The 144179-nt window shown below is 45.4% G+C and overlaps 2 protein-coding genes across 2 annotated transcripts; both read right to left on the minus strand.

The window, feature by feature from the left end:
* Nucleotides 1–4555: 4555 nt before the first annotated feature.
* EFNB1 (ephrin B1) lies at nt 4556–90508 on the minus strand. The gene is made up of 5 exons (XM_014065890.2): nt 90158–90508; nt 48238–48515; nt 26887–26979; nt 18008–18139; nt 4556–9342 (listed from the first exon to the last, which is right to left on the minus strand). Exons 1-5 carry the CDS (start codon nt 90289–90291, stop codon nt 8954–8956), a joined length of 1026 nt encoding a protein of 341 aa, XP_013921365.1. The 5' UTR covers nt 90292–90508; the 3' UTR covers nt 4556–8953.
* A 27202-nt stretch (nt 90509–117710) lies between these two features.
* On the minus strand, nt 117711–133605 carry LOC148043145 (uncharacterized). Its single transcript, XM_087727096.1, has 8 exons — nt 133576–133605; nt 133013–133167; nt 132076–132202; nt 129431–129585; nt 128216–128330; nt 125189–125364; nt 122078–122181; nt 117711–118555 (listed from the first exon to the last, which is right to left on the minus strand). Exons 1-6 carry the CDS (start codon nt 133603–133605, stop codon nt 125299–125301), a joined length of 648 nt encoding a protein of 215 aa, XP_087583222.1. The 3' UTR covers nt 117711–118555; nt 122078–122181; nt 125189–125298.
* Nucleotides 133606–144179: the final 10574 nt, after the last annotated feature.

Consider the following 144179-nt stretch of genomic DNA (forward strand, 5'->3'; position numbering starts at 1 on the left):
CACCCAGAGATTGCATTTGCAAGGAGAGGAAGAGGCTTGGTGGTGACAGGGAACCAGATCAGGGGTGGGTTTCTGCCGGCGTTACTGCCAGTTTGGTGTGCGTGCGATTTGCACGGATACACTCACTTCGCTCAGTTTGCGGTTACCTTTAAATAGGCCGGCGCATGCACAGACATTAAAAATGTCAACAACAAAAATGCCGCAGCAACCGGAGAACCAGTTTGGGGGCGTGGTGAGCCTGCCATCCCTACCAGTTCGGTGACCCAGTTGCCATTTCCACTATTGGTTTGCCCAAATGGTGCGAACCGGTAGCAACCCACCTCTGAACCAGACCAAGGAGAGCAGTCTTGAGTGCTTGGCTCCTGATTGGCCACAGCCAAAGGGAGAGGAAGCAGCCCGATCTGGGTTCGAGAGACCTTCAAGGAGACTCTAGGACAGAGGTCTTCAAACTTGGCAATTTTAAGACTTGTGGACTTCAACTCCCAGAATTCTCCAGCCAGCATAATTTACTCTTTTGTAATCCCTTCCTCTGCAATCTCTCCACTTAGTTCAGAAGTCTTCAAACTTGGCAACTTTAAGACTTGTGGACTTCAACTCCCAGAATGGCTGTTCTAGGAGCTCTGGAATGGCCACATGTTCAGAGGGCTTCCACAAAGACAGGGTTTCTGGAAACATCATTCCTGAACCCTCGGGGTGGCTTTTTCCCCTAGGAACCCCTGCAATGGGTCGACCTCCAGAAGACAGGAGGCAAGGGGGGAGGACACAAGTCAATTTCTGAGGGGAGGGTACACTGCGCCTTTGCAGTCCTGCCTGGGGATGTAACAACCATCTCACTTAGCAAACAGAAACTTTGGGATCAACTGTGGTCGTAAGTTGAGGACTACCTGTATTCTTGCCAAGGCATGAATCAAAATGTCATTTTAAAGCTTTCCCTTTGTAAAGAAGGAAAGACCAGACTCCTGCTCCAAACAATCCCGTTGAATTTTTCTGTAAAGTTTTGCCAGGACTGAAGGGAATTCAATGGTCCCAGTGCAGGGATAGTTCATCACATATCCCAAATCCCAACAGCAGTCAGTGTTTCTTGTTTTCCTTTCTTAGGAGTAGGAGTAATATTGTGGAAAGATCAGACATCACCAGTACGTTAAATAAAGAGAGAACTACTTTAGTACATGGTGTTGCATAATGCAATATTTGATCAAAATAAATAGGGACAAATGCAAAGCACTGCATCCGTGTGATCTAGACCCAAAAAAACCCCTATTTGCCATGCTCAGGTGCGTTTGTTCGTCTGATGATGTGCTCAGACAAAACATTTTGACCCTTATTTAACTATTTATTTGACAGCCTTTTTATATTACCCCAATCTTAAACATTACTTCCAACCTTTGCATTTTTTTGGAACTATGACCCTTAATATTTTCCCATGAAATCCAGGTTGCATCAAGTGAAGGAGACCAATCAAATGTCTTTACTGAAGTCTAAGTATACTACGTCTACAGCATTGAATCACTTTATCAAAGGAGGACATAACGCCAGGCACAATCCATTTTAAACAAACCCATGCTGATAGTAATTGACCTGGGTACTTGAGAGACCGCCTGCTGCCAATTACCTCCAATAGACCGATTAGATCCCACAGATTAGGCCTCCTCCGAATTCCATCCGCCGGCCAATGCCGACTGGCAACTACCCGGAGGAGAGCCTTCTCTGTGGCTGCTCCGACCCTCTGGAACGAGCTCCCCGTGGAGATTCGAACCCTCACCACCCTCCAGGCCTTCCGCAAAGCCCTTAAAACCTGGCTGTTCCGACAGGCCTGGGGCTAAAGAGCTTTTGCCCCCCTCCTCGAATGGTATGGCTGTTGTGTGCTTTTAAATTGTGTATTGTTATGTTCGTCTTTTTTATCACCTGTCTGTACCCCCTTCCCTGACTTGAATTGTGAGCCGCCCTGAGTCCCCTTCGGGGAAAAGGGCGGCATATAAATGTAATAAATCCAATCCAATCCAACCTTGTTCATTTCCCGGTGCTCAAAAACCCATTGCTCTTGATTATTTTTTCCAGGATTTTCCCTGGTTCTTATGTCAAGGTGATTGGGCTAGAATTTCCTGGATCCAATTCCCCCCCCCCTTTTTTTGAAGACTGGAAATGCATCAGATCTTCTCCAGTCTTCTGGGAGTCCCCTTGTGTTCCAGCAGCTTTTTTAAAAATGTCATTCAGTGGTTCTGTAATCACATCTGCCAGCTCCTCCGGAATCCTGGCCCAGGTTATTTGTACTCAGGCAGGGCAGATAAGTGTTCCCTTACAACTTCCTTGCCTTTTAATGAACAAGTTAAGATTTTTTTAAAGTGACAATTCAGTTAAAAGGTGGAATCCAACAAGATGGTACCTCTTTGCCGTCTCTTATCGACAACACACAACAGAATCCTGTTGCAGGCAAGAAGCCGCACTGGGTTTTCCAAAGCTGTTCTTGAGGCTTCACCTGCCATTCTGGGCCTAACGTTTTGGAAGCCAGGCTCTGCCAGTCACAAGCCAGGACAAAGGATGAGTGATGGAGGAGTAACACCTCCTTACAAAACCTTGGTCCTGCTGACCCGGCTGGGAGCACCTCGTAAGGGCCCCTTTCCAGGGTTACAGGAGAAGACGGTTAATGGTTTTGAAGGCCGAAGAGGGCTCTAGGCCCCAACGGCAGACAAAGCAGCAGAACCATCTTCTAGGAGAAGGGAAACTCTCCACTGCCTTGTGGCTCTATCCACTCCTGGAAAAGGCTTCAGGAGTCAATCTCGAGGCAAAATCTGGAGCTGGAGTCCCGGAAGCAGTTTGTGACTGTGTACAACCATTTTCTGGCAAATCGTATTGGCTCTGCTGTTCCATTGGACTGTTTCAGCGACGTGGAGAGGGGGGATCTGCTGCTTGGGTAACAGTCTATCCTCCATACTAATCTATCCAGGCCTCGTGCTCTGGAGAGGACACTCCAGCTTCACCTCTTTCCAGAGCACGATTCCATAGTCTTTAGAGGCTGATGGAAGCCAATGCAATGCATACAATGCATCTTGAGTCTCAGGGCTGCTTCTACCCTTTGAGCAGCAACTGGGAACTTCTGGTGAGCAGAACCAAGGAAGATCCTCCCCACCTACTACAACTCACCACAGTCCAACACATCCCCACGGCCCATTCTGGGGGGGGGGACACCTCGCCATGGCAGCCCTTGAAGAGCATTCGGAGACTTCAGCTTGTCCAGAATGCAGCCGCGCGAGTGATTGTGGATGCACCTCGGTACACCCACGTTACACCTATCCTCCGCGAGCTGCACTGGCTGCCTATTGGTCTTCGAATACGCTTCAAGGTGCTAGTCGTCACTTATAAAGCTCTTCATGGTATTGGACCTGGGTACTTGAGAGACCGCCTGCTGCCAATTACCTCCAACAGACCGATTAGATCCCACAGATTAGGCCTCCTCCGAATTCCATCCCCTGGCCAATGCCAACTGGTGATCACCCGGAGGAGGGCCTTCTCTGTGGCTGCTCCAGCCCTCTGGAACGAGCTCCCCGTGGAGATTCGGACCCTCATCACCCTCCAGGCTTTCCGCAAAGCCCTTAAAACCTGGCTGTTCCAACAGGCCTGGGGCTGATAAGTTCCTGTCCCCGCTGGAATGGTGTGGCTGTTGAATTGTTTTTAAATTGTGGTATTGTTTGTCCATGTCAATTTTTCCCCCTATTTGTATCCCCTATCCCCCCTCTGACTTGGGTTGTGAGCCGCCCTGAGTCCCTTCTGGGAAAAGGGCGGCATAGAAATATAATAAATTCAATTCAATTCAACTCACCCCAGGAAAAGAGTTACACTATTATCGAATAAATGGTGGAATAGAATCAATAAAGGATGCCAAAGGAGGGACAAAATGAAATGTAAATGACAAAAATTAAAATATTTTTTTTTCCAAATTAATCTAAAGCAATTTGCCTTGACACAAGTTTTCCGGGGTATATTAATTGTGGTGAGTTGATTGTGGCAAGATGGCTGCAGCAAGATGTCCCATTCAACCTGATGCTGCTCCATGGGGGGAGTAAACCCACAGCAGCTTCTGAAGGGGGGGCAAGCAGCCCCCTCCCTTCCACCATTTCAAGTGTCCAGATCAGGGATCTCCAACCTTGGCAACTTTAAGACTTGTGGACTTTAACTCCCAGAATTCTCCAGCCAGCATAATTTACTCTCTTGTAATCCCTTCCTCTGCAATCTTGTCACTTAGATCAGAGGTCTTCCAACTTGGCAACTTTAAGACTTGTGGACTTTAACTCCCAGAATTCTCCAGCCAGCATAATTTATTCTCTTGTAATCCCTTCCTCTGCAATCTTGGCATTTAGATCAGAGGTCTTCCAACTTGGCAACTTTAAGACTTGTGGACTTTAATTCCCAGAATTCTCCAGCCAGCTGGCTGGGGAATTCTGGGAGTTGAAGTCCACAAATCTTAAAGTTGCCCAGTTTGGGAACCCCTGTACTAAGAAAAACATTCGCGGCCAGGTACCTTGTCCACAAAAGAACCCCAAAATGCAAGACAACTAAATTCCATAGGAAAAAAATACTTTATTTAACAATATACCACGTTCCATCATGGCTCCAGGGAATTCATTTTCCCGTTATTACTGAAGACAATGATGTGGCAACTGGGTGAAAGCAGGGCAAAGGGATGTCTAAAATGTGACAGAATCAATAGTAATAAAAAAATAAAAATATGCTCCACACCGTTGTTCTGGTAAATTCGGAGTTGTCCACTGGCAACCTCAACCACTGGAGCACCAGGCAGGACTGGGAACATCCTCGCCAGGAAAGGCCCACCATTGCCCACCTGCTGCCAGATGGCCCCTTTTCTGAGCTGGACCCTTCTGGGGAAAGGGGGTGCAGAATCTAAATCCTCGGAGGCCACACCCCATCCCCACCAGAGTAAGAAAGACTGGCAAACTGCAGACCAGATGTGAAAATACCTCCGGACTGATAGGGGGCACAGGGCACTCTTGGGGAAATGAAACATGCCTTCTCATGGGTGCCCCCCCCCCACATACAATGGCCCCCACAGACTCCTTGCTCTCAGCCCCTCCTTCCCGGAATAAACCAGAGCTCCTCAAACTTACCAGGCACCTGGGAAACATGAGCCCAATTGGCCCACCTGCAGGATGGATGGCTTAGTACCAAGAACCATTCCGAGGCAACTCCAAGGCCTACAGAAAGATGACTTCCAGGGACCTCAGCTGGGGACGGGAGTGTATTTGGCCCCTCAAGCACCAGCAGAGTCCTCTAGGGCAGGGTTGTCCAAACTTGGCAACTTTAAGACTTGTGGACTTCAACTCCCAGAATTCTCCAGCTGGCATAATTTGACTCTCTTGTAATCACTTCCTCTGCAATCTTTCTACTTAGATCAGAGGTCTTCAAACTTGGGAACTTTAAGACTTTAACTCCCAGAATTCCCCAGCCGGCATAATTTACTCTCTTGCAATCCCTTCCTCTGCAATCTCTCCACTTAGATCAGAGGTCTTCAAACTTGGGAACTTTAAGACTTGTGGACTTCAACTCCCAGAATTCCCCAGCCACCTGGCTGGGGAATTCTGGGAGTTGAAGTCCACAAGTCTTAAAATTCCCAAGTTTGGACACCCTTGCTCTAGGGTATGAAAGAGCAGGGATCCTAGCCCATTTCAGGACTGAGGGCATTTCCGCCTCAGTTCTTTGCTTGGGTGGGGTATCAAGTGAGCCCCTCTGGTGGCCCCCAGAGGTTTTAGGAGAAAGGGGGCACGGAGAGGCCTTTCAGGAGGTGAGCATGCTGGTTACACACCCCAGGTGTGTCCTTCTGCGATAGATGAACTGCACATAGAGACTTATGGTACGACAAATGTTTTAACACCCGTTCTTGTGGTTGGGTTTTCCCCCCATATTTTTAATTTGTTTTGTTTTCTTTTTCTAAGAAAAGCAACCAGAAAATAATCCAAATTTATACAAAACTTCTTTACATTATACCCTCCAAAAAGACTGGTTATTTACACAAAATAAAACCTCATTTAAAAAAAAGACCCTTCTGATGAGAGAAAGATGAAGCGAAAGGACATTTCAGGATTCAGCAGAGAGAGGTGCTAAAAAAAAACCCAAGACCCCAAAGGCAGATGGACACCCCACACACCCATTTTACACGTTTATTTGGCTGCCCACACCTCAACTACTGGTTTATTTTATGGGGGGGGGGTTGCAGGTCGACCCCCTCTCGACCCCAACTTGAGCTTCTGAAGGTTCTTGCCATCCCACTTGCTTCAGCCTCACCCCTCGCCCCCACAAATTGTTTGTGTGTGTGTGTGTGTGTGTGTGTGTGTGTGTGTGCGCGCGCGCGCGCGCGTGTGTGAAAAGAGAAGTCTCACTGGAGAAGATTTCATGCCAGGCAAAATTCCCGACACAAAATGAATTGCCTGCATCGAACTCCTCGTGTGTTTCTTATTTTGTTGTTCTGCGTGGAGCAGGAAGGGGGACATCACCCAGGTTTCCATTTCTGCACACCAAGGAAAATAATCCGTGCCGAATTCCTATGATGTCCAGACTGTAAATTGGTTTTCTTGAGTGCCTGCATTAAGGACTGCAGTTGGCATCTTATCTCTCTCCCTATTTTTGCTCGCACCCTGTGTAAAATTTACATGTTTATGCTTGGAATCATACAAACCCTCTTCTCCTCCTCCCCCACCCCCCTCTCTTTCTTTTCAACTGGGGTGTGTGTGTCCCTGTTCCCTTCCCCAGAGGGCTCCAGAGCCCATGAGGGTCAGCACTTCCAACCTTGACCTCTGACACGCCACTTCCACAATTTGGCAGATGGCTAAAAGCCCCTCCTTTCGGGATGCCTCTCCCATCTAAGGGCCCCTACCACTGGGTGTAAGGTAATAAGGGGCCATGGGAAGAGTCTTTACATTTGGAAAAAAAAAAAGCTGCTACTACTACTACTTACTACCGCTACTAAAAATTACCTGTCGATTATCTGTGGAGCCCTGAGAAACTTGGAATTCTTGGCTGATCTCTACTGAACACGCCTCAAAGTGCACAATTAACCTAAGCCCTTACACAGATGGACAGACGGATGGACAGACACACCCACTTCATATCCTGCGTAGAAATGCTGATGGGGAGGGACCGAAGGGCCTGTCTCTGAGGATGGACAACTGGTCAGACAGGCGGAAGAGCCCCTCTATCCCCACCCCCACCCCACCCTGACTGACTGGACCAGTTTATTGCAAAAGTCGGTCTCCAGAAGGTAGACAGGCCAATGAGGGCCGCACAGGGCTAGCCATGCAATCTTCTCTGGGGTGGCCGAGGCAGACTCTAGCAGTCGGCTGCCAGGCAGAAGGCCGGCTGTGGGGCCTTGCTGTGGGGCCGGTCAGCCTGGGGTGGGGGGTAGGGGCAGACAGTGAGCTGCAACCGGGTTCGATGAAGGAGGCGTGCATGGAAAGGAGGCGTGGAGGGTGAGACACGCAAGCGCAGAGCAAGAGGCGCAGAGTCCTCTCCGTGCAAAGTAAGGCTTCTGGCATGACAGGTGCAAGGTGGACGTGGAAGGGTGTGGAGCCCGGGATGCTGCAGCCAAGCAGGTGTGAGGGGGAATGCCCCCCCCCTGCTTCATCCCGACCCCCAAGGGAGGGGGAGACTCCCTCTTCAGGGCAGATGGGGGGGACTCTTCCCTTCCCTGGAGGCTTTGGCTGGCACTTGCCCCCTGACATCCGCAACCCACTGGGAGAGCTGAGCCCAGAGGGGCTTTCTTTCCCATGAAGGGCCCTTGCAGACCACAGGAATCACTATTAGAATTAATATGACTGGCAGGAAGCGAACCAATGAAGAGCTCTGGGATGGGTGGCTGGATAAAAGAAATTGGGGTGGGGGAAGGGGTTTTTGATTACCACATTCTGCAATTGGGCACAAAAGAGACCAGATCCAAGCAAGGGGGAGGGGGGGTCTGTTGCTCCTCCTCCTCCTGAACCCCCCAATAGCCAAAAGCTGAGCTTCCTTTCATGGGCTTTCTGGAAGGGACTATGGATGCTTTCCCTTCATTCCCCTCTTCTGGGTCACGGAATCGGGAATTCAGGGAGACCCCTGCCCTGGGCATCACAGTCCCCTCGCGCATCTGTGCCACGGCCTGGGAGGGCAGCTGCTCTGGTGGGCACAAACAGCAGCCCACCCCTTGACACCCACTTCTGGTTGGTTTCCAGAACTAGGTTCTCTGACCATTGCAAACTTTGCAGGTTTGTGTTTTTTGTTTCATAAATTAGCAAAAAGAACCAAAATGAAGAAAGGTCCACATTTCTCGCAGCAGACACAGAGCACAAGACTGTCCAGTGGGATGAGTGGATGAAGCCCGAGACGCGGGAAGGGGGATGGGGGGAAGGACTGCAGATGAGCTTGTGCTGGGAAACTGCAGGAGGCAGATCACAAGTCCAATCTTTCGCAATTTTTTAAAAAGTTACAAAAAATACTTTAGAATTATAATATATATATATATATAAAAGATGGGGTTAGGCAGACTCCTTTCTCAGCACGCCCAAAGCTCTGCCCCGCAGGGACTGGCATGACCCCGCTCCTTTGGAGTGCCAGGCTTGGTGTGGCTTCCCTCCCAACAATGACCCCTCCCCCCAAATGAAATGATGACGAGGAGCTGGAAAATCTACCCCCAAAGCGTAGCGGCGACCATTGTGGGGCTTCCCGGGTAGGTTCAAGAGCGAGAAAGGCACAGAGCCCAAGTGAGGGCCACAAAGCGCGCTGGGAGTGGAGGGGGCAGCAAGAGGACACCCCACACCCTCAAATCCTGGGTCTGAAAAGCTCCAAACTTACAAGGCTAAATGCTAATCAAGGGAGGGGAGTGCTTGAGGGGGCAAGCAGACCCTCCTCCTCCTCCTCCTCCTCTCGCCTGGCACCTGAAGGGCTTTTGCGGTGGGGGTGGCAAGGTTTGTCCTCAGACCTTGTAATAAATGTTAGCTGGGCTTTGGGGGGGCATCTCCTGGACTATGTAGACTGGATGCCCGTAGTCTCCGCTGACTTTCTCATAATGAGGGCAGTAGTTGTTCTCTGTAGTCCGCAAAGGGATGATGATGTCGCTGGGCTCGGAGCCAGCGTTGCCGCTGCTCTTGGGGCTGGCCAGGGTGCTGAGCGACAGGGCCGCCGCCCGCTGCTGCGTGTGCTTCCGATGCCGTTTTCGGATCTTGATGAGCAGGACAATGAGGAAGATGAGGATGAGGATGAAAATGACGCAGCCAGCCCCAATCGCAGCAAACACGGCCACCTTGGAGCTGAAGAATCCATCGGTTGGTCTTTGGGTATCCTGGCCATCTTGGTTAACAGGGTCTGCAGGTGTGGAAGGAAAAGAGAAATTAAGAAAGGTCGAAGGTGGGACCAGGCAGACGGTCCCCCCTCTGTACATCTTAAGGGGCCCTTCATGTAGATGGGAATCTTGGTGCCCAACTCCAAATACCTGCACTTTATGAAATAAAGTAAGTTAGAACAAGTAGACCACCATCTTTTCAAGATCAAAAGAAGCATCTCTGTGGAAAAGGGGTCCCACCCAGTGGGGAAATTCAAATTTTTTTTTACTACTGGTTCTGTGTGCGTGGCTTGATGGGCATGGCTGGGGAAGGATACTGCAAAATCTCAATTCCCTCCCCACTCCAGGGGAAGGATGCTGTAAAATCTCCCTTCCCTTCCCACTCCAGGGAAAGGATACTGTAAAATTGCCCTTCCCTCCACATTCCAGGGGAAGGATACTGCAAAATCTCAATTTCTTCCACTCCAGGGGAAGGATACTGCAAAATCTCCATTCCCTTCCCCCTCCAGGGAGAAGGATACGGCAAAATCTCCATTCCTGCCCCACTATGGGCCAGCCAGAGGTGCCATCTGCCTGTTCTCCAACCACTCAAAATTTTCGCTATTGGTTCTCCAGAACCTGCCAAATTTCACCCCTGGTCCCTCTGCAAAATGATCTCTTGCCGCAAGGATGACCCAATGCTCCTCCCTCAAGGAGGCTTGGCAAAAAGGGCTTCCTTGGGATTTTAAGGCCCAACTGTCTCAGTTGAGGATCTGAAAGAAAACGCCACAATATGAACTGGGCTGGGAGGTAAATCGGCAGCCAGTGAAAGGCTGTCCTGGAATCACACCTGGCTGAAATAGGAAGGAAACTGGATTTCTCAAAAGCTTTGGAGTCATTTCTGGAGAGTGCAGGTACTGCCTATTACAGTAATCCATGCAGGACATAACCTGTCCATGGGTCCCCCACCCCCAGCAAGGCACTCCCATCCAGAAAGGAACAAATAAGGGAAGGATCCACTAGCTTTGAAGGAGACAGTTGGATTATGGACATCAAAGACAAGAGGCTACATTTACTGGGTCGCATGTAAATTGAGTTACAACCACTGCCACCACCCTGTTTGTTATAAAATGGCCACCATTAATCCCAGAAAAGAAAAGCAACCCTTGGTCTTGCTAAGATTCCGTTCAATTTACTGGACTCCACACATGCCAGGAGCATAAGCCAGAGATCTTCAAAGCTGGCAACTTTAAGACTGTGGACTTCAACTCCAGAATTCTCCAGCCAGCATAATTTATTCTCTTGTAATAAGAGATCTTTTAGACCCCTGATCTAAGTGGAAAGATTGCAGAGGAAGGGATTACAAGAGAGTAAATTATGCTGGCTGGAGAATTCTGGGAGTTGAAGTCCACAAGTCTTAATGTTGCCAAGTTTGGGGACCCCTGCCATAAACCAAGCAGAAGTTCGAACCTGCACAACCTCATCTCACTCAAAAGACAAAGAGGGTGAGAGAGAGAGAGAGCAGATGCCCTCTGGATCTCCCACGGCAGCTTCAAATGTATGTTAAACAACACAGATGATCAGATGAAATGTCCCACCACACCTGCTTCATGGACTGGAGCAGAATACCATTCCCACTGCATGGAACACATTGTTCTAATAGGAGCGACACTGCTATGCAGGGCCACCTCAACCCAATCAAGCTGCAGAGAGGAGAGCTTGAGAAGAATCAGGAATGTACCCAACTTCTCTCTTCTGCGACCACAGAGCTGCCAGAATGCAGATCAAAATACAGCCTTACGATTATTTTTCTCCTAACTCCAAGACTCTTGGCCAGAGATGGTGGAGTTCTAGATGAGCATCAGCATCACTTCCAATATCCCCCAGACAAGTCGGTCAACCTCCAGGTTGCTAGGAAATTATTCTGTAGCCCATCTAGGAGGTACCATTTTGGATAACAAAATGATATGAAAGGAAATCACCAAGGAGCCCTGGCAGCACAGTGGTGAGAAAGCAGTACTGCAGGCTAATTCTGCCCACAGCCAAGAGTTCGATCCTCACTGGCTCAAGGTTGACTCAGCCTTCTGTCCTTCTAAGATCGGTAAAATGGGGACCTGGATTGTTGGGGGCAATAGGCTGATTTTGTAAACCACTTAGACAGGGCTATAAAGCGGTATATACAGTAGTGACCAAAATTGTGGAAACCTTTTGGGGAAAGTGTATTTTTGAAGTTTGATTGCTAATACGACTTTTTTTTTTTTGGAGTAACATAAAATTATATATCAATGGAAAGATAATTTAATCAAGAATGTAGTGTAATAACCTTTATGAAGGATTTGCTATTAGAATAGCAGTTATAAAGAAGAAAAGTGAAACATAGAAAAAATGAGATATACAAAAATTATCACCATAGGAAAAATGATTAAATTATCTTTCCATTGATATATAATTTTATGGTACTACTCCAAAAAAAGTGGTGTTATTAGCCTTCAAACTTCAAAAATACACATTTTTTTGCAAAAGGTTTCCACATTTTTGGCTACTACTGTAAGTCTAAGTGCTATTCTTATTCCTATTCTTCCAGAAGAATGCCGCTTACTTTTCATCAATGAATTAGGATTAGTTAACAGAACAATTAATCAGTGGAACCTCACTGGAGGTTTTCAAGAAGAGACTAGACAGCCGTTGGTCCAGAATAGGGTAGGGTCTCCTGCTTAAGCAGGGGGTTGGACTAGAAGACCTCCAAGGTCCCTTCCTACTCTGTTGTTCTATGACTTCTATACATGGCTTCCCAGGGCTGCACCTATCTACTTTTGCTCATCTTTCGTCTGTTTTTTTCTGCTAGAAGCCTGAGGAAACTGCCTGTGGAGAACTGCATCCACCAGAGGTTTGTCCAAGCCTTCCCAACAAGAGGGGAAGGCAGGAGATTCATGGAGGGCAAAGGAGCCGCCAGAGCCAGCAGGAGAACAAGCACAGCTGGTAAAGATCTGGAAAAGCAGTATGTCGATTCAAGAAAAAGCTTTATGAACATCGGCGTGCACAAAACCGAGGTTTAATATGTATCTGGTTGGCACTGGTGCACCTTAAATAGATTTGCATTAAACTTTAATGGGTAAAAGAAATCTAACCATAACAGGTCAACTTCTAGTAGGTTTTTAAAAAATCCTTTGTTCTTTCAGATTTATCTGGAACTGTAAGGGGCATTTGGGCTACTTCCCATCCCCATCCCACCCAGGAACCCACCTGGAAGCATCGGCCAATGTCCTATTGGAATCAGCCCTTCTGTCAAGTGAAACCTTCCCTTTTGGAAGAGGGCTAAGCGTCCACCCCAAAGGCATTAGAAACGTCCAGCTTCACAGTCTTTGATCATCCTCTTTCTTCTTCCTATCTATCAGGAAGGGGCAAACAGCCAGGGATCTCCTCAGAGGAGGGGGCGACTGAACTGCCTCCCGCAGAGACACTGGGGGCTTCCTCCTTCCTCCCCTTTAAAAGGGAATGCACTCAAAAGCCCCATTGGGCTTATTATCCGGGAGGTCTTATTTTCAGGGAAAGAGGGTAGCTGTACTTCTCAGTCTCCTGGATGCTTGTCTTATAAATTTGACAGGATTTCAGAGAAGTTGAAAGCTTTTATCATTCAGCATGAGATGATATGCAAAACCATTTTAAACACTACTGAACACATAACAAAAGCCGTGAACTTGACGTCCTTTCTGAGTTTTCATTGAGGGCGTTAATAGTTTCCCAGCTGTTTATATATTCTTTTGTGCAGGGTGTGTTTGTCTCTGTGTCTGTGTGTGTCTGTGTGTGTGTGTGTGTGTGTGTGTGTGTGTGTGTGTGTGTGTGTGTTTCAACTCACTGCCTGGAGAAATCCCTGCAGTTTTTTCCGCTGCATTTTTGAAAGTGGTTTTGCTCTCTCAAACTTGCTCCGTAGGTAGTCCTTGACTTACAAAGGTTCATTTAGTTCAAAGTTGCAACGGCGCTGAAAAAAGCGACTAATGACCATTTTTTACAGTTATGACCACTGCAGCTCCCTCATGGTCACGTGATCGAAATTCAGATGCTTGGCAACTGAGTCATTTTTATGACGATTGCAGTCATGAGATTCCCTTTTGCGACCTTCAGATAAGCAAAGTCAATTAGAAAGCCAGATTTACTGAACAACAAGATTACTCACTTAACAGTTGCAACAATTCACTTAACAACTCTGGCAAAAAAGTCGTAAAATGGGGCAAAATTCATTGAAATGTCTCGCTTAGCAACATACATTTTCTGTTTGATTGTGGTTGTAAGTCGAGGACTACCTGTCCTTAAACCTACCAGACTTTCATCAGACCAGGTGAATGTAACCCACTACAATGTCAGCAGTCCTGTTGTGGCCCACCAGCGGCCAGTAGAGCTGGTGGCAGACTCAAGACAGTGAGGAGGTTGGGGAGGAACCTGGGCCAGTCCCGGGGAAGGCTCCAATGAGGGCTCTGTGTCGGAGGCAGAGAGGGAGCCAGTTATCAGCTGCCTTTGGAGTCAAACATCAGTGAGGCAGACAAACAGCTGGAGCCTGTTCCCAATGTACACATGCGCAGAGCTGCCAGGAAAAGGGAACAGTTAGGAGTAAAGGCACAGGTGGACGGTGAATGGCCCCTCCCATAGGGAATAAAGAGGAGCTAAAGGGGAGTGGAGTTTGCCGGAGACAATTTGTTCGTTTCATTAGTGAAAAGATTTGTTTGTGACTGTTGCCAATGATTTTCTTCTACGATGTTGCAAAGGTATTGGCCTGGCAGCTCCCCAAGCCTGATAAGGTCTGTGGTTAGAAACTCACCCTTGAAAGACTGTTTGCTGGGATTTTGCTGGGTGTGAATGAGAAGAATTCACATTAGCTTAATAAAAAGGGTTTTTGTCAAGACAAGGAGTCTGCTTCGTGGTTTTGTGAAGCCTAGGTCAGAACAAGTCCATGGTCCAAATAATTCAGGCTAGAGTTGCAGAACCCTCCCCCTCCTATCGGCCCAGGGTTCATAGTCACGCATTGTTCTTCAATTCTGGTTTCTTCCATATATTCTGTAAGAAACATTCCATTTCCCAATTTCTTTCCAGGTTCTTCCACCTCCGTAATAAGACAGTTGTGGGTTTTTTATTGCAGGATAATTTGCCCCCACATGTATGAGCAGGTAGGGATAATTGTTGTTGGACAGGGAAAGGGCTGGAAGCTGCACGTCCCCATCCGTCATCTTTGCTCCTAGTGCACCAGGGTGTGGTAAGTGCCTACTTATTTTGTTTCCTCGCAGCTGTGAGTCAGCAGCCATCACAAGGCTTCTCTTGTCTCCTTGCAGGGTTCGGTTGCACCCCGCCTTCCCTTTAGGGATCCGCCATCTTGCTGGCTGCAACACAGCATCTCCTGGTCTTCTTCTAAAAGCTCAGGGTGGGTTTATTCTTGTGCTCCTGGAACACCTGATAATCCTTCATCTTCCCTCATTACCTGCCTTTCGCAATGACCCATTTCCCTGGGTATCTTTTAAAAAGGTAACCAAGATGGAGCTCTTCGAGGCAACAGGGGGGAACGAACTTTGTCCATATTGTTATTTCGCTATTATTTTTCTGTTGGCTTGTGTTAATATTCAGTCATTTCCTGTAACAATCTTTGGACATTTGGGTTGGTTATCTAGAACAATTTACTGTTGTCAAGCCTAAAAGCAAGAATGGCACGTGGCGATTCTTCCGAACTGAATTCTTTATTGCTTCACACCTAGAGACAAAATATTGTCTATAGTGTTTAGTTTAGCAGAGTGATGGTAAACAAATAATTCCCTCACCACTGTCAAACCATTCACTAAGGCTGAATTACTATTACTATTAGTCTTCTCATCGTTCCTATCACCCATCTCCTCCCACTTGTGACTGCAGGACTGTAACTTTGTTGCTTGTATCCTTACGATTTATATGGACATTGATTGTTTCCTGATTATTTGTACCCTATGACTATCATTAAGTGTTGTGCCTTATGATTCTTGACAAATGTATCTTGTCTTTTTATGTACACTGAGAGCTTATGCACCAAAGACAAATTCCTTGTGTGTCCAATCACACTTGGCCAATATAGAATTCTATTCTATTCCCTTCCCTTCCATTCTTCCATATTTTCTATTCTATTCTGCCATCTAGCTGTTTGACCATCTGTGATTCAATCACATATCAAACTTCAAGACAGTTGTGTTTGAAAGAGAAATCTAATGAACAATTCACCCCCTGCAGCCCTTGTTAGAGAACTTCTGTTCCCTGTGACCATCTGGAGCCATTCAGGCCAGGAAAGATGGACGAACGTAGAGCATGCAGTAAAGTTGGGGAAAGGGGTGGAACAACTCCTATCTCCCAGCTACATGTGTCTGCGGTCAGCGTAACAATTCATTAGACACAGATTCATACATACCTTCAATATGCAATATGGCTGGCTGGGGAATTCTGGGAGTTGAAGTTCACAAGTCCTAAAGTCCCCAGGTTTGGACACCCCTGCAATACGCCAACCGCAGGACTCTGTGGCACGAACAGTTGTTTCCCTCTTCCAAGATGACACCCCCAGCCCCTCCCAGGGACGAACCTGCACATTCTGCTGGCTGACATCATTTGACAAGGAACTTCCCAAATGGGTCACCATCTCCTTTCCTGTCGTGGCTTTCAGTCTGGTCCATCAGTTTTGCCAACTTATTTTCTACACTTAAAAACACCAAGCCCCTGAATAGTCGCTCTTGCTAACTTTGCCTAGGGCAGGGATGGCTAACCTTTTCCGTGTCGGGTGCCAAAAATGCGAGGGCACGCGCACAATAGTGCGCGCATGCTGGCAATCATAATACAAAGCACACCCCCACATGCGCATGCATGCACAACTCCCACCCACTTACCTCCACCCCCCTGCACTACCCGCCTCCAAGCTGAGGTTGGTATTTCCTCGTGGGGGGGAGGCCATTTTTGCCTTCCCCAGGCTCCAGAAGGCCAAAAGTCAGCTGGCCGATGCTGGCGGATGGCTTGCCAGCAGATATGGCTCTGCATACCATAGGTTGGCCATCAAGGGTGTAAGGGGGAACATTTTTCCAAAGGTGGGGTGGGGGGGCAGAGGCCACCCTAACAAGATTAAACAATTCAAACAGCTGCCCCATAAACGTTTTTGACCCACTTTATTCACAGCCTTGTCCCTTTCCATGCTTACATGAAATGTATTACTTTTTTTTCCCCTTAGGCACCTTTCCAGAATTTATTTCATATTCCCTATTTGATGAATCCTCTAATTCCTCTGCAATTCTCTGAAATCCTCCATGCAACAGTTCCTCACTTGTGTTTCTTTCCAAATCATTTCATCCCTTTCATTTATTCTGTGAAAGGATTTTTCCCCCGTCACCCTCTTCGCTCACTCCCCACAAATTTTTAAATCCTCATACAAAAAACACCACTCCTTTACACACCTACACACTTTCTCACACTGATGTCTTTCCATCAGAATGCCGTTGCATCATCCAGTTCACATGGGAGCTGTCTGGAATTTGGGAAACTATCAGTTGCTGTGCCTTCCTTAAAGTTGTTATTATGGATCCCCTTCCAGATGCTACCAAAGCTGAAATCAGCCCTAGGAAAACTCATTCTCACAAACCTTGGAAACCAACCTACTATTGCCCAGGCTCATCAACTAGAAGCTGCTTTTGTAGGGTGTTTAGACACTTGAGTGCATGTACAAAAGCATAAAAAGTATTATTAAAACATTTTTTCCTTTGAATATTCCTTTTTTTAAAAAAAAAAACACGTACACATTCCTAATTAAAAATCACAAAAATTACAGAACAGAGAGTAGGAAGTGGCAATTGAAGTTATCTACTACAACCTTGGTTAGATAACATTCCTCAGAACCCCATTCCCTACCAATACTGATGATGTTACCAAGTTTGGGTAATGAGACGTCTGTAAGAAAACAACCAGGCACCAAGGACCCTTGCTCCAAACATCTGACAGAGGACCATTCAGCCTCCTTTTGTAGATTTCCACAATTGGAGAACTGACCACTTCCACTGGCAACCTGTTTCACTGGTTGATGGCTCACACAGTACCGGGAAGCTCCACCTGAGATACCGCCTGAACCTCCCATGGGGCAGTGTTCACCCTTTGATTTTGGTCCTAGTCCCTAGGAAAACTGAGAATGCCCTTTGGGTATTTGAAGACTGCTGTCGTATCTCCTTTCAGTCATCTCTTCTACAGGCTAAGCAAACCCAGATGTTCTACTCTTCCTCAGAGTGTTTGGTTCTTGGCAGCCACAGCAATCACAAAATACCAACAGTAAGTTATTAAAGTTAACATAAAATTAAAACCACATCTCCCACCCTGATGACATCACCCTAAAGCCCTGGGATTGCTCAGCCTGAGCTCCTCTTGAGCCCATCTCAGACTAAGGAGCTTGCAGAGAATGAGCCCAAAAGGAGCTCAGGCTGAGCAACCCCAGCTCAGTTTTAGGGTGAGTTGTGATGCCATCAGGGTGGGAGGTGTGGTTTTAATTTTATGTTAACTTTAATAAGCGAACGCAAGCGAACTGATCCAAACTCCCAGCAGCCGGAGGCCAAGCGGAACCCCCAATGTTCCCATTCACTAGAAACAACCCCAATAGGTTAAAAAATGCATAGCCACGTCATAAGTCATCCTTGCATGCAGATGCTTCTCCAGTGCCAGGCGGTGGGGTGGTCTTACCTGGCTTCCCTGGGACCTCCACCACGGAGGGGAATCTGTGATGGGGGCTTTGTGTGGCGATGTTCCCCGCACTGCCTGAATCCTTGCTAGGCCGGCTTGTGGTCAGCTGCTCTGGCATCACCGCATTGGGATCTAAGAACAGGGAGGGAAAAGTTGGGGTGAAAAACTGAGGCCCGTCTCAGGGGAAGGGGGCCCGGCGGCTCAGGTGGGGCACCGGATTGTAATTAGACCATGATAAATTCGGTGGCAGCCAAGAAAAGTGTCGGCTTTTGGCCAGGAGCAGGGAGCTGATGCAAGAGAACATTTGTAGGAAATATGTCAGACGGTCAAACAATGGAAATGCCATTAATAACCCCTTCAGTTCAGAGTCCTCCCCCCTCAACTGCTACAAAGTGCCATACAAGCTGTCCACTTAAGATTCCTCCCTCTTTCCCTCCCTTCCTCATCCATCTCCTTTCCCTTCTTCCCTTCCTTCTTTTTCCCTTCCTTTTCCTTTCCTTCTTCTTCCCTTCCTTCCTTTTCCTTTCCTTTCTTCCTTTCCATCTTCCCTTTCTTTTTTCCTCTTCTCTTCTTCTTCTCTTCCTTTCTGTCCTTCCTTTCCTTCTTCCCTTTCTTCTTATTTCCTTCCTTCCTTTTCCCTTCTCTCCTTCTTCCCTTCCTTCCTTTTCCTTTCCTTCCTTCCTTTCTTTTTTCCCTCCCTCCCAGATCACCTTTCCCTACTCAACACGGCCTCTGTCTCATAGGGCCAATCACAGCACTCTGTTCAGTGGCTCAACCCTGCATTTAGACAAAAGAAATAGCTTCAGTCTAAAATGAGGACCAGGAAAAAGTTGAAAGTCTGCTTTTTGTTCCGCTATGAAGCTGCTCACATATATTTCCAATTCTGCTATCAAATTGGGGAGGGGGGGGGGGTAATTCAACGCTGTAGGTCACACGCTGTTCCATTTCAGTGGTTCTTCTGAAGTCAGAAAAAAGGGAAGGGTGGAGATATTGGCAGATTGTGCTGAGGTGGCGCAGTGGTTAAACGCAGCACTGCAGGCTACTTCAGCTGACTGCAGTACTGCAGTTCTGCAGTTCTGCTGTTCAAATCTCACCAGCTCAGGGTTGACTCAGTCTTCCATCCTATCGAGGTGGGCAAAATGTGGACCCGGATTCTTGTTGGGGGCAATATGCTGACTCTGTAAACCGCTTAGAGAGGTCTGAAAGCCCTATGAAGCGGTATATAAGTCTAACTGCTATTGCTAGATTATGGGGAGCTCCTGAGATCATGGAGAACATGGCCACCAGTCAGCTGTTTTGCCCCCTTTCCTATCAGGAACTGCCAGACTGCTGCACCCCAAGCTAGAATTAAGCTTTCGTGATGGCTGTTTACTCCCATTCATTCAGGGGAGACTCAGCTCACGATTATGACTGGTCCCTTCAGTGCAATGGGAAGACATAGATTTTTAAGAAAAACCCTCTTTCTATTGGCCTGCACTGTCCAAAGAATTCGCTTTAATGTGTTGTTTCTGCGCCAACTCGGGAAGCTCAAACTGCCCAAGGAACTGCTGATTCAGTTCTACAGAGGAATTATTGAGTCTGTCATTTGCACCTCCATAACTGTCTGGTTTGACTCTGCAACCCACCAAGACAGACACAGACTTCAGAGGAGAATCAGAACTGCAAAAAAAAAACAGTTCCTGCCAACTTGCCTTCCATTGAGGACCGGTACACTGCAAGAGTCAAAAAGGGGGCCGTGAAAATATTTTCAGACCCCTCACATCCTGGACATAAATTGTTTCAACTCCTACCCTCCAAACGATGCTATAGAGCACTGCACACCAAGACAACTAGACACAAGGACAGGTTTTTGGCTGCATTTCTATTACTATTAGTCTTCTCATCGTTCCTATCATCCATCAACTCCCACTTATGACTGCAGGACTGTAACTGCTGCTTGTATCCTTACGATTTATATGGATATTGATATTGTTTCCTGATTGCTTATTTGTACCCCATGACTATCATTAAGTGTTGTACCTTTGATACTTGACGAATGTATCTTGTCTTTTTATGTCCACTGAGAGCATCTGCACCAAAGACAAATTCCTTGTGTGTCCTATCCCACTTGGCCAATAAAGAATTCTATTCTATTCTATTCTATTAGAATGAAGGTATTTTGTCCTCTTCCTGCAAGTCATTAGGGACTGGTCAGGAAGAGAGAATTCCTAGAAGGCATCTCTCTTTTCCTGGAGTCACACAGTTACGTTCTCAAGTATTCTCTGGAAATCGAGTCACGATTCCGTAGCTCCACAATGGGAGTCGTCGCTTTACAGACTGTTGGCAAAGATTAAAGTTTTCCAAATTGCCAAGTTTTGGTACTGAAACTTATAGTTTATTATCCACCTATATTTTCTAATGCATATAAATTGATTCAGTTTTCACTGACTGCATGTACAGCTGATGGGATGCATGTTTCCTAGAGAGCCAAGCTTGCATAGAAATTGACTGCAATATAGCTGGGCTGTGCCTGCACTCATTCCCAAAGCGTGTCACACCCAACTCATGCGCCCCTACTTAACAAGGAATGGGGCATGCAGCTAAAGGCAACCCTGTTCCCCTATTAAATTGGAATTGGAATTAGTTTATTTGTATGAAGAGCATCAAGTGACCTCCTTGACTGACCAGAGTTTTGTATGCACAGGCCCACCTACTCATCATAACTCCCGCAAGTAGAAGGTTGCAACTTGGAATACAAGAGGAGTATACAAATTAACAAGCTTCTGCTAAGGCCCCTCTTTCCTTGAACTCGCCTCTTTACATCTGGTATCATTTCCGTCTTGTATTCAATAATGTGAATACCAACATGCTGGAAGGCCCAACATCTTATCTTACGGCTAACTGGAAGGCAGAACGACCGGAATGGTTCAGCCAGTCTTTCAAAGGGTAGATCCATGTCCTATGTAATAGATTCCTCATGACCTCACTACAAAAATTTCTGCATTGTTTGCTCTTTGTTTTAAACCAGGGGTCCCCATACTTGGCAACTTTAAGACTTGTGGACTTCAACTCCCAGAATTCTCCAGTTGGCTGGAGAATTCTGGGAGTTGAAGTTCAGAAGTCTTAAAGTTGCCAAGTTTGAGGATCCCTGATATAAACAGACCAAGTGTGCTTCTAGGAGGATTCCTTCGAATTGACTTGCTCCAAATTCCAAACCAAACCAAACCAACCAAACACAGGGAATGGAAGGGAGAGTCTGGAGGGAAGAGTATTTCCTCTTTCCCATCCACGTCCAGCTCTTCCGGCCTTCGGTCTGTCTTCATGTTGTAGGGCTGGGAGAGTTCCTCCGGAATGTCTACTCTGCCCGTCAAACTAGCTAATCTTGCCATTCCTCAAATAAACCTCCTTTAAATAGGTCAATTAAAGCCAATTAATTCCAGCCTGCCTCTCTAGAACTAAAATTTAAATTTAGCTAACTACACCCGCACTCTGTTTTTAATCTTAGCACAATCAACAATTGTAAGGATGAGCATTTTCCCCTGCTGGCAGGGCCATTAAAAAACAGATTGTGGCTTAAGCACAAGCACTGGCCTAATAATCCAGAAGGAGGTCACTATTATCTATAATTGAAATTGTGCATTTGGCATTTCGACCTGAAAAATTTGTCCCGCTGTATAAATTCCATTGAAGAATAACCTCTTGGGAAACTTACTTGGTCTCGTATATCGTCTCACACTGAATGATAAAAGCTTTAAACGTCTCTGAAATCCTGTCAAATTTATAAGACAAGCAACCAGGAGACTGAGAAGTACAGCTACCCTGTTTGCCTGAAAATAAGACACCCCCCCCCCCCCCGGGATAACAAGCCCAATGGGGCTTTTGAGAGCATGCGCTAAAATAAGCCCTCCCCAAAAATATTGAAACCCAGCAGCAGACATGAGGTGACCACGCTCGCCACCTCCTGCACCTCAAAAATAATAAGACCTCCCTGAAAATAAGGCCAAGTGCTTATTTCAGGGGTCAAAAGCAAATAAGACCCCGTCTTATTTTCAGGAAATCATGGTATAAATAATGGGAGAAACGGAAGCAAGGAAGGCAAGTGGGAGGATGGCTGGCCTGGCTTTTCTGTCATCTGCCTGAGTTAAAGGTTAATTTGGAAATCTGCCTGTTCTGGGGGGAGCCCCCCCCCCCGACTCTTATGCAGGAGCAAACAGGTGGCAAAAGTTCCTAGCCAGCTACCAGATCACAGAATCACGGGGCTAGGCTAGAAGGGACCTTGAAGGTCTTCTAGCCTCCAATGTATACCTGGAGATTGTTTTAAAAAATGGTTAGAAGCAGTCCTCGCTTAATGACCATGTGAAGTTATAAGAGGGCTGAATGGATGGCACCTATGCCTGATCCTTGGACTTTCAAGTGTTGCAGAGTCCCAGTGGCCATGGGACCAGAATAGCACTAGCACTTAGACTAATATACTGTTTCACAGTTCTTTCCATTCCTCCTTCAGGCTGTGCCATTTCTCCAGTTTCTCCTACTCCTTTTCTCCCTGATGCCGCTGTCACTTGGCACTGCTCTGTCCATCACATCCACCGTCTTCTGGGCCTTGTCTACTACATGTCTGGTTGATTGGCTAGTGCCCTCCTGCCTTTGTGGATCTGGAGGGCTCACTTGATCTTAGCTTTCTTATTCTGCGTGATCTTCTGTGGGTTCTCCCATATAGACTCCCCTGTAGCCCAGTGATGAAATTCAAATTTTTATACTACCGGTTCTGTGGGCATGTCTTCGGTGGGGGTGGCAGGGGACGGATACTGCAAAATCTCCATTCCCATACCACTCCAGGGGAAGAATACAGCAAAATCCCTGAGTTAAATGCCTGAGTTAAAGGTTAATCTGGAAATCCGCCTGGTTCTGGGGCGAGCCCCCCTGACTCTTACGCGGGAGCAAACAGGTGGCAAGTTCTGCAGAACCGGTAGCAGAAATTTTGAGTAGTTCAGAGAACCAGCAAATACCACTTCTGGCTGGCTCCAAAGTGGGATAGGAATGGGGATTTTGCAGTATCCTTCCCCTGCCACGGCCACCAAGCCATGCCCACCAAGCCACACCCACAGAACCAGTAGTAAAAAAAAAAATGAATTTCACCACTGTCCCAAACTGATTTCAAGCAATGATAGAGGGCGAATTAAGCAAGTTTAATATCAAAACACATAGACACCACACGCTCAAAACAAAGACTTCAAGATCCAACCATTTCGAAAATCCCACATAAATTATTTTTCTGCTTAAAAGCAGGCAAATGAAACAGAGCCCATACAAAATCAGAATTTGCCTCTCGCCTCTATTCCCCAGTTGAGAAAGGCAGGAGTTTTTCATAGCAGTGGTCCAACTGCTCCCTATTCTCAGAGCCTCTGGCTTTTACAAATCTCTCCCACCCGCCTTCAACTTAGACCTATTAAAGATTCTGCGTTTTGATCGGATTTTACCACCAGAATTACAGCTGCACAGACTTGACTCTTCCTTTCCAGTATCAAGAACATGAACCAATTAAAATTGCACAGAGGTTGGTATTTCTTCAACATCCCCAGGCACAGGCGTTCCTCTTTGCATCTTTGGGTCTCTCGGATGGAAATCCAAAGAGCAGAGATAGCAACAGCAACAGCACTTAATATACTGCTTCATAGTTCTTTTTACAGCCCTCTCTAAGCGGTTTACAGAATCAGCCTATTCCTCTTAACAACCTGGGTCCTCATTTTATCCACGTCAGAAGGATGGAAGGCTGAGTCAACCTTGAGCTGGTCAGGATCAAACTGCTGGCAGTGAGCAGTGAGTTAGCCTGCCATCCTGCATTCTACCCTGCGCCATCACGTCACGGCTCCTATGCGCATGTCCTCAATCAACATGTATTGTGGTTTATTTGCCAAGTGACAAATACTGGCCTTCGGATTCATGGAATACTTGGCCTCTCAACAGCCAACAGCATTCTGTCAAAAAGATACAAGGATCCCCCGTGATCAAAAAGGCTGGCACTGCATGTGACGAGCAAACATGCCCCAAGACCCCAGCCGTCCAAAGACTGAGGGGCTTTGCTTTGGACCAGGAAAAAAACTTTCTATCCTTTCATCTGGCTTAGGGCCAGGAGAGATTAAGCTGAAAACAAAGAAACCTGTCAATCAGCTAGCAAGCCCACCGAGCCCCTCATCCCAGGTATGTCTGCCAGATACACCTGGACAGAGAGATTGGTCATATATCAGTTCAAGGTTGGTCTCAACTGTGGGTTAAGGAGAGCATGTATATAATTATATTATGTTATTCAACCCTGGAAGAAATCAAGTGTGAGCCTCACCTGCTACCCTCTTATTTTCAAAAGGACTGTTGAGATAATGCTGGGCAGATCCCCTGCTTGTCTACTTGGCTCATTTTCCAGCATGTCCTAACCTCTTCTTCCCCTCCATTTCACTTCCACAGCATTTTGCCTTTCCCAGAAATCCTGTGGACTCCCTTGTGTGAGCAGTTAAAGGCTCCTATGCTCCCATTTACCCTCTAAACTTCCCAACCCAGGAAATAGCATTTGGCGTCATGGCATCCGTACCATTAAGCATTTCCTAGGTCGCCATCATGGGAAGGCGGTGCTAGATGAATCAAAAGTTGGGATTAAAATTGCCAGGAGAACAATCAACCACCTCAGATATGCAGACGATCCCACTCTAAGGGCAGAAAGTGAAGAGGAACTAAAGAGCCTCTTGATGTGGTTGAAGTAGGAGAGTGCAAAAGTTGGCTTGAAACTCAACATTAAGAAAACTAAGATCATGGCATCCATCCTTCTCAATTCCTGCAAATAGATGAGGAAGAAATGGAGGTAGTGACAGATCTTATCTTCCTGGGCTCCAAGATCACTGCAGATGGGGACGGGAGTCAAGAAATTAAAAGACGTTTGTTCCTGAGGAGGAAAGCTATGGCAAATCTAGACTAAAAAGCACAGACATCACCCTGCCAACAAAAGTGCGTATAGTCAAGGCGATGGTTTTCCCAGTTGCAATGCATGGCTGTGAAAGTTGGACTATAAGGAAGGCTGAGCACCAAAATATGGAGGCCTTTGAACGATGGTGCTGGAGAAGACTCCTGTGAGTTCCTTGGACTGCAAGGTCAGTCCTAGAGGAGATCAACTCTGACTGCTCTTTAGAAGGCCAGATCCTGAAGATGAAACTCAAATACTTTGGCCACCTAATGAGAAAGAAGGTTTCATTGGAGAAGAGCCTAATGCTGGGAAAGATTGAGGGTAAAAGAAGAAGGGGACGACAGAGAAGGAGGTGGCTGGATGGAGTCACCGAAGCAGTCAGCGTGACCTTAAATGGACTCCAGAGGATGGTAGAGGATAGGAAGGCCTGGAGGAACATTGCCCATGGGGTTGCGATGGGTTGGACACAACTTCGCAACTAACAACAAGGTCTCCTTCGTAGCCCAGAAGTGGCTGCATTAACCTTTATGAATAAAACCGTCCAATCTATCCCAGGGGACCAAAATAACCTCAACTTTTTAACCAACATTTAAAAGTCCACAAAGAAATGACTTTTTCAAAAACCTCAACAAAACATGTGGGTTTTCATGGAATGGGGCAACTTGCCGCAGCCAACCCACCATAGCCATTTTGCCAGGGTCAACTCACTGCAGTCAAATCACCACGACCAGCTCACTGACCATGGTAAGTTGGCTGTGGCGAATTGACCGTGGCAAATTGTCCTAGAGTCCATTTTTCAGTACTTTTACTTAGCTGGATCTACCACAATAGCTATATATTGAAATATGTTATCATTGCAGATCTCCAATGAGAAGATAAGATGGTTGTATTTCATATTATTTGTCCAAAATGTCTACGGCCAGGGCAACTGGAGTCATTCTTGGCAAATCTCATTAAGCAAATTTACATTCTTATGCTGCTTTGACTGTACTGAGTTTCTTGTTGAAATCTCATCCTGGAATTCTGCCTTCTGGTTCCTCTTTTTGCAAGGCTGCCATTTTCTGCCCACATCATTTCTGTAGGAGAAGGAAAAGGGCTTCCTGGACATTAGCACCAGCACGGAAAAGGCCTCTTTCGGAGGCATCAACTTTCAAGCGGAATGAAGCAGGTGCAAGGAAGATCTTTATTCTGAGGCTTTAAATGGGTTTAATGCCTTTCCCCCTCCTTCCTTCTCTCCTAATCATCCAATGATGCAGGGTATTTTGTTAAGTTTCCTCTACTGCACAGTTAATTTTTTTTATTTTTTATTTTTTTGCCATTAGCTGACTATATAAATCTTGAAAGTGGAAATCAAAGCTACTTTGGAGGCTCCAATGTTGGAACCAGTTTCCGAACACCAGCTTTCTCCTAGAGGGGCTCTATGCCGCAACTTTCTTCTGCTCGTGCAAAAGCTTCCTAGCTGGAGCCCGATCTCCCTTGCTTGAAATGATAGCACTGAAGGCATTTTCAAAATCCCCCCCTCCTACCCCTTTATGTCTTTTCCATCCTTTGTATTTTACAATTGCTGCTTTCTGAGTTTTTATTTAGCTTCCTGAATCAAGGCAATTTAAACCCCTGAGAGGGAGCGGGGAATACTTAATTTTACCCCATGCAGAGAGAGGGGCAGACAATCCCTCTTATCAATCAGGTGCTCCTTTATTTTGGGACAAGGGCTGCAACCACTCGGCAGAAACAAACTCATTTGGAAGGACAGCTACGGATGGGTCTCTAGGCCAAAAATGTCTGGAATGCAAAGGAGTTTCACAGAGGGCTTCAGCTGAGCTTCTCCACGTCCCTGGTCATTCTGGGAAAGACCCAGGTCACTCAAGGCCCCCAAAGGTCATCTCCTACCATGGCACCAAGCTCAAATCCAGATCAGAGAACCCACACTGGCCCTGGAAGGAGAACTCACCTTGTCCCACTTTCATGATGATCTTCATGGAGTGTGTTTGGCACACCCCGCCTTCTCGGTTCTCCAAGCCCTCAAGGGACCCATTGGACGTGGCTGCAAGGAGAGAGGAAAAAAGGCATCAGGGCTATGGAAAGCAAGGAAGGGCGACAGTGCAACACTGACGGACCCTCCTCCACCCACGGCGCACGAGAGGTAAGGTGGACGGTGGGCCCGAGAGCCTCCCCCGCTGCCCAGAGCTGCCATGACTGCGTCTGGGGAAGGTTGCCCCACGTGGGTAGGGTTGCTCTCATCCACAATGGGCCATTCCCTCTTTAAAAGGCTAAAGTGGTCAAAGAGGGAGGAAGTGGGAGGGAAGCTCCATCTATAGTTAATCCTGCCCCTCCCCACTCCCACTCAGCCAAGGAGCTGCCAGTTCTGCAGGGGGAGGTTGGGCTAGTCCTGTCCAAAGCGGCTGCTGATCCCGGCTGCTGATCCCGAGAGCCTCAGCATCCCTCCAGCTCAAGAGGCCTGAAGATTTATTTTTTCATTTTATGACATGTATGTGAGGCCCACCTTGTCCAGAGACAACTCCGAGCAGCCTACAAACAATAAAACTACTACACATTAAAATAATAAAGCAAAAAAAAAAAAAAAAAAAACTACAGTAATAAGTGCTGTTCAAAAGGTGTTGAGGGGGAGGGGAGCACAAAGTACACGGGGAAGAAGAGTGGGGGACTTTCCTAATCCAGGAGTCACCTCCAGAAGGGGGCACCCTTTTGGATCCCCAGGCTGAGCTGAGTTTTCAGCTCTTTTGGAAGGTCAAAAAGGGTGGGGTGGGTGTCAGATCTACCAAGATTGGGAGAAAGGGGACCCTTCCCATTATGGAGACCCTCCATTTTTTTGAAAAAGTTTTTTATTTTTTCCCATTCAAATACATTCACAAATATACATTCTTGTAAGTGCTACTAACATTTATCTATTAATCATTAATGTTTATCATTATCTTATATAAAATACATTTTGGGTCATTTTCTTGCCACCCCATGTCTCCATCTTATTCTGCAACAACCTTGCTCCTTCCGTTTTCTCAACCTCCCTTCTCTGCCTTCTTCTTTCCTCGTCTCCTTCCTTTTTTCTTCTTCCCCTCTCTTTCCCCCACTCCTCCTCTCTTCTCCTCCCCTCCCCGTCTCTCTTACTCTTACTTCCTCTGCTTTACCCTTCCTTCCTTTCCTTCCTCATCCTCCCTCCTTCCCATTGTTGCCCTTATTTACTTTCTCTGATGGGTTCCCAGGGTGGCATTTCAGCGATCCCAAATTTATATTTACATAATATAACATTATGGAGACCCTGTTTGTCCTGCTGCTGTCAGGGCACTCATGATGCGGGAAGAAAAGCCCCCCCCACACACACACAGAGCCTTCAGCCCCCGCTGCCCCCCCCCCCACAAGGGATTAGGACAGTCCCTGGGAGGGCATGCCAAAAAGAGAAGGCCCTTTTGTGTCTCTCTCCCTCCTGTTAACCAGCTCTCTCTTAAAATAGGCAAGAAGGAAGGGGAGGGAGGCTGGGGCTGCCTTCCTGCCCCCCTTCTGCCCATTGTGCAAATTTGGGGAGGAGGGCGCTGGCCTCCTCTGCTCCGCTCAGAACCCAACCTAATTAGCAGCAAGTACAGGCAGACACACCCCCCCCTCAAGACGTGTGGGAGAATAAAGGAGCCCGGGTGGGGTGAAGGCAAAGCAGAGAGGGAGGACCTTCTCCCACCTCATCCAAATAAAACCTAGCAAGTACCACCTGAAAAGAAAAGCCCCTCCCCCATAAGAAGCCCCCAAAGGCTTCCTGTTTCTTTTTTTCCCCCCATCAATTTTTTATTCTTTATATTCTTTATACATATTAATGCGTGAATGGTGTGGTAACTGGGTAACGTACATGTCAGTACACATAAACATAGTCTTATTATTCCTAAATATTACATTTCATTTCCATTGTTTCATATTATTTATACATGCCTTTTATTATCACCTTTCCTTTCTCAACCATCTTTCTGTCCTTTTGTATATCTTAACATACTAATATATAATTATTATTTTTTCCAACTATTTTCTGTCCCTATTTTAACTCCCCCCACCCTTCATATTGCTATAATATTCAAAGACGTGTTTTCCACCTATTTTGATGTTCATATTTCCATAATTAAATCAAAGTTTCATCCTTCCCAAAGGCTTCTTGTCTTTGTGTGTGGAGCTGTGTGACCTAGAAGTTGTACTTAACAGAATAACAAAGCTGGAGTGGGTCTTGGAGGTCATCCAGTCCAGCCCCCTGCTTAAGCAGGAGACCCTAAACTTTTGCTTCGTCGCCCTTAATTAAAGGTAAGATGCAACGAATTAAATTCAAAACAGGAGGGAGATGGGATGCCAAAAATTTCAATACAAGGCTTGCAAACAGGGCTACGAAGCCATTGGCTATGAAAGGGGAAGTTTTATGGATGTATACAGCCTGATTAGGTGGCTCAGTGGTTAAGACACTGAGTTTGTCGATAAGAAAGGTCGGCAGTTTGGCGGTTCGAATCCCTAGAACAGGTCTTCTGTGTGAGCAGGGGGTTGGACTAGATGACTCCAAGGTTCCTTCCAACCCTGTTACTGTTTACACGTGAGGACCACTCCTTGCTCGCCCCAGACCAGGAATCTGCCTTCAGCAGCTCCCGCCAGGTGCAATGTGGGCGCTTCCAACGACTGTTTTCCATCTGAATCCAGATCGCCACATAGGATCTCCATTACACAACAGGATCTCCATGGTTTACCTACATACCGTCTCTCTGGAAGAGATCCACTGAAACACACACAGGCACCTTTTTAAAAGAGAACCAGATTTTAACCTCTCTCTGCTACGGAGCTTCATCCAAGAAGCATGCAAGTTTTGCAGTATCTGGATCTTGAAAGCAATGGCTGCAGCCCACCACAGGAGATCACACCTGGCCATGAAAAGATTGCTGACCCCTCTTCCATGGACGGTTTCAGGAGACACCCCAGGAGGCCTGGCCTGCTGTTTCAGCAACCGTGGAGCACAAATATTTGGCGCATGAGGAAGGCATAAGGACGGGGCTTTTGAAGGCACCAGAAAGGGGGAGGCTTTTTCCTTGCTCCAGGCAAGTACGGACCTTGCATGACGGCCTAATTTTAACTAGCACAAAGCCACATGTGCCAGGCACACAAAGGCCGCTTCGTGCATCTCTCTCTTGCCCGCCTTCTGGGCAGCTGTGGGGCAGAAAACGGCTGCAGAGCAATGAGCACCCAGTAATCCAGCAGGAGGAGGGTCTGGGCACAGATCTCCTGATTTCAAAGCCATGTTTTGGATGGAGGAAAGGGACATCAAAACGGAGGGAGGATGAAGGAAGAGAACAGCTAGCAGTCCCCCCCCCCCTATAATGATAAGTGGAACTAATGAATTCTTGGGTGGTCACGGGTGGCAAAGGGTTAAAAACACACCCTCCCCCCAATATCTCACTATCGGCTGATTTTTCTCAGCCCTACCGGTCAGCTGGTCACTTCTCTCTTCTCTTTTTGCTTCTCCCCAACAAAAGCTTCTCCGTTTTCAAAGGGTCCCGATTTCATATGTTATCCTCATTAACATTTACAAGTCTGTAGACACCCCGAAAGGGACACTCAGGTGGCTCCGGGGCTAAGATGCTGAGCTTGTCGATCAGAAAGGTCGGCAGTTCGGTGGTTTGAATCCCTAGCGCCATGTAACAGAGTGAGCTCCTGTTACTTGTCCCAGCTTCTGCCAACCTAGCAGTTCGAAAGCATGTAAAAAATGCAAGTAGGAAAATAGGGACCACCTTTGGTGGGAAGGGAACAGCATTCTGTGCACCTTCGGCGTTTACATGACCACGGAGACGTCTTCGGACAGTGCTGGCTCTTTGGCTTTGAAACGGAGATGAGCACTGCCCCCTAGAGTCGGGAACGGCTAGCACATATGTGCGAGGGGAACCTTTACCTTTAGACACCCCAAAGATGCAGACCTATTACCCCATATCATCACAGTTCACCCCAACTGATGTCCTTTTTGCTGTGCCAGGTGAGGGAATGGCCAGAACAAACAAACCAGAATTCAGTCATTTCTCAGCCTCCTTCCAGACCTCCCCTGCTCTGCCTCTGGAGCCTTCTTGGCTTGCCCAGGCGAAAGAGGAAGGGGAGGGGTTTCCAAAAGTCCTCTGCTCCCCACTTTGCCAGCAGCAGGACCTCAATGGGGCTTAAAAACACCAAGCCATGCCACCTCTTCATGTATGGAGGACGCATACAAATTCATGCAATTTCCAGGATTTTTTTTATTGATTGCTATAAAAAATTACTATGCTGCCCCATCTTGATATCTAAAATGACTCTGGGCGGTTTACGATGTAATAAAATAGAAATATAGCAAAACAAAATTGCACAGGATTAAGTACCGATTTACAAAAACCACAGGCTCAAGCGGAGCAGAGGTGGTGCCTTCCCTGTCCTTGCACTAACCCCCAGCCCAACCAAGAGTGCCTCCATGGGGGGGGGGGGCAGACCAGCCCCAGAGCCCCAGGTTTAAAGGCCCTTCTGGAAGGCCAAAGAGATTGGGGGGGGGGTACCTCAGACCCATAAAGGGCTTTAAACACATCTGAGCTGTATCTGGAAGCAGATCAGCAACCAGTGCAGCTAACTTAACAGTGAGTGGTGTTACACAGGCCACAGGTGGAGCCTCCACAACGGCCCACACCATTATGTGTCCTGAACCAACAAGTTTCTGAATACTCTTCCAGGGTTGCCCCAAGCAGAGCACATAGCAAAAATCCAGACATGAGATGATCAAGGAATGAGTGATGAGCACAAGATCCAGAAAAGGACATAGTAGGAAGTTGCGCAAAGGCTTCCTAGCCGCAACCGTCACCTGGTCTTTGACCAGGAATGACAAGTCTAGGATAACCCCCAAGTTGTGCGTCGAGTCTGTCTTGGCCAATGCAACCCTATCCAGGACTGAAGATGATAAAGGATCCCAAGACTCCCCACACCCACAGCTCCCCCAACTTATCAAGATTCAGCCAAAACCTGTTGCCCCGTCCAGACCACCACAGGTACCACAAAAGGTACCACCACAGGTACCACAGGTACCAGACTACAGCATTACTCGGGTCATCCAGGATGGAGACTGGCATACTGATTAGGACTGTCCAGGGATGAAATTCAGCAGGTTCTGACAGGTTCTGGAGAACCAGTAGTGGAAATTTGGAGTAGTTCAGAGAACTGGCAAATGACACCTCTGGCTGGCCCCAAAGTGGGGAGGGAATGGGGATTTTGCACTATCCTTCCCCTGCCACGTCCACCAAGCCACACCCACCAAGCCACGCCCACAGAATGGTAGTAAAAAAAATTGAATTTCACCACTGGAACTGTCCCATTGGCATACTGATGATACCCCACCCTGTTAAACAGGAGCAGAGAGAGACTCCCAAGCCACAGAGGGACGCGGGCTTATGGTGGACCTCCTGGCCCCTATCAACACTGATTAGAACCAGCCTTGGGGGAAGAAACCAAACCAGCACAGTAGAGTCCCAAATCCCGCAGTTGGTCCAAAAGGATACATGGTCAATGTTACGGAAAGAAGCTGAGAGGTCAAGGAGAGCAAGGACGGACGCACAATCCCATTCCTCTTTCGCCAGAGAGTGTCAACATGCAACCAAGGGTGTTTCTGTCCCATAACCTGGCCTGGAATCAGACTGTCTCTCAGAACTTGCACCATTTTTGCTGCTTGTCTCTGGACTCGCTCAATTTTAGCAATTTCTCTTTTAAGTGAGGTCTCTAGAACTGAACACAGGATTCCAAGTAGGGTTTGACTAAATGCTGTTCCTGTCCCCTAACAGGGCCTGAATTCTAACCAGGAGGGGTCCAGATAATCAGTTTCATCCAGGACCCTCTGAAGCTGCCAAGTAACCACCTTTTTGAATCATCTTCCCTAGTACTTTACTTTATTGTCATTGTACGTATCTACACAGTATACACATACAACGAAATTCACTTTTTCCTAAAGAGGAAAGATAGGAAACAAGACTAAAGTTGTCCAGGCAGGTGGGATCAAGTGATGATTTCTTAAGGGAGGGGACAAACCTGGGCCTCCTTAAAAGCTCCTAAAAATGCCCCCACCTGCAGAGATTAATCAATACTGCCTGAACCCATCTGCTTTCACCATCAGGGAGGGACAGGGATTGAACTGACAGGTGGTAGAACTGACAGCATCAAAGACTCTATCCACTTCCTCAGATCAAACACTGTCAAACTGTTCCCAGATAACTGGGAAGGCCTCCCCTCAGGCATATCACATGGACTTGCTCCACACACGGGATCTATGTGGGAATGAATCCAAGTTACTTTCTCCCTCAGGAGTTGAACAAATTTCTCTGCTTGCCTTTATAGATCAGGGGTCTCCAACCTTGGCAACTTTGAGACTTGTGGACTTCAACTCCCAGAATTCCTCAGCTCGCTGAGGAATTCTGGGAGTTGAAGTCCACAAATTTCAAAGTTGCCAAGGTTGGAGACCCCTACTGTACATGATCACCAAGTTTTTCTGTCCCAGGAGAGACCGAGTGATCTGGAACACAGCCACTGGCCGGCACCCTGTGGGCACAATAAGGACAAAGAAATAATGCTCTTTAGCTGCTTTTATTACCATGGACTAGGCCTTAATTGCAGCTCTAGGTCGGAGCCATCCTTCATTTTCCTCAGTGGAGGAAATTTATCATCTATCCTCCCTCTTTAAGGTTGCCTCATAATTGCCTTCTTCCCATACTTTTGAATTATAAAGTCACCAATTCAGTTTTTCTGTTTTCAGCAAAAAGTCCACAAAGGGTTTCCAATCATGAATAAGTGTACTTGTTTTGTCCCTGATCAAGCAAGTTAACTTGGCCATTTCCTGCCAATTTTGTCATCTTCCCGAGCATTCCTCCAGAGTGGGTATTTTGGAATCCTTCCATCTTTGTGCAGATTGCATCTTGTTGTAGTTAGCATGTACAAAAACATTTTCCATGGTTCTTTTCTAGTTAACTATCCATAAATTCCAACCAACCAACCCATACATGCATACCAGTGGTGAAATTCATTTTTTTTACTACCAGTTCTGTGGGTGTGGCTTAGTGGGTGTGGCAGGGCAAGGATACTGCAAAATACACATTCCTTCCCCACTCCTGGGGGAAGGATATTGCAAAATCTCCATTCCCACTCCACTCTGGGGCCAGCCAGAGGTAATATTTGCCAGTTCTCTGAACTACTCCAAATTTCCGCTACTGGTTCTCCAGAACCTGTCAGAACCTGCTGAGTTTCACCCCTGATGTATACATACATATATGTACTACACCTTTAAGTGCATATTTTTCCTCAAAGGTTTGAAATTAAAATGGCCTTGGAGAAATGACTTACAACTCATCCCCAACATTATGATTAACCACCAACCTCTTGCTCACATAATCCCAATTTGGGTGACTGGAAACTGGCTTGCATTTATAGCAATTGCAACATCTTGCAACCATGTAAGCAGCAGTACAACAAGGAGGAATTTGGAGTGGAGGAAAAGAAAAAAGAGGAAGAATATAGATAAAATAAGTTGCAATTGGGGGTGGGGGAGAATTTAGACATCAGTTTTGAAGAACTGCCAAAGAAAAAGAAAAAGGGGGAAAGGGAGGAGGAAGAGGGAGGAGGAACGGCATCAGAAAGACAGTGGGACGTGCAGGATAACAGCTGAGAATGGAGGCGGCCTGGAAGAAGCAAAGGAATTTCAACACTAGCCACAAGAAGAGCTGAAACAAGTATTATTTCACCATTAACCTTGCCACAGCCAACTCGCCACAACCAACTCACCATGGTTGGTTAAGGAAATAAATAGGTGGCATGTATGTATTCATGCTCACAGAAGACCCAAGTTATATCTGTACTAAATGTAAACTAATTCAAACATTTGGGGGGGGGGGAATAAATCTAGAGACAAGTCTAACCACACAAAATGTTGTTTGTGTCTCAGACTAAACTGAACTGAACTGAACTGAATACACTAAGGAAAAATTAACTAATAGGAAGTGAACTTTGAATGAAGACAAAGAGACCTGTCACTCATAGAAGGGGAAAAATATCCAACACAGTCCAGTCCAGCTAAACAATCGATTTCATAAGAAAACGTGCAGGCACGTGTTGACGATAGCAGACTCACTGCTCAGGGGAACTGAATCAGCAATTTGTAGACAGGACAATCAATCTAGGGAAGTATATTATCTCCCAGGAAGAAAGATCAAAGTTGTAACTGAGAGATTTACTAAAATAATTATGTCCACAGATTATTATTCCTTTTTCCTCTTTCATGGGGGGGGCGGGGCGGGATGATTGATATGACAAAGAGCTGGAAAAATGTATCCAGAGATTATGAGCAGCTAGGCATCAAAACGAAAGAGATAGAGACACAGGTGGTGGGTTCCTGTGTACTCCCAATGAAAGGTAGGCACCCAATGAAGGAACACAGAACTTTTGAAGTAAACCACTGGCTTGGGGCAGGGGTCAGGAAACTGCAGCTCTGGAGCCGCATGTGGCTATTTCATCCCTCTACTGCGGCTCCCTATCGCCAGTCAGCTCCGCAATTGATAGGGCTTTCGATTAGGATATATAGAGGAAAAAGAACGCCACACTAGGAGGAGACTCTATGGTGGGGGAACCAGACTTCCAGTCGGCTCCAGAATTGAACGGGGGTTGGGACCTTTGTGGCTCTTTGACTGTTTAAGATTGCTGACCCCTGGCTTATGGGAATGGTGTTGATGACACAACTTTGGATACCTACACCCTGGTTTAAAATACCTGCATGGGGTGGGGTCTTCTGGCAGGGGATGGATTAGTTCCCAATAACTGGGAATAATGTTTTTGGAAGTCAGCTGGATCAAAGCTCCGGGAAACTGAATCAGGAATCTGTAGACCAGACAATCAAAAGAAACACGCCTAATAAAAGAGGAGGTGGAGTTGCACTATATACAAGAAATAACTACGTCTCTATAGAAATGCAAAGCTAAAAAGAAAAAGAAAAACCAAGGATGAAAACAATTTCTCTACCTGAAAATTATATAGGTGTATACAACATTTATATAGGTATTTATATAGGTTTTTATATAGCATTTATATAGGTGTATACAATATTACAGAACACTCACACAAACAGTGGAAATAGATGAACTTTTTGCTAATCAGTTAGCTAAAGTATGCAGGATGCACACCACAATAATAATGGAGGACTTTTAACTCACTGAAGCAGTCGGCGTGAGCTTAAATGGGCTCCAGGAGATGGCAAGGGACAGGAAGGCCTGGAAGAACTCTGTCCATGGGGTCGTGATGGGTCGGACACGACTTTGTGACCAACAACAAAAAAACTACACTGACATCAAATGGGAGCAAACTCTGCATCTAGTGGAAGATCCAACAGATTCTTAACAAACATAGCAAACAACTTTGGCTCCAAAAGGTAGAGAAGGGAACTGGGGGAGGTCAGCAATACTGGAGTAACCAAGCTCTCTAACAGCTGTGATCATCGGGAAATTTCACCTAATGTTTGCTAGAACAGCTTCCTTTCTCCTCGCTCAGGCATCTACATATTCCCTTTACAGCAGTGTTGGGTTCCTAACCGATTTACTACCGGTTCGCTGAGAGGGCTTTTTGTGCGATGGCAGAAGAGACTGGGGAACCGGTTCAGGGATGTGGCAGGCCTGGGTCGCTGCTTGTTCCAGCGACCCAGGACACCATGCTACTACTGGTTCAGACGAACCGGTCCAAACCAGTACTGGCACTCAATACCACATCGGATCTGAACAACGCAAATCAAAGGAACAATTACCAGTCTCTGAATGCCAGTTTTTGTTGTTGTTGTTGGTCACCCTGAGATTGCACTGGCCTTTTTAGCCGTTATTCTACCCTGCCTGTTCTGGTTCCCTTTGGGATCTACTAGGACCTCATCATAGTACTGCACCACATTGCCACCAATTCAGCCCCCCCACTCTGGAAGAAATGCAGCTGAAGGACTCATTGAGAATTTCTTTCTCTTTCCTTTATGCAGACTGCATCCATTTACCCTTCGAGAGACACATCCCTGAGAACAATGGAATTTACTCTCAGTGCACACAAGCCTCCCAAGGCACTCAGAGAGGCAGCTGTCTGCTGAGCAGCATTTTGCACCCATTCGCTGTTGCTTCCAATAAGTGTTGAGAGACTTCCAGGCACTCCTGGAAAAAAGAGGAGGTACAGTTCAGTCTCTTAATCTCTAATTCCCAGAGGAAACAAAACTCCCCTCTCTGCAAGCAGAGAGACACAGGATGAGAAATGACCAATGTCCAAGGCTGGGCTAGCGAGAACATTAAACAAAGGCTGGGAATCTGGAGGTTTGTCTGAACTAGGATCCTGGAGTTTTGAATGGCTTTTTTTAAGGGGCAAAGCCACCCATGGTGATTGGGGGGGGGGAGGGATCCCTACTATGCATTCTTCCCTTTATACCAGGGGTCCCCAACCTTTCCGGCTTTGCGTGGTGGGGAGAGAGGAAATGGTTTCGCGTAAGTGGCAGGCAAGTGTGTGGGCATCTCCATTTGCGTAAGCGGCAGGGACTCTTGCGAGCATGTGAAATTCCGTTTGTGCAAGTGGCAGGCACAAATCCACACCACTTGTGCCATTGGAGCTGTGCGCATGCACTTGCCTGCTGTTTGCACAGCTCAGTTCCAAAAAGGCCACAGCCCAGGGGTTGCCGGGGGGAGGGGGGAACCCCCTGCTTTAGATAAACATGAGAGGGAAATGAGAGAAGAGGAAGAAATCTAACACAAACGTAGACAGGGGAAAGCCTATAGAAATCAACCAAGGTTATTTTTGCACTACACATGTTTATTCTGTGTCTTTCCATTACTCTTCCTTTTGCAATTAGGATAAGTCAAGTTTCATGACTTGCATTTGGGTAGCAAAGGGAGATATTTGGGGGGGGGGCTTCTATAATAAATCTTTGCTTATGCATCCTAATGGCGCGAATTGCAGGAAGCAATTGTTACTGCAAAAATGGGATGATCCAAAAGGCACCTTGAAGGAACCTTTCTGCTCACCGCTAAACTGCATTTAGCCTTTGCCTGCATTCACACGTATTCAAACTTCTCGATCATTCTCAGTGAAAGCACAACCTTCTGGAAGCCAGTAAGATGGCGTCAATGCAGTTCTATTCATCAGAAATAAAATCCAAGGTATTTTTCAACCCAATGTAGCTGCCACCTGATGACTTTTCAAACCACTCTGATTCTGGAAAATCACATCTGATCTACATCAAGCTTAGCTAGTTATTGCTTACTTCGACTGTTTCAAGATTGGAATGGATAGTCTACAAGCAATTAAAAAATAATTCCAGAACATTAAGATGATCTCTCTCATCTTAATGAAGCCTCGGGACCTCTTAATGCCAAGAGGGTGACTCATGGCTCTAGTTGCAGCCCACAGAAACCATCCAGATGGGCTCCCGCTGCTGAATCAGCTCTCCGTTCATTTGGTGGGTTGATGCAGGAGAAAAGACAGACGGGACTTCGGTTCCCTAACCAACTTTCCTTGAAGCTGACATCTCAGAGGAACACCCAAAAAATGCGGAGGAAACCAGACACTGATATTTCTCAGCTTGGCCACATTATTTGTACTGTGTGATCAGATGTGCTTCACAGACAGAAGCTGCCAAACCAAATGCCTTTCCGAGCCATGGTGGAGCTCCTGAACTTGCAATTTCACTGATTTGTGTAGAAAGATGTTCTGCTCCCTCGTGAAAGATGGAGATTTTGAGCTTATTCTGCTAAGGCTCCTCTTTTTTTTTGAACTCGCCTCTTTACATCTGGTATCCTTTCCATGTTGTAATCAATAAGCACAATGTGAATACCAACATGCTGGAAGCAGTGATGGGATTCCAAATTTTTTACTACCAGTTTTGTGGGTGTGGCTTGGTGGGCGTGGCATGGGTTGGTGGATGTGGCTTGATGGGTGTGGCATAGCTTGGTGGGTGTGGCAGGGGAAGGTTACTGCAAAATTCCCATTCCCTCCCAATCAGCTGGGACTCGGGAGACAGAGAATAGGTGGGGGTGGGGCCAGCCAGAGGTGGTATTTACTGGTTCTCCGATCTACTCAAAATTTCAGCTACCGGTTCTCCGGAACTGGTCAGAACCTGCTGAATCCCACCTCTGGCTGGAAGGCCCCACAAGTCTTATCTTATGGCTAAGTGGAAGGCAGAACGACTGGAATGGTTCAGCCAGTCTTTCAAAGGGTGGATCCAGAGGGGTGACTGAGTCTGTTTCTATACAGAATTACCTCACCCACGTCCTATGTAATGGATTCCTCATGACTTCACTACAAAACTTCTGCATTGTTTGCTCTTTGTTCTAAACAAATATTACCAGGAGGGAGTCCAGGAAGTCTTGAAATGCAAGATTTGCCTGCTTAAATCGGAGAGTCTCATTTTTTCTCCTCCGAGTTCCATTTCATTAGCAACTGAGACCTTTTTATGACCAGCTTTGTCCTTTCTCTTCTCAATTGCTGAAGAATTCGGCTTTCTGAGCTGCCTTAAGTTTCAATACCGGGAATTTGGCCATGTTCATTCCAGCTCTGTGTTTTGAGGCAGGATCAAAGGACTATTTGCTTCCTAGCAAAACAACAAGACCCAATTATCCCCAAGGCAAGGAAACTTCCAAAACCCATCCAAGACCAATTTGGGCAAAAGCAGACTTTTTAAAGAGCAGCACACAACCGATTAAATTCCGAAGCACAGAAACAACCCTCCAAGAGAGCTTTAAATTAATATCTTGTACCATCATGTTGCTGGAGATCGGCTACACATAAGCAGGACACAAGTAGGAGGACAGCTTACATTTCTGTTCACGTCTATGGTTATGGAATGGGGGATGCTAACAAGGATGATTTGGAGCTCAGACCCCCAAGAGGCCACATTGCAGAACCTAATGGACAAGGAAAACTTTGGCAATGCCCACAGTAGTCCTCTTCAGTTGCATTTTGTCTCTTATAAACACCACAATCAATCCATGCGTTCTTAGAGAATAGAATTTATTTGTCAGTACACAAGAGACTGGTTGAGCTCCTCAGTGCACACACCCCAACACAATACAACTCACAATGAAGACAGAAAATCCCTAACCCAATAAATCTTATTAACAAACACCCAGTCCTATTGCACCAGTGTGAACATGTTACACATTGCGCCAGCACGTTGCGTCCTTCGTACTACATAGTTATGTTATTGCACATTCAGAAGTCCGACAGCCCACAGATCTTCTTTCTGCCTCCAACCCACACTAAGCCAGGTGACACCAAAACACAAAATCACCCCACACAGAGGCCTCCTCCCACTTACACATACAAAAGAGCAGCCTGCACGTAAAATAATAAACTGCTTACTGAATCTATTGAACCAGTGGCTTCCGGTGAGCACCGAGGATGTTACCTAGTTTGGGTGATGAAACGTCTGCAAGAAAACAAGCGAGCTCAGAGACCACCAAGGACTCCTCATTTCAACGCTGAGCTACAAATATTCTCCTTTATAGGGAACCCCCCTCCCGATTGTGTATCAGGTTTGTCTGTATAATGCAGGGGTCAGCAACCTGTGGCTCTGGAGCCGCATGTGGCTCTTTCGTCCCTCTGCAGTGGCTCCCTGTTGCTCAAATATGCGTCACAACCGTCAATGTGTGATACGCCCTGGTCACATAATTTACTGAACTTTTCAATCCCCAGTAGGCCAACTAGAGATAAATCCAAGAAAAATTTCAGAAGAAAACAGAACGTTTAATTCAACTACATATGCTAGTATTGTGGCCACTCAGGAAATAGTCAGACACGGGAAGGGTTTTGTGGCTCCCGGTGTTTTCTTTTCTGTGGGAAACGGGTCCAAATGGCTCTTTGAGTGTTTAAGGTTGCCGACCCCTGGTATAATGGAATATATGGATGACTTTAGGGGATGAGGGGAAGAGATGCTGCCTAAGAAACAATCAGATAAGAGAAGCAGGAGCCCTCAGTCACTTAATGATCAGGGAAAGAACCTTAGGAAGGATCCCCTCCCCCAATGGATCAGGTGATTAAAATTAGCTGTGAGAAGTTCGAACCTTCATATTTAATGTATGTTAATGTAGCCTTATGATAAAAGTAGAATTCGTTCATCTAATTACATTTCCTGACTGGTTTGCCAGTCTGAGGGACTTGTATCATATCCAATACCAAAGTATTTGGTATCAAATCAAGTTTATTACACTCCGAGACCAGAACAAATAAAATCACTCAAGGACTATCCAGTTAAAAATTCTAGAATAAAATAATAAACAACAAGTACGATCTATATTAAAATCACATTTTGGCATTCAATCGTGTCAGTTACACAAGGCCCAAATACTTGGCATTTGCTACCAAAGAAAGCAAAGATCCAGAAGGCCCGAAAACCAAGAATTATTCCATTTTCAATTGAAGCCTCTTTCCTATGCATAACTGGGAGGTGAGGTGGGGGGAGAATCAAGATGGTGGTTGCAATTGGGCAATGGGAGCCCCCATAGCTTGATGTATCTGTGTGTCATTAACACATTACAAAAGGCTTAGATCAGGGCTTAGCTTTTCTAACACTCATCACCTCAGATGTTACTACTTTGAACTACCAAGCAAGGAACTGGGGGTTATCCTGAAGGCTTTACTACACGGCCCTGCTGAAGGTTGGGCAACGTCCTAGAGTCAACAGGGGGCCCAGACTCTGGACAGGATCGGACTGTGTCGTTTGCTCCACCCATGCCAGCAGAAGGGGCATGCTATGGATCAGCGAAGGAATTCTGGTTGGTGGGTCCAGGAGAAGAGCCTTCTGTGCTGTGACTCCAACACTCTGGAGCACGAGTCTCCAACCTTGGCAACTTTAAGCCTGGCGGACTTCAACTTCCAGAATTCAGGAAGTTGAAGTCCGCCAGGCTTAAAGTTGCCACGGTTGGAGACCCCTGCTCTGGAATGTCTTACCCCCTCAAGGTGGGATCTGCCCCCTCCCTTCTGACAGGGTCTTGGAGACCTTGATCTGCCAGCTGGCCTGGTGTCCCAATGGGGGTGCATCTTTCTGGAGGTGCTCGACAAACTAAGACACCCCCCCACCTTTACCCCTGCACATCCTTCCTTCTTCCCCATCTTTTTAATTGTGCTTTATTGCTGTTATTAGGCATATTTATTGTTCATGGTTTCAGCATTCGCCCGAGTCACCTTGACGCGAGATGGGCAGCAAACAAATCAAAGGAACAATTAGGTCTCCAACCAGCAACTCCAAACCACACGTTGCTCTAACCTTTAAAAAAATGTTACTAGGATGCAGAAAATGGAAATCTACCATCATTATCCAGTTGTGCTGGTTTTGTTTTACCCTAACTGGTGAAATGTCATAGAAAACCCCAGTGAGGTGGGAAGCCTATGATTCTCCAGCTTGCTCTATCGAAAAACTTGAAGTTGGTTAAAGTTCCTGGGATTTTCCCCTCCGGATCACAAGACTAATTCTGTGGAGCAAATGCAGCCCTTCCCAGGAAAGCAATCGGAGGGCCTCGGAGGATCGCAAGCGAAGATGGACCAGCAGTGCGGAATGGGGACAACTTGCCACGGCCAACATGCCGCAGAACAATTCAACAAATAGAAAAGTTCAATGAATTTCAACAGAACGGTAACCAATTATAACAACAACATAAAGAAAGTCAATGGTGTGGCGTGGTGGGCGTGGCAGGGAAAGGATACTGCAAAATCCCCATTCCCTCCCCATTCCAGGGAAAGGATACTTCAAAATCCCCATTCCCTCCCTACTCTGGGGCCAGCCAGAGGTGGCATTTGCTGGTTCTCTGAACTCCTCAAAATTTCTGCTACCGGTTCTCCAGAACATGTCAGAACCTGCCGGATTTCACCCCAGCTAGACACACCAATAGTGTGATGATGATGCAGTTGCAAAAAAAAAAAGAAACACATCAACTAAAATGTAGTACTGGCAGTCCTTGACCTACAACCATTATGTTCAGCAAGCGGTGACAGCCTTTAAGCGAGACAGCCTCACTTAATGACCCTCCACCCTCTGTTCCTTCTTATGTGGCCGTTAAATGAACATGGGATTAAGCGGAAGATGGAGTGCCTCCTGGGTGGGGGAGTCCCCACCTAGCTGGGTCCATGAAGGAGGCAGACAAGCAGCAAAAGTCCAGCCAGATCCAGGCCTGGTGCCAGCCACGTTCAAAGCAGCTTCCAAAGAACACACACACACACACAAACACACACACACACGTGCTTGGAAATGCCAAGGAGGAAGTCAGCCATCCATCCATCCATCCACGGGGTGGGGAACCTTTCACAGAAGAAGGAAGCCATGCTGGTGGGCTGGGCCTCTGCCGCAACTCGCTCCAGGCTTTGGGGAACTGGGGGCAGTGCAGAAGCCTCAATGGAGGAGATGATCGTGCTGCGGGAGGGATCCAATGCACACACACCCCTTTGGAGTCTCTTCGTGCCCACAAGGGATCTAAGTCCAGCCTGCTTTCAATTCCACGGATTCTTACCTACCCCTACTTTGCTTTCAGCGTTAATAGTTTAGATTCTTGTGACAGTCTGGAATAATTTTGTGTTCATTTGAGCAACAGTGGTTCCTGGTTTCTTGTGCTTGACATGTAACTTTGAAACATGGTCATATATAGGGGGGATTTGGGTGGGTGGGGGAGTCTGTCATAACTTTGAATGGCCATTAACTGAACAGTCATATCTCGAAGACTACCTGTATTGAAATTAAGAAAAATCCTTGGTTCTCCCTAGTCCATTTTGGACAGAGCGCACCTCATATATTGTATTCCATTAGGGATATCTGACAGGTATAACAGATATAACAGAGTTGGAAGGGACCTTGAAGGTCATCTAGTCCAACCCCTCACCCAAGCAGGAGACCCCTACACTATTTCTGAGAGGGTCTCGTTTTAAGGACATGGACATCTGGATCGTGTCCAGAAAAAAGGAACCCAGACAATTAAGGAAGGAAAAACATATAAGGAGTAAGTTGTTATAGGTGTTCTATCTGGAGGAGATTGTGGGGAAACACATGACAATTGTCTTCAAGCATCTGATGAGCTGACATGTAGAAGTACAGACAGAATTGTTTAAAGTTGTATCAGAAGACAAAAAAAACCCCAGAATTTATATTTCAAAAGCATGTTTTCACCTGGACACCAGGAAAAGAGACCCTAATGGTAAGAACAGCCTCAGAAAATCTGATCTGCCTTTGCTGGGGATGCTGAAACCGAGGCTGGGTGGACATTTTTGATCAGGTTCTACCATGGGTGAAATCCAACAGGTTCTGGAGAACCGGCAGTGGAAATTTTGAGTTGTTCGGAGAACTGGTAGCAGAAATGTTAAGAAGTTCGGAGAACCAGTAGCAGAAATTTTGAGTAGTTCGGAGAACCGGTAGCAGAAATTTTGAGTAGCTCAGAGAACTGGTAGCTGAAATTTTGAGTAGTTCAGAGAACCGGAAAATGCCACCTCTGGTTGGCCCCAGAGTAGGGAGGGAATGGGGATTTTGCAGTATCCTTCCCCTACCACGCCCACCAAGCCATGCCCACAGAACCGGTAGTAAAAAAAATTGAATTTCACTACTGACCTGGAGGTCATCCAGCCCAACCCTGCTCCAGCAGGACATTGTTAAAGTGAGTTTCTGTCTTTTGACCTCCCCAGTCACATGAGTACATAGCCATGCCCACCCAATCACATGACCCACCACCACCAAGCCATGCCCACAGAACCGGTAGGAAAAAAAATTAGATTTCACCACTGGGTTCTACTAAGGCAGGGGTGTCCAAACTTGGGAACTTTAAGACTTGTGGACTTCAAATCCCAGAATTCCCCAGCCAGCCATGCCAACTTTAAGCCAAGTCTTAAAAGTTCCCAAGTTTGGACATCCCTGTACTAAGGGATCCTTCAGCTGAGCTGGAAGTCAGGCTGGATTACCTGCAAGGACTCTTTCAACCTTTATGCTTCATAACCTTACAATGATCTGAAATAGGTACCCTAAGTGTTGCTTCCCCCCACCCACCCAATCAAAACACTTCCATCTTACTTGACCTGAGCTTCAGGCCATGAAAGCCCAGTTCAGGAAAGATTTGGAAACTGCTTCCTATCGAAGGAGAAATACAACACGAAACAACCACCTGAGCATTAATATGAATTATGTTGGAAAACCTATCCCCTTCGCTAGAAGTGGGTGGTCAGCTCCAGGGGTGGGTTACTCTTACCGTCGCTACCGGTACGCTGCTCACAGGACCGCGCTTTCTGTTCCTGCACACGAGCTGCGCACACATGCGCAATCCACTGCCCCTGTGACACCCAGGTGCCACATGCTATGCATACAGGCGCAATTGGCCGGTTGCTTTAAAAACTAGTATAGAATGCAGGCGGGCGGGCCAAACGAGCCACCATACTGGTACGCTGTCAGCTGCTCCCGGCTACTACCGGTATGGCCATACCGTATCATGAGGAACCCACCACTGGTGAGCTCTATCCAGACTACAGCAGTTCTCGTCTTTACCTCTTTTCCCCCTTTCTGGTTCTGCCAACCTCTTGCCCTGCTTTCCGCTTATGGGCCTCAGTGACTTCTCTGATATTCCGAAAGCTCTTTTAACAGGACCAAGATGGCAGCAAAGGAACTGCTCCTTTTAGAGACCGAGAATTGAAGTCTTCATAGAGCCGAAAATCCTAGTTCTCTGGATTAGAAGAGCTGGCGGAAGGGCCCAACAGGCATCTGCTTTCAATTTCCTTCCACCCTTTAAGTTCACAGGGGGACCAAGGGACAGCCTGGAAGGAAATTCTGCTCCAAGTCTGTCATTATCTAAAAACTGTATGTGGCCTGTTCTTCGCCGTCTTGCCATTTTCAACCCTTCAAACAGAACTTAAAGCCAAACAAGCACATCCAACATATGTCCATTTAGTGAAGTGGAGGGTAGAAACGAAGGAAAGAAGCCCAAAGCCACACTGGCATTCTGGAACCATCTAGACACGGCCCGACCAGAAGACAATAGGAAAGAAAGAAACCCTGTTGGCACCCAAAGCCCCAGCTAGAAGCATTCCATGTGTCCTCCGTGGCTCAATAGAACGCAGATGCCGCAGAAACCAAACGATTCCTTCTCCCAAATCAGTGAAACGAGAGACGTCCATTGGGAGGAAGGATAAGCAGGACCGGATGTTCCCTGTCCTGCCAACAGGCCCTCGGTGCCAAGGGCTGAACAAAGGCCGGGCCTAAAAGGATCCATCTTGCCACATCATTAGAGGCCCTCCTAACGCCAGCCACAGGAGAGAGTCCCTTCAATCAAGGCCTCCTTTTCAGGCTGCATCCCCCACAGACAAGGCCTTTCGGCACTTGACAAATAACACAAACATGACGTTAGAAAGAGAAGGTGGGAGGCAAAAGTGGATTCCATGCTCCGAGGATCAATTTCCATACCTAGATTGAACTAGTACCTGTGACTGTTTTACCTGTTACATTATTCTAAAAATGATAATATTGTACCTAACCAAAAGGGGTCCCACAAAAAGTTATGTCAGACCTTTGAGGTCATCCAGACATGAAGTATGAATAGAATAGAATAGAATAACAGAGCTGGACGTCTTCTTGTCCAACCCTCTGCTCAGGCAGGAAACTCTACACCTTTTCAGACAAATGTTATCCAACATCTTCTTAAAAACTTCCAGTGTTGGAGCATTCACAACTTCTGGAGGCAAGTTGTTCCACGGATGAATTGTTCTCACTATCAGGAAATTTCTCCTCAGTTCTAAGTTGCTTCTCTCCCTCTTCTTTGGGGCAGCCCCTGAGATATTGGAACACGGCTATCATGTCTCCCCTAGTCTCTCTTTTCTTTAAACTAGACATCCCCAGTTCCTGCAACGGTTCTTCATATGTTTTAGTCTCCAGTCCCCTAATCACCTTTGTTGCTCTTCTCTGCACTCTTTCTAGAGTCTCCACATCTTTTCTACATCGTGGCAACCAAAAATTGAATGCAGTATTCCAAGTGTGGCCTTACCAAGGCATTATAAAGTGGCATTAAGACTTCACGTGTTATGTGTACTAAGATGAGTACTAACTCTTATCTTTATTTGCTGAAGACTGGAAGAGTTTCTCTCCTTACTCTCTTGGAAAACCAGGGAGGGTCCTTCTGAACGACTCCCCTTGTCCCTCTCCCTCTATGGATGGACATACAGGCAGTCCTTGACTTACAACAGTTCATTTAGTGACCGTTCAAAGTTACAATGCACTGAAAAAAAGACACATATGACCATTTTTTCACACTTGTGAACACAGCAGCATCCCTATGGATCAGAATGCAGACGCTTAACAACGGACAAGGCATGTTCAAATCCACAAGCCAAGGGAACCGCTGGATTCTCCTGAATAAGCCCAAATGCTCCGTAGCTACAGTTAAAGTGGGACAGAGCTTGGGAGAAACACTATGGGGGCCATTGAAGCAACCACCAAGGGTGTGTGGAGAGGACTTCTAACCGGAAGCTCGCTTTGGTTTCAATCTCTGGACCAAAATCACAAGAAACGCCCCCAGCACTCCGCCAATGGACTCTTGACTTTGTTTCCCGAGTCTCCCTTCAGACTCTTTCCCGAGGCTTTAACATAGCAAATCCAGAATCCTTTTCCAGACTTCCACTGGTTCCTGCCCAGGCAAATGTTACCCTTGTGCTGGGCCAGCAGCACGCTTGTCTCATCTGCAGGGAGTGTGCGGAGAATCCCCTTCCCCTTGCGCATCCCGCAAAGCGGCTACTTTCAATTGAGAATTTTTCAAAAGAGTCACAGGTAACAACAGTGGTAGTCAACCTGGTCCCTACCGCCCACTAGTGGGCGTTCCAGCTTTCATGGTGGGCGGTAGGAGTTTGCTGTAACTCTGCTTTATAAATTTTATAAAGTAAAATTACTTCCCTACTTTATAAATCACCATTACTGTGGAACTGGTGGGCGGTTAGAAAAATTTACTACTAACAGAGATACAAACGTAGGCGGTAGGTATAAAAAGGTTGACTACCCCTGGGTAACAAGATGGCTCCCCAGAGCATTTAACAAATTGCAACTGAACAACACAGGGTCTTCCCTAATGGGAAGAGGTTCCCTGGGTAGAAATGGGGAAGGGGGGAGGGAGAAAGAGGAGGGGAAGAGAAAGACTGCGAGAAGAGAGTGAAGGTTCGTTCTCCGTGCTTGTGGATTGGTTTCCAAACGTTTCGTTACCAGCGTGAACGTAAGACTCTCCACGGAAGTCTGGGGGAGAAACACCGAGGGGGAGGAAGATGGGGGGGGGTTGTCACTCACATGTGATAAAGTAATCCTGGTGTCTTTTGAATTCCAAGCCCATATAGTTGGGGCTGAACTCCTGAAATTTGATGGTAAAACGGATTTCCAGCTCAGGCCTGTTGCAGGTCACCAACACATTTGGGTCCATGATGGTGCTGCAGAACTCGGCTTGGTCCCGTTTCACAAGGTACAGTTTGTAATATTCATACGGTTTGGATGGCTCTGCCTTCGGACAGATGATGTCCAGCTTGTCCCCAATTTCTGGGTAAATCACCAGCCCTGTGCCGGACATGAATCTGCAAAAAAAAGAAAATGGAAAGAAAAAGGAAATCAGAACGGAATGAGCTGTGCTTCACATGGCATCCACTGCACTTGTTCCATTCAGCCCATCCCTGCACAAGGAGAGCATCCGAGCACAGGCCATTTCAAAGCACTACATTTCTACTCCCAAGTGCTACATTTTTATTTATTTATTTGTATCCCGCCTCTCTTAATTTTATAAATAATTCAAGGTAGTGAACACATCCAACAGCCTTTCTCCTCCTCTTTCCCCTCAACAGCAACCCTGGGAGGTAGGCTGGGCTGCGAGAGAGCGACTGGCTCTCCCCATCTCCCCCTTTCTAGTCTGGTTCCTTAACCACTAGGCCAAAATGGCTGACATCGCCTTCATTTCAGTCTGTTTGGAAAAAGGAAGAGCTCAGCTGAGAGTCCAGTCCCATTAAAGACTGGTTGAAGATGGATGCTTGTCCCTGAGTGCTGTCTGTCAACAAATCTTTCATGGAGACTCCATATTTGCATCATCACCTGGTTCTTTTTCACCCAGGAATGACAGCTTCAGATGAAAATGGAAGACGCCATTCCTCTCTGGCAGCCTGACCTTTCCTTCTCTGACCATCTTCACTAGCTTGGGGCCTGCTCTGGGTCTCCCTTTCTTAGCACAGGGGTCTCCATCCATGGCAACTTTAAGGCTTGTGGACTCCCAGAGTTCCTCAGCCAGCTTTGCTTGTGGACTTCAACTCCCAGTTTGCTGAGGAATTCTGGAAGTTGAAGTCTACAAGCCTTAAATTTGCCAGTGTTGGAGACCCCTGTCTTAGCAGGCTGGTCAGGTCCGGCTTAGAGCCTTCTTAAGGCCAAGGTTCAGTCCAATCTTCTGGCATAGCACTGATCTGAGCCAGACCCTTTGGGCCTGGGTGAAAGATGAAGAAAATGGCTGTGCAAGTGAAATAGATTTCACTCCCCTCCACAGTGAACTGAGGAAATGTGTGTCTCTCCTGCCTCTGCTGGGAACTGGCAGGAGCGATCCTTGGCTCTTCATTCTCCACATGGAGTGGCAGGGAGAGGAGGAAAACTACAAAGCTCCAGATGCTTGAGAGGGAATGAAAACACCCGCCCTGATGCCGAACGTCCTTGCTAAGGGAGATGTGGTTGAGTGAAAAGGGGCATTTTTGACTCCTTTAATCTTCAAGGACTCTAGCTCTGATATGTTATCGTTAAACTTTTATTTTGGAGAGTTCAGGAAGGTACATTATTTGAAGATGCCAACCTTGTCCAGCTAAGGGCCGGAGAAGAGTCAAATAGGTTGAGAGGGGAAAGCATTTTAAGAAGAGAGCGGAGAAGGCTGTCGGCCTCATGGTAGGACTTAAATGGGGGGTGGGGGTGGAAAACACAGCTCCTGCTTACGTTGCAGACTGTTTAAAAGGGTGATGGAACCATCCTTGAAAGAGACTGGCAACCTGACAAAAGGCAGCACAGAAGTCAGGGGGAGTCATTCACACAAGGCTACCAGAGGATTCAGGTCTGAGCAGCGTATGCAACTGGAGTGGGCAAGGAAGAGGGAGGGCGCATGTGTGGAGGTGAAGGGCGCATAATCGGCCACTGACCAGGTGAAGGCTGCACAGTCGCTGCTGTCAGGTTTCCAAAAGATGCCCTAATTAATTCATGAGCCCAAGCCAAGTTTCAAGAGAAATCCAGTCATTTATTAGGAACACCATTTCGGCAATGCCCTATTGCAGTCAGATCTGACTTCATTTAAATTATTTCCCTTGTGATGGTGCCTGGGCATCTTGGTGCCTGCTCTGGACAAGCCTCTCCCTCTTGCTCGTGATTAGAAATCCCAAGGGGTCAGTTCAGGACTGCTCTCCCCAAGACAGAGAAGGGAGTCAGCTGTTTCTCTTCCCTCAGGAGTTATTCCACACCAGCTGCCTTCCTTCTTGCTGCTGAACTGCTTGTCCTTTCTCAAAACTGTGGGAACTGACCTTCTGAGCTACTTCTGGCCCCACATCTTGGGTGTCCACGTGAACACCACAGTATCCCGACAGACCTGGCAGGGCCTTTTGAACGCTGCTGGTGGCCTGTTGAGCCCAAAGCTGGAGGCCAAAAGCAACCCCTGCAAGGTCTCCTCCCTTCCAGCCGACCGAGGCTCGCTCCATGGTTTGCACGCTGAGCTTCCAACCCAGCCAGAGCAAGCAAGTCGGTGCTTCCCCCACCCCCACTCCCCACAGAGCTTCTCTGCTGCAAAGTCTCCCAGCTAAATTGCACCATGGTGTCTGCCAAGAGCAGCCCATTTCCCTGCCAAAGTGCTGTGTCCCTTTCCCATTTTTTTTCATTTCAAGTACATTTCTTTCTTTCTTTTTTTCTTTGTCTGTTTATGTTTCTCAACCTAGAATATTTACAAGAATGGAACTGGTGAACACAGCATTTATTTTGCACCAGAACACTAACATTTGGAAATTTCATTTCATTCTAATTTTCCCCTGAGAAAGTTTATGATTTCTTTCTAAAGCTATAGATCAGGGGTCCCCAAACGTGGCAACTTTAAGACTTATGGACTTCAACTCCCAGAATTCTCTAGCCAGCAGAATTCTGGGAGTTGAAGTCCACAAGTCTTAAATTTGCCAAGTTTGAAGACCTCTGTTATAGATGAACAAACGTAGACTAAGAATCAGGATCTTAAAATCCTAGTGAGGTCTGTTAATGGCCTCTGAAGAGAAAAACAGCTTGATAGGTAAAACACAAACTGCTACACACCAGATACCCCACCAACCTGCCTCCTATACATACCCTCATAACTCTCACTTGATTGCCTTGTCATGAAAACAGGGGGCTGGGTAGAACCTGAGTAGAACTCTACTCCTGAGTAGAACCAGGAGCAAAGAAACCCTCGGGTGGGCTCCAAGAGCTTCAGCCGATACAACACGAGGCCACGTGGCTGCTAACTCATAACACATTTGGATGGCCCAACACCTGTGGTGCCAAATCCGCATTGGGTCCCAACTGCTCCTGGCCCTTACCAGGCCCAGAGCATCCATGGCTGCTAACTGGGAAGGCCTTTCTTCGCCTTTCGGAAGGGCTGGAGAGCTCCTCTTGGCCCCACTCTCCAGAGTGAAAGGGAACTGTGGCCCTTTTACAATCCATGAACTTTGACTCCCAGAATACTTGAGCCAGCCATGCTCTAGAGCAGGGGTCTCCAACCTTGGCAACTTTAAGCCTGGAAGACTTCAACTCCCAGAATTCCCCAGCCAGTAAAGCTGGGGTCCCCAATTTGTGAGCCACGGCCCAGTACCACATCACAGGATAATCGCCACCGGGCCTCGTAATTGGCTGGCCAGTGTGCGCACCTCTATGCGTGTGCACAGCCCCTCTCACAGGAGCATAATTGCAGGCACCACTCACGTGTAGTCACGGGGCTTCAGCTCTCCTTGCACAAGCCTTGTTGTCGGAGCTCGTAGCCCCAATCACGCAAGTGTCCTTGCGGGCGCTTGAGGCCCCTCTTGCACGAACATTGCAGGCACCCATGCTTGCACATACATATATGCGCTTGCCCCTCCCACAAAATCATCCCCTCTTTCCCCTCTCCTCCTGCTCCAGGCCACCAACCCAGAAGGGTTGGAGAACTCTGCTCCAGAGAGGTTAAGAAAAGGGTCAGGAGAAGGGGTTTATTTAGAAGGCCCAATTTTAAACAGGGCTGTGTGTGTCTGTAGTGCGCGCGCATGCATGTGCCCACGCACCTTCATGTCAGTCTTGATTCCTGACAACTGCCTGGACCAGTGCGGCATTTTTCAGAAGGGGCTTCCCCTGCCTCCTCCTTTTGAGAGAAGGGACTGGCCCAAGGTCATCTTGCTGGCTTCATGCCTAAGGAGGGATTTGATCGATTGATGGTGGATTGCAGGGGTACCACCAATCAGGCCCCAACGTTTTATTCGTTTTAATACTTCAAGATAAAATATGGCTGTACTTAGGCGTGCTTGGAAGTGTTTGGAAGAAAACGGCAACCAATTTGAGCATTTAATGTCATTCGTACCCTACGTTCTCTAAGGGGCCTGACTTTGGTGCACCCTGAATGTATAGATGTATGGAACATGGAAGCGGGGGAAGATGGAAAGTCAGGGGAGAACACTGAAATGCATAAGCAGGTAAATGAGACAGGTGTGCATTCGTGTGTGGGACAGAAAGAGAGAGAGAGAGTTAATTACATCTTCCTGGGTGTGGAGCTCCAGTATTCTGCATAGTTACTTGCCACTCCCCAAGATTAGTGTAACTGGCATAAATCATGCACAAGAGTGAAAAAAGAGCAGCAGCAGAATAAACTCCCCAGATCCAGGTAAATTCTGAAAGCTCCCAATTAGAATTAACCATTCTTAATAGAGCAGACCCTAGAATTTGAGGGCATTGCGCCATGACAGGGCTGTCCAAAATCGCTTCTACTTTCTCTTGCTCTGCCACAGAAATGGGCCACCTGGGTGAATCTCAGCTGGCACTTCATCAAACGTGGACAGTAGGAATGCTGGCTGGTCGGGGTTAGGTTAGGCCAGTGGTCCCCAAACTTGGCAACTTTAAGACTTGTGGACTTCAACTCCGAGAATTCTCCAGCCAGCATAATTTACTTTCTTATAATCCCTTCCTCTGCAATCTCTCTACTTCGATCAGAGGTCTTCAAACTTGGCAAGTTTAAGACTTGTGGACTTTTAACTTCTGAGAGTTGAAGTCCACAAGTCTTAAATTTGTCAAGTTTGAAGACCTCTGGTCCCATGCGCTGGATTCCTCTTTCCACCTTCAGTGGGCACAATCCACTGGGAAAGGAAATCCACTGAGAACCAGAGCAACCCCCATCCACAGTCCTCCCCATGGCTTCCCTGCTCCCCCTGAGGATCAACCGTTGCCAGTCCACCCTTTGGGAGAGCACAACTCCGCTGGCGGAGACCCTGGCTCACCTGCACCCCGAGACGACCTCTCTTCTTTGGGCAGAGCCTGAGCCTATGGCTCCCCTCCTCTCCAGGACCAACTCCCAAAGATGGCCACTGGGGAAAAGACCCCTGCAGCTTTCCCCCCACAAGATCGCAGCATGGGATAAGTGAGCCATAACTAAGCCCTGGTGGCGCAGAGGTTAGAATGCAGCATTGCAGGCAAATTCTGCCGACAGCCAGGAGTTCGATCCGGACAAGGCTTGAGTTAGACTTCCATCCTCCCCAGGTTGGGAAAATGAGAACCCAGATTGTTGGGAGCAAAGATACAAAGGATGCTTCTGTATTGTAAATGATCCAGAGCCATTGCTATGGAGCAGTCTACAAGCATAAATGCCCTCTTGCTAAATGAAATAAATGCCGCCTCCCTGCCCTGGGATGGACAACAGCCCAGGAAACGTGTCAATGAGTGGGATGCCCTTTTCTCTATCCAGCCAGATTGCAGTAATGGACACAGGTCGCCTGTCCTCTCAGGTACAACCACATCATGGACGAAGGTAAACTTGTTACAGATAGTTCTTACCCCAATAGGTAAACAGCACAGTCATTAAGTGAGGTCCCACAAGGCTGGGACTAGCGACTTCATGCCAGGTTCCCCCCACTTCCAACTCTGATCAGAAGCCGGGTGTGGCAATCACATGACCATGGCATGTCACGACCCCTGTAAATGTTGAGCCAATTGGCAAGTGCCCAAATCGGGATCACATAACTGGAACTGTTGTGGCCACAAGTTTGAGAAGAGATCATAACTTAGAAGAGTGGCTGAATGAGCGGTCACTAAGCAAGGACTATTTGTACTAGATAGATATAGTATTTATGTTTACTATTTTTCAGTTTTTCTAATCTCTATGAAAAGTTGCTTACGTTGAAAGGGAATAGGATGATGCGTATGAAAGCTGTGTGTGTGTCTGTGTGTGTGTGTGTGTGTGTGTGTGTGTCTTTGTCACTCTCTCTTGGACGCTGGCAGCAAAGCAGCTGCCCTGGAAGAGCCATGCCAGGAGAACCTGGTGCCAGCCTCCCTCCCCTCTGGCTCTCCAGAGCAGGGGGGAGGGGGTTTCTTGCGCTGCCTTTTGAACGCTCCCCATAAGAATCCCCAAAGACAAAAGAGGGAAGGCGAACTCTGGGCAGCCTCTGTAGACAAGAAGTTAGAGGATGCTGTCATTCCCTTTCGTTGCGCAAGACTTTAGGCTGCTTTACACTGCTCTTAAAATGGACAGGCAGGAAAAATTAGAGCAGGCGTCCGCAAACCTGGCAACTTTAAGACTTGTGGGCTTTAACTCCCAGAATTCTCCAGCCAGCATAACTCCAGCATAGCTGGCTGGAGAATTCTGGGAGTTGAAGTCCACAAGTCTTAAAGTTGCCAAGTTTGAAGACCACTGAATTAGAGGATGAACTGCAAACCCTCCAGATTTTCTTCAGCTGAGCCTCGCTTCCAATTCATGGCCATCTCTAGGCAGTTTCTTGGCAGTGGGAGGAAGTAATCACCCGCCCCCACCACACCTGGCCCTGGAGGGCTCTCCCACACTCTCTTCTCGCCCCCCCCTCTCCCCCAGCCTTGGATCTGCCCGCCGGTACCTGGCCAAGCCCAGCCAGACAAGATCAGCCGGGTGAGGCAATCGACGGAAGCCAATTTACAAATTAATTCTGACATCACTGTGCCAACGGCTGATCCTGGAACAGCCGTCCAGCTCTCTGACCCACTCGGGGAAGCCCAGAAGTGGGAAATCTGCCCACTCCCATTCATGTGTGGGAAGGGGAGGTCTCTACAACCCTTTGCTTCCTGGATACTCTGGGGAGATGCAGCTCCCTCTCTCCCCAAGTTGCTAGACTAGAATAGAATAACAGAGTTGGGAGGGACCTTGAAGGTCTTCTAGTCCAACCCCCTGCTCAGGCAGGAAACCCTACACCACTTCAGACAAATGGCTATCCAACATCATCTTCAAAACTTCCAGTGTTGGAGCATTCACAGCTTCTAGAGGCAAGTAGTTCCACCGATTAATTGTTTTCATTTTCAGGAAATTTCTCCTTAGTTCTGCTTCTCTCCTTGATTAGTTTCCACCCATTGCTTCTTGTCCTGCCTTCAGGTGCTCTGGAGAATAAGTTGACTCCCTCTTCTCTGTGGCAGCCCCTCAAATATTAGAGCACAGCTATGATGTCACTCCTAGTCCTTCTTTTAATTAAACTAGACCAGTCATGGCTAACCTTTCTGTTGTCACATGCTGAAAGTGCACGTGCGCACTGATAACGCAATGCATGTGCAACCCCAATGCCTGCCTGCCCCCCACACATGTGCATGACCCATGTGTGCCCCATACACATGCGCACAACACCCACCCCTGCACATCTATGCAAGTCTCCTACATGTTCCCTGCGCATGCACGGCAGACACCTGAAGACCAACTGGCTGGCAGGAGGCACGCATGCATGTGCGGTGGAGCTGAGCTGGGGCAACGGCTCATGTGCCTGCAGAGAGGGCTCTGTGTGCCACCTGTGGCATCCGTGTCATAGGTTTGCCATCACGGAACTAGACATACTTGTATCACAACTTCTGTATCACATCTCCCGCTATCTAAAATTTTAAATTTAAGTCAAGGGAAAATAAACAGGAAGCCTGTCTCTAGCTTAGTGATGGTGAATCTTTTCGGCACTGAGTGCCCAAACTGGAACACGTGTGTGCGTGTTGGGAACACTGGAAACCTGAAGACCAGCTGGCTGGCACATGCGTGCCTGTTTTTCTGTCATTTTGGGGGCTGTTTTCGGGCCATTTTCAGGCTGGTTTTCAGCCCCAAAACAGCCTGACAATGGCCCTGAAAATAGCTTGGGGAGGGTTTTTTTTGGCCTTTTTGACCATTTTTCTGGCCGTTTTCAAGCCGTTTTCTGGTGCTCTGGCACCTGCGAAGACCAGCTGGAAACCATGTGCGCTGGAAAGCAGAAGACCAGCTGGTGACGGCATGCGTGCCCAGAGAGAAAGCTCTGCATGCCAGAGGTTCGCCATCACAGCTCTAGCCTGGCCGTGTTGCCTGGTCAGTGTCAGGCCTGCAGTCAGATTCCTTTTAGGATCTTTGGCCTGCCACACTCTCTCTCTTTCTTTACTATGCTGTTCATTAATGGGGTAATTGGGAGGGGGGGAATAGTAAGGAGTAGAATGTGTTGTTGTCAAAATAAAACACTCCTTTCTAGAAAGCCAAGGTCATCCTTTGTCTCTGCACCTGACTGGAACTAGATGGGTGGAACTGCCAGCGTGGCAGTGGGAGATTGGACCATGGGATGGACTTGTGGTGTGAGGCAAGATCATGAACTTTCAACTGGGTGGGAATCCCGGGAAGCTTTCAGATTTGGGTTTTCCACAGATATGCCAACATGTCTCTCTCAATAAATTGGAAATTTGAGGAAAGTTCTGCCTTCGACTCTGATTTCATTTTGGATGATATTTGGAACACTGACAATCATGAGAAAGCCCCCCAACAAAAAAGATCTCAATGCACCCATCAGGGAGCAATGAAATCATCAGTCAGCCTTCCAAGGAAGCCCGGAGAAGCAGCCCTTCCCTTTGGCCTCTGTGGATGGAGGTATCTTTGGCATGCTGGTTCTCTAGGCTGTGATTTCCTCCTGTCCTTGTTCTGACAAGCCCTAGACAGGTAGTCCTTGACTTACGACACTTCATTTAGTAACTGTTGGAAATCACAACGGCACTGAAAAAAGTGACTTAGGACCATTTTTCAGTGTTACAACCTTTGGCGCATCTCCGTGATCCTGTGACCAAAATTCAGATGCTTGGCAACTGACTCATACTTATACAAAGTCCCGATGTCACAGGATCACCTTCTGCAACCTTCTGACAAGCAAAAGTCAATGGGGAACCCAAATTCGCTTAGCCACCATGATACTAACTTAATAGCTTCAGTGATTCACTTAACAATTGTGGCCAAAAAAAAGCCGTAAAATGGGGGGAAACTCACTTAACAAATGTTTCCCTGAACAACAGAAACGCTGGGCTCAATTGTGGTCGTAAGTCAAGGACTACCTGTGTAAGAATAAAATTTACATTCTTTTCAGCTGCATTTTCCTTTCTCCTCTTTTGAGTGGGCTTGTCAATCTCCACCTCTCTTTTGTTTCGGTAATTGCTGTATTTGCTCTCCTGTTGTTTTTTTACTGATTATGTGAGAGGTAATTTGCACAAAGCCCAGTTGCTGAGACAAAGAGGAGCGTAATTTTGCTATTCCATCACTCCCTAAGCCTCCTCACTGCAAGTGTTGCACAAATCCACCGAACAAAGCCTGGAAACACAGCAACAGTCCCTTGGTGTCTTCTACTATTTCACTTGGATCAGGACTGTAGCCAGCCCAAATGTATCACAGCATCAGTCAAAAGTGTGGGTGAGTGGGGGGGACTATTTGGTTGTAACCCCCATCTGGTGACAAAGATGTAGGCTGAAGAACAAGTCAGCTATTTCACCACACAGGTTTTATTATAATATTTAAGAAAAAAAAACACACAACAATTTTGTCCCTTGCATGAAATGAACACGCAAGGAGGCTGTTTTCATGGGAGGTGGTCCCACACATTGTGCAAACAGGCCTCCCTCAATTTTTGTTGAAGAACTGGCCATTAACCTGGAGATGCAAATCTCCCCAAGGAACCACTTGTGAATTCACGCACACATGCATGCAACCAAAGCCTTTCTAAACTCTCCAGAGATTATACATAGGTTTAGCAGGAACCATATGTACCGATTGAGTGATTATGAGCTATGAAGTCATTCGGACTCCTAGCAACCATATAGATTATCTCTGTGATTGTTTGTTTGTTTTTTTGTTTTTTCAAGTCATCATTTACTCCCGGCAACAGCATCACAATTGCATGCAGTTTCTTGCCAAGATTTCAAAACATGTTTTCCATCCTCTGTTTCCTAGGGCTGGGAGTGAGTGGATGGCTGAATAACATATGAATAAAAAAGGAAAATAAGGCCATGCATGAATGGAAGGATGTGACCTATGCAATGAAGTATCTTTGCACAGAAAGGCACAACTAGAAGCCCGAAAACCAGGTAGGGAATACCTTACCTGTGGAGGAATGCAACAACAGGTATGCCTGGTTTAATGAAAAGAAGGACTAAGGGAATGACATGATAGAAGTCTTCCAATATTTGAGGGGCTGCTCCAAAGAAGAGGGGGGCAACTTATTTTCCAAAGCATCAGAAGGCAAGACAAGAAACAATAGATGAAAACTAATCAAGGATAGAACCAACTCAGAATAAGGAGAAATTTCCTGATGATGAGAACGATTAACCAGTGGAACAGCTTGCCTCCAGAAGTTGTGGATGCTCCATCACTGGAGGTTTTTAAGAAGAGGTTGGACAACCATTTGTCTGAAATGCTATAGGGTTTCCTACTTGAGCAGAGGGTTGAACTAGAAGATCTCCAAGGTCCCTTCCAACTCTTGTTATTCTGTTAACAGATCTTTTATTTAGGGGGGGGGGAATCTTCAAGAGTAAACACAACACAAAAGATTCATCTGCCACAAAGCAAAGGAAGAGTCAACTTTAGGATGCCACGGATTTACACCTCTTGTAAATCTACCCATGTAAGTCCCGCCTCTCTCTACAGCCAAAGAAGAATGATGTAATTCAGATCATCCAGAACTGGGAGCATTTCAATAAATAATGGAGAAGCTGAATTTGCAATCTGCCACCTAAGAGGGCATTCTAAGCACACCCTGTCTGGCAGCACCGGGTCAAAGTGGAAGTTTCAACTGCCAGGAAAAGCAACAATATGGGGCAACCCGTTTTGTGTCTTTGTGCTGATGTGGAAAAATCAAATCAAGTATATATACTAGTTTGCATGCAGGTAGGAGTTTCAGTAGCAAATCCCACCGTATAAGTATTTGGAGGAAACCCCAGTCTGGAGATCAGCTAGAGCCGTGATGGCGAACCTATGGCACGTGTGCCCAAAGTGGCATGCAGAGCCATGTCGCCTGGCATGCGTGGCGTTACCCGTTCTTCTTCCGGGTTTCTGGTGTCCAAGCGCACGACGATCAGCTGGCCTTCATGTGTGCGGCACTGCCAGGAACTGGAAGAGCTGGCCTTCTGTTTTCTGGTGTGAGCATGAGCCAGCTGATCATCAGGGGCGCATGCACACCAGTACTGGAAGACCAGCTGGCTGGTTCATATGTGTGTGCCAGAAATTGGAAATTCATTTTCCTGCACATGCATGCCTCCTGGGCAGCTCCTCCTCTGGTTTGCATGCCACACTCCCTTTTTGGCACTCGGTGCTGAAAAGGTTTGCCATCACTGAGCTCAATGAATTTGGACCAGTTCCCTCAGCCAAAAATGGAAGCCAAAAACCCATTGATGCCCTATCCCAGACTGGTTAATCCCAGCACGGTTAATAATAGCCCATAACCTTAAATGAAGAGCCCCTCATCTTACACTGGGCTGTTTCTGAATAATGAGAATGAGGACGATGAAAAATCACCTATGCCTAACCATCCACCCACTTGCAGGTTTTTTGTTAAGGGCCACGTTTGAACTACAACTGCCATGCTTTCTCCATCGGGACATTTAGAAAAAGTAGAATGAGGAAAATTTCATCCAGAATATATGCTATTCATCTGTATTAGCCGAGGTTGATTATTCCCAAATCCTCGGAAAGATTACTGTGATCCCCCCAATGCTTCCCTTAAAACCATCCCAGCCTCAGTTGCCCTGGGGACAGGTGGTAGAAGCTCCAGACAGCAGAGGAGCCCCAAGTCACCTGAACCCAAAGGGAGACTCCGGCTGGGATCCTCTCAAGGGCCAGAGGCAGAAACTGCTCAGGCCACAGAAGTCTTTGCTCCGGAGCAGGGGTGTCAAACTCACGGCCCACATCCAGCCTGCAGGATGCTTAGATCTGGCCCATGGAGGCACCCTGGAAACAGTGAAGGACTGGCCCACGGTGCCTCTGCCAGCAACAAATGGCTTCCGAGCTCCATTTCAGCTGCGACAGCCTCCTGCAACCCTCTGCCAGTAAAAATGGAGCTTGGGAGGGCCGCACATGGCCAGCAGATTTTTGGCCTTTTGGAGGGCTGGGGGAGGCTGTTTTTCATCCTCTCCAGAGTTCAGGAAAGCTTCTGGAGCCTGGGAAGGGTGAAAATCCCCCCCCCATGCTCGGGTGTCGCTCGTGCATGTGCAGGTGGGAGGGGTCGCATGCGCAGGTGGGAGGGGATGCGCACACAGTTTTGGCACACCTTTAGAAAAAGGTTAGCCATCACTGGCCTAGATCATATTTAGATGGATGAAGGGCTAATGGTAATGAAACTGTAAGGAGCAAACCCTGTTCCTGTTCAGTGGCTGGGCCAATTCTGGCCACATAAGGCCATCCTCGACTGAAAAAGGTGTTAACTTCCCATATGAAACCTCAGCCCACAATCCCCCACTGGGCGACCTATAAATATCCATTCCATCTCTCAGCATAACAGGGCGAGGGTTTCGGTGCAAAGCATAAGCCTCGTGGAAAAAATCCAAGCAATGTGTCACCCTTGCCTACAGGAAAAGGCCTTCTCCACACCACGGGAGCTCTCACCCACCCCTGGGTCCCAGTCTTGACCCACAACAGCTGCCTCTCTGCTACCAAGGTAAAGAAGCCAATCTCGTGTCTTGGAAGAGTCCAGGGCAACCATATAGCTAAAAACACCAACACAAAGCAGAGTTGTCCCCCCTAGAGTGAGCCCAGATTCCCTCAATCCCCACCCATGAAGGCTGCCTGGAAAGAGCTGCGCTCCAAATGAGCTGCATACCTCATTTATTTACATTTCAAACATTTATACAGGCACTCAAGCTTGTGCCAAACTCTAGGCAGCTCACAAGCTTCCAGTTTCCAGCATGTACATGTGCGCTGGCCAGCTAATCTTCTGCTTACTGACACACATGCGTGCACGATGATCAGCTAGCCGATGTGCATTCTCACACTGGAAAACAGAAGACCAGTTCTTCCAGTTTCTAGTACTGCCATACCCATGAAGGTCAGCTGATCGTCATGCATGCATACGCACCAGAAACCTGGAAGAGGAAAGGCTGACGCTACGCATGCCAGGCGACCTGGCTCCATGTGCCACTTTGGGCACGCATGCCATAGGTTTCCCAACCAGGCTCTAGAGCATGCAGGGCAGTGCTGAGTGCTCAAGAGAGGACAACTGGTATGCCCGTCCTATGAACAGACCAACCGGAACTGCTCAAGAACCACACGGAATCCTTGAGCTCAAAAAAGGCAGGGAGATCTGCAGGGGCAGCAGCCGGAGGCACATCCTTGCCCATGGTGTGGCTTCCCCAGCCTGGAAAGTCTGTGGAGCTACTGCTGCTGTTAAGGATGAGGCCGAGTCAATACTGGAACCTCGCCCAGCCCCATGGCAGCTCCTCTCTTCCGACCCGCTCTCTGCTCTTCCCAAATGGCTGCCACTACTGCCACCCTCTCACCCTCCCAAGAGATAAAAACCACTTGGGACAAGGCCCCCTCTACACTCAGATTCAAGGCCCCATTGAGACAACAAGGATTCAGTTGCCACATCCTCCTCCTCCCTCCCCCCTCCACTCCTTGTGCCCCTCAGGCTCTTTCTCAGAAAGCTTTCTGAATTGCAAGAGGTCTGCTCAGGCCCCCAGAGACAAAGGACCGGCACAGATTTACACAAGGCACTAATGCAGCATCCAAGGTTGCCTTGGTAACTACAGACGTTGGGAATCTGGGCTTAACTCCGCAGCCCTGCCTCTCCCGATTCCACCCCCCCTCCCAAGAAATGGCCGACCCTTCCCTCCTCCCTTCAAGCAATAGGACAACTGCCTTCGCCACTGCACCCCGCTTTGTACCCCCAAGTCAGCTGGGTGAAAAAGGGGGAAAGAAAGGGAGCCAAGGAAGGTCGCCACTTTTACCGAACACCGTTCGTGGCTTTCCACATTACTTCAGAGCAGAAAGTTGCCGCAGTCACACACCCCCGCCCTCCCCCCCAAGCCAGACCGCACAGATCGCTGCTGCTGTGGACGGGGACCCCACAGACATACGGTCCATGTCTGCGTGCATAATGTTTGCTGCAGAAGACCTTTCGCATGCTGATATTCTGAGTTACGTGGAAATGCTGCCAAAGCAACAGGCCCGGGATTGGCCTTGCCAAGAGGAGCTGTGGCCTTGCTCCTTCTCCGAGGGACAGGATGGCACAAGAGGAGCTCAGTGGATGCCTCCGTCCTCCACACAGCCAGCCTCACCTGAGCACAACAGCTGTCCTTTTGCAGACAGCCAGGATGACTTCACCCAAGAAAGCCCCAAGAGGGCAGGCTGGTTGGGCCATCCACGGCTGGGGAACCACCTCATCATAGGCAGCCATGCTTAGGGCAGCAGGAACTTAGGGCACCCTCATCCAACCCAACACACAGCATTCCACTCCTTTCCACTGAAACTGGTTGAATCCCGAGAGTTAGGGGTAGGGGTAGGTGTGTGTGTGTGTGTGTGTGTGTGTGTGTGTGTGTGTGTGTGTGTAGACAGCGTTCTGCTTTTTCCTGTAGGATGCAAGGAAAAAAGGAGCCGGATTCTGAAGAAGCCAACCCATCCTTCACAGCTGAACAAAAGCCAGAGCCTCACTGGAGGTCTCACCAGCAGAAGTGGAAGGGAGAGGATGAGATTCCCCCCCCCAGGTGTAGCTCAGGTAGCTTGGTTTTTCAGGTAGGCAACACCAGCTTCAATTTTTTTTTAACAAAGATGATGCCGCAAAGCCCAGAGGCTCCTGGCCAATAGAAAGAAAGAAAGGAAAGAGGGGAAATCCAGCCGCTCAGGAAGGACAACTCAGAAATCCCTCAATATCCCTGATGGCAATGTCTACTACTACTACGATGACAACCACAATAACACCGTTTGTGTCAGAAGCACTCTTACCAAGGCATTTCTGGGTTGAAATGATTAACCACTGACATTACCATTACCCAGGGAATGCCAGAGGGCTCCTTTTATGTCCCCAGTATTTTCCCACCCAAGTGGTACCTATTTATCTACTTGTATTTGCATGCTTTCCGCTCTGGGACAAACTGACGGGAGCTCTCGGGTTTTGAACTGCTGAGTCGTCAGCCTCTCCATGATCTTCTGACTCAGCATCCTAGCCACATGAGTCACCGCAGCCCCCATGTCCCTGTCTGTGAGAGCAAAGCAAAAGCTAAGTTGAAACTAAACGCTATTTCTGAACACATCATCATCTGTCTGGTGCTTGCGATTGTGGGTCAGAGAGACTTGCTGGCAAAAAGAAGTCAAGGAAACGATTGGAAAAAATCAAGGGAATGATCAGACCACTAATGGGAGAAGATGGCAAGAAGATGAAGGACAGCAGAGAAAAAGTGGAACTATGGCATTCCTTTTTTGCATCTCACTTTACACTAAAGGGAAGAAAAAACAGTCCTATCAACAGTAGTACTTTTCAAGACAGATTAAGAATACAAGTCAAAGTGGACAAGGAAATAGTAAGACAACACCTGTCCATTGTAGACAAGTTCAAATCACCAGGCACCAGAGGGATTACATCCTAGAATTCTGCAGGAGCTGGCAGCTGTGAGCTCAGAACCACTGAACCATGTCATTCAAAGCTTCTTGAGCACCAGGGAAATACCAGAGGGCTAGAAAAGAGTTGATGTGATACCAATCTTCAAACAAGGGGGGAAGAGGGTCCAGGAATTTACAGACCAATCAGCCTGACATCAATACCTGGGAAGATCCTGGAAAAGATAATCAACCAATGGATTTCCAAACAACTAAAAACAAACAAAGCTATTATCAGAAGCCAACATGGCTTTGTCAAAAACAGATCATGCCAGACAAGCCTTATTGCATTCTTTGTCAAAGTGACTAAATTAGTGGACCAGCAAAATGTTGTGGACATTGTATACTTGGATTTCAATAAGGGATTTGACAAAGTAGACCCACAACCTATTTCTTGGTAAGAAAGAAAAATATGGGATAGACAGCATCACCACCAGATGGATTCGTAACTGGCTGGATCTTCCCTGGGTCTCTTCCCTGCTCTGCTTGGCACCAGAAATGTTATGTGCAGCAGTGTTTGCTTAATATCCAGCACTTTGGTTACTCCTGCCTTCAGCAACCCTGCCAACCAGGCAGCCTGAGGGTCTCCCAGCAAACTTCCAGAGCTCTGCCTCAAAGTTTCCCAGAGAAAAGAAGACCTGGCATAGCAAGGACCCTCCTGGTCAACCTTTTACTACTCAACACCAAGAAATATGGCCTTGGTGCATCTACTTAACTAGGCCCTTATTAGGATAGCAGTACAACATCTATAGATTAATATTGTAGAGGTTTGCCTTTGTGACAGCAGCCCAAATGTTGTTTAGGAAAATGAAGACACACAAAGAAATGGTTTCACAATTGCATACTAACACAGAGAGAAGCAGATGGGGATTCTTGAAACCACGGTCCATTGCCAGGAAAGAGAAAAGAAGGGGATACATGAAGCAAGGACTCCCAAAAGGCTCAGAAAAAGCATGCACCAGAAAGAAGAAGCTGATCAGACATGCAGAGCTGCAACCAGATTTGTCAGGAAATCATCAGGAACGCGGGGTCAAGCACGGAGGCAGGGCAGGGGGCAGCTGCACGCTCTCTACATCAAAACGGGGGGTGGGGGGCAGCTGCTTGTGAGCCGCAATCAAGAGGGAGAAAAGGAAGACAGCGGCTTCTTTCTTCAGATTATGAAGGACGAAGAAAGGAAAAGCCGAACGGCGGCTAGACTGAAAATCACGTATTGTTCTCCCACAGCACTTTTGGGGGAACCGGAAGGGGGTAGAACTGGCAAATGAAGGGCAAGCATTGAATCACAGAGTTAGAAGGGATCTAGGAGATGATCAAGTGCAATTTCTTCTATGCTGCAGGATTCACTAGAGACAAATGGCGATCCTTTGAAAACCTCCAGGGAAAGGTGGGGGGACCCCACCCACCCAGGCACCATTTCTGGATCTGTCACACTTGAAGGATTGCTCCCAGGGTCTCTTCTGCTTTTGTTGTCACGTTCCACTTGACAAATGAAAAATCTGGACAAGCAAAAATACCTTTCAGAACATAAAATATATATATATATTTGCTTCACCAATAAATAAAAGGGCAGATGACTGGCACATATTCTTTAAAGTGGGATTAAGAAGGCCCCATAACAGAAATAAGGGAAAAGATTGGGACAAGAATCCTTCCAGTGGGGGAGTCCATGTTCTCCAACGTTCAGGCATTCTGTGTCCTGGGACAATGGAGGCTGGCCATTTCTTCTGAGACTTCAGATAAAGAGAGGGAGGAAACCTACAGCAACTGGAAGTGATAACCAAGGCTCAGACTTGCCAGATGAAGAGAGCGGGATGGTCAAATCCCACCCAGAAATCCTTGCACGTTGAACCCCAATCCTGAGATCAAGCTGGGATGCTAAGCCCACATCTCTTGAAGGAAGTACTTCTGTTTCCCCAAAAATAAGACAGGGTCTTATTTTTGTTGACCCCCAAAATAAGCGTTTGGTCTTATTTTAGGGGAGGTCTTATTATTTTTCAGGTGCAGGAGATAGTGAGCATAGTCACCTCATGGCTGTTGTTGTGTTGCAATATTATCAGGGAGGGCTTATTCTCTGGGGCGGGCTTATTTTCAGGAAAACAGGGTAGATTTATTTGAGACTTGAAAGGGGCCCCCAAGAAAATAGTTTTGGAACTAAGATTCTTTGGGAAAGCAAGTGGAGCAAAGAAGAGAGGATAAAGGTTTGTTGAGGAGAAATGGTGTAAAAGAAGCAGGAACACCTCCCTACTGCTATGGACAACAGAACTAGATCTAACACACTTCCAGGCACAGGAGCTTTTGAACAATAGGACGACCTTCATCCCGAAATGAACCAGAGAGGACAAACAGAAATCTCTCCCTTGTTGGGGTAGTCAAGAAGGAACGCAGCCTCTGAGGGGATGTCCCCTGGAGCACTGCAAAATCAGGCCAGCAGGTAGAAGGAACAGATTGAAAAGGATGCTAACCAATCTCACAGCTTTCTTTAAATGCACTGAGAATAGAAGGAAATGAGTAAATGAGTATGCCCAGCTACTAGACAAAAAAAAAAGGCGAGAAGAAAAAAGCAAGGAAAGTGTGCCATGATAAATAGCAGGGTGATGGGGCAAGTCTCCAAAGCTGACAGGTGCATGATCAGCCCACTCTTCTCTACTCTGGATAAGTTCACATCTTCAGGGACAAGAGCTCCTGGAAAGTCAACCTGGCTCACCCCCTGGGATAAAAGGAGGCATGAACCCCCCCCAAAAAGTCCTGGAAATAGGTGAAGATCCAGGAAATGACAGAGTAATCAGTCTGACATCAAATCATTTTCATAGGTATCTATGTCAGCCTGAAAATAATTATACCCAAGAACTAATCTCCCAGAGCTCTGATTAATACAACTTATTAAAAAGTCCACAATTCTGCTGAGTATTTTGAAATTATAAACCTATATATAGGCAAATTAGAGCAGGACAATTCTTCTCATGCTGTTTCATTGCAAAGGGTGTGTGTGTGTGTGTATGTTTGTGTGTATGTGCGCGCACGCGCTCTCACCAATCTGAGATCTATCTTTTAAAAGACTTCCCTGAATCTTAGATCATAGACTTGGAACAAACCATAGAGGTCATCTACAGGTAGGTCCTCACAACCTTACAACCACAATGGAGCTCAGAATTTTGGTTGTAAGTTGTTACAGTTGTAAGTCAAAAGCACCACATAGGTGAACTCAATTTTACAATGATTTTACCAGGGTCATAAAGTGAGTCACTGTGGTCCTTAACCGAATCCAGCATATACAATGGATACTTTTTGCTGATCTTTGCCAGAAAATTGCAAAAAAAAGAAAAACTAGCAAATTGTGGTCATGTGACCCCAGGATGCTGCAAATGATCAAAAGTGCAAGCCTGCTGCCTTGTGCTCAAAATGCAACCACGTTAATGCCAGGGGTGGGGGGGTTAGTTGTAACTTGAACTCTAACAGGATGTAAGTAACTTCTTAAAAGCCCATCAAAACTTTGAACAGTTGTTAAGCAACTGGTCATAAGCAGAGCCCTCCCTGTAGTCCAAATCCTTCCTCAGGGCAGGACCCACCTTGGGAGCTGCAATAGGACCACCCAGCCTCTGTCTGAAGACCTTCAACGAAGGAGAACTTCATCATCCATGGTAGCAGTTCCACCACCCTCTAGCCTCCACTGGAAGAATCCTACTTCCGGAAGGAACATTGTTTGGCTGACTCTGAACAGCTTCTACAGGAGCTTCCTCACCAGTTCCAGCCTAAACCTCTCCCCTTACACTTCTAGCCCCACTGGCTTTTGTCATAGCCTCTGGAGCAAGAGAAGATAAATCCACTTCTTCTTCTGTGTGACATCCTGCTGGATGCTCCAGTTTCCCCACATAGCTGCATTTCCTTAGGCTAAACAAGCCCAGGTTTTTTAACTTGGTTTCAACATCCTTCATTATCTTGGTAGCAACCGACAGACTTTGATCCAATGCGTTACCATCTTTTTTGAAACTGATACCCAGAACGAGGCACAATATTGCAAGCGAGGCTTGATCAGAGCAAGCAGAGTGGAGCAATTCTGTAAGCCTACCTCATTCTTTGATGTAGTAAGTTCTTGAGTAGCTTATGGTGATGCTGTCAGTTTAATATGCCTTAATTTCCGGAAAGTGCTTAATGAAGTACCTTTCTTCCTCCTTTCCATTCAATTGTGTCAGTCCTTAGAGCCATGATGGCGAACCTGTGGCATGCGTGCCAGAAGTGGCACCCAGAGCCCTCTCCGTGGGAACGCATGCCATGACCAGCTGCTCTTTTGGTTTCCAGTGCACACATGCACAGTTGGTTTTTGTGCATGCCGGAGCACTGAAAAATGGCCAGAAAAAGGCCCCCAAAACAGCCGAAAAAATGCCATTTTCCAGTCCATTTTCCAGGTTTTTTTCAGGCCTTTTTTGGCTATTTTCCAGGCCAAAAGTAGCCTGAACAAATGCCTGAAAATGGCCTGAAAAACAGCCTGAAAACAGCCCGAAAAACACCCCCCAAAAAGCCATGCACATGCTAGCCAGCTAGTCTTCCAGTTTTCGGAGCTTCGCTGCGCACAAAGACCAGCTGGCCAGCACACATGTGTGTTCTGGAAACCCAAAGACCGGCTGGTCAGTGCCAGCATGCTCACCAGCCAGCTGGTCCTCAGATTTCCTATACTGCGGCACATGCACACGCACGGACATGCACGCACGTTCTGGTTTGGGCACTTGGTGCTGAAAAGGTTCACCATCACTGCCTTAGAGGTTGCCTAGAAAAGTCCCTGCAGTTTTCCCAGCTGGGTTTTCCAGAAGTGCTTTGCCACTGCCTCCTTCCTAGGGCTGAGAGAGAGTGATTGGCCTGGCTTTGTGCCTAAGGCCAATGTAGAACTCACAACTTCTGGTTTCCAGCTTGGTATTTCCCAGCATTCTCAATGAACAACTTGTTAAGTACTGGCTTATGTCTCTCAGGTGGCTCCACCGTTGATTGACAGCCCAAACTCAAAGGGTGCTTATCCATTATTTTAATCAAGGAAATGTGTTACTACACTAGGTTCACTGGGCCCTACGTTCTTCAACCGTTTCATTCATGGCTTCAATTAAGAGAGAGAAGAAATGTTTAACCAATGTGCTGATGAAACAACATTGGACAGGTAGATGCCCTAAAACAGAGGTTCACAATGTTGGCAAGCCTAAGATACGCGGACTTCAACTCCCAGAATTCCCCAGTCAGCGAGCTGCCCTAAAAGACAGAAATCAAATGCAAAACACTTGTAAGTAGGATAACAGTAACAAGCCTAAGAGAAGCAGTATGAGGTACCCTCACCTGAAGAGCCAAGGTGGCGCAGTGGTTAAATGCAGCACTGCAGGCTACTGCTAGATCAGCAGTTCAGCGGTTCAAATCTCACCGGCTCAGGGTTGACTCAGCCTTCCATCCTTCCGAGGTGGGTAAAATGAGGACCCAGATTGTTGGGGGCAATATGCTGACTCTCTGTAAACCGCTTAGAGAGGGCTGAAAGCCCTATGAAGCGGTATATAAGTCTACTGCTAAAAAAAGTCTACTGCTAAAGTAAATGGAAGGTTCTTGATTTGGGATGGGGGGGAGGAAGAACCATGAATGTACCATATAGCATGGGTCTCCAACTTTGGCAACTTTAAGCCTGGCAGACTTCAACTCCCAGAATTCCCCAGCCAACTGGGAGTTGAAGTCCGCCAGGCTTAAAGTTGCCAAGGTTGGAGACCCCTACCATATATGATATCTAGCTGGCATTAAAAAAAATGGAAATAGCCGAGTGGCTGCAAAGAGAAGTGTGCCATTTCTGGCTACCACAACAGAAGCAGAATTCCAAACTCCAGAATGGAGAGTTTTGAAAATTGCTCAGAACTCACCTCGCCTACCTTGTCAATTTAAGACAGGGTCAAAGAAAAGCAAGGAGGAGTCACGCAATTCCTACCTCCTGAGGGAAGGCTGACTCATGCCACAGGAGGAGCAAGAAACTAAAAAAACGCTTTCCACTCCAACTTAACTTCCCAAGACAGGAATGCGGTGATTGGAATCACTGCTCGGTCCGAGAAGCAGCAAGAGGCCACCCTGAAGCAAAGGTGTGGGGGGGGGAGAAAACCACCCAGAGGACCGAGGGTGGACCTGAACTCAGGTATGGCCTGCCCCACACCTTCATCCCAGCACCAGCTGGCTTCCCAGTTCAGAAAATGAGCAGGCCGCCTGATTCCGTGGCTCACAGCTCTGACTCACAGGTAGGCAACCTTCCCGCAGCACCCACTACTTCTAAAAGGCGGAGACATTTGAGGGACCTTCACCTGGCTGAGAAATGTGTGGACACGCCCTTCTCGGCAAATCCAGGCAGATCTCAGGTTCATTAAGGAATTCTTGCTGAAAACAGCCAGGGGCCTTTGTGGAGGAGGAGGAGGCGGCAGCAGTACCCAGGTTGTTTCCCAGAGCAGATGCAGCGGCCACCGCCCCTCCTATGAATCTTCGCCTTTGATTAAAGACCCAGCAGAAAGTGTGATCAGCAAGGAAGGGGGCATCTTTTGCTCAATGGGCCCATCAGCCCCCACTCCAACACACAACAGGACTCTTAGGGCAAGTCCTCCCAGAGCTAGGCCAAAGATCCTCTGCCAGATGAAGATGAAAAGACTGTGGATATTTTCAGCAAGTCAACAATCCAAAACATGCCTCCAAACGATCCATGGGATGCAGGAAGGAAAGAGAAGGATTTAAGCAAATTTCATCATCTGAACTTGACGTGGTGGCATAGTGGTTAGGTTGGAGTATTACAAGCTAATTCAGCTCAATGTCAGGAGTTCGATTCTGACCGGGTCAAGGTTGACTTAGCCTTCCCTCCTTCTGAGGTCAGTAAAATGAGGAACCAGACTGTTGGGGGCAAGAGGCTGACTCTGTAAACCCCTTACAGTAGGGATCACCAACCTTTTGGACCTCAGACACCACTAAATTCATAATTTTAAATCCCGCAGCCCACTAATATGATTTTTTAAAAAGATAAATAGTATTTAGTGCAATATAAAAAATGCAAATAATTTTTCTGTTGACCATCAAAATTTTCTCATGGACCACTGCCTTAACAGAGTGCAGTAAAGCACTATAAACAGTATATAAGTCTAAGTGCTGTTGCTAATGCCATTAAATAATACTGAAAATCTAATTGCAAATATGCACTGTAGGCAAGGAAACCTAAGAATCAGGATAGGGAGGCGCTTTTGAACTCTGGTGTGGGGGGAAGAGTCCAAGAAGATGGTGGACAGTCAAAACAGTAAAGCAGTGAATCTCAAATCAGCCCAGAGTTCTCACACCAGACACAAATCACCCAGGCTCAAACCACTATTGGACACTGGACTTCTCTCCCAGTAGCAGCTCCTTACATCCTACCCGGAGTCTTGGGTGAAGCCGTCCCCTGCAGCCAGTCAGCCCTGGCCCTCCTTCCCATTCTTGGACCCTGCAGAAAGCTCCCCTCCCCTCTCCTTTTTCCAGGGAAGACCCAACTTCTCTCCAGCTACGTCCATTCAACTGCAGTCTTTTACTCCCTCCCTTTCATTTTTGATTAGACTGACAGCATGCCTCACATCAACCAAAGAGTGGGGGGGTGTCCCTTAGTACTCCAGTCCCCACGCACCAACTAGACAACTGGCTCCAAAGCTACCCACACCAGCCTGGGCTAACAGCCAGACCAGCGTGTCAGCCTTGTGATGGAGCAGCTGCACATGAAGGCCAAAAGTGACAAGTTTTTTGTTTCTTCTCTTTTTCTTCACTCAAGTGGCTGGTTTCTGCCAGAAGAACTGCAGCCAGGCCAGGCCACATATGGCACAAATATGACCAATGATGCCTAAACATTGCTACAACTGCATCTTTTTAAATAAACTAGCATGCACTGATTAGATTCTGTGGATAAATGGCCAAGATGTGATGCTACTACCATTAAAAGCAACTAAAATAAACAGTTCAGAATTTCTTGCCAAAGATGGATAAATATGCAATCCTAGGATATAAGATCTCTGGGGCACCCCCTCATTACCAGCAAAATGCAGTGGGTATAGGATATACTTGAGTTTCAGTAAGGCATTTGACAAAGTAGACTACAGCCTACTTCTTGGTAAGCTAGAAAAATGTGGGATAGACAGCAACACCACCAGATGGATTTATAACTGGCTGACTAGTTGCATTGAGCACTATAGTCCTCTGCATCTACATGGAGGGAGGTAAGCAGTGGGGTACCCCAAAGTTTTATCTTAGATCCAGTATTCTTCAATATCAATAATTTAGAGGAGGACATAGGGAACTCATCCAATTTGCAGATGACACTAAGCTGGCAGGTATAGGCAACACCCCAGAAGATAGGCTCAAGATCTAGATGGATATTGACAGATTCAAGCACTGGGTCCTATCTAACAAAATGAAATTCAGTGATGAAAAAACTAAGGTTTTACACTTAGGGGGAATTACCCAAATATACATGTATAGAATAGTGGAAGGTGGCTCAACAAAAGCAAATGTGAGAAGGATCTAGGAGTCCTAGTAGACAACCACATATATATGAGCCTGCCGTGTGTTGCAGCTGCTAAAAAAACAATGCAATCCTAGGCAGCATTAACAGAGGAATAGAATCAAGATCTCATGAAGTATTAGTACCATTTTATAAGCCCTAGTAAAACCACACAGCAGCATCCATTTCTGTGAGGAGAATGTAAAACCTTGATTTTTGGGTAGGAGGAGAACCAATGCAGACACACACTGAACAACAGTCTGCTGAAAAAAAATGCAAAATCAATCCTAGCATACATCAACAGAAACACAGGATCATCTTCAAGAAAAATGATCATCTCCCTCTATTCTGCATTAGTCATATTGTACCTAAAATATTTTGTAGATCTAGGTCTGTATACAACAGTAGATCAGGAAACATTCCCTAAAATAAGAGCCCCAGGAGCAACTTCTTTCTCCGGGAGGCAGTAAATTCTTCTGTCCTCAAAATGTTCAAAGAGAAGGTGGGTGGCCATCTCCCAGGTATGTTGCAGTACTGGGCAGAAGCTCTCCAATGTCTTTGAAAAGGTTTCTTCAAAGCAAGCAGTTTTTGTGATAGCAGCCAGCAGGAGATAACACACAAATGGGGACTGAGCTTGGTGAATTGTCAAAGCAGTCCCAGACCAAGCAAGAAAAAGGGAACCCACCAGCCAAGGGTCTGGATCCTTCTCCCAAAGCCCTCCCACCAAGAGGCTCGTAAAGCCACTGGAAAGTTAGGAGAAAGCCATATATGTTCACCAGCACCTCAGTTCCAGGGTGGAAAGGCTCCTAGGCTCGGTGTACCTTGAAGGAGCTCTTAGGCCAGCTCTAACCACTATGGGACAACTCTAGGCCTAGAAAGAAACTGATGTCCCACCGCCTGGTAGAGGGAGACTGAGCTGCCTCTGCGCAGCCTTTGAACCCAACCACTTCTCAGGGCTTCTCTGCCCTTCCTTGGAGAAAGGAAAGGCAGCTCATTCTGAGAACTTCCTTATCTCCTTGGCCCCTTGAGAAATCGGAAGGGAGAAAGAAACCATTTTGCTGTTCCAAGACAAAGAATTACCTTGGCACAGGGCTGAATGCTGACTTTCATGGAAGGAAATATGGCAGTGCAGCAGAAGGCAAGGGGGGAGCCCACCCAGCCCAACAACGTGGGAAAGGAGAAGAGACACATTTCAGCACATATCCATGCAGTAGAGGCGCCAAAGACTGCAGTGGGGATGGGGGGCTTCCAGCCTGCATGCAATGGAGCACCCTCTCTAGAACACTGGGGGGTCCTGCCTCCCCCCCCCCCCAGGAAAAGGCAGCTTCTTGGAAGGATTGCCTCTGTCTTCTCCCTATCTTTCAGGAAGGCTTCGTTCTGCTTCTACATCAATGCCCTTGTGATGGAAAGCAGCCGATCCCATTCAGGCAACTCTGGACCATTTGAATCGTCCTTCTTCAAGGACCAGCTCAAAAGTCACAGAAAATGCACACATCACACCAGCATGACCCTACCCCAGAGGGGACCTTCTCAACCCTTTTTCCATCATCCTGGACAGGATGAAGAGAAGGGTAGAAAGTTCTCTCTTTTTAAAAAAAAGTTTTTTATTTTTCCCTTTCAAATTGATTCACAAATATACATTCTTATAGATGCTATTAATATTTATCTGTTAGCCATTAATGTTTATCGTTATCTTATATACAATACATTTTGGATCACTTTCTTGCCACCCCGTGTCTCCATCTTATTCTGCAACTGCCTTGCTCCTTCTGTCTTCTCAACCTCCCTTCTCCGCCTTCTTCTTTCCTCCCCTCCTTCCCCTTTTCTTTTTCCCCTCTCTTTCCCCCACTCCTCCTCTCTTCTCCTCCTCCCCCTCTCTTGAGAAGGGTAGAAAGTTCTTGGCTGTGTACGGACTGGATATCCATGAAGTGGGAGAGGATGAAAGCAAGCGTGTGTTGCCACCAGCCAACAATCAGAAGATGCAAGTGCCAAGAAATCTTTGAGTAATTCAACAGAGGACGTGACAAATTGCCCCTTCTCCAGTATGGCTGATCCTCCGATCTACTTTACTCTGGGCCCCGAATTGGATAGCATCCCAAGGGAGGCCCAGGGAATTTCCGCAAGATGCATCTGCAGCATTCTGGAATTGGCTCAGCTCTGCCCATCCTCACAGAACTGGATGGGTCTGGGAGCTGCCAACCTATGGCTACCACCACAGAAGTCCACGGGAGCGCATGTTTTCTTGAAATTGCAGACATTCCCACGCTAGTTTGCCCATCCAAATCTCTCCCATTGAGCTATGGAGCATCTTCTAATGTTCTCCTTCTCCACCCAATAGAGGTTGCCATATTTTAAGCTGGAGCCACATAGATAAGTACAGGTAGTCCTCAATTTACAACAGTTCATGTAGTGACCATTCAAAGCTACAACGGCACTGAAGAATGTGACAAGGCTGTTTTTTAGTTTTGAGCTTTGCAGCCTCCTCGCGGTCATACGATCAAAACTCAAGACGTTTGGCCACTGGTTCAGATTTATGACCGTTGCTGTGTCCCAAGGTCACCTGACCTCCGTTTGCAACCTTCTGACAAGCAAAGTCAATGGGGAAGCCAGATTCACTTAACAACCAGGTTACTAATTTATCAACAGCAGCGATTTGCTTAATAACTGTGGCAAGAAAAGTCTTAAAATAGGGCAAAACTCACTAAAACAAATGTCCCACTTAAAAACAGACCTCTGGGACTCAATTGTGGTCGTTAGTCGAGGACTACCTGTACTGTAGCAAGTTCTTTAGACTATATACATCAACGCAGGCAGAAGGTGGCACTCTGTAAAATACCACGTGTTTTTCAAACTGATTCTGGAATACAAAATACCGGTCAAAAAATCTATCTGTGCAAAAGGAGACAGGCTCACCCTTGAACTAAAAAATAAAGGAGAATCGGAATATTTTGAAGTTTGGAACAGATTTTATTATTGGTATAAGGCAAGGTGACAAAACTGGAACAAACTGTAAACAATGTGATTGGATAGAAGGATAGATAATGTATTAAGTTGGCTGACAGTTATTGGTTGAGATTATCTGTACATAATGTGATTGTATGATCACTATGACTTCACGGTGCTGCATTGTTTTAAATGTAAAAACAATAAAAATATTTTTTTTAAAAATCATTGGGCACCAATAGAAGGAAATGCTTCCAATCGTTTGGATATAAATTCTCAAGGTAAGTCGTCACAACAGCCACCTTTCCCTTATTCCCCTCTCCACAAACTATTGTGACTTTTTCGCTCCATCTGAAAAAAGGCATTAATCACGATGCAAGATCACTCAGCTGAAGAAGCCATCCTCAATACCAAACTGTCTCCTAGTTTGGACCCCGTTGGGTATGAAGAGCTTCCGGTGCTTAATAATAGCCTTCCCAGCCCAGCTCCAAGGCTCCTGAGGCCAGGTGTGTTACCCACTGTGGGCCACACAGCCAGGCGCCCTGCATGGACACGCACAGCTGCTGCCAAGGCTTGTGAGGGAGGCGGCTGGTCAGCACAGCGCCAGCCTTATTGGGAAGGGTGGGGGAAAGCAGAGAGAAGGGAAGAGAGAAATGCTTGCCACATCCGGTGGTCACTTGGGGAGCCTTCTGCCCAGACTAGGGGGGGGGGGGCTTCCGCAGAGAGCTGCTGGTGAGGAAGGGCTGACCTGGGTTGGGAGGAGGGGGAGAAGAAGGGCCTCCCGACCCATTCTTGGCAGAGCAAAAGATGGAGCTCATGAATCACCCGTCCAAACAAACTACTGCAACCTTTACACAATGCTGCCTCAGTTTGGGGCCTCTGTGTTCCAAAAAACAAAACGGCACAAGGATGCATTCAGCGGGATCTGCCTGTACCTGTTTGACAGCAGTTTTAATTTTATTGCTAAACTAATTAATTAGCCTGGGCCAGAAATATGCTCAAGTAAAGTCATGGCTTGTTCTTGGCATGAAACGTTTATTAAATAAGCCACCAAGTTTAGAGTGGATTAGCCTACACTGTGATCTCTCTCTCTCTCTCTCTCTCTCTCTCTCACACACACACACACTCACACACACACACACACACACACACACACACACAAACACACACAAGCATTTGTGGACACCTGAGCAAACTTGAACCAGACAACCACTTCATTGTCTGTTAGCTCAGATGCTCTCACTTAGCCTTTTTAATAATTATGCGGATGTTTGAAATTCTGGAATATTTTCTAATATACCATATTTCTCCAAAAATAAGACAGGATCTTACTTTCTTTTGACCCCCGAAATAAGCACTTGGCCTTATTTTTGGGGAGGTCTTACTATTTTTGAGGTGCAGGAGGTAGCAAAGGTGGTCATCTCATGGCTGCTGCTGTGTTGCAATATTTTCGGGGAGGGCTTATTTTCACGGAAGGGCTTATCTTAGCGCATGCACTCAAAAGCCCGATTGGGCTTATTATCCAGGGAGGTCTTATTTTTGGGGAAACAGGGTAGTTCATATGCCAAGGTTTGAGTTTTATTCTATACCATCCAAAATTACATTTTGTGAGATGGGCAGCTCTGTAAGTAAAGGTAGCCCTCAATTTAAAACAATTCATTTAGTGACTGTTCAAAGCTACAAGGGCATGGGAAAAAGTGACTTATAACCATTTTTCAGAGTTACGACCATTGTGGCATCCCCAGGATCCTGTGATCCAAATTCAAGACATTTGGCAACTGACTCATGTTTAGGACGGCTGCCATGTCTTTTGTGGTCCCCTTTTGCGACCTTATGACAAGCAAAGTCAAAGGAGAAGCCAGATTCACTTAACAACCTAAGTTAACAACTACAGTGTTTCATTTACCAAATTTGGCAAGGAAGGTCCTGAAATGGGGCAAAATTCACTTAACAACTGTGTTGCTTAGCAACAGAAATTCTGGGCTCCATTGTGGTCATAGGTTGAGAACTACCTGGGTCATGTAATTGACAAAGCCAAATAAAGTGAGTACATACAGAAGCCTTTTTGTTCCATGTGTAACAGGTGCCAGCTCATATGCTTCCTCCTTGGATCCCTTCCCGTCACATGAAAACACAACTGGACAATAATGGCTTTTGGGTCTCTGGAGGCCAAGGGACCCAGCTGTCCATCCAGCTGTCTTCTTTCAAGCACTGCCCATGGTAACCCCTTGCAGAGTTACCCTCTCCTGGACCTCCTCATCCAGGCACGCATGCCACTCCTCAAACGCCCGCCCGCCAGTGCAATGCCACGATGCTCTGGCAGGCCTGCAAACATTTACAAGTCCTAAGGCTTGGCAGGAACAGAAGGAGCCTCTTGAAAGCTTGTTGTGCCCAGAAGTGGGGTCATCTCCACACTGGACTCTCCACACGCAGCAATCCCCAAAGGTAAGAAGGGGGAGAGCTTCACTCGCACGGACCTCGTTGGGGCAGAAAAACAGCTTCTAAATCAGCTGATCATTGCAGGGAGCTCCAGTAAGTAAAGCAGACGAAGCACAGAAGCAGTAAGACAGGGAAGCTGAGTTGCTATTTTGGGCTTCGCACCTCGCAGTTTCAGCCTCCAAACGCTCCGTTTGAGACCAGTTCAAGGCTGCGGGGATTGCCAAAGCACATCCCTGCCAATCACCGGCCAAAAATGCAATGCACAGAGGCCCAAAACGTGATGCACAGAGGCAGCAATCGCCGGCAAGGTGCTCTGGCGATCCCAGCAGCCTTGAACCAGTTTCAAACGGAGCCAGTCTCATTTGCCCACCGCATAACCTTTCCACCACTTTATCAGGGACGCCAGTTCTCCTCCCACACACACATTGCCTCAACAAACAGACAACTACAGAAAAGGGCTGTCAAGTGTGACTGCCCCCCCCCCGCACATACCCTGAGGGACAACCACACCGTGCGTGCAAGATTGCGTTGGAGATGAAGGCACGAAGGGTGGGGCAAGGGCGAGGTTCCTTGTCTGCAGAAAGGTTGGAGCCTCTGGAAATTCAAAGAGTAGCAACTGAAGAGGGGGAGACCACCTGCCTGGCTGCCTCGCAGGCCACCCGCTGGATCTCCTGGTCCTCACCTTTACACTGGAAGCGCCTTGGCTGCTGCTACCCTCAAGGTATTTTAAGCACCATGGCTTGGGAGGAACTGGGGAAAGGTTAGGAATTCATAGCACACACACATACACCGCCTAACTCTATCGGACTTCCATAGGGGCCTAAAAATTAACTGGGGAAGGAGGAGCATTGAGGGGAAAGGCTTATCGTATTTTTCGGAGTATAGCACCTTTTTCCCTCAAAAAAGTGGCTGAAAATCTGTGTGCATCTTATATACTGAATACAGCAATTTTTTTGCCTCATAAAACCCCATCCCCTTCACCAAAATGGCCGTGCATAGCCCGTAGAAGGCTTTCAGAGAGTTCCTGGGAGCTGGGGAGGGCAGAAATGAGCGAGAAATGGACAGTTTTTGCTCAATTTTGTCCCCCCAGCCCCCAGGAGCACTCTATAAGCTTCCTAATGTCCTCTTTTTTAACAAATAATGAGCCCGTTTTTGCAAAAAATGGGCCGTTTTGGAGAGGTTTGCAAAGTGCAATAACTTTTTTTTTAATTTGCCTCTTCAAAATCTTGGTGCGTCTTATACTCCGGTGCGTCTTATACTCCGAAAAATACAGATATATAGGAATCCCTGTTAACCAAAACGACATGTTCACCATTAGCAGCTCTGCCTGTGCTAAATTGAATCTATGAGATGCTGGTTTTCAGCTGACAGAGACAGCTCCAGGCATCTCCAGGACAACTTCCTCTTCCACAGAGCACCAGTCTGGCTGGGGATGCTCGAGGGTTAAGTACACCAGGTGGGCCAAAGACATTGTCCTCCTTCATGGAACAATTTTCCCAGCATGCCTCTGGAGATGGCTGGGAGCAAAGGAGCATCACAGCCACAGAGATCGTCTCGGTTGCTTTCAGATCTAACGGCAGTATGTTTTTAATTTTCATTTTTATTGCATGCCCCTAAAAATTGGTTCTTGATTTCAGCAGGCCGAAAAATTATTAAATAAACCCTTGAAATGTAGGTGTGATAAGCCACAAAAGAGACCAGGTCTAGTCCAGAGACAAAGCACAACTATGTGTATGAGTATTTACTTTATTGTTAGGCAATATTAGCAGAACCTTGCAAGACTTCAAGTACTTCCCCCCTCCCCTCCTTTTAGTCTCCATAAAACTAGGAAGGATTCCTCCCGTGAAGGAGGGGGTCAAGCTATTCTCCAAAACATTTGAGGGCAGGACAAGAAGATGGAAGCTGAACAAAGAGAGCTCCAACCTGGAACTTAGGAGAAATTTTCTGACAGCGAATCCATTACCGTATTTTTCAGAGAATAAGACGCTCCAGAGTCTATGACGCACCTTAGTTTTTAGGGAGGAAAATAGGGGCGAGGGAATCTGCCTATCACGTATTCATCTGGCTAGCATCCTTAGTCCTTAGCTTGGTCAGCTTCGGCACATTAGTTTGCTGGTTGTGAGCAAGTGCGCGCACTTCACTCACATGCACCTCGTTGGGGCAGAAAAACAGCTTTTAAAACACAGATCATCACCGGGAGCTCCAGTAAGTAGAGTAGGTGAAGCGCAGAAGCGGTAAGACAAGTAGCAGCTGTTCCAGGTTGCCATTTTAGCCTTCGCACCTCGCGTTTTCAGCTTCCAAGTGCTCTGTTTGAGACCAGTTCAAGGCTGCGGGGATCGCCAAATCGCCACCTAAAAACACGACGTGCGGAGGCCAAAACTTGATGCATAGAGGCAGTGATCGACAGCCATGTGCTCTGGCGGTTCCAGCAATCTTGAACCAGTCTCAAATGGAGCATTTGGAGGCTGAAAACATGAGGCGCAGAGCTCCAAAAATGCAAGCCATTGTCTGTGGCAATCTCTGAAGCCAGGAAGAAGATGGAGGCCGAAGGGTGGGGGCTGGTGGGTGGGCAAAACTACATTTGGAGTATAAGACGCATCCAAATTTCCATGTCTTATACTCCAAAAAATACGGTACTTCTAGAGCTGTGAGTGGTCCAAACACTGGAGGTTTTTAAGAAGAGTTTGGATGGTCATTTGTCCAGAATGGTATAGGGTCTCCTGCTGAATCTCCCAACTTCCTCCCTACCAACTCTATTATACTGGACTGAGAATTCTTTTCTTTGACAGTTGTCCAGTCTGTGGACTTTCCTCCTCTTCCCCAGGTCGCTGCCCACAAGAAAAACTGATCTTTTAAACTTGGCGAGCCAGTCTGATCCTAAAGAGAAACCTCAACACCTGTTTGCTGGTCCCAAAATCTGTCGCACAGGTCCCACTGCAGACAGTTGTTCAGTTCTAAAGGGCGGCATGTCTCATTACCTTGATCTTCCTCTACACATCAGCACTTATTTTGGTTGATGTCACCCTTCCTTCCAAGCAGCACAGGAGGGAACCCCAAATTAAAATTACTCTCCTAAATGTTTCCTTCTCAGCTAGTTAGGAAATGTGTCATGGTTTTCATTATGGATTCTGCACCCAGGAACTTTTCCCTCACGCTTACATCAAGTCTGTTGTGTGTTTTGAAGCCCCTGGCAGCACCTCTCTGGCGATACCAGTTTTATTATGTGTCTAGAGGAATCACTGCGATTATGGTATATATTTTATAAGGCAGGTAATTGCCTATTTATTATTTTAGGGCTTTCTATTTTTATGAGGGAATCTCCTTTTAAGCTCATTTTTTCAGTGTCGGGTTCCTTTCTCCCAAATTTATTAGCAGACAGTAAGACAAAGCTCAGACACAAGTCAGTAAGAAAAATCAGATGTTTTTCTTCAGGCTAAGTAATTCCAACACACACACACACACACACACACACACACCTTAGCTGCAGCCACTTCCCAAGCAGCAACACCTGCCTCAAGAGTTTGGGACTGGGAAGCTGCAACACCAGACTGTAAGTAGAACATTTCAAATATCCACATCACACAAACTATCAGCCTTTCTTGAACATTTCTGTACAGGAGAAAGAAAGAGATTTGATAGCCAGTGACCTAACTCTTATTCTACTGTAAGATATACTATAAAAGTCCATGCCAAAGTCAAGCAATTCAGCCATCGCTGCCTGCAGAACCACAACCAAACTTTGGATGCTCCTCTACCACAACTGGTTTCCTGTTCAACTCCTCTCCCCATCCAGGTTCAGAGTTTTGCATACTTGCCTTAATGAGGGTCACAGGCCAGCCCCATTTACACCCAGGCAGGTTTCCTTTCTGCCATGTATGCTGTTCCTATCATTTTCAGAACCAAACTTCAAATCCACATTCATCAAACCATTCCACTGCCAATCATTATTCTATGGATAATTTGCATTTAGTTTTACTCATTAGTCTAAGAATGGTGAAAAGTAATTCAAGTCTTAACCAAAGGACCGAAGAATTATTAAGTTAATGTCTAACTACCTATATACACAGCTCCAAGTAGGGTTTTTTTTTGTAAAATTAGCATGTTTAGATTCAATAAATTCAATATTTCCAAATATTGATGCAGCCCCTCATTCATTCTAATGGCTGGTCGCACAATCAGCCAGATGCAGTTGGCATTCCCAAGAACCTGGGGTAGATGATGTTGTTTGATGCTTTTAAAGGTATCATCACAGAATCTAAGTGGTCCCAAATAAAGATGTCTTTTGCAATTGACTAGTGGTGAATTGGTCAATGTCAATGGTGTTCAAGGGATGCTCCAGATGTTTTTTGGATAGCAGCCAATGCCTCTATTTGGCGACTTTCTCCATTTTTCTCTGTCTTCTGCTTTCTCTCTGTATTGCAATGTCCGGTATCCAGACTTCAATCAACATTTGTTAAGTCTGGGGAGTTATGTGGCAGATGCCTATCAATTGAAATTCTGAAGCCCCAGAGCACTTTAGCTTTTTCATTTGTTATTATCTTGTCTATTTTGTGGTCCCACCAGTTCTTTCTTGCAGGCAAATGGTATTCCAACGCACTATTGTTGCTACTTTGTCACAACACTGTTTGAAGTCAATCTTTGTGATCTTCTTGCAACAGCTAACTAGATGGTTCACCATTTTTTCAGTTTCTTCTAGAAGTAGCATTTGGTGTATGTTGCTGTCTTCTCAACTCCTGATTTTCATGCATTTATTCTTATGGTTTGGTCTTGTGCATCCAGAATTAGCCCCTTGGATTCTTTCTTCAAATTTTGTGCCCTTAGTCATTGCCAGATCTTGGTGGTGCAGTAGTTAAAGGGCAGTATCGTACGCAAACTCTGCCCACAGTCGGAGGGACAGACAGTCCACCTGGCAGGCAGGTGAGCAGAGTGCAGAATGGCAGAGGCCCGGCATGTCCTATTTTCATTTGCGCCACCACCATGGGCTGTTCAGTGGCAGTGGTGCTCAGGCGATTTGGGGACAGTGGGCGAGATGATGGCAGTGTCCAGGCACATCCCATTTTCACAACATCACCACAGACCATTCAGCAGCGTCCCAAAGCTGTTCCTTCTGCTGTCAGTGGCAAGTTGTCCTTGCAACAAATTCGCTTTGTTGAGTTCTACTGCAATGAGTTAGCGGCGGTGAGTTGGCAGAGGTGACTTGGCGATGCCAAGTTGCCAGCAGTGAGCTGGCCGGGCTGAGTTGGCCCATTCCGCTTGGGAAGGACTTTACAGGATGATAAAAAATGCCAAATCCAGTTTAAGCATCTGGCTGACTGTGTGATGAACTGTAAAGAAGTAATACTAGTAATAATCTTGGTTAGAAATGTTGGATTTTTAAATAGTTTTAATTTAAATGGTAAACCATATATTTAAGGTCAGGGAATTCAATTTTGTTTTGGACTCCACAATGGACGATCATAAAGTTTCTAAGAAAAAGTTATTGCAGAGCTGGAGTGCCCTCTGCACTTACAGAAAGAAATTTAATGCAGTTTACATCTGGACAGCATTAATTTAGGACCTAATGAGAGAATGTAACTCTTTTTTTCAACTCCTATTTTTTCAGTACTCATTTGTTTATTTGGATTAGTTTTTAATATTCCAAGCTTTAGTACAGGGGCTAGACAGTTATTTTATAATATCCTTTTGGATGATCCCTAGGAAGAAGATTTCTAGCAAGCTTAAACTTCTTTTTTTAATGCATCACAATCAGATGTTTCCCAAATTTTCTGCTCACCAATAAAATACTTCAACTTTTTTTCTTCCAAATAACAAATACAAAGACTGTTAGGGATTTTAAAGCTTTTTACACAATAGGGGTATAGCCTCATTGAAGAAGAAAGGGGGGAAATCTGCCACTGAAATCTGAAAAAGAAGATTAATAAGGAAATTTTGTTCAGCTATGTGAGAAATCAAATTTGGAATTCTAAAGTGGCTTCCAACAGATTACACTGGAATTTGATCACCCTGGCTGCACCTGAAGCTGAGGAGTTAATGAGGTGTATTAAATGCTTGTGTTGGGAACTGACAGAAGAACCAGGAAAAATGTTGGTTTCGCAATTGAAATCACATAATAAGATACAATTAAAGCCTCTGCAGATAAAACATATAATGAGTCAGTGGAAATTCTCACCTGGGGGATTTTATGCTGCCTCCCCCACATCCTTTATAGTTTGAATTAAACATACCTGACAACGAGCTTCAAACTTTTTAAAACAAAGTCCAGCTGAAGGACTCTGACACATCTTTGATGCTACGAAAGTATTAAGCAATCCATGAGGGCTCTTGGGACAGGTTTCTTACACTGTGATGGGAAGCCTATAGAATAACTATTTTAAGATTGGACAAACTGTGATTTGATACCCAATACTGCCTCTTGACAAATAAGACCTCTGACAAGCCATTCGTTCAACTTAAATGCTGTCACATTTGTTGTTATTTGCGGCATCCTGCAGTCACATGACATTTTATGACACTTTTGCTTATTTCCTATTTTCAGTAACACCGCTCATAGCAAGCAATAGGTTTGCCACAGAAATGGTCCTAAAATACGGTGGCTGACCCAATTTATAATCATAATGGACAGGCTCCATTATGATCATGGGTTGGGGATTATAATAAAGGCAAGATAAAAGCCAAATTAAATAATAAATGATGATTTCAGATACACAATAAATGTAAATAAATCTAATATCCTTTTCAGGAGGGGGAGTGCTTTCAAATCATTTTTTTTATTCTGGCAACTTCTTAGACTATCCCTCATAGCTTGTAATCACGATCCCTGCATCAGTTCTACTTTGATACTTTAAACAAACTAGAAAGCTAATAATTCATTTTTTTTAAATAGTATGACCAGATCACCGAATTTTCTTTTTAAACTGAGGTTTCCATATGTGAGGGCTTCCATTTGAATCATTGGGCTTATATATCAATGTGCTATTTTTTGGACTGCAAATGAGACTGTAACGTACGCAACTGTTATGTTTCCATTAGAAGCCTCTAAATTCTTGGCACATATTATGTCCTAGTTATCCTGGGAATTGTTTGTGTTCCTAACATTAAAGGCAACCTAACATATGTGAATGTTACTGGGTAATAAATCTGATTTATTCTCTCATGAAAATGTGACTCTAAAACATTTTTAAAGGCTGAAAATTAGTTTAGCGCACATTCAACTTACTGCTAAGTATACCTTCAAAGCTATATACAAGGTAACTTGTAAAACTGCGGAATGGCAATAAATTCCATTAAAACATTTAATGTATTTTCACTTTGGAGTGATGCGCTGTCAGCTAGAGAAAACTCCAATGATTTGGAATGCAAAACATTTACAATTTTAAAAAATAGATGTTTATGAACTAAAAAAAAATATAGCGGGAATGATTACAAATTAAATAAGCTCTTCAGTAAAGAATTGGAGTATTTGTTTCTAACAAGTCAATGGTCTTAGTTTTTAAGGAAAACATTCAACATATATTTTATGGTCGTAAGATTGATTTATTTCATGTATAGACAATTGCAATGTCTAAGGACTTACAAGAAAAAGATGCACAATAAACAATGTATGATTTTAAAAAATTAAAAAGCCCAGAAACCCATCAAAAACAGAATGAACAAACTACAGGTAATCCAACCAAGATGCAATCATGACCCTAACATCCTCCAGGACAGCTCAATTTTGAGCTGCTTCCAGAACGCAACTGGCTGTCCAAAGGAGTGAAGCCCCCACCAAGAAGACAGTGTCACTGAGCTGTAACACACACACACACACCTTCCTAAAGTGCAGCAGGGCCAGCAGCTTCTCCCAGGTAAATCAAACAGGCTGGATCAATTCCAAGGGTAGAATTCATGGGACTGAATCTTGTAGATACCTTGGCACCAAGCCATGGAAGGTTTTATAGGTAAACACACCACTTTGGGTTTCATTCAGAAAACTATTGGCAAGCAGGGTAGTGTCCACAGCACCAATGTAATATTCGCCTATCAGTAAATGCCAATTCCATTAGCATACAAGCCATTGCATTCTGAATGAACTGCAGTCTCTGAGTCATTTCCAAAGGCGCAGTCCTACCCAGAGCACCCTAAAATAGAGTGGAATAACAGAGTTGGAAGGGACCTTGGAGGTCTTCTAAAGCAACCCTCTGCTCAGGCAGGAAACCCTATACCGTTCCAGACAAATAGCTGCCCAAACTCTTCAATGTTGAAGCATTCACAACTTCTGGAGGCAAGCTGTTCCACTGGTTAATTGTCCTAACCGTCAGGAAATCCCTCCTTAGTTCTAGGTTGCTTCTCTCCTTGATCAGTTTCCAACCACTGTTTCTTCTCCTGCCCTCTGATGCTTTGGAGAACAGCTTGATTCCCTCTTCTTTGTGGCAAAGTCTAAACAGGAGGCCCAAGCGTGTGAGTCACTGCAGCAAAGTCCTCCCACTGCCTATAGTCCCGGGTCTGCTGCTCTAAAAGGACCCAGGAGTTCAGAATGAAGTCACACATCAGCTCCTTCATCTCAGCAAGGGGCACCAGTGGAGGAGACAACCACAAAAGAGCCACTGAGCACGGACTGGAATTACGGCCATACAGAGCCCCAATTACCAAAGTGGCCGCATAAGAATACCTAGTTCAAACATTGCTGGGTGTTCTTAAAAGGACCTTGAGGGATCCACTCTCCTGATCTGGGCCCCAGCCGATGCCCTCCACCAAGGCCATCTCTCCTACATATCCAGGCTTCAGAGGAAGGTTGGAGACCAGGAGATAGTTATCTAAACACTTGCCCCTCCACCAGAAGCTGAGAGAAATAGAGATCCAGTCTGCAGGGGAAATTTTAGGAGAGCCTTCAAATCACTTTCTTAAATCACAGCTCAAAGGAAATCCAGGTAACCAAGTAAGTCCACCATCCTGGATCCTATCCAGAAGGCGTGAACAAATCTGGGCAACCCTGGAAGCAAAATGATCATAGCAATCTGATCATTGACCATAGCAGCCTGAAAGGAGGTTTGGGAAGATGCTGGTTGTTCCTTAGCAGAGAACTGGTTGTCCACACACCCGCTGGCCTGCCAAAAAGACAGCAATGATGCATCAACCTCTTATCAGCACAGGGTATGCCCATCAAAGGTAGCCACATACTAATGCACGGTCAGGCATTTTTCTTCTCCTTGGCACTGGAGGTGCCGCTTTGGATGCATCATCTCTGCTCAGCTAGCCCAAAGCCACCACTAGCTACCCAGATCTCCCGCACTGCTATAAGGGAAGCTGGTTCGGTGCCCAGAGGCTGGTAAGCAACAGACCCAGTGGCCCCCTTTACGTAATCTGTCCCCGAGACAGGATGAACAGAACAAGAAAGGAAAAACTGAAAAAGGGACCCAGGAAATTAAGGTATTAGCAGAAAAAGTTGCCCCTTGTTGCTCAAAAGTCTTCCTCCTTGACTTTCCTCCAAAGGAAAAAGAGATGCCCCCATTTCAAATGTTAGCAAGTCAACTGTGATGATTTGCTGTTTCTAATGTGATAGCTGTAACTCTTTGGCAGCTCCCATCGGTCTGTATTTAAGATGCACAGAACCAGGGAATAGGCGCTAACGTTCCACATCATCTTTTAGCGGGATTGATGATGCTGATTACATGGCTTTCTTTTGTTTTTGTTTTTCCCACAACAAACTCAAGGCCCTCGTCAGGGGATTTCCCATTCAGGCCTTCCCCTAGCATAAGACTAAAGTTTACACAGCCGTCTCTCTGACATTTCAGGAAGGGTACAATAATTGTTCCCTTCTGCCAGCTGGGCTTTAGCTAGGAATAGCAGAAGCAGCCTTCTTTCTAGACTTTTCACAGAACTGAGCTAGAGAAGGGAAGGTTTGGGGAGAAGAACCCCAGCTGGATCTTCCCCCCCCCCCAGGACAGGTGAATGGGGGAGCCTAGGAAGATAGGAGAGTTTAGGTAAAAGGTCTTCAAACTTGGCAACTTTAAGACTTGTGAACTTCAACTCCCAGAATTCTCCAGCCAAACTTGGCAATTTTAAGATTTGTGGACTTCAACCCCAAGAATTCTCCAGCCAGCTTGGAGTTGAAGTCCACAAGTCTTAAAGTTGCCAAGTTTGGGGAGCCCTGGTTCAGATAATCCCCTTCCCATTCTGTAACAGGAGGGAGGGGGCGGCAGAGAGGGAGGGGGAAACCCTTGCCCTCTTTTTAGCAAGGCCTACAGGCAAAGGGCGATCCACTCAAGAAAGAAGCTCCCAGCTGAAATCCTGGCAGCCAAGCTCCAAGAAGAGGACTCAGCCCAACTGGCCGCCCAAGAAGAGAATCCCCGTCCTGAGACCCTTCGGGGCCTGAAAAAAACCAACCGCGGCCATCCTCCCCACCCCCTTCCTTTGTGATCAGGGGAAAGTCAGGCTAGGAAGACCAAGCCCTCCCCACTCAACCCACCCAGGGGGCTCTGAGTGAAACCCACCGAAGGCGGCGACCCAGCAACTCCGGGGTCTTGGCTTACTGACCAGCCCTACCTTGGGAGTTAGGGGGGGGGGCAATGGCTGGAATGCGCCCGCAGCCAATCAGCCGGCAAGGGAGGCCGACCGAAGGGAAAACAGGTTTGGGAATGTTTGGAAACATGGTAACATTGGAAACATTCTCTCTCTTTCTCGGCTCGCCAGGAGGCGGCCGCCAGTAGCCCTGTCGATCGGCAAGGGGTTAAAACGCGGGATCCTAACTGGGAGCGGAGAGGGAGGAATAGTTCCCGTCGTATCAGCGTTTTGATCTTTCGCGGAGGGAGCGCAGAAGCGCCGGAGGGAGGGAGGGAGGCGAGGGGGACGTAACCAGAAAGCCGCTCCGCTTGCAAGGCGACTCTCGGCAGGCGAGGCCAACGGGCAACAGTTCGCTCACAACCAAAAGGGCCAACGGGCAACAATGGGCGCTTCTCCCATCGGAGGCTTCGCGCCGCGCTCGATCCCCAGGGGCAGCGGCGGCTGATTTGCCTCGACTGGGAGAGACCCAACTTTTTGTAAAAGTTTTCTTCCCCCGTTAAAAACGCATTCCTAAAATACAACATATTTACGTGTAGTGAAATGTAAATTACCCACTTACACCATTCACACACTGATATGTATAAAAGTTATAAAAAAATAAAAATTTGATTGGGGGGGGGGGGACCATTCCTAAAAAAAGGTCTTGCTACGTTCAGAAGAAGAACCGAGCCTCTAAATGCAAACGCCAAGCGAACTGCGCTGATTTCTACCATCCCGGCCAATCTGCCAGTTACAAGGGAAACGATCTCGCGCCTCATACGGAGCATTTCATCCCGTAAAACCCCCGCAATTCCACCGACCGGACTATGCAATGGAAACCCCTTTTAAAGGAAGGGTTACCTATGGCATCTGGCTCAATGCCCGCCCACCCCCACCCAATCCGTCCCATTCCTCTCTACATTTCAGGTTTTTCATAAGTTCAGGACCGTGGACGTGGAAATCGCACCTCAGAAAGACGGAGGCTCAGGAATTAATGCCGAATTAATGCCGAATGAATCCGAAGGGAGCTTTTTTTTATCCCGCAGAACAACTTTCCTAGAAAGGCGGGCTAGAAACGCAGCTCTCGCCGGCAGCTTCCAGAGGGGCCCGATGGCAGAATTCGCACTGGGGGCACCGGAGGGCTCTGTCCGGGAACCAGCGCTGCGCTCCTCCTGGAAAAGTCCCCTGGGAGCAATGAAACGCGGCTCCCGGGAACCAGAGAAACCTAAAACGCCTTTCAGGGCGGGGATTTCGGCTCTGGAGGGATTTGCCGGCCGCTCTTCCCACAAAGAGGCCGGGGGACACCCACACCCACCCCCGGCAAGGGAGATACTTTCAATCCCCCGCCCGGTTCGCGCTCGGCAGGCACGAAGGCCGCCGCCGCCGACCCCCGGGGAACTCGGGAGGCAGGGAGCGGCCGCCGACCCTCTCCGGGGCGACTCCTGGCAGCCGCCGCCTGGCCGTGGGTCGGCGGGGAAAGACGGCCTCAACGCAGGAGTTATTTTCGGCAGCGCTATTTTCCCCCGGGGACCGACCGAGGCAGCTGCGGGGCCGCTGAAGGTCGGGCGGGGCCGGACTGGGCGACGGCTGGATGGACGTGCCCCGAAGGCGCCTCGGCTCCCCCCGGATCGAGAGTCTCGTGTCCCCCGCTTCCAGCTCCAGTGTCCGGAGTGCCCGCGAGCGAGCATCCCCCCCATTCCCCGCATCCCCTTTGTCCCCCCTCCATCCCGCCCCGTCCGGGCACCTACTTGGCGTTGGCGGCGCTCCAGGAGACCGGCTCCAGGCTCTTGGCCAGCAACGGCGGCGCCAGGCGGCCCAGCGCCAGCAGCAGCGCCAGCAGCCCTCGGCACAGGCGCTCGGGGCGTCCCGCGGGCCGGCCCATCCTCGGCCGCCACCGCCACCGCCACCGCCGCGGCTGCTCCGGCGGCGGCGGCGTTTACTCGGGCGACGCGACCCTCCTGCGCGGCGCCTCACGGGCCTGCCATGGTGGCGGCGGGGCGGCGGCGCAGCAACCCCCGCGCTCTCCCGCCTCGTCCCCCCGCGCGTCCTGCCGCCGTCGAACGCCCGCGCCGGCTCCTCCGCTCGCACTGGGCGCGCCGGGCGACGGCGCACGCTCTACTCTCCGGCGCAGGCGATCGCGGAGGACGGCCCTCCCGGCGCCCAATCAAAGAGCGGCGCGCGGGGTCCTCGCCCGCCGCCGGACGGGGCGTGGCTACCCCGCCCCGACAGGGTGGGGCGCGCCGGACTCGGCAGGGCGGGGCCGGGCGGAGCCGCAAGCCGCCAGAGGCCGGGCAAGGGAGGGGGAGGTCCTTCCTTCCTCCCTTCGCGCTCGCGAGCGGCGGGCTCCCCCTGCTGGCGCCGCGAGGGAACGCAGGCTGGTGGGGGGAACGCGGACCCCGGGAAGCCCCGCCCTGCCCCTCCCAGCCGCCGCTCCCCCTCGGTGCGGGCCGTTGGTGGGGCTCCGTGGTCGGTTTCGGGGTCCGAGGGGTCCCCGCGTTCTAAACGAGCACGAGAGGCGGCCGGCTTTCCTGCCGGAATTCCAGCCGCCGGAAAGCGCGCCTGCCCGGCTACCTGGTGTCTCTGGGCGTGGGTCTCGCACCTGTCGGAGCCGCACCGATGACCTCGATGTGGGCCGAGTAAAACAGCGTTGGCGAAGCCGGAGGCGGGTTGGCCTAGTGGGAAAGTGTTAGGCTGGAAAGCAGTGGCGAGTTCGAGTCCTGCCCAAGGAGGGACCCGACTGGCTGACCTCGCAGGGTGGTGGTTGTGGGGAAAAGAGGCAGGAAAGGAGTCAGTATTGGGTTGTTTATAAGAATAAAATTTTAAAAATAAATCCTAATCTTGAGCCCATTTGGTATAACAGAGGGAAGGCCACATAGATTAATGGTAAAGAGTATGAATTACAGAGAGAATTTAATAATAATAACAACAACAATAATAACAACAACAACAATATCGCTGTTCCTGGAGATGCCAGAGTCGAAGAAAAAGACCAAGAAAAAATAATATCGCGACCTGGCCATCGAAACTACATGTAACAGTGATACCCATTATCATGGGGGCACTTGGCACCATGTCCAAGAATTTTACAAGATACATCCACAAATTGCAGCTTCCTGCAATAACACCAGTGGAACTGCAAAAAACATCTTATATATTAAGTAGGTACTTAGTTGATACCTAGGATGCTGGCAGCAAACCGTATCAACCATTAGCACCAGTCACTGGTATTTGTAATGCATTTTTGAATGTTCAGTTGGCTGAGTTTCATGTTTAATGAATAAAGTAAATAATAATGATGATGATTATTATTATCAAATAAAATACTGACAAAACACTGGCGCATAATACACCAGACATCACACTGGTTGAGAAAAATAAGGTTACAATCATAGACATCGCAATGCCAGGTGATAGCAGTGTCGACGAGAAGGAATATGAAAAAATCACAAAATACCAGGACTTAAAAATCGAAATTCAACGATTATGGCACAAACCAGCAGTGGTAATTCCAGTGGTAATTGGCAAACTGGGTGCTATTCCAAAAGCACTGGAATTACATTTAAAACAGTTAAAAATTGAGAAAATCACCATCAGTCAAATGCAAAAAGCCACACTGCTTGGATCTGCATGCATATTACGAAAATACGTTACGATGTCCTAGGCCCCTGGGTGGGGCCCGACTAGTAACCAATGCCAAATCCGGCAAAACAACTGGCCGCTGTGATACAATTGTATAATAATGATGTGCATAGGTTTACCAACGTGCCACCCCTCCCTGTCCTCCTGTGCCCACTTTTCATATCCATTTCTTGTATTCATAATCATGTTTATACTTACTTCTGTTATCTTCTACATGCTTGACAAAATAAATTAAACATATAAACTCTGTCCCTGGGAAAATAAGAGAACATGAATGCTTGCAAAAGATCCGAATAAAAGTGGTCTGATTTTGTGGAATGCAAGGAATGAATACACTTAGGGAAGAGAATGAAATTTAATAACAAGTAAAAAGAGGGAAATATATTTTGGTGTAATTTGATATAAATTATGTGCATGCAGTAATCCTTAGGCTGGTATTAGATGCAGGCAACTAATTTCCAGCAAATGGTGAAAGTTGGAATGATGACTGGTGAATATAAAATAAAATAACATTTCAACTACGTGGTTCAAGCATAAATGTAGTCATAGTGAAGTGAAGTCATAGTAGTGAAGGAGCAAGTTATCCATCTAACATATGTCAGCAATGTGACTGATTATGATGAAGGACTGGGAGAATTAGTGAAGGATGGCCACTGTAATTCCACAAGTTGGAACACATTTGGAGAGAGTCCGTGACAGACAGTGAGGAATTCTAAGAGTTTCCAGAATTCCCCCTTGGGTTATTTCCCAGTAATTTATCAAGACACTTCAGCGGATTACAGGTGTCAACAGGCAGCTAAACAAGATTTCCATAGATTCATAAGGGTGTGTCTTGGTCTTAGGAGAAGCTCTTGGAGATGAAGTGCTAAAAGAGAAATTGTAGAGCTCACAAGTGGACATTAACAGCAATTCTTCTAGGAAGTGATCCAGGTCCAAAGTCATTTCGCTAAATAATTACTCAAGACTGTGCACAGCTGCATGGGCTGCACAAGAAATTACTTGTGGATGCTTGAGTAACCTATGGTTGCCGTGGAGATCACACCAAACCCAATGGACCATGATTGAATTCCTTCAACACAAAAGCCACCTCAAAGACCAAGCCAAACAACCTAAAGAGGGAACACAACCTGGACAACAGTACCTGTTTCCCAGACAAACGCTCAGCTTACCACACATGGAAATGATGATATTTTCTTAAGTCTTCTCCAGCCTTGAGCTCACGGTCATTGGAGAACACAACTCAATTGGAGAACTTTCTAAGATCTTAGAGTGATGGGTTGCCACAGCTTAGTTAGGCTTAGAAATGAACTTGGATCAAACTGTAGATGCTGAAAGGAATATTTTACCGTTTGTGTTCGTGTGTGTGTGTGTGTGTGTGTGTGTGTGTGTGTGTGTGTGTGTGTGTGTGTGTGTTGGTATAGATAGTAGTAATCCAAGGTAAAGTATGAAAATAATGTGTCATAAGAACGTTGAAAAAACAGTAAGACTGCAGGTATACATGGTGCAACTGGAGAAATATTAAAATATGAATGGTTTGCTTATCAGGCAGCTGTGAAATTTGTTTAACATTTGCATTAAGACTCGTTGCTGTCTGAGGATCAGAAAGAATGACATTTTTGCCCTCTACAAAGGGAAACGTTGAATTCAAAAACTACTGGAAGCTCTTTATTAAGTGTTCCTGGTTGTGTGCCTGCTTACTAATGGTTAAAAAATATACAAGACGAGACAATAGAATGGGAGAAATACAAAAGGCAATTCTATTAGACAGGCGTGTAGACCAAATTTCCACTGTTAAGCAAACTGAATGTGGGAAAAAAACATTTATTGTGGATTTATTGATGTAGAGAAAGGGAGCAGCATGGTGGCCTAGAGGTGAAGACGCTTGCCTCCCACTCAGAAGGTTGAGAATTCGATCCGAGGCTGCGACGGATGTTTCTCTATCGGCACAAAGAGAAAATATCTGCTGTGAACTCTGTGTAGGCATCAGGAAGGGCATCTGGCCAGTAAATGCTCGGCTCCATTCAGTCACCCCGACTCTACACCGATAAAAAGGATTAGAAGGTCTTAAAAAGGAAAAAAAATGATGTAGAGAAAGCATAAAGTCAATAGTTTTATCTTATGGAATGCTTGAAGGGTGGCTCAGTGGCAAAGACGCTGAGCTTGTCGATCAGAAAGGTCAGCTGTTTGGCAGTTTGAATCCCTAGTGCCATGTAATGGAGTGAGCTCCCGTTACTTGTCCCAGCTTCTGCCAACCTAGCAGTTCGAAAGTACGTAAAAATGCAAGTAGAAAAATAGGGACCACCTTTGGTAACAGCGTTCTGTACGCCTTCAGCATTTAGTCATGCCATGACCATGGAGCTATCTTTGGACAGTGCTGGCTCTTCAGCTTTGAAACAAAGAGCACCGCCCCCTAGAGTCAGGAACGGCTAACACGCATGTGCGAGGGGAACTTTTACCATTACCTTTATGGAATGCTTGAGTGCTTGTGGAATAAAAAGTTGGTTGCCAAATTCAATAACAGTGTTTTACAATCAAAGTAAAGTTTGTGTGGGATGAAGTACAGGTGATTCCTCATTGACTGCCTGGTGCAGCCATTGTTCAAAGTTAAAGTGGTAGCAAAAAGTAACTTTGCAACCAATCCTCACATATACAAATGTTGAAGCCTCCGGCAGTCACATAATCACCATTCTTCTATACTTCGCAAGTGATATGCATTTAGCACCAATGCAGCATCTTCAGTCACCTGATTGCCATTTGCATGCTTTTTACTTGCAAGAAGCAGAGTTAATTCTGTATGAAAGGGAGCAGTAAAATTTGCAGTCATAATTTTTCACTTAGTCACTACATCTCTTTGCTTAACATTTGAGAGGCTGCCACAAAGAAGAGGAGGTCAGCTTATTTTCCAAAGCACCAAAAGGCAAGACAAGAAACAATGGATGGAAACTAATCAAGGAGAGAAACAACCTGGAATTAAGGAGAAACTTCCTAACAGTGAGAACAATTAATCAGGGGAACAGCTTGCCTTCAAAAGTTGTGGATGCTTCCTAACTGGAGACTTTTAAGAAGAGACTGGGCATCCATTTGTCCAAGATGGTATAGGATCTCCTGCTTGAGCAGAGGGTTGGATTAGAAGACCTCCAAGCTTCCTTCCAACTCTGTTATTCTACTCTACTCTATTCTACTTTAGCGTGCTCTGCGTAGGACCCTATATCATTTCAGACAAGTGGCTGTCCAAACTCTTCTTGAAAACCTCTAGTGATAAGGCCCCTACAACTTCTGGTGGCAAGCTATTCCACTGGTTAATTCTTCTCACTGTTGGGAAGTTTCTCCTTAATTCCAAGTAGCTTCTCTCCTTGATTAGTTTCTCTCCATTGCTTCTTGCCCTACCCTGAGGTGCTTTGGAGAATAAGTTGAACCCCCACCTCCCTCAAGTATTGGAAGACAAATATTGGAAGACTGCTATCCTATCATCCCCCCTAGTCCTTTTTTCACTCATCAAGAGATGAAGTTGGGATGGCTATAATTGGAAAAGCAGATCTCATGTGACTTGCTATCTTCATTTTCTTAATTAGCTTATGGCAACTTTCAGGGGGGGAAATGTTGCTATATGTGAGATTTCATTACTGCAACCGGTTTATAGACTTGCAAGTCAAGTTGCTTATTAGATTTTTCATGATGCGATCCCTAAGCTCTTCCAAGAGTGTCCCCAACTTGCTTTGATCATCATCTTCCTTCCACCTTTCCCAGCATCAGAACATTTTCCCAGAGAGCTACACATCATGCGTCCAAAGTAGAATAGTTTGAGCTTGGTCATTTGTGCCTCAAATGAGAATCTGGGTTGATTTGTTTCAATGATCCATCAGTTTTTTTCCTTGGCTATCCATTGTATTCTTGGAGTCTTCTCCAACATTCAAAGACCTCAATCCTGCTTCTTAAAATTCAACTTCTACTTCTGTAAAGCAGGCAATAGTAAGGCTTACCCAATTCTGAACTTTGTAAGTATAGACACATCACAGCATTCGAATATCTTTTCCAAGGTCTTTGTGGCTGCTCTATCAATTACTAGTCTGCTGCGCATTTCATAGAATAATATAGAATGAATATAATATTCATTTACTGTTGATGGTCCTAGGAGGCAGGTGCTCTGTACCACTTCAAAATATCAGTTCCAAGATTGGTTGATGTACTTGTCCTTAGTTTGGGTTTCTTTATATTTAATGTTAGTCCCATTTGCATAGAGCCATGGGGCTGAAAGGAACCTTGGAGGTCTTCTAGATCAACCACCCACCCAAAGAAGGAGTCCTCATGCCATCTCAACCAAATGGCGTTGCAGTGGTTAGAATGTAGTAGTGCAGGCTACGCTGCTGATTGTCGGATACCTGCAATTTGGCAGTTTGAATCTCACCAGGCTCAAGATTGAGTCAGCCTTCCATCCTCCCCAAGTTGATAAAATGAGGACCGAGATTGTTGGAGGCAAGAGGCTGACTCTGTAAACTGCTTAGAGAGGACTGCAAAGCCCTGTCAAGAGGTATATAAGTCTCAGTGCTATTTCTATTGCTATTTTCTTGAAACCTCCTGCAATGCAGCACCCACAACTCCAGGAGGCAATCAGTTCCACTGATCAATTGTTCTTATTGTTAGGAAATTGCTTCTTATTTCCAGGCTCTCTCTGATGAACTTCCACCCATTGATTCTTATCCTACCCTCTTGTGCTATGGAGAATAAATTGACACCCCACCCCCACCCCTGTGACAGCTATCTCTGGTCTCCCCAATTAAACATTCCTAGTTCCCTTAGCTTTTCACTGTACAATTCAATTCCAGATTCCCTATTGTCTTCATTGCTCTTCTCTGCCCTCGTTCTAGGATCTCAATAAAATTTTGTATCACAGTGACCAATACTGGATGCAGCATTCCAGTATGAGCCAAGGTGGCGCAGTGGTTAAATGCAGCACTGCAGGCTACTGCTAGATCAGCAGGTCAGCGGTTCAAATCTCACCGGCTCAGGGTTGACTCAGCCTTCCATCCTTCCGAGGTGGGTAAAATGAGGACCCAGATTGTTGGGGGCAATATGCTGACTCTCTGTAAACCGCTTAGAGAGGCCTGAAAGGCCTATGAAGCGGTATATAAGTCTACTGCTATTGCTATTATTGCTATTGCTATAGCATTCCAAGTTTGGTCTCAGCAATGCAATGTAAAGTGATACTAACACTTCACCTGATCTCGATACTATTATTCTGTTGATGCAGCTTAGAAGGGTATTGGCACACTGTTGGCTCATACGTAAGTGGCTGTTCACTAGATCCCTCACAGTTGCTACTATTGACCTAGGTACCACCTACTGTATACCTGTCTAGGTGTAAGACCTTACTTTTCTCATCACTGAGTGGCATTTTCTTGGGTAGGGCCCAATGCTCAACCCTATCAAAATCCTTCTGGATCTTGACCCTATCTTCTAAAGTTTGACTCTTCTCTCTATCTTGGTGTCATCTGCAAATTTGATGAGCTGCAGGTGTCGATGCGATGTGAACAGAACAACTCTATTCAAAGAGGCTCCTTGCCGGGCAAAAGGTGAGACCTCCAAAATAGCTGCCTGCAGAGAGATTTATGTAGCTCATTTTCCTTCAAACTTCATTGGAAACAATGTTTGGATTCCATCTTGTGGTTTCTATATTTCCTTGCTTTTGAATCCTTTACTATTGAACCTGCTGACTACCTGATTTGGTTCTTGATTCCTGCAATGAGTTGGACTACTTGCACTTTAAGAGGACTTATACCGGCAAGCAAGCTGCACAGAACTTGATTTACAATCTTGTCTACTGTCACCTGCTCATCTAGTAAATAACTCCTTATCAACTTTGCATGTGTGTGTGCAACCTGAGACAGAGCACACACTTTTGGAAGAATTGTAGTCTTCCAGGTCTGTGTGCCCATAATGAGCATCGCATCAATTTCAGTGATTCCTCTTACCTTAACATTTACCTTCTTGCATTAGTATCCCTGAGCATCCCTATTTCCCATACATGTAGGATTAGAGCAGGCAGGGCTGCAGGGGAAGGCAGAGTTAAATGCGTCATCCACCCAGAGTCATTACATACCCGCAAACAGTCCAAGTTCAACTCATCTTGAAGAGGCTTGAGCAATAAACCTTCTGAATTGCAAATGAATGTACCGTCCTGATCCTTTGAACTTGGCTGTGCATTTGGATAGAAACATCTGTGGTTTTGCCCAATATTGCAGGTCATGTCCTGCACAACGGTTTTCCCATTGTGGTCTGTTTTTCTAGTCATTGCCTGTCTCCGGTTTGGGACCTTTCTTGCTCTAGTTAAAGCCCGTCTGATGAGATTGGTGAGGTGTTGCCAAACACCAGACTTGGATTCTGTCTCTGCCCAGAAGTTCTTGGTGAAGGAAGTGTTTGCCATTGGCAGGACTGATTTTTAAAATTATCACTTATGCTCCCAGTTCCTTCATCTTTCTGCCCAAGGCCTCAAGGCCTCCAGAGAGAGACTCCCCACCCCCCACCCCAATCTCTCTTGCCATCCTGACATGAATAAAAGGGAAAGGATGGTGAAGGGTGGATTTCAATATCTCAAGGAACAGAACAGAATTGAGCTGGATGGGACATTGGAGATCTTCTAGTCTAACCTGCTCAAGCAGGAGACCCTATATCATTTCAGATAAGTGACTGTCCACTCTCTTCTTAAGACCCTCCAGTGAGAAGCACCCACAACATCTGAAGGCAATCTGTCCCACTGGTTAATTGTTGTCAACTGTCAGGAGGTTTCTCCTTAATACTAGACTGCTTCTCTCCTTGATTAGTTTCCATCCATTGTTTCTTGCCTTCAAGTGCTGTGGAAAATAAGTCCCCCCACCCTCTTCTTTGTGTCAGCTCCTCAAATATTGGAAGACTGTTATTGTCTCTAAACTGTTGCTATCGCTTTTATTAATATTGCTGTTATCTCTTAGGACAGTGTTTCTCAACCTTGGCAAGTTTACGATGTGTGGACTTTAACTCCCAGAATTCCCCAAACAGCACAACTTGTCTTAGGATACAAATACCTGAAAGACAGCAAATTTCCTAAGAAGTCTCAGGCAGAGGTGGTTCCTACCAGTTTGGACCAGTTTGGCCAAACTGGTAGTGGTTTGGTGGCCTGGGTCGCTGAAACCAGCAGCAACCCAGGCCTGCCACGCCCCCAAATTGGTTCTTCCACAGGGCCGGCGTCTTGATTTTCAGTTCTGTGCATGCAGAAATTTTTGGGCGCAGTGAGCCAGCAGTAGTGCTGGGAGCAACCCCTGATCTCAGAAGTGGAATTGCAGGAATTACTGCCAGTTTGTTCATGGGGGCACGTGCGTGCATGCACAGTGCAATAAAAATTGTTCTGCGCATGCGCAGAAGTGAAAAACAAGATGGTGGTGTCTATGGCAGGGTCCGGAGAACAATTCCGGGGAGGGGTGGGGCTGGAAGGCCTGGGTCACTGCCAGTTCCAGCGACCCAGGCTGCCAAACCAATACTAGTTTGGCCAAACCAGTCCAAACTGGTAGGAACCCACCGCTGCTTTCAGCTTCTCTGATGCATCCAGGTATAGAAACTCACTCAATCAAATCTTCATTTTAATCAGCCACCAGTGAAATGAGAAGTGTCAGAATAATGGAAGCAGATGAACTAAAATATTGGGGTAAACTTTTAAAAGCTCAACAAAAAATGAATTGGTATAGTATAAAGTTTATTAAACAAAGTCTAAAATTACAAGATTTTCTAAAATATGCAGATAATGAAATATCTTAAGGTTTGGCTTAGTAATTGTAACTACTTTAAAAACTTGCAAAAGTGCTTAAAAGATAATCCAAGGGGGAAATAAATACAAACCTATTATGAAAATGATGTCCAGAAAACTAACTCATGTCAAACACAAAGGGCTGTTGGACAAAATTTAATTACTTTCCTGAAAATTATTTCTAAAGTATCTGCTAAGACGAAGACAAAGAACTGGTATTCTACTTTTCACAACTGGAGGGTAAGAATTGTATAATTAATATTTTGCACCAATGTGTATACAAAACACAGTAGAGGAGAAATTGGGCATTTAAATCAAGTTCTTGCAGTGAATATGGGCAAAAGCATTTTATGGAGATATAGTATACAGAATAATGAGTTGGAAGACTTTGGAGGTCTTCTAGTCCAATCCCCTGTTCAAGCAAGAAACCCTATATCATTCCTGACAAATGGCTATCCAGAATCTTCTTTAAAACTTCCAATAACATAGCATCCACAACTTCTGATTAATTGTTCTTATTCTTAGGAAATTTCTCCTTAGTTCTCGACTAAATTTCTCCTTGATAAGTTTCACCTGTTAGTTTTTATTCTGCCCTTCCCAAACCTCTGAGCTGAGCCAGATGTTACTTCTTGCTTGTCATCTTGAGGTTCAGCCCATCTCTTTCTAGAAGCCCTTCCTGTAGATAGAGTCATCCACAATCAGAATGGCACCATCCTTTGAGCTGGCGACTGCCTTCTAAAATCTTCTTCCTTCATTGGATGTTGACCTTCAGTTGGAAGTCTAACTGAGCTCAATACCTGTGCTCCTAATTCTTTGGCTATGCTGCTTAGTTGGTCATAGTCCACTGCAATTGTTTTTCAGGCTTTTGGTTGATCATGTCTACAGTCTTCTACAGTCATGACATAAGCCTAAAATTGAAAATCAGGCTTGTCAGATTACATCTTTTCTATCCTGCTCTAAGGAATAGAGAGTTCGTCTCTAACAGAAAGCAACTTGAAGAAAATAGAAGCATTTTAAATGTGGATTTATAGACGGCTGTTACATATAAGCTGGGTTGACAAAATCACAAATGAGATGAGCCGATAAGATGCCTGGAAAAGCCAAGGGAAATCATCAAAACCATTAAAAAGCGAAAGTTAGAATATTTTGGACATGTGATGCAATGCCCGGAAAAATATACCATACTTCACTTAATCCTGGAGGGAAAGATTGAAGGCAAATGAGGTCCAGGCAGGAGAAGAACATAATGGTTTCAAAAATTAAGGGTCCAGTTTGGACAAAACTCAGAAGCACTTTTTCATGCAGCTGTTAATAAAAAAATGTAACAGAAAGAAAGGTTTAAATTGGATAAAAAGTGCTATGGATTTGATTTTGGTAAAAAAGAACTGGAACTTTCATTATGTGGCGACGATGAACAAATTATTGCTAAGATTTATAAAATGTTATTGAAACTGAATGTAGAAAATGAACATGTAAAACATTATATGGTTCACTGGACAAGGAATTTTGGATATAAATGTGATGCTTAAACAATGGGAAAATATGTGGATGAATGGTTTAAAATTTACATTAAATTATAGCTTAAAAGAATTTTTATTAGATGATATATCACTGGTATTTAACACCAGATAAGCTATCTAAGCTGTATAAAGGTATGTCAAATGAATGTTGAAAGTGTAAAAATGAAGAAGGGACTTTTTATCATCTTTAGTAGATGTGTGATGAAGCAAAAAAAATGGGAGTATGATTAATACAGAAAATCCTGAAAATGGAGATAGAAATGAAACCAGAATTTTTTTCCTTTTGGGACTAATGGAAAAAGAACTGGAGAAAAAAATTGGAACTCTGTTACTATATATGTTGACAGCAGCAAGATTATTGCATGTGAAAAAATGGAAAGACCCTTTGATACCTACCTGGAAGAATAGTTGCAGAAGTTGATGGAGTTGGCTGAAATGGCAAAACTGACCACTTTGATTAAAGAAAAGAACATGAGAACTTTTGTTTCCACATGGAAACCACTTCTGAACTTCATGCTTGATGTGCAAAAGAATGTAACTTTGACTTTGGGCTTCATAGATTAGATTGATAGACCTTTATAGAAATGATTTTTTCATATTATTATGGAAAAACAAAAAAAACTGTGTTTTGATGCTAATGCCTTATCTGAGACAGAGAGAGTTGGAAGTCAATGCTTTTCTTTTCGCTACCTTTCCTCGCCTGTTTCCCCTTTCTCCTTCCTCCTCACTGCTCTTTTATTTACTTTTTTATTTTGCATTTTGAAATACTTAATAACTTAATAAAGAATGCTTAAAAAAAGAAAAGAAATTGTCTAATCTACAAAAGGTTGACTCTGCTCCTTGAAGTAGTAACTCTCCAATCACCAAAACGTGGCCTCTTTTTTATTTGGGAGAATCTGAGTTACATCTTATCACCGGTACATTTGGCAAAGTGTTTTCTTCAGGAGTCTCCTTCCCGAGGGAGGATATGAGGTTGATGGCTCCGTCCCAGAGAGGGCCAGGGCTTCCTTCTCTCTGCTCCTTTGTTCTTAGAGTGACTTGTTGCTGTCAGCCTTGCCCTTCTCTTTTGTCTTCCTCATTGTGCTCCGCTTCATCTTCCTTGGCATGCTCTATTTGGAAAGACGCTTCTGAATTTCTAAATTCAAATGAGTTTGTCATGTCCATCACATTCACTGTTGGCACTCAGAGGGCCTCGTGTGGGAAAGTCTGCAGTCTTGGGGGCTTGACTGGCCCCCAGAGACTTTCCTCAAGTAATCTAATCAATTTGCACTTCTGGCAAGGGTACCTTGAGTCCTCCATAGGTAGAAATACAAACACCGCACACTCTTTTGTGTGTAACAATGCTGTCCCAAAGGTGTTTTCAACACACAACTAGACTTTCTTGGGTTTTTTTTCCCCTTGAAAACTTTCTTTACCGTTTTGTTTTTTCCTGGTACAAACATTTATTTTTACTTTCTTTGTATCTTCCCAGGAATTAGAACAGAGTCGTGTGTGTTTGTGTGTGTGTGAGCGCGCGTGTGTGTGCACGAAGGAATATGTAAAAACAAAGTCTATATAAAAAGTAGCAGGCATTTTATATTTCACTTATACCTAAAGTAGGCTGACAACTAAAATTGAGTCTTTTGCTCCCTCTTGTGGTTAATGCTAAATTAGCACATTAAGTACAACCGATCAATCTTGTTTGTAGGGCAGTAATAAACAAAATTAAAAAATAGGGGAGAAAAAGAACCAACCAAAGGAGATCGCAAAAGGGAGGTAATCATTCAACTCACAAACAGATTTATTGTCACCAAAAAGAGAACAGTATCCCGTTCTCTTTCACTTCCTTTTTTATTATTCTCTTTTTTATTATTCCCCTGCTCCAGTGGTGGGTTTCCTTTTTTTTTTTACTACCAATTCTCTCGTGCATGCGCAGAAGCATCTGGGTGGGTGGGCGGAGCCTCCCACCACTGCCACCATCTCTGCCATGCTCTTATTTTAGTAGCTTCTGGTTGATGAAATTCCAGAGAACCACAATGGCCTGTCACCATTCTTAGATCCACCTCATCCTCCTAATGACCATCCTTAGGAAACCTAGGGGGCTCTTTGGGAAGAGAAAGTAACAGATGTGGGGCAGCTTCAAACATGGGCAGGGGTTGGAATGTCCCTCAGTGCCCACCAGAGCCAAGCAATGGGGAGAGCGGGATGGAAGACACCCAGCTTCTCACTAGGGTCCAAGTGGGGGAGAGGGGTGTCTGTGGAGATTCCCAGTCATCCAGATCATGGTTGTTTCAAAGGTGCTTTTTTCTTCAAAAGCAACCAGACATTTTTTTCTTGTGGAAGAAAACAATGTTTCCCTTCTCATCCAAGAAATTTCATCAGTTCTAATGGTGGCGTAATGGAAGGACAGGTACTGTATCTATCGATAGGTACCATGTTTTTAGTGTATTAGTTGCACCTTGTTCCCCCCCAAAAGAGGGTGAAAATCTGGGTGCATCTTATAAACTGAATATAGCATTTTTGGCCTCCCAAAACCCAGCCCCCAAGCATCCTGTTTTTCATTATAATGGACGTGCGGAGGGTTTGGGAAGCCTGCAAAGAACTCCTGGAGGCTGGGAAGGGCAAAAACGAGTGAAACAAGTGTTTTTTGGCTCATTTTTGCCCAGCCCCCAGCCCCCAGGAGCACTCTACAATCCTCCCAAAGCCTATGCATGCCCTGGTTTTTTTTTGTTTGTTTGTTTTTGTTTGGTTTTTTTGCAAAAAATGGGATATGCAGAGCATTTGGGAGGCCTGCAGAGTGCAAAAACTTTTTTAATTTACCTCTTGAAAATCTTGGTGTGTCTTATACTCCGGAGCATCTTATACTCTGAAAAATATGATATGTATACATACTAGTAACTGTCCTTCCATCCTTCCGCTGTCAGAACTGATGGAGTTTCTTGAATGAGGTTAGATGGTTTTTTCCCCTTCTTCCTCAAGGAAAAAATAGCCCAGTTGCCTTTTGAAGGGGAAAAAAGGGACCTTTGAGACAAGTGGGAAGATGATTCTTCAGTCTCCCACCAGCGTTTAAGCAGGTGAGGGAAGATCCTCCAGCCTCCCATCGGTAGCCAATGGGCAAGCTCCTTGGGGTTGGGCAATACCAAAGCCCTCAGGAGCGATGCAGGGTCCCACATTTGCTCCTGGTTGCCCCCTTGTTGAAAGTCAGAAGACAGAGGACAGTTTCTTAGGAAAACAAGCAAAATTCTTTTCTATAGAAATTTCGGTGAGTTTCTACCAATGGCTTTCTGGGCTGCCTTTCTTTTTAGTGGTTAAGATGGTTGATATGTCATGCCTTCCGGCATTTTTTTTTTAGTTTTCCTCAGCACTGGTGCTTCTTCAGTCAAAATGGAGTTGTACTTCATTCACTTCAGGAGTCTGTAGAAAACTGAACCCAGATGGAAGTTAACGTTCAGAAGTCCCTGAAGTCATTTGAGACTATGTATTCACCACAGATAGAATGAGCCCTGCTTAGGAGGTGTGGAAAACGGTCATAAGTCACTTTTTCCGGTGCCATTCCAGTGACTAACTGTCTTTCAGCATGGCAAAACAAGCAACATTTCAGTGAGGTCTCACTTGCCATCTTCAAAAATGCTGGTGTTTTTGGCTTCGTGTTTGTGTGAAACACAAATTTTCACTCAAACACAAAGCCGAAAACACCAGCCTGAAGATGGCGAGTGAGACCTCACCGAAACATTGCCAAGACTATCTCAATCTTACACGGGAAAAGACCCGAATACAACAAGACCAGCATACCTACACCTGTGAAAATCTACGATACACACACACACACACACACACACACACACACACACACACACACACACACACATGTATATATATATCCTTACATTTTGCAATTTTTTCCACATCAATCACATTAAGATGTATCAGTGCCTCCAATGTGGAGAACCAGACTGGTATTTTCATATAATGTCTTTCTTTTAACTTTTCCCCATACTAACAATAAAGCATTTCTAACAAAATGTCTTTGAAAGTATCCATGTATTTTATTTTGGCCATACCATAAAAAAGCATGATACCCCAATTCGAGATCGTGCCCCTCCAAATTTAATCATCTTTATGTCTCAGATTTACCCATTCTTTCACCCAGTCAAATGCAGCAGCCTGGTAATATAGCTCCCAAGCTGGCAACCCAAAGCCCCCTTTATGTTTAGTATCCTGTAGCAGTTCCAATTTTATTGTTTTTTTCCCTTGCCAAATATATTTTAATATCATTTTATTTAGTTCTTCAAAAAAATCAATAACTGCAATTTTTTCCATTTCTCCAAGTCCAATTTAATTTGTTGTAACAATTTCATATAGTTATCTTCCTTAATAGTTGCACAATTTGCTGTTAACTGAATTCCTAAATATTTAACTTTCTTCACTATAAATATAAAATATATATTTTCTCCACCAGCTCTTTTGTTTGTTTGTTTGTTTGTTTTTTTGGAACATGTTTGGCTAATATTTTGGTTTTTTTCTTTATTCACCATATTCTGCTATCATTTTATTAGCTTGGGTTCAGTTTCCTGTGGTTCTTCTAAAATGAATACTAGGTCATCTGCAAATTCCTGTAATTTGCATTTTTCTGCGTTTATTTCCATTCCTTTTATTTCAGGATCTTTTCTTCTATTTAATACTTACATTGTTAATATAAATAGTAAAGGGGACAGAGGACATCTTTGCCTCATGCCTTTCCCTATGTTAAAGTTCTCTGTCATGTCCCCATTGACCATCACTTTTAATGTTTGTTTAGAGTATATTGTCTTCATCATGTTAATAAATTTCTCCCCCCAAATCCTAATAGTTTAATTGTAGTAACATGAATTGCCAGTTTACATTATCAAATGCTTTCTACGCATCTAAAAATATCAATGCTATTTATTTTTTGGAATGTACTTCATAATACTCCAGCATGTTCAGGATAATTCTTATATTATATTTAATTTGCCTTTTCAGTAAAAATCCATTCTGGTCTGAGTGTATAAATTCATTCAGGAATCTTACTAATCTCTCTGCAATGATTGAAGCATATATCTTGTAATATGTATTTAATAGTGATATTGATCTGACATATTTTATCTGTGTATTATTCTTCTTTCGGTGTTAGACTTATATTTGCTTCCCTCCAAGTATTTGATATTTTAGCTTCTAACAATACTTCATTGCAGGAGTGAAATTGACTTACCTTTGCTACCAGTTTGCAAATGTAAGAACCTTCCATGCATGCACAGAGCGTCAAGAACAGGACACAATGACGTCCAGGTGGGTGGCAGAGCCTCCCGCTGCTGCTGCTACCTGTTTGTCCGAACCAAATAGAACCGGCTGAATTGCACCACTGCTTCGTTCTAAACTTCCAACATTGGAATACCTAAAATATCTTTTAGGCATTTATAAAGTTCTGCCGGTAATCCACCTGGTCCTGGTGTTCTATTGTTTTTTTGACTCTTAATCGCCTTTGTTAGCTCCATAATCGTTATCTTTTCATTTAGCATATCCTTCACTATTTCAGATATCTTGGGTAGTTCAGTTTTCTCCGAACATTGTTTTATTTTTTTCCTTCTGACACTTTCTCTTGATTATATAATTTTTCATAGTAATTCTGAAGTATTTTCTTTTTACTTTTATTTTGGTAGTGAAGGGTTCCCTTTTCATCCAATAGACTTTGAATTCTCTTCTTTTCTTTTTCCTTTTTCAATTCATATGCATGGTTTAATTGGTATTTTCAAAGTAATTTTGTTTTGCTCCTTTAATTTTTTTTTTGTGCTAATTCTTCTGTTTCCATTAAGTTGAGTTTGTGTTTAATTAACTGTATTTACTTTTTAAAATTTATTTTTTGTGGTTCTTTCTATAAGTCTATTTCTAATCTTTTATGTTCTTCTACCAGTCTCTTTTCTATTTGCCTCTTTTCCTTGTTCTTTTTTGCTGTATAGGTACAGCATTACTAATCCCCAAATATATGCTTTTACTGTATCCCATACATTTTGTAGTTTCATCTTTTCTGTTCTCCTTAAAAAAGAAACCCATTTCTTTTTCAATTATTTGAATAAATTCTTTATCTTTTAGTATCATTTGATTTAACAACTGTCTCTTTTTTTTTCCTTTGGACTTTCCATTTTCTTTTTATTGGAGTATGACCTGCCAATATGTTTGTTTCAATTTCTATCTCTGATTTGATGTTAATTCCGGTGTCAGCCATATCATATCAAGTCTCGACCCTGATTGGTGTCTATCTGAATAAAACATATATTGACTTTTCTCTAAGATCATTTCCCTCCATATATTTTGGAGTGAAAATTCTGTCACTTTAAAAAAGGTCCTTGGTAGTGTTTTTCTTGACTTTTTACCTATTTTCCTGCTTTTTAGTCCAATTTTGCATCCACTATTAAAATCTCCTAATATACAAATGTTTTCATAGTCCATTTCCGTTATTTTCTTATGAAGTTTTTTTGTAAAATTATTCTTGTTTGTTATTCCGTGTATATATTGCTATCAACAATACTTGTTTTTTATTTATTATTACCTCCAACATCAATATTCTTCCTTCTTTATCTGTATAAATTTGCTTGGCATTTATTGTTTTCTTTACATATATAACCACCCGCATTTTCTTTTGTTGTGCTAATGAAAAATATGCTTTTCAAATTTTAGGGTATTCTAAAAACTTACTGTTTTGTTTTTTGATGTAAACTTCTTGTAAACAAATTAAATCAAGATTCAGTTTTTGTAATTTTGTGAAGGTTTGTTTCCTTTTCCTTGATGAATTCAGTCCATTTATATTAATTGATAACATCTTTAATTCTTCTTCCATCTTCTCACTTACATATAAGTCGTGTTGTCCTACTTGATCTTAATGCTCTCTGTTACTTTGCTTTTGCTCCTTCTCACTCTACTTGTTCTATTTTCTATTTTCTTGGCCTCATTTACTTCTTGCCATATAATCTTTTCCTCATGTACTGGTTGCTTTTGACCTTTACGTTTTGTTCCCTCTCCCCCTTCTTGTTCTTCAGTGGTGCCAAATTGATATTCATAGAATTAATATGCTTTGTCCAATGAGTCGATTTTATATCTTTTTTTTTTCATTCCAAGTTACTAAATGACCTCTGGTATCAGCCATCTGAAATTTACATTGTATTTAACCAACTGACCTGTCAGAAACTGGTATTGCCTCTTTTGGTTCTTACTCTTCTTTGGCACCTGTTTCAACAACCACAATTTCTTTCTCTTTATATTGCAATGGTTCGTCTCTGACTTTTTTGAGTATTTTAACTCTTACCATCTTCTTGACAAATCTAACATGGACTTATCTTGGGAGATTGTATCTTCTCGCACAGCTTTTGTGTATTCAAAATATTTCATCCATTTCTGCTTGCGTTTCCTGTTTTGTAATTTGTAAGGTATTTGCCAACAATTCTATCATTATATCCAGTAGGTCTTCTCCGTTTTCCTCTTCTATTTTTTGAAATCTTAGAAAGTAGGTGATTTTCCCATTTGCAATGAAATCGCATTTTCCTCCAACTCTTTATTTTCCTGTGTAAGCCTTTGATTCATTTCCTCCATTTTTTTTTCTCTGCTTGCTCTGGTTTTTCTTCTGAATCCTTTGCTCATTTTTTGCTATCATTTGTTGAAAATTCCTTATTCTTTCATCCATATTGTTTATATTTTCTTTCACCTCTCCCAACTCACTTTTCACTTCATTGTGATTTTTTGTTATGGCCTTACAATCTCTATCGTGCTTGCTTCCTAACGACTGTCATAATAATAGGGGAGGGGGCATAGGCATTTGGGTAGGGAAGCAAAACCAAAAAACCTTAGCAGGATCCACCCTTTGTTTCATGTTAGCTTACTGAAACCTGAACATACCTCCTCACTTCGACCGGATGAACCCCCCCTCCTGCCCCCCCTCATCATCAAAGGAGAGCAGCATTTCAAGGTCAAAGATATCCTCGTTTCTTAAAAAAAAACATAGGGGAAAAGTACAGTACTTAACTGCCTGGAAACATTTCCCTTCCTTTAACGAGCAAGATGTCAGAGCCTGAAGCTTTTGCAGTTGTTTTCACTCCAAATTCCCTGATAAGCCTTGATGGTATTGATGTAAACAGTCCTGTAATTTTGAGTTGTTTCTATCTTGTCTATGTTGTGTTTTTTTCTCCAGGGCTAATGCCTCTACTGCAGGAAGGCCGAATGTCAACCTCTATCTTGCTTGCTTGCTATAGGATGCCATGATAATGGGGATGGGGGGGGGCATAGTTATTTGGGTAGGGGAGCAAGCTGGTGGAGATGCCTCGTCCATGTGAGGCAAAGGGAGGAGTGCTCTCATCATCTACTGCGCAACTGAATGGACTTGTTTATGCCCAGTAAAGGTCAATCATCCCAGCATACCAGAAGGATGAAGCCACCTGAAGATACACCCCACATGACAACGATGAAGGTTGTGGGTTGGGCATTCAGCATGGGTCCTTGGGGGTAGGGATTTGGGAATACTTTCAATGTCTAATTTTCGTGCCTTTAGCCTCAGATCTTGCTTTTCTTTCATTGCTATCACTTCAAACTCAGTAAAAGTATCTTTACTCTAAAACCATGGAGTTGGGGGTTTTCTTTCTTGGGTTTTGAAAGAGGCATGCCTGACAGGCCTCCTGTAAGGATTAGAACACCATCATGTCTTTTTGAAATGAATTCGATTTTTCTAATTACAGCATACTTTCTATGGACTTTTGATTTGATGGGATTGATGCTGTGGAGAATGTTGTAGGTGATGCAGATGTTGTTTTCTTCCCTAGTTTACTTAGATTTGTATTGCTTGCCATTTCTGCAAGTAATGCAAATTTACTTATCAAGTAAATTTAAAACTTTAGGAAAATACGCCATGCTAATCTCTTGTTTCCCAACCAACTCCAACTTTGATAAACCAAGGAGAAAGCACGCATTTCCCTTCCAATTTCCCACCAATTTCCCAGGCAGGAAAATTTGGCAGGCTTAGCGAAGCCCCGCTGAGCCACCACCGTATTGCTGCAATGTGTGGGGTCCAGCTTCTTTTATTTATATAGTTTTTTTTATTTTATATGGTTTATGTTTATACATATCAATGTGTGAATGGTGTGATAACAGTGTCATACATTTCAATATAAATAGACATATTATTATTACTCAGTTATTACATTTCATTTTCATTGTTTCATATTCTTTACCCATATCTTTTACTACCACCCTTCAGTCCTAAACCTTTTTCTTTTCCCCTTTTATTTCTCTCTATTTTAACCTTTTTTTCCTCTTATCACTATTATGTTCAAAGACATGATAACATCATTTATTTTCTGTTTCACATTTTCCATCTGTTTTATTATTCATATTCCCATTATTTAGCTCCTCACCTCTGTTTCTATTAAAGTTCCATCCTTTCTTTCTTTCATTATTCAATATCTCAATATAAACTTCTAGTACCAATCACAATCATTTAAAGCATTTAAAATATATCTATTTCATGTTTTTTCTAATACCATCATTCAACCTCTAGTTTTCCAATTAAAACTTAATTCTTATTCATACATTTATTCATATTCTTTCCAATCCTCTAATCCATATACTTCTTCTACTATTAATAAATATGCTTACATTAAAATATATTATTTCATTATCTAATCACCTTTGTTTAATTCCAGCGTTTAACGACTAGTCATATTTTTATGCATATTTAACTATTGTCAGGCCTGCAGCCATCTTTTCTTTTGGCTCTTTGGCCTGCCACACTTTCTATTATTCTACTATACAATTTCTACTGTGGGAAAATGGAAGGTGGGATTGTAAGGAGTTACATACTATGTAGCCATAACAAAATTCTTTCTGGGAAAGCCAAGATCTTTCTTTGTCTCTGCACCTGATCAGAACTGGATGGGTGGAACTGCCAGCATGGCAGTGGAGATTTGACTATATGATGGATTTGTGGGTGTGGGGGCAAGATCTTGAACTTTCAACTAGGTGGGGAAAACCAGGAAGCTCTCCGTTTGCCCAGATGTGCCAACATGCTCTATAAATTGGAATTTAGAGCAATACTTTGCCTTGGACACTGATTTTCAGATGTTATTTGGAACGCTGATAACTATCACACTACATACCAAATCACTGCTAATCATATTTTATATGTTTAATAATACCATCATTTAAGCTCTCATTTTTCAATTAACGTTTAATTTTTATTCATAGTTTTCATAATTCCTTTATTTCACACACATTATTGAAGTATAATCATGGAAATTCTTTAACTCTTTGTCTCCCCTTATCCATTATCTCTTGTCCACATCCAAGCTTTTAATCTTTTCTTCGTCTTCTTCTTCTTCTTCTTTTCTCTCTCTCTCCCTTTGGCTTGTCTACCATATTCTTCTCTTAAGTCTTTTATTTCATCTACTTCTAAGTCTATATTCTGATTCTGTAATCTAATTTTTTCTCCCCTCTCTCCCCTCCCCACTTGTCTGTTCTTCTGTGTGCTGCTTGGGGAATCCAAGCATGGGTTAACTTTGTCCATTAGCCTAGAGACTGAGTTATGTAATTGTTGACCACGCCTCCTCTGACTGGAATGCTTCAGTTTTTTAACTCAGTCCAGGCTTAAAGAGACGCAAAAAAAATTTCTCCTCTAGGTTAACTTATTTGATTTGGATTCCCGTGTTATTTCCTTTGAATAAGGTTTGTAGTGTTTGTGTGAACTAGTAATAGGATTGTGCCTCCTGGAGATTCTAGCGGTCGCGGAACAGACGCCATTAACTTTCATGCGCCGGAGGTTGAATGAATGGTATCAGGAGAGAGTAGGTTCGCCGCTCTCTGCCTTGATCTGTGGCCGCGGTAAGAGACAGTTCACCACTCTCGTGTTGGCACGGGGCCCGGCAACCCGCTGTTACCACTTCCGGGGCTCTTCCCTTCTCGCATGGGGCGGCGATGTGGTCCGCAGCCGGCAGGCACGGACGTGAGCAGCCCCCAAGAAACGCATTTCTCGGTGCTGGAAGATCTTGCCGAGCACCGGAGAGGTTAACTGCACTGTTGGAGCTGAGCATTCCGTCTCCCTCCCCCCTTCCATTCGGGCAGGGAAAAGACAGCCGCCATTTTGAGGTCGGATTTGAATTTCTCGCCGATGTGAGCCCTGATGCCGCCCAATCCGGCAGTTGAAGTTTTTCACACTGAAACAAGGGCGGTGGGTGGAGCTTGCCCTGCGCACTCCTTCACTTTGCTAGAAGGAATGAGTCAGCATGCTACAGAGGTCGGTTCGCCGCCAGCGTTTAGCACCATCTGCTCGCCAATTTCAGAGGTTTGCCCTGGTTTTCAATTGTGCTTGAGCCTTTCAAATCACTCCCATCTCCCCCCCCCCGGTGATTATTATGGCCGATCAGGCAGCATCTGGAGGCAGCGAGGGATCTACCAGCTCCTCTCCGCTTGAGGTCGCTGGGCCCAGCTCCAGGGTGGGTAGAACCACCACTAGGGCCTAAAAGTCCCGTGGGGCTTCTGCAGCCTCGAATACTGCTGCCAGACGCAAGGAAAAGGCCAAGGCTTCGGCCTTAGCGCCTGGGCCTGCCACCAGGTCACCTCCTATATTGGTGGCCGAACGCCAATCTCCTATTCCCTCAATTCCTCCAGCAGGAATTCAGGGTTGGTCGCCCGATCTCCCCATACCACTGGGGAGGGGTGCGAACGAAGGAGCTTTGGGGACCCAATCTACTCATGATCTACCCTCCAGGGGCCTGGCCTCGTGTCAGACACCCCTGCCTTCAGGCCCCACGGTCATCTTCATGCCCATGGCAACAGGTCTGAGAACAAGGGATGGGCCTGATTTTGATCTGTCCCCAGAACTGCATAATTTGATTTCTGCAACTATCTCCCAGAGGGTGGATGAGGAATTGCAGCACAGAGTCCAGAATCCCCCTTCTATTAACATTGCCAGGGATCTTGCCAGTTCACAAACTGATCCTCCTTTGCCCCCACCTTCGGCCTACAGTGAGGGCTCAGTTCTAGGTGGGGAGGAGAACAATGCTGCCCTGGAGTTGTCAGATGACGATGGGCCAGCACAGGATATCCCGGTCTTTTTCGGCCCGTCTTATTCAAATCTCTTTTATATAATGCCAAGGCAACTACCAAGATGGGTGGCGCAACCACTCAAGCTAGCACGGCCGTGGGACTTGATTCCACTGACCATTATTTTTCAGAACAAGTCCAGGAGCAGGATGCCATTCCCGCTCCCAAGCTATTTCTGGACGTTATTCAGAAACAGTGGGCCCAACCAACGGCTGTACCCCCGCCCTGTAATAGGGACAGGAAGCTGTATGCTTCCACGCCAGAACTAGAAGAACTCCTTCAGTTCCTGATTGTGGACCTCCACCTCCACCAGGATGTAAATAAGCTGGTGGCGGCACTAGTCTTTTCTTCGGATGCCACACTGAACGTGGCCAAGTTTGCGTCCCGTGCGGTGGTTTCTAACATGGCATCTCATAGGCTCCTCTGGCTTCGCCATTGGCAAGCTGATTTACGTTCTAAGTGGCGCTTGGCCTCTACCCCCTTCAAAGGAAGCCCTCTGCTTGGGGCGGCGCTAGATCCTATTTTGATCAAAAATAGGGACAAGCCCTTCAACCGCTAGACTTGATGACAGGAGACAGCAACCATATCACAGAAAGCAGTTCTTTCAGGCTGGGGACTCCGGGTACGCCACTGCTCCCTATGTTTTCCCTTATGCCAGGCCATTCCAACAGGCTCAGGACAGAGGCCAGGACTGTTCCAGGTCTAGGGACAGGGGTCACCAGCAGGGTCAGCAACAGCAGGCCCGGTGGCCATTTCGTGGGAGCAGCAACCAGTCTTTTTGCAGGTATAGGTGACTCACACAAAGTGGAGCCTATTGGCGGGCGGCTCACTTTGTTTGCCTCTCAATGGGCAGAAACCACCTCAGATGTGTGGGCTCTTCAAACAGTGAGGCTGGGCCTCACTCTGGAGTTTCCCGCCATTCCCCTGAGGTGTTTCATCAGGTGCCCTGTATACCAAGATGCCAGGTAAAGATGCGCCTGATGGCATCCGAAATCAAACATCTGATTTCCATACACGCTATAAAAAGGGTGCCCCAGGGACAAGAGAGACTAGGATTTTATTCTATCCTTTTTCTGGTTCCCAAAAGGTCGGGCGGATGGAGGGCCATTCTACATTTGAAACGGCTCAATCTCTATTTGAAATACCGAGGTTCAAAATGCAGTCGCTCAAGAGCATTCTCGCCTGCATCAGACAGGGTGATTTACTGGCCTCTGTAGACATCAAGGAGGCATACCGCCATTTGCCAATACACCCGTCTCATCGAAGGTTCTTGCGGTTCCAGTTTGCGGGTGCCACTTCCAAGTTGTTGGCGGTGATAGCAGCATCCCTCCGGTCAATTCTGATAAGGGTCAACTGCTATCTAGATGATACCTTGATCCTATCGTCCTCTCCAAACATGGCACGGCAGGATCTGCAGCCCACGATCGAAGCATTGCAATTTCACGGCTTCGTTTTGAACTTCCCGAAGAACCACTTGCTCCCAACCACATCCCTCTTCCATCTTGGGACCGTCATCGACTCCGAACAGTGCATGGTGTCACTGTCCCAGGACAGGTGTTGAAGTCTCCAGACTCTGGTGAGTCAAGTGCAATCACAGAATTCTCTTCCCCTTGCAGTCCTATCCCAGCTGCTGGGAACATGGTTTCTTGCATAGACATTGTCCCATGGTCCAGATTCCATGCACGCCCCCTCCAGTGGTTTCTGCTCTCATTCCAGAGGGCTCACACCAGCCACTCACAGACCAAAGTCCGCCTGCCTCCCAAGGTACGGCTTTCGTTATGCTGGTGGACTTCTTCAAAGATTCTCAAGGGATGCCTTTTCAAAGAACCAGACCACATTGTGGTAACAACAGACGCGAGTCTATTCGGATGGGGAGCCCATGCCTTGGACCGGGTGACGCAGGGTCGCTGGAGCGCCCAAGAATTGCGGAACTGGCTAGAGCTTCAGGCAATTCACTTAGTCCTCCACGATTTTCAGGACCTGATATCGACCAACCTCGTGTTGGTTCTCACGGACAATGTAGCTTCCAAGGTGTACGTCACCCACCAGGGTGGCACCAAGTCCCGGGCCTTGATGCTAGAAGCTGAACGCCTTCACCATTGGGCAGAGGCTCACCTGCCATCGCTCTGGGTGGAGCACATTTCAGGCTCGGCCAATGTACAGGTGGATTGGCTGAGCAGAACCACAGTGGACCAGACGGAGTGTCAGCTCCATCCAACTCTGTTCCAAGAACTGACTCACCGCTTTGGCCACCTCCAGGTGGATCTCTTTGCTCAACCGCACAATGCGCACCTGTCAAGATTCTTCACCAGGTATTACACCCCGGGGCAGAAGGCACCGAAGCTCTTCTATACTCCTTCCCACCCCTTCTGCTCGTACCACTGGTCATCCAGAAGATTCTACTGGAGCAAGCAGAGGTCCTTATAGTCGCATACTCCTGATATGCCGATCTGGTCCATCTTTCAATCTCCCGTCCATGGAGAATACCAGACACCTGGATACAACTCTTGCAAGGGTTTCTCCTTCACCCGAATCCTCAGCTGTTACAATTAGCCGTGTGGCATGTGAGCGGGCGATCCTGAGGCGTCAGGACTTCTCTGACAAGGTCATCGCCACGATCCAGGCTGCTCACCGCCCATCCACAATGCACATTTACGAAGCCACCTGGCAGGCATTTTGCAGGTAGTGCCTGACAGTATCCGTGGACCCTCTTAAAACTTCTATTCCACAGATTCTAGTCTTTTTCCAGTCGGGTTTGGACAAAGGGCTGACACCCAGCACCTTACGAAGCCAGATTGCACCTCCCACAGTTGTGGGAGGTGCCCCGGGCCATTCCCTCGCTTGCCATCCGAGAGTCCAGTCCTTCTTGAAGGGCACATCTAACCTAAAACCGCCAGCAGTCCACCATTACCCTACATGGGACTTACCCCTGGTACTTAGAGCTCTCACGGCTGAGCCATTCAAGCCCATCCACCATCAGCCTTAGATTGTTGACCCTCAAGACCATCTTTTTAGTGGCGATTACATCAGCTAGAAGAGTTTCGGACTGGCGGCACTTTCAGTATGGGAGGATCTCTGTATATTCCATCAAGACAGAATCATATTGCGATTGGACCCGGCCTTCCTGCCAAAAGTCAACTCCTTGTTCCACAGGGCGCAGAAACTCATCCTCCCAGACTTTCGCCCCAATCCATCACACCCCCAGGAATGGAAGTGGCACCATCTCGGTGTTTGCAGGGTGCTCCATTGCTATGTGAAGCGCATGTCATCATTCAGGAGGTCAGAGGCACTTTTCGTGTCCTTCCAACCGGCATCCATGGGTCAGAAAGTGTCATCAAACACAATTGGACGCTGGTTGAAGGCGTCCATTGTCCTCGCTTACGAATCCCAATCTCGCCCGGCACCTAGACACATCACTCCCCATTCCACCAGAAGTGCGGCCACCACGGCGGCGTGGGCAATGTAGGCCTCAGTGGAGGACATTTGCAGGACGGCGACCTGGTCATCACCGTCGCCCTTCATCCGTCATTACAAAGTGGACATGTATGCCTCGGCAGAGGCTTCATTTGGGCGACACGTCTTACAGAGGGTTGTAGCATCATCCACGGCCCCTGACCAGCCTGCGTCCCGCCCTTGAAATTCATTGCTTTGGCATGTCCCATGCTTGGATTTCCCAAGCAGCGCACAGGAGAACGACCATTGACTTACCTGAACGGTCCTTCTATGTGTGCTGCAAGGGGAATCCAAACCCACCCTCGGCTTCGGCTGGTTCGGGCATTGACACTATCTCCTCTCACACAGACTCATTGTGTTACTCACCTACTTACCTTTTCATCAGCTGATTCTTTTGCTTCTCCTGGATTGGCTGAGCCTTTGTACAAAACTGAACCATCCCAGTCAGAGGAGGCGTGGTCAACAATTACATAACTCAGTCTCTAGGCTAATGGACAAAGTTTACCCATGGTTGGATTCCCCTCACAGCGCATATAGAAGGACCGCTCAGGTAAGTCAATGGTCGTTCTAACCTCTATCTTTTTCCCCAAGCATCTTCTTTCCAATCTTTCCTCATTGTCCCTTTTATAATATTTTCCAGTCTTTGGTGTATGCAATCAAATATTTCTACCATCTCCTTATGATGTTCCAGTATAAGGTCCTTAATACTTTGAAACATTAGCTCCATTCCGTAATCTCCACTCACTTTCACCTTGTGTTGGGTCTTTATTTAATAAGTCTGTTTTTAGTCAATTATCCGGGAACTGTTGATTCAACAAAGAGGTCCCAAATCACTATTTTAATTTCTCATCAATATTCAATCAAATCAATTTAAATACATCAGGGGGTTATCCACCCCTCAAGTTACTTTTATATATTCAGTAATATTCAGAGTTCTCTAGGCAAAAGTTCTTGTTTGATGTTCCAATCTCCAGTAGTTATAAGGTAGATATATATAATTCAATAGATATTTTCAATCCTTTAAATGTTTATTCCCAGGTTGCATAGCTCCTCTTTCATCAACAGATGGCGATCTTTGCTTCAATCTGCAGCCTCTCTGCTTTGTTATGACAAGTCCAATTTAATTATCTTGCTTATTTTAAATTATAAGTCCAGTAAATGAACCACATCAATAAAAATAGTTTGGGGTCGTAGTTCCAGCATGCCTTCTTAATATCATGTTTTGTTTTGAGAGTTCAAGTTTCTATTTGTTTTTTTAAATAAATTTTCTCTTCTTAAATTTTCCGGTATTTTTTTTAAAAAAATGCTTGTATGCCAGTATGACAAATCATTCCAAAATATATTCCCCTTCGATTTTTATGGGTCAAGTTTCAGCAAAATATGCTGCTGCTCCTCGTCTTTGGATGAGAGAGCTTTCCAGTTCAGGGACATGAGATACGGTTCTCCTCAACCTGAAAGGCAGTCCCCTGTTACCTCACTTCCCCTCCAGGGTAGCTATGGCTCCAATTGCAGCCCTCCAACGGGGAGAGCTTGTAAGAGGGCTATGGAGCTCTCAGTCCTTGCTTCTGAAGGTACCAGAAGTACAACCAGAGGTCCTGGGGTCCAGCTTCTTGACGAAGGAAGCATCGACCACTTCCCACAGCTTCTCTTTGTTAACCATAACTTTTATACATATAGAAGAATTTCTGGAAGAGGAGGGAAAAGAAAGTCAGGCCAGGGTTTGGGGAGAGGGTAGGGATCAAGAGTGGAACCCCAGGATATAGTTAAATAAAGAAAGGATAATGATAATAAATTATATACATGGAGGATTAGAAAACTTTGGTATTAAATATTATGGATGTTTAGCTAAAATAGGATATGAGGATTTAATGTTAATGGAGGATTTTATAAATAAGTAAATGAAATGCCAGTATGTGGGTATGGATTGAATTTTGGTATATTTAAGGATGAAGGATGTTTAAATAATTGTAGTCAAATAAAAGTGGAAGTATGATGATGTTAATATAATAAATATTTGAGTTAAGATATTTTAATTAATATGAATTATATTTGATGACGGTGGAAGAGATGCACAAAAGCTTTTTGTAACCAGCTGATATACTTTTTACAATATATGTTTGTTTTGGAAATAAATAAATAATTTTTTAAAAAAAAGAGTGGAACCCCAGCTACTTTGTGCTCTATGAGCTTGGGTGTTTTTTCTAGAGATGTTTCATGACCCAACTAGCAGTGACGTGCAGTCAGGGGAGGCAGGGGAGGCAGGGCCTCACCACTGTCATGAAAAGAAAAGAAAATGTAAAAGGAAAAAGGCTGAGGTAGTTGCTGCCAGAGTCATAGTGGATGAGTCTGCTTAGTGCTTAACTGTTTAAAAAAGCCTCTTAAAAAAGTGCCCTCTACAGGAGGAGGCAGGAGAACCACGTGCCTCATTTAGTCTATATGATCACTCCAGCAGAGTTAAGCAAGGGTTAAAATTCCTTATGTAGATGAGGCACTTGGTTCTCTTGCCTCCTCCTGTAGAGGGCATTTTTAGAGGCTTTTTTAAACAGTTAAGCAGAGTCATCCATTGGGGAATCTGGCAGCAGTTAACTCAGCCTGACCTCAGCAGCTCTTGCCTTTTTCCTTTTACATTTTTACATTTTCATCATGGCAGACAAGAGCAGAGTTGAAATCCTCTGTGAAACAGCTGGAAAAGGTATGTGGGTCGGAGGGAGGGGGAGGAATTCAAAATTAATGTAATTTGTAAGTAATTGTATTATTATAAGTTGTGTGTGTGTGTTTGTGTGTGTGTGTGTTTTACCCGCATCTGCTGGGGCGCGGGCTGGCACTTTTATGTCAGACATAGCGGCAGGGCTTTTGGACATAGCAGCAGGGCTTTTGGACATAGCAAGATGCCTCTATGTCGGACACAGCGGCAGGGCTTTCAGACACCCCGGCGCTGTGTCCGCCATAGAGGCGGGACACCTCTATGTCAGACATAGCGGCAGGGCTTTCAGACACCCCGGCGCTGTGTCCGCCATAGAGGCGGGACACCTCTATGTCAGACATAGCAGCAGGGCAGCTTTTGCCTCTAGTGCCAGGTCGGCATGGCAGCTTTGCCCGCCTGCCACCCCGGCGCTAGAGGCAAAAGCCACCCTGCCGCTATGTCCGACATAGAGACGTCCCGCCTCTATGGCAGACACAGCGCCATGGTTTCCCGGGGCTTCCGAAAGCCCTGCCGCTGTGTCCGACATAGAGGCATCCTGCCTCTATGGCGGACACAGCACCGGGGCTTCCTGGAGCTTCCGAAAGCCCTGCCGCTGTGTCCGACATAGGGCAGCTTTTGCCCGCTTGCCTCACCAGCCATAAACTTCACCACACGTCACTGCCAACTAGGTACCATCATCAGCCCTGGAAGGGACTGACGTTTATGGAGAGGAGGAGGGGGGAGTTGGGAGGAGGAGGACTTGGGGTCCCTGGTGCTCTCTGAGCTTGGGTGTTTTCTTGCAGACGTTTTATGATCCAACTAGGTAATGTCATCAGTGCTAGTAGGGGGAGAGGAGGAAGAGGAGGACGAAAAGGAGGACGACTGTGGGGTCCTTCCAGCTCCAATATTCTATGTTCTATGACTATGCAAACAACCATACCCTAAGCAGCATTAAATCCAGTTAATAGTAGAATGGGAGGCCCCATGGGTGTTGAAAATGTTTCCAGACAGAAAACCAATGCTGCACGGTTGCCTTTACAATAGAGAGGGATGACCACATACAGCCCAGGCAGTCCTCGACTTAGTTAGTTAGTTTATTTAGCGAACCATTCAAAGTTACAATGGCACTGAAAAAAGCGGCGTACAACTGTTTTTCACACTTACAACCATTGCTGCATCCTCAGCCAAGGACTACCTGTAGAAGAGAGATTATTTCCCTTCGTTTTAATAAATTAGGCCAATGGGGGGTGGGGGGTGGGAAGGAGACAGAAAGTGGAAATCATTGCAATGAAAAAGGCTTCTGAAAATCAAAAATGTTGGTGGTGTCCATTGTTTAGATCAGCATCAAGAACCTGATAGCAATTACAGAGAATCAGATAACAAGAGTTGAAAGGAACCTCGGAGGCCATCTAGTCCAACCCTCTGCCCAAGAAGTACATCCTACACCATTTCTGACAAATGGCAGTGCAGTCTCTTTTTGAAAGCTTCTAGTGATGAAGCTCCCACAACTTCTGAAGGCAACTTCTGTTCCACTGGTTGATTGTTCTCACTGTCAGAAAATTTCTCCTTATTTCCAGGTTGAATCTCTCCTTGTTCAGTTTCAATCCATTATTCCTTGTCTGGCCTTCAGGTGCCTTGGAAAATAGCTTGACCCCCTCCTCTCTGTGGTAGCCCCTCAAGTATTGGAAGACTGCTATCATGTCTCTCCTGGTCCTTCTCTTCACTAGACTAGCCATGCCCAGTTCCTGCAACCGTTCTTCGTATGTTTTAGTCTACAGTCCCCTAATCATCGTAGTTGCACTTTTTCTAGAGTCTCAACATCTTTTTTATAGTGTGGTGATCAAAACTGGATGCAGTATTCTAGGTGTGGCCTTACTAAGACTTTATAGAGTGGTATTAGTATCTCACTTGATCTTGATTATATCCCTGTTAATGCAATTTAAGATTATATTGGCTTTTTTGGCTTTCACTGCACACTGTTGGCTCCTATTTAGCTGGTTGTCCAATAAGACTCCATGATCCCTCTCACAGTTACTGCTATTAAGCCTGGTTTCACACAGTCTATATGTGTACTGGTTTTTCTTGCCTAAGTGTAAGACTTTTCTCTACATTGAACTTCATTTTGTTAGATAGGACCCAGCGTTCAAGTCTGTCAAGATCTTTCTGGATCTTGAGCCTATCTTGGGTTTAGTCTAGTGGTTAAAGCACCAGGCAACTTTCTAGTCCCATCTTGGGACAAAAGCCACCTGGATGACTTTAGGCCAATCACCAACAGAGGGTGAGTTCTAGTCTTGCCTTAGGCATGAAAGCCAGCTTGGCAACTTTGACCCAATCCCTCTCTCTCAGTGCAACCCACCTCACAGGGTTGTTGTAAAGAAAATCAGGGTGAACAAAGAAGAAGCATTAGGGATATCCACCATCTTGAATTATTTATAAAAATAATAAAGGCAAGACAAAAAATAATTATTAAGCAGTTAATATAAATGAATGTGGAAGAAAACAAGCCAGCTTGGGTCATACTTACAATAACGGAGCAGATGCTGGAATACATGCTCTGGAGATTGTTGTGCTCGGAACCTCCTCCCACTTGAGAAATGAGACGGATGACTTAAAAATGTTCCTGGAGACCTGGGCCAAGGGAGGAAGGAAGGAATCAGATCACCTGCTTCTGATACTGTACATGTTCTACAGAGAAAACCCAGCCTTCTCCATGCTCAGGACAGAGGGAAGAGGATAAACTGTCCCAGGACTAAGATATGGCAGGCCGAGGAGTCAGTGATGACCACAGCATCTCCGTCCTGAAAGGAGACATCTCCCAATGTCTCCAACAGGATGATGAGCTAACCGGGTGCCAAATCTCTCTACAGGTAGTCCTTGGCTTTTGACTGTAATTTCTACTGCTACGCGAGACAGTTGTTAAGTGAGTTTTGATCCATTTTACGATCTTTCTTGCCATAGTTGTTAGGGAACCTCTGCAGGTGTTAAGTTAATGACAGAGTTGCTAAGTGAACCTGGCTTTCCCATGGACTTTGCTTGCCAGAATGTTGCAAAAGGGGATCATGTGACCCTGTTTATACATAAGTGTCTAGTAAGGGAAACAACAGGAAGAAAACAACACTCCCACTAGGACTGACAGGGCAAGCCACGTATATATAAAAAGAGATACCCCCCTCCCTTGTAGCACTGATGATGTTACCTAGTTGGGTAAGGAAAGGTCTGCAAGAACAGAACCAAGCTTAGAGCACCAAGGATCCATCATTTCAACCCTGATTCTCTTCAAACAATCAAGCAGAAAATGGTGCCCTACTCAAAAAACAGCCAAGCAAAAAACCTACACCCACATCAAAAACAATAGGCTATGCTGTATATAAGCAGAGATCAAAACCTCCTGCTGATGCTGTCACCTAGATGGGTCATGAAAGGTCTGCAACAAAAGAACCAAGTTCAGAGAGCATCAAGGACCTCCCAACTTCAGGATGGTCCAGAATCTCTTTGAATTATCAAGAGAATAACATTGCTCTGAGTGAAGATGGGGATGCAGAGCAGTCTCCTGAAGGAGGCAGCCTGGGCAGACCAGGAGCTTTGGTGACCCAGTCCTCAAACTCACCGCTCTGCTCCACCCATTTGACAGTTGAATGATGAGGGGGACAAGACTTTGGAGGACAGCTTTTTTAACTTCCCCCTGTGTCCCCCTCACCCCTTTCAAGAGCGTGCCAAAAATAGTGATGGAGTTGTTCCTCAGTTTGATGTCATCCTACGAAGGAAGAGAAACAGGTTAGTTCCTCCAATAGCAGAAAGTCTGTGTAGCTCCCTGCTGAACTGGGGGATTCTTGATGGGGTCTGAGTAGAAGTCCATTCTGGCCCTTCCCAGGCTCCGGAAGGTTTCCGGAACTCTGGGGAGGGTGAAAATGGCCTCCTCCCACCCACCCCACCTCCCGGAGGCACTCTGGAAGCTGGAAATGGATCACTTTCGAACTTCCAGTTGGTCCGCTGGGCCCATTTTTCACTCTCCCCAGCCTTCTGAGGCTTTCCTGAAGCCTGGGGAGAGCAAAAAACGGGCCAACGGGCCAACCGGAGGACCTCTGGGGGGCCAGGGAAAGCCATTTTCACCCTCCCCAGGCTTCAGGAAAGCCTCTGGAGCCTGGGGATGGTGAAAAACAGACCCAATGGGCCAACTGGAAGTTTAGAAACAAATTTCCAGTTGGCCTGTTGCATCTGTTTTCCGCCCTCCCTAGGCTTCAGGAAAGCCTCCGGAGCATGGGAAGGGCCAGAATGGATTTCCACTACATATACCGTTAATGACCCACTTTGAACATGCTCATCAATCCAACTATAGATCTGTTTAATTGTCATACTGTCCTGTCATCAATCAGCTAGCTTGATAATCAGCATATCATTGAGTGCTTGTCAAACACTTTGCTGAACTCAAGATACATTATGTCTACCACATTCCCACAATCTACTATGGACATTTGAGGGGTGGGGGTATTTTTTTATTTGGTTGCTTTGGCAGAAATATTTTGGAAGTGGTTTGCCCCTGTCTCCTTCCTAGGAGTGAGAGAACGTGACTGACAAAGGTCACCCAGCTGCCATCAAGCCTAACAAAAGACTAGGACTCCTGCTTTCTCGCTTTCTCATCTTTAACCTCTACACCAAACTGATTAAGGAAGTGTAACGAGTTGTGAGAACATTGAAAAACAGACTCCAACCTCCACAACAGTACACTAAAGAAAACCTGAGACCAGGGCAGAGTTTTACGTGTGAAAACATGTCAAATTTGACCCTTCCCAGTTTTTTGTAAAGATAAAGTCAGGGAGGTACCATTATTGTAGGAAAAGTAGCATTCATAACTTCCATCCTCTTAATCTGATCCGCCTCAGTTACCCACTCAAGAAACAAAGTAAGATTAATCTGGCAATGGTTTATCATGACAATTCCATGCTAACTGTTGGTAATTGCTGTAAAATGCATGCAGATCAACCTCTATAATATGATCTAGGGAGCTGTCTTCAATCTTAGCAGCTTTAAGATGTGGTGACTTCAACTCCAGGATGCTGGCTGGAGAGTTCTGGGAATTGAAGTTCTCCCATCTTAAAGTTGCCAAAGTTGAGAAATACTGTTCTAGACCAGGGTTTTTCCATTTCAGAAGTTTTAAGATGTGGGGACTTCAACTCCTGGAGTTCTCAGGCCAGCAGAGTTGAAGTTCACACATAAAGTGTCTGAGATGAAGCAAGACCAACCTAGATTTTTTTTTTTAGATATGGAGAGGGAGCCATGTGTTTGTGTGTGTTTCTACAATATGGTGCGTGGTGTTCTAGATTTTCTAGACCAATGTATGGTTTGATGGAGCTGAAGAGAGTGGCAACCTTCATTCTCTTCCACCTCATCTGGAACTTCTCCAGCTCTCTAGAAGAGCTCATCTGCAAGCCTACACACCATTTCATATTAGCACAGCACAGGTTTTGCTGAACTATTTCTAAGCATTTTCGATAGTTAGAATTCTGCAGATGGCATCTAGGCCGTCTTTATAAGAGATGGGGGAGAGAGAGGGGAGAGAGAGAGGGAGGGAGAGACAGAGAGAGGGGGGAGAGGGAGAGAGAGAGAGAGAGATTTGGTTGTGATTTGGTTGACTTACATCATGAAAATATTTAAGCATGATAGGAATCAAATGCACAGGCCTGCATCCGTACGTCTTGACATCAAGGTGTTGGAAGAGGAACTTGAGAGTTCTGAGCAATTCTTTTGCTACATTTTCTCTGGGTCAGAAGCATAGTTGATCACAGGCATTAACAGGGGCTCCAGCTGCTTATTCTGGAGGAAGTCAGGAAAGAAACGAGCAATTAAATATGGTCACTGGAATTCTCTGAGTCATTCAGTAGAAAGAATGACAAACACATAGAAACCATAAAAACATAGAATGACAGGAGACCTGATACTATTCTGGATAAATGGCTGTCTGCTTCCTTCTTGAAAACCTCCCGTGATGGAGCCCCCACAACTTCTGGAGGCAAGTCATTCCACCAATTAACAGAACAACAGAATTGGAAGGGATCTTGGAGGTCTTCTAGTCCGAGAATTCCCTGCTCAAGCAGGAGATGCTATACAATCCCAGACAAATGGCTCTCCAGTCTCCTCTTAAAAGCTTCCAGTGTTGGAGCCCCCATAATTTCTGAAAGCAAGTCCTTCCACTGGTTAGTTGTTCCCATTGTCAGTAAAATTTCTCCTTCGTTTCAGGTTGCTTCTCTCCAGGATTAGTTTCCATCTGTTGTTTCTCGTCCTGCCTTCAGGGGCTTTGGAGAATAGGTTGAGCCCCTCTTCTTTCTGGCAGCCCCTCAAATATTAAAAGACTCATGTCATCCTAGCCCCTCCCCTTTTTTGTTTGACTAGATCTACCTAGTTCTCCAATTGTTTTGCCTCCAGCTAAAGCAAACTAAAGTGAAAGTTTACAGAGTTAAACAAACCATAATACGCCCCATTTCAAGTCAATAAACATACACCCTTAGAACAGAGAACATGGAATAATTGAGTTGGAAGGGACCTTAAGGTCCTCTAGTCCAACCCCTGCTCAAGCAGGAGACTCTGTACTATTTCAGATAAATGATTTTCCAGTCTCTTTTTGAAAACCTCCCATGATGGAGCACTCACAACTTCTGAGGGCAAATTGTTCCCTTGGTTGATTGCTCTCGACATCAGGAAATTTCTCCCTAGTTCTAAGTTGTTTCTCTCCTGGGTTAGTTTCATCCATTCTTTCTCATTTTGGAAAATAGTTTGACCCCCTTGTCTTTGTAGGAGCCCCTCAAATATTGCTGTCATGTCTCCCCTCATCCTTCTAGACATTCCCAATTCCTGTAACCGTTCTTCATATGTTCTTGGAGTTGGTTGTAATTATGAGTAATTTGAATAAGGAGTATAAATCAAGAAAACCAGAACAACCAGCATTCCAAGTGGTTGTTCCCCAAGATCCCCAATTCCGGAAGGGAAGATCTTCAGGAAACATCTGGAAAGGAAGAAGCTGGATGATTGTTAAGTCAGCTCAGTTGCTTCCTCATCCCAGGAGTTTGAAGAGACATCTTCACTTGAAGGAAAGTGTTCCATCACTGTGGTCTCAAAGTGGGGGTGGCTGGGAGCCTTCTTTGCCAGCTTTTTGCCAGACTTTTTCCAAAGTCTCAGCATCTTTTTTATAATGTGTGACCAAAACTGGATGCTGCATTCCAGGTGTGGCCTTATTAGGGTTTTATAAAGCAGTATTAATACTTCACATGATGTTGATTCTATGCCTCTGTTTGTACAACCCAGGATTGTATTCGTTTTTTTCGCTGCTGCTGCACATGGCTGGCTCATATTCAAGTGATCGTCCAGTAGGAATCCAAGGTCCCTCTAACAGTTGCTGTTTTATTTGTAATGGTTTTAATGGCTGTCCAGTCTCTTCTTGAAAGCCTCCAGTGATGGCGCACCCACAACTTCCAGAGACAAGTCATTTCAATGATTAATTCTTCTGTCAGGAAATTTCTCCTTAGTTCCAGGTTGCTTCTCTCCTTGAGTAGTTTCCATCCATTGCTTCTTCTTCTGCTTTCAGATGTTCTCCAAGAGGATCTGTTGACTACTTGATCCTTCAGATCTTCCAGAGATGCACCCATCTCTGTACAGGAGAGGCCACTGTAGCTGAGTCCATCCTCTTTCTGATGGTTGTCTCCTCCTTCTTCTTCTATCCTTCCTAGCCTTGTAGACTTCCCAGAGAGTATGGCCATACCTGCTACTACCTTGAAAGTCCCTCACTTCCTGAACCCCATCTTTTACCTCAAAGGGGTGCTGGAGGAGATACCCCAGACCTCATATGCTCAGTATTTGGAGGAGGGGATAGGACTGACTCATCCAGTCTCGGAGAACATGTTGTAGAATGTCTTTCAATTTAAAAATCTCTCCAATCTCCGGGTGAAAGAGCTGAGGAACAGGAGTCGAGATACCGAGCGTTAGCGAAGCAAAGGAAGGGAACGTTCCCGAGAGCCTCTACAAAGAGAGGCCACATTCAGCCATTACGGGGAGAGAAGGGAAAAAACAGTCCTCGTTTAGTGACTGCTGAAAGTCACAATGGCACTGACAAAAGTGACATGCCCATTTTTCAGACTTATGACTATTGTAGCAGCCTCATGGTCATCTGATCAAAATTTGGGTACTTGCCGGTTCAAGTGGGAAAGGAATTTGGGGTCATTGTCTTCCTTCCATCCCTCCCTTCTTCTTTCCTTCCTCGCACCCTCCTTCCTTCCTTCCTTCCTCCCTCTCTCCCTCCCTCCTTCCTTCCTTCCTCCCACCCTCCCTTGCTTCATCATTCCTTCCTGCCTGCCTCCTTCCATCCCACCCTTCTCTCTCTTCCTCCCCCCCCTCTGCTTCCTTCCTTCCACCCTCCCTCCCACAACATCTGGGGACAAGCCATTCCACTGGTTCACAGGATACGAGAAGACCTTGGAGGACTTCTCAACCAGCCCCATGCTTCACCAGGAGATCCTACACCGTTTCAGGCAAATGCTTGTCCAGTCTCTTCTTCAAGACCTCCAGTGATGGAGCACCCACAACCTCTAGCTTCTAACCATAAAGTCCTCCTGAACCCTGGGCAACTTTCCTTGACCTCCAGAACGTTGAGGTGCCCCACGTTGAGGTTCCTCACCTCCAAGAAGAAAGCCATGCCAATGATCTTCTCGCTTAATTTGGTATGACACAGGTATGTGTTAGCCTGATTAAACATTTGTTTGAGCTCCACTTTCGAGAAGTCGAACACGTGCCTGAAAGATCAAATAGGGAGAGATGAGACAAGATCTGATGGTTAGTGAGAAGAACCACCAACCCAGAGAAATCATTATCCAATTATCGATAAAGAGATTGAATGAATTATTTCATTTGGAGAATTTCTATGGCTGCCCACTCTCCATTTAAACTCTGGGTGTTTAACAAGAGTTCAGAAATAAAGAAAGACTCCAAACACAAATCCAAACCAAGTTAAAAATAGCCGGATGGATATTTAATGTGGATAAAAATAACCATGCAGTTATCAAATATCCTTGTGGATCTTGATTGGGCTACAGAAGCCTGGGTCTTGCCAAGTTTAGACCAATTAATGGAAGTCACTGGAAAGGTAAATAGCTACATAACCTTCTTTTGATTCACTTCTCTCTCTCTTCCTTTCTCCCTTCCAACCTCTCCCTCTCCTCTCTCCTCCCTTCCTCTGTTTCCCTCACTTTCTCCCTCTTCCTCTCTCTCCCACTCCCTCTGTCTCTTTCTCTCTCTCCCTCTTCCGCCCTCTCTCCCCCTCCCTCTGTCTCTCTCTCTATCTCCCTCTCCCTCTTTCTCTCTCTTTCTCTCCCCCCCCTCTCTCTCTCTCTATCTCCCTCTCCCTCTTTCTCTCTCCATCTCTCCCCCTCCCTCTCGTTTTCTCTGTCTCCCTCTCTTTCTCTCTCTCTGCCTCTTCCTCCCTCTCTCTCTCTCACTCACTGCCACTTGTAGCCCAGCGCTTTTAATTCCTTCTGGACCAGGTGGAAAATGGCTTCAAACAAAGTCTCTGGGCTGAGAAGCATTTCCCAGCAGCCCAGCCTTTCCAGAAATTTGTATTCATCCTCGTGTCCAGCACATAGGATGAGGTTCCTGATGGCTTCCACTGCCGTCCTAAATGAAAGAAAGGAAGAAGAGTCATTTCCCATCTTTTAGCTGATCCCCTCTGCAAAGGCCAGGCTTGCGTTGACGGCAACTGGCCTCCCCCTGCGGTTCACGATAGCGTCCGGCTTCACTTGGAAGAGGTCGTAAGTCAACTTGGGGAAAACCAGAGGGCATCTACTGAGCTTTGCAGAAATGGAGAGAGGACCCAGATTGGGCCTAGGAGATTCCTTACTCCAAGAGGTTGGTGTCCTCCACATCACTGCTTGATGAGCTTCTTAGATGGATGAAATGAAGCTGGGTGACCAGTGCAATAAGAAATCTGGGAATCTTCTTGTGGAGTTCAGCCGCATCAGGAATGGAGAAGATTTCACATAGGGCGTTGGTGGCCTAGAAATGGGATGAAAGGAGAGTCACCTTGGGCTCACCAGGTTACTTAGTTTCATCTCATCATTTATTATAACAACCCTGTAATCCTTTGCGGAGTGGAGTCTGAGCAACTGAATGGAGCTGAGTGTTTAGTGGCCGGATGCCCTTCCCTGTCGCCAGTGCAGAGTTTTGTTCGGCAGATACGTTCTCATTGTGCCCAGAGAGAGAAATATCTGCCTCTACCTAAGATCAAACTCACCGCCTCCTGATTGTGAGGCGAACCAGGTTACTTAGTTGACAAAGTCCAAAAGCGGAACTCCTTTGATGTGGGCCAACCAGGAGAAAAAAATCCTCATGTCCATGAAACTGAGCCAGAAATGCCTGTATCCGACACATGGTGCAACATTTTGCTAGAAGTGGGACTTCCGAAACAACAATTCTATACTCCCTCCAGAGTTTGAGAGGACAGTGGGGTGTAGATACAGAACAAAAGGGAGACAATGAGTAGCACAAGTGAGACAGAACTGGAGACAAAGAGATTGATAATCTGAAGTCTCTCTTTTTGTCTTCATTTCTAAAAAGGCTCTTGACTCTCCACCTAATAGGTTATTTATTTATTTATTTATTTATTTGTGCGGTCCTTGGTGCAGTCTGAATGTGTATGTGTGTGTGTATGTTTTTTTTGTTGATGTTGAAGATGTTTCATGACCCAAGTAACATCATCAGTGCTAGAAGAGTTTGGCTTAGAAATAAAGTTAGCCACCTCCTGCTTCTAGCACTGATGATGTTAACTAGTTGGGTCGTGAAACATCTGCAAGAAAACCACCAAGCATAGTAAGCACCAAAGACCCCCCCCAGTCTTCCTCCTCATCCCTCCTCTTCCTCTTCCTCCTGATATTACTTGGTTGTGTAATGAAATTTTTAAAATATTCATGACTGGGAGAGACATGGGAACAAGCTCAGCCAGTGAATAGCCAATGGGAGCCAATAGCCAATCTTAAACAGATCTGAGTCTATACAAAGAATTGAAACAGAAACTTAAGCAGTTTGCTGCTCTGATACGAAAACAAGCAGTCTGTCTGGGCTTTTCTGCTGAAATGAAGCTAACTGCTTGTGTTTCCCTGTAACTCTCCAGCCTTGTGTTTACGTGGAAGAACCACCTGTTGGTATTGTACATTTATTCATCTATTCTTATGTATATAAAAAGTTAATGAATCCAGCTGCATCAGTTATCTGTAATGTGCTTCTGGATTTGAATTTATGCAACAAACTCTGCCAGACATGTCCTCAAGAAAGCAATCAAACTCATAGAGCACCAAGGACCTCATAGTTCTCCTCCTCCTCTCTCTTCTTCTTCTTCTCCTCCACTCCACAAACCCCACTCCCCTCTAGCCTTGATGATGTTACCTAGTTGGCTTATGAAACATCTGCAAGAAAACCACCAAGCTCAGTGAGCACCAGGGACCCCACAGTTCAACAAATATTCTATAAATATTCTCTTCTATTGGTCTTAATTAATCAAATTTCTACACTGGCATCTGAGCTAATGGACACTGGGCAGTTTACAATAATGTAATAAAACAATAAAACACATAATAAAAACACAGATTAAAAATATTTAAAATAAGATACAAGGTGCAGTACTCAGCTGGGTGTTTGCCTTTCTTAAACCAAACTCTTTTTAGTTATTTCTGTACATCACCCAGAATCACCATGAGTGAGTTGGGCAACCATATGAGTTTTCTTAATAACTGAATGAATGAATGAATGAATAAATACACGAAGGAATGGATGAATACATGAATAAATAAATGAAAAGATACATGAATGGATTAATGAATAGATGAATAGATGAATAGATGAATAGATGAATAGATGAACTGATGGACGGACGGACGGATGGATGGATGGATGGATAGATGGATGGATGGATATCAAAGCGGCTCTGCATCTGGCAAGGAACCCCACAGATGCTTCTAATTTCAATGGGGTTTTCTGGGGAGAGGGGGGCTTGACCAGGAGTGAAATGCTACCAGTTTGGGCCCGTTCACCCAAATAAAATAAAGAAATGGACAAATAAAGAAATGAAGGAATGAATGAATACATTAATAAATAAATAAATGGATATATGAACGGATTAATGAATGGATTAATGAATAGATGAATAAATGAACTGATAGATGAATAGATGAACCAATGGATGGATGCGTGGATGGATGGATGGATGGATGGATGGATGGATGGATGGATGGATGGATATCAAAGCTGCTCTGCATCTGACAAGTAACCCCACAGATGCTTCTCAATGGGGTTGGGGGGGATTAACCCAAATTCTGCTCCAATTTCAGCCCCCGCCAATTTGCCCACTGCCTCCCTCCAACCAGGGCCTATCTGCTCTAATGTGGGGCCCTCGGGGGGGGGGGGGCTCTTCTGCTCAGCCCTTCCCCCTTCCGTAGATGTGGTGCCCATGTCTACATTAAATGGAAACAGAGCCACTGCTTGATGGTTTACTGCAACTGGCATGGTGGAGTTGCTCCTGGTGGTATTGGGGTCCTGCAGCCTTTTCAGGAGGGTCTTCAGGATTTTATTTTTGGTGTACCCGTCTCCAATTAATGCCCTCCATATCCCTCTGGCGCTTCTGCGGAAGTGGAAAAACAGATAGGGGAACAAATCAGATTCTTTCCCCATTTCAGAAGAGCTGGCCAGTCGAGATAGATTAACCCCCCTCCCCGGAGAAAACCGATGGCCAAATGAACTGCTTTGATGCAAGAAAAAAGTATAGACAGGTAGCTGTTGATTTACAACCATTTGTCTAGTAACCATTCAAAGGAACAACAGCATTGAAAAAAGTGACTGAAGCCCACTTTCCCCACTTTCCTGCATCCTCATGGCCATGTGATCAAAATTCGGACGCTTGGCCACTGGTTCAGATTTATGACCGTTGTTGGGTCCCATACTCAAGCGATCACAGTTTGCAAACTTCTGTTGGGGAAGCCAAATTCACTTAACAACGTTACTAACTTGACAACTGCAGTGATTCACAACAACTGTCATAAAATATCTTTAAAAGGTCATTTCCATCCCCATTTGGCTGCTTCCTTCCTTCCCATCACAAGACCCTCAGCTGACATGATCCACACCTGACCCATCACAAGATCCTCACCTGACACGATGTGACCTCTCCTGACGTGACTTCTCCATTACAAGACCTACTGACCACACAAAGCCCTTACAAGCAGAAGACCAGCACTGGCGTTCCCTAAATTCCGCTTAAGATGTTACCTAGACTGGTGACGAAATGTTTGGAAGCCAACACAGAAGAGGGGAGAACCAACCTCCACCCTCATCTTCCACCCGAGCTCCAGGCATTTGCCCCTATCGCAAATGATTGAGATTCTCTGTAGTCTACAAGAAAACAGGAGGCTCATCTCTTTGAGGTTCTTCTTACCTATCACAGTCCATGGAACATTTGAGAAGTGTGTCCATCACTCTGTTGACTCTTCTTGAAGTCAGGTGACACACTGCCTTCAGCGTTAGCTCTTTTGTTGCTGGGTCAGAAATTTTGGGAAGACGCTGGTAGATCTCCTTCAAAACCATGGGGAGCTATCGAAAAACAGATCAAAGGGATGAGATCCAGCGTTGGTCTCCATTGGAGATGCAGTACAGATGATAATCCCCACCCATTTGGGCGGGGGATTTGCCCCACAGTGTCAAAGCTTGCCTTATGTTTTTTAAAAAAAAAACTGCCTGATTTGTCCTGCCTGTTGGATATAGGCAACATTGAACCAAATTTCCACTGGCCATACTAGATGTGCAGATGCCCTCTCGGCAAAATATTATTATCAAATTGTGACAGGGGCCCCAAAGAAGAAACTATCCAACATGTACAGATGGTCCTCAACTTAAAACCAGCTGAAGTCTCACTAAGACAACAAGGTCTCACCCATTCTCACCTGTTTTCTACAAAATCTCCTACATTCCCTTTTGCTCTAAATCCTTCAATTTTCTTACTTCCTCCATGTCCGGTCCACACTCCTCCATGATGGAATTGAGGAGCAGCCCGCAGACTGAGCAATGTTTTTGTCTTCCTGTGTCAGAACCTTGATTCTTTTCCTGATCAGCTTCGTTATCTGTGATGGTGTCAGATGCTCAGCAAAGGCCTATCGGAGACAAGAAAAAGAGACCATGCAGAGATGCCTCAGGGTTTTGACTCTCCTCTCTCAACAAGCCCAAGGCTTTGACCTCGATTGTGGGACAGCACACCATGTAGAGAAGCAGGCCTTATTCCATGTCACCCATCAGTGAACTTCAGATGTGGCTCAAAGAAGCCAACATGGCAGCTGCAACTACCTTCTCCTAGGCGTTGTGGGCGATGGGTATTTAAACTCCAACCTCCAGCCTTTGGAGCATGCTGTCCCCACTGTGATACTGGCTTTTTTCAGCAGGTCAGGACTGAAAGGAAGTTCCACAAGAAGCCAAGCAAAATGTGGAATTAAAACATACCTTAGCTATTTTGTCAATGTCGTGACAGAATATTCCTGAGCCTGAAATGAAAAAATTTTCTCTCAGCCAATGGACAACGTTCACCTTCTTCTTCTTTTGTTTCTTGACCATTTCTTCAGCTTTGTAGGAAGGGGAAAAACCACAACGTCAAATTTTGGCATTCTGAGCCATTCCAAACATTCCAAACGGACTTTCTCTTTTGAAATCCTCCGTAAAACCCTTTGTAAAAAAAGAAGAAAAAAAAGGGGGGGGGAGGAATTTCTTTTTCTCCACATAGCACAGTGGATTAGCAATTTAGAATAAATAATTAAAACCAAAATATAATGGCATCCAAATCAACCTCTGTGAAATTACCTCCGAAAACGTCTCCCATACCTGGCACAAAGTTGCAGCCCCCACCATCTATGCCCCCTAGTGGAGACGTACTAACAAAAGAATTTTTTCTGGAAATGTTCAAAGAATCCAGAGAACAGAACTTAGAAATGTTTAAAGAATTCAGAGAACAGAATCTAGAAATGCTTAAAGATTTCAAAGATGAAATAAGGAATGAGATGGAAGTTCTATATGACAAATTTGATACTAGGGTCACTAAAATGAATGATAATATGATGGGAATTGTAAATGTGATAACAGAATATATTTCTGGAATGGAAGATAATTTAGAAATTCTCAATGAAGCTAAAACTAACCTGATATCCAAAACTGAAGTGGTGGAACAAAAAATTGATAATGCTGAAAAACAAATTATTATGATACAGTATAAGCAGATGGAGCTTGCATTAAGAGTGAGGGGGCTGCGTGAAGAAAAGCAGGAGAACTTAAAGCAAATGTTTTCTGAAGCTTTTGACCATCTGGTGGGAAAACCGGGATCCAATTTTGATTGGCAGAATGACAAGACTTTTCGTGTTAACTCATGGGCGGCAAAACAAAGGCAACTTCCCCGAGATGTGGTAATATACTTTGTTACAAGAGAATCTAGAAATATGATATTACAAGAGTCTTATAATACTAAGCTTCAAATTGGTGGACAGGACCTGATTGTTTTGAAAGAAATACCACCTCAGATGCTAAGAGCCAGAAGAGATTATGCTTTTCTGGTGGAAGAGCTCAGAAAGCGTCAGATACAGTACAGATGGGATGCCCCATTCGGTATTATAGTTACAATGGACAAACAAAGATATCGTCTCAGTTCTGTATGGAAAGCTCGTGATTTCTATCATAAGATTCTGAAGATGGGATACCCTGAACCTTCGGGATATGGTGAAAAACCACGAGACGAACAAGATAAACAGCAAACCACACAACCATCAGATAAAATGTATCATCTCCCTCTCCCGGAAGGGCAAGGAGTCAAGGAAAAAAGATCCAATCGTAAGACCACCAGACAAACGGATAAACAAGCTACTATGCAACAATCTCAACAATCGTTTGCCACTGATCAAGGAGCTACTGCAACAAGCTCAGAAGCTGTGGGAGGAGCCAAACCAAAGGTGAGACAGGCCTTGCGGGAGGCTCTAAAAAAGCTTCAGGCAACCAAAAATGACAACTAAGATTTTGACATGGAATGTTAACGGACTGAACTCTCCACAGAAAAGAAAGAAAATATTTCATTATCTCAAACAGTTTAAGAATGACATAATTTGTTTGCAAGAAACTCATATCAAATCAACCGATCAAAAATATTTGTTTAACCCCAAACTGGGCCAACATTTTGCGACCTCAGCCATGGAAAAGAAAAATGGCATAGTAGTATACTTAAGAAAAGACATTAAAGCTGAGCTAATTGAAGCAGATCCCTTTGGAAGATATATTGCATTAGATTTAATCTTAGAAGGGAAAAAGACGTTACTTTTGGGAATTTATGCTCCTAATCAACAACAAGATGGATTTTATAGAAATCTCCATGCTAAATTAGTACAGTGGGACTTTGAGTCTTGTATATTATTGGGTGACTGGAATGGCGTGATCGACACCAAAAGAGATAAGAAGACAGCTCGCCCGAACACCAAATTTCGAGCTAAGTTACCCAAACCCTTTTTTGACATGCTGGACGACTTTGAATTGCGAGACGCTTGGCGCGAGAGGCATGCAGAAGAATATGACTTTACCTTTTTTTCCAACAGACATCAATCTCTTTCAAGGATTGATTTTATACTAATTACAAATGATTTACTTTGTAGGGTGAAGAAGACAAAGATTATGGCGAGAGTTCTTTCAGATCATAATCCAGTCTGGATGGAATTGGGAAGGGTAGCCCAGGCAAGAAGGTCCTGGAGGTTGAATGAAAACTTATTTAGATATGAAAAGTATGTTAATGATTGTAAAAAATTGCTATCGGAATATTTTGTTCTCAATATGAATAAGGGTACATCTTTGGAATATGTATGGGATGCAAGCAAAGCGTATATGAGAGGAGTATTAATAAATATAAACAAAATACATAGACACAAACAGGGGCAAAAACGAAAAGAATTGGAAGAGGAAATTAAAGGGAAAGAGTCAGAATTAACATTGAATCCAGGAGATACAAAGATTAGGGAAACAATTGCTATATTAAAATCTCAGTTTGATATGCTGATCTCTGACCAGGTAGCCACCAGTTTATTATATGCTAAACATAATACTTTCTGCAATGCAAATAAACCCGGTAGGTGGTTGGCTTATCAGATTAGAAAAAAAAGGAAAGCTCGAAATGTATCCAAATTGTGTTACAGAGGGAAGGAAGTGTTTCAACAGGAAGAGATTCAAAAGGTATTTCGGGAATTTTTTACAGAGTTGTATAAAGGGGATAAAATTAAGGACGGAGATATAGACAAATACCTAGATAAAGAGAAAATCCCCTAGTTAGAGAAGAACATAGGCATAAGCTGAATCAACCTATAACCTCTGGGGAAATTTTGCAGGCAATTAAACAATTAAAGTTAGGGAAAGCACCAGGCACATATGGTTTAACAGCTGTTTATTATAAAAATTTACAGTTAGAAATGGTAGAACCCCTCAGAGAACTATTCAATAAAATTCAATCGGGAGGGAAAGTGCCCCCTTCGTGGAAGACTGCGTTCATATCGTTGATACCCAAAGAAGACCAAGACCTTACCCAACCAAAAAATTATAGACCTATTTCATTACTCAATATTTTACTAAAATATTAGCAAATAGGCTAATGGGGGTAATTCAACAACTGATACATACCGATCAAACTGGTTTTATACAGGGCAGACAGATGAAGAACAACGTTAGATTAATTATTAACGCTTTAGAATACCTGGGAAAGAACAATCAAATCCCGGCCGCATTCATATTTTTGGATGCGGAGAAAGCCTTTGATCGAGTTAATTGGCAATTCCTGCTGAAGACATTGCAAAAAATGCAGATAGGAGATGGCTTTTTACGGTCAATTAGTGCAATATATCAGCAGCAAACAGCCCAGATCATTGTCAATGGAAGTCTGACAGACTCCTTTCAAATTGAAAAAGGTACAAGACAGGGCTGTCCTCTGTCCCCATTATTGTTTATTATAACTTTGGAAATACTGTTGAATAAGATACGGGGCTTGGGCGGTCTAAAAGGGATTAAAATTAGACAGCAAGAATATAGAGTCCGTGCATTTGCGGATGATCTGGTTATAATATTGGAACAACCGCAGGAATCTAGTAGGGTATTATTGAATACGATCAATCAATATGGTCAAGTCTCGGGATTTAAAATAAATCTAGGAAAAACCAAAATATTAGCTATAAATATGACTATCAAACAGAAGGAAGAACTGGGGGCGATGCTAAGATGTGAGGTAGTTAAAAAAGTTAAATATCTTGGAGTTAATATTTTAATCTCAAATGGGAAATTATATAAGCATAATTATGAACCACTTTGGCATAGTATACAGTTGGAGTTGAAAAGGTGGGAAAAACTGCATTTGTCCTTGCTGGGTAGAATAGCGGCAGTAAAAATGAACATTTTACCAAAATTTTTATTTCTTTTTCAAATGTTACCAATACTTAAAAGAGATGCGAATCTTTTAGAATGGCAGAAGGGTATCAACAAATTTGTGTGGGCAGGAAAGAAGCCGAGGGTAAAGATGAAAATAATGCAAGATGCACGTGAAAGAGGAGGATTGAAATTACCTAACTTAAAATTATACTACGACGCAGTGGCATTATCTGCAATTAGTGACTGGATTCATCTAACTAATGACAGAATTTTGAATATCGAGGGATATGACTTGTTATATGGTTGGCATGCTTACCTGTTATTTAACAAAAAAATGGATAAGAAATTTAAAAATCACATCTTAAGAAATGCTTTATTGCGGGTTTGGAAAAAATATCAACATAAATTAAATGATAAAGTGCCCATGTGGGCAATTCCTAGACATGCAATTGAAAATATGAATGTAGAACAAAAACACGATAGAACCACTTATAGACAACTTCTTATCTCAGAAAGAGGGGTGATGCAACTAAAATCTTTAGAGGTACTTAAAAAGAGAAGGTAGTTCAAACGTGGTTTCAGTATGGTCAACTACAGGCTAGGTGGAAAACAGATCAAAAAATTGGCTTTGTAAAAGTTGAGGATAATTTGTTTAAACAAATAAGAGATCAAAGCTCAATGCATATAAAGAGGATATATAATGTACTAATACAGATGGATTCTGAAACGGAACTGATTAAGGATTGTATGATAAAATGGGCTCAGAATATCGAGGAACCAATAATGCTTGAAACATGGGAAAGAATCTGGGTAAGAAATGTGAAATTTACACAAGCACAAAACTTGAGAGAAAATTTTTATAAGATGTTTTATAGATGGCACCTAGATCCTAAAAAGCTTGCCTCTATGTATCCAAATGTTCAACCTAAATGTTGGAGATGTGGTTCTTGTGATGCTACATATTTTCATATATGGTGGACATGTCGTAATGTCAAGGCATTTTGGATAAAAATGTGGTGGATCCTGCAAAACATCTTTAAAAGAAGGATAAAATTTACCCCCCAGTTGTTTTTACTGGGTATATGTATTGACTTTACAGCAGCAGAGACTAATTTGGTTCTGTATTTAATAACGGCAGCAAGACTCTTGGTGGCGCAGTATTGGAAGAAGAAAGATTTACCTACAATTCAAGAATGGACTTTGAAAGTTATGAACTTAGCCGAAATGGCCAAAATCTCAGCATATCTCAAAGAACATTCAAACGAGAGATATAAACGAGACTGGAAAAAATGGATTGATTACATAAAAAGTAAATATGGGACTAAGAAACTCCAGATAGCTTATGCTTAGTATCAGTAACAATTTAAATTGTTTAAAATTTGGGTAACAGTAAGAAGCTGAGTTCAATGTAGAGATATTTTAGACTGTGATTGTCCAAAAGTTATACCACGTATGGTCTTTGGGAAGTCGGGGGGAGGGAAGGGAGGTGGGGATTTAGGGGGAGGGGGAGGGGGGAGGGGGGAAATACAATATGTGTTAAATTCCATGATTGTATTTGTATACTGTGGCTTTTCAATGTTAGTGCGAAAATAGAACAAACCGAATATACTGGAAGGTAATAGATACCGAAGGAAAGAGTCGAGTGAAAGAAGAAGGAGGGTGGAGAGGGTGAGAGAGAGGAGGAGGAGAAGGGAGGGAGGGAATGGATTAGAGGGAGTGATAGGGTTAGGGTTAGAAAGAAGGGGAGGGGAAGTAGGCGTAGAGGGGTGTGTGAGAAGGAAGAATGAAAGTTGGAGGGGGTTGAAAGAGGGTGTATGGCGGGCCAAGGTGATATACTGGGTTTGTATTGTAGAGGGCATTTTCTATATAAGTGAGGGCCGTGTTTATTATTCAATGTTATATGCCCTGATTAAGCACAGTGAATATGTGATTGTATAGAATGAAAACATAATAAAAAATATATTTAAAAAAAATAAAAAAAAAATTGGCATTTGGAACTTCGGAATATCTTTCGTCTGACTGCCTGTTTAGTAGTTCCAAAGATGAGAAGATCTGCAGCTCAGGGTTGACCTGAGGGGTCCCTGGTGCTCTCTGAGTGGGGGGGTTTCCTTGCAGATGTTTAATTGCCCAACTAGGGAACATCATAAGTGATGATGACAGGGCAAAACCCTTGTACAGAAACACAAAGGTTAATGATGTTAGCTGGTTGGGTCATGAAACATTAACAAGAAAAAAACAAAGCTCAGAGAGCATCAAGGACTCCACAGTTCTCTTCTTCCTCCCCCCTCCTCCTTCTCCCCTCCTCCTCCTCCTCCCCCCACCTCCTCTTCTCCTCCTCCTATCTCCAAACACCACTCTCTCCTAGCACTGATGATGTTACCTAGGTGGGTAATGAAACATCTGCAAGCAATCAGCCAAGCTCAGAGAACACTTAAGAACCCCACCCATCTGGCACTACCTGGCACCTAACCCTGGCACTATCCTCAGACCCGGGAGGAGGGGTGTTGTGTGTGTGGTCAATGTCAAAGCTTGCCTTACATTTTTGGAAAAAAAAAAAACCTGATTTGTCCAGTCTGTGTGATATAGGCAACACTGAACCAAATTTCCACTGGTCATAGTAGATGCGCAGATGCCCTCTTGACAAAATATTATTACCAAACTGTGACAAATCCTCCAAAAACAAACTATCCATCATATACAGGCAGTCCTTGACTTACGACCACAATTAAACCCAACATTTCTGTTGCTAAGTGAGACAGTCGTTCAGTGAGTTTTGCTCCATTTCTTGATCTGTCTTGCTATAATTATTAAGTGAATTGGTGCAGTTGTTAAGTTAGTAACATGGTTGTTAAGTGAAATTGGCTTCGTCTTTCCTTGTCAAAGTTCCAAAAGGGGGGTCACATGACCCCGGGACGTTGCAACTGTCGTAATATGGAACAAGTCACCAAGCACCTGAATTTTATTACATGACTAAGGGGATGCTTAATACCTTAATATATTTCTATTTGAAAATGTGGAACTGGCTTTCCCTGTGAAGGAGGTGAGTCTGGATAGCCTCAAGAGGTGTTCCAAACATAGGAGTCTATAACCCTGTTTGGCATTTGATTTTTTAATGTCAGCTGGACTGGATCCAGGAAAAGACGAGGAACCACCAAAAAGACTGATCTCAAACTCAAGCTACCTCAGCCACTGTCAAGAAATCCTGCAGTTCAGAGGGCAAATTTTGGGTAGTCACTAATTCCCCATTTCTGTGCTTTTTCTGAGCTGCTGCCTTCAGGTATCTTGGACTACCACCTCCATTATCCCCAGTCAAGTCCAGATGTGATGCCTGAAGTTAATGATTTTATTTATTTATTTATTTATTTATTTATTTATTTATTTATTTATTTATTTATTTATTTATTATTTATTTATTTATTATTTATTTATTTATTTATTTATTTATTTATTTATTTATTTATTTATTTATTATTTATTTATTTATTTATTTATTTATTTATTTATTTATTTATTTACCCACCTTGATAATTTTAAAAAAATAATTCAAAGTGGAGAATATATCTAACACGTAACTTCCCCCCTCCTCTTTTCCTCTTAACAACAATCCTGTGACGTGAGTTGAGCTAAGAGAAAGAGAGTGACTGGCCCAAAGTCACCCATGAGGCTTTCACGGCTTTAAGGTAGGACTTAAATTTCTCCTGCTTTCTAACCTGGTGCTTTAACCAGTGCCAAACCAGCTTTGTAAATGTTATTTTTCACAAAAACAATATGCCTATTTTCTTTTGTTCTTCCCTTCTTCTGGAAGTTTTACCCAACTTTATCGATAGCCCTAAGATCATCTGGTGGTCTCCCATCCAGCCCTAGCTCTCTTAAAACCAGCCACCACCACCACTTAAAACCACCACCAAATTCTCACTAAGACAACAAGGTCTCACCCATTGTCGTCTGTTTTCTACAAAATGTCCTATATCCCTTTTGCTCCAAACCCTGCAATTTTCTTGCTTCTTCAACGTCCATGCTACATTCATGCAGGAAGGAGTACAGGAGAAGGCCCACGGACTGAGACATTTCCTCATTGGTAAGATCAGCTCCATTATCTGTAATGGGATAAGATGCTCGCCAAAAGCCTATCGGAGACAAGAAAAGGAGACCATGCAGAGATGCCTCAGAGTTTTGACTCATTTCTTTCGACAAGCCCGAAGCTCTGACCCAGATTTGGGATAGCACCATGTAGAGAGGCCGGCCTTATTCCATGTCATTCATCAGTGAAATTGGGATGTGGGTCAAAGAAGCCAACACGGCAGCTGCAATTGCATTCCCCAAGGCATTGTGGGCGATGGGTATCCAAACTCCAACCTTTGGAGCAGGGGTCAAATACTACCGCCCAAACCAGTATTAAAAAATGCTACCGGTTCCGAGAATTGGTAGTAAAAAAATATTTAAGAGTTAAAAAAACCAAGTTCTGATGATTGCAGTCGCACAGCTTCAGATTTATTTATTTTTTACTTTTTAAGCATTTTTTTTACTACAGGTACTCCGGAAATGTGGGGGAGGGGGGTAGGCTTCCCTCAGGCTTCCCTTTTTTGGCTCCTAGGCCAAAAAATGGGGGAGGGGGTGTTTTTGCTCCCAACGGGCTTCCCTCAGGTCTCCTAGGCCAAAAAATGGGGGCGTGGGTGTTTTTGCTCCCAACGGGCTTCCCTCAGGTCTCCTAGGCCAAAAAATGGGGGCGTGGGTGTTTTTGCTCCCAACGGGCTTCCCTCAGGCCTCCTAGGCCAAAAAATGGGGGCGTGGGTGTTTTTGCTCCCAACAGGCTTCCCTCAGGCCTCCTAGGCCAAAAAATGGGGGCATGGGTGTTTTTGCTCCCAACAGGCTTCCCTCAGGCCTCCTAGGCCAAAAAATGGGGGGCAGGGGTGCTTTTGCTCCCAACAGGCTTCCCTCAGGCCTCCTAGGCCAAAAAATGGGGGGCGGGGGTGCTTTTGCTCCCAACAGGCTTCCCTCAGGCCTCCTAGGCCAAAAAATGGGGGCGGGGGTGTTTTTGCTCCCAACTGGCTTCCCTCAGGCCTCCTAGGCCAAAAAATGGGGGCAGGGGTGTTTTTGCTCCCAACAGGCTTCCCTCAGGCCTCCTAGGCCAAAAAATGGGGGCAGGGGTGTTTTTGCTCCCAACGGGCTTCCCTCAGGCCTCCTAGGCCAAAAAATGGGGGCGGGGGTGTTTTTGCTTCCAACAGGCTTCCCTCAGGTCTTCTAGGCCAAAAAATGGGGGAGTGCAGGGTGCTGAGAAAGAAAGAAGAGAGGGAGGGAGGGAGCGAAAAAGTAGAGGAAGGAAAGACAAACCTGGTACTAGATGCAGCTTCGGAGGATAATTTGGGGCTGGAAGGGACTTGGAAGTCATCTAGTCCAACCCTGCCTTAGCAGGACATTGTTAAAGTGAGTTTATGTCTTTTGATTTCCCCCCATCACATGACTATGTTGCCATGCCCACCCAGCCACATGACCTCACCAAGCCACGCCCACAGAACCGGTAGGGAAAAAAATTAGATTTCACCACTCGATGTGTGTCAAAGAAACCAATATGGCCGCTTCAACTGCCTGTTCCTAGGCCTTGTTGGTGATGGGTATCCAAACTCCAGCCTTTGGAGCATGATGTTCCCACTGTGAAGCTGACTTTTTTGAGCATGTCAGGAGGAGGACTGAAAGGAAGGTCAACAAAAAGCCAGGCAAAATTCCTCCATGATGGAACTGAGGAGCAGCCCGCAGACTGAGCAATGTTTTTGTCTTCCTGTGTCAAAGCCTCAATTCTTTTCCTGATCAGCTTCATTATCTGCGATGGTGTCAGATGCTCAGAAAAGGCCTATTGGAGACAAGAAAAAGAGACCATGCAGAGATGCCTCAGGGTTTTGACTCTCCTCTCTCAACAAGCCCAAGGCTTTGACCCCGATTGGGGGACAGCACACCATGTAGAGAAGCAGGCCTTATTCCATGTCATCCATTACATAAAATTCAGATGTGGATCAAAGGAGCCAATATGGCAGCTGCAATTGCCTGCTCCTAGGCGTTGTGGGCGATGGGTATCCAAACTCCAGCCTTTGGAGCATGCTGTCCCCACTGTGATACTGGCTTTTTTGAGCAGGTCAGGATTGAAAGGAAGTTCCACAAAAAGCCAGGCAAAATGCGGAACTAAAACA

This window comes from Thamnophis sirtalis, unplaced genomic scaffold, assembly GCF_051295495.1.
Source record: "Thamnophis sirtalis isolate CommonGarterSnake01/CBP01778 unplaced genomic scaffold, rThaSir2_p1.2 scaffold_13, whole genome shotgun sequence".
In the NCBI taxonomy this organism is placed as follows: Eukaryota; Metazoa; Chordata; class Lepidosauria; order Squamata; family Natricidae; genus Thamnophis; species Thamnophis sirtalis.

Excerpts from the sequence above, each read along its gene's own strand:
- LOC148043145 (XM_087727096.1), bottom strand. The coding sequence starts at position 133,605 with ATGGAGGAGTGTGGACCGGACATGGAGGAA. Across the intron at positions 128,331-129,430 it reads GAGGACACCAACCTCTTGGA|GCACGTGTTCGACTTCTCGA; the intron begins GTAAGGAATCTC and ends TTGATCTTTCAG. Across the intron at positions 125,365-128,215 it reads GCATGGCTTTCTTCTTGGAG|AATAAGCAGCTGGAGCCCCT; the intron begins GTGAGGAACCTC and ends GACTTCCTCCAG.
- EFNB1 (XM_014065890.2), bottom strand. The coding sequence starts at position 90,291 with ATGGGCCGGCCCGCGGGACGCCCCGAGCGCCTGTGCCGAGGGCTGCTG. Across the intron at positions 48,516-90,157 it reads TGGAGCGCCGCCAACGCCAA|ATTCATGTCCGGCACAGGGC; the intron begins GTAGGTGCCCGG and ends TTTTTTTTGCAG. Across the intron at positions 26,980-48,237 it reads CCAGGATTACTTTATCACAT|CCACGTCCAATGGGTCCCTT; the intron begins GTGAGTGACAAC and ends CTCTCCTTGCAG.